The sequence below is a fragment of the Pteropus vampyrus genome, unplaced genomic scaffold (genome assembly GCF_000151845.1).
Source record: "Pteropus vampyrus isolate Shadow unplaced genomic scaffold, Pvam_2.0 Scaffold302, whole genome shotgun sequence".
Lineage (NCBI taxonomy): Eukaryota > Metazoa > Chordata > Mammalia > Chiroptera > Pteropodidae > Pteropus > Pteropus vampyrus.
In genome coordinates, this window is record NW_011889083.1 from 300790 (window position 1) to 444968 (window position 144179).

The 144179-nt window shown below is 36.6% G+C and overlaps 2 protein-coding genes across 2 annotated transcripts; one reads left to right on the forward strand and one right to left on the reverse strand.

The window, feature by feature from the left end:
• Positions 1-14673: 14673 nt before the first annotated feature.
• Positions 14674-23795, reverse strand: SFRP4 (secreted frizzled related protein 4). Its single transcript, XM_011376682.2, has 6 exons — positions 22976-23795; positions 21596-21676; positions 21437-21502; positions 19328-19526; positions 16902-16965; positions 14674-14920 (listed from the first exon to the last, which is right to left on the reverse strand). The coding sequence occupies exons 1-6, from the start codon at positions 23418-23420 to the stop codon at positions 14735-14737; spliced, it is 1041 nt and encodes a 346-aa protein (XP_011374984.1). The 5' UTR covers positions 23421-23795; the 3' UTR covers positions 14674-14734.
• Positions 23796-27817: 4022 nt separating this feature from the next.
• Positions 27818-61800, forward strand: EPDR1 (ependymin related 1). Its single transcript, XM_011376683.2, has 4 exons — positions 27818-28116; positions 59031-59239; positions 60407-60599; positions 61563-61800. The coding sequence occupies exons 1-4, from the start codon at positions 27818-27820 to the stop codon at positions 61576-61578; spliced, it is 717 nt and encodes a 238-aa protein (XP_011374985.2). The 3' UTR covers positions 61579-61800.
• Positions 61801-144179: the final 82379 nt, after the last annotated feature.

Here is a 144179-nt window from a genome sequence, read left to right on the forward strand (position 1 = left end):
ATTTGACAAGGGTGCTAAGATTGTTCAATGAGAATAGAATAGTCTCTTCAATAGTACTATAAAAACTTGTTATCCACATTTAAAATAGTGAAGTTAGACCATTACCTTACACTAAATTAAAAAAGTAATTAAAATGGATCAAAGACCTAAATTGAAGAGCCAAAACAATGAAACTCTTAGAAGATAACAGGGGAAAATCTACAGGACCTTGGATTAGGCAGTGATTTCTTAAACATGACACCAAAAGCATAGGCAACAAAAGAAAAATAAATTGGATTTAATCAAAATTAAAAAGTTGGTGCAGCAAAGGAAACTGTTAAGAGAATGAAAAGATAATGGAGAAATATTTTCAAATCACGTATCCAATAAGGATTTAATATCAGAAATAGGCAAGGACATGAATAGACTTATCTCCAAAGAGGACAAATGGCTAGCAAGCACAGAAAAAATCCTCAGTACAATTCGTCATTAGAAAAATGCAAATCAAAATCACGCCGAGAGGCCACTTCACACATAACAAGGATGGCTATAACAAAAAAAGGAATATAATAAATGTTGGTAAGAATGTGGAGAAATAGTACATTTGTATGCTGCTTGTGGGAATATAAAATGGGGCACCTGCTATGGAAAATAGTGTGGCAGTTTCTCAAAATTTTTAACATAGAATAATATTTAATCCAGCAATTTCACTCCTATGTAAGTACCCAAGATAATTGAAAACAAGTATGCAAACATATACTTATAGAGACACTCAAGTGACCATCAACAGAAGAATATGAACAAATATGGTATAAACATACAATGAAATATTATTTAACCATGAGAAAGAATGAAGTATTGATACATGCTGCAAAATGAACTTTGACGACATTATGTTAAATGAAATAAGTCAGATGAAAAAGAACAAAATATGGTTCCATTGATGAGAGGTACCTATAATAGGCAATTTCATAGTAATAGAAAGTTGTAGAGGTTAATAGGGTTGGGGGAGGGAGAAGTTGGGAGTTATTGCTTAATGGGTACAGAGTTTCTGTTTAGGGTGATGAAAAGTTATGGACATAGATTGTGTCGATGGTTGCAAACAATGTGAATGTAATTAATATCACTTATTTATACACTTAAAATGTTGAAAATTTTAACTTATATTTTTATATATTTTATTATATATTATTATTACCATTTATATTTTTTCCATAATAAACATAGTAAAAAAAAATCATATAAGGATAGACTTCGAGATAATCATGCTAAGCAAAATTAGCCAGACAGAAAAAGTTGAAAATCACATAATATCACTTATATGTGGGATATAAACCTAAAAGCAACGAATGAACAAGACAAACAAACAGAGACTCATAAACATGGTTGAGGATGTGGGGGAAGGTAGACGAGGTAAAAGAAGTCAAATAAAGGGAGATGGGGGAGGGTGAAGTGGGTAAAGGGGATCAAATATATGGTAGCTGAAGGAAACTGGACTTTCGGTGGTAAACACAATAGAATATACAGATGTCGAATTATAATGTACACCTGAAAATTATGTAATTATATTAACAAATGTTACCCCAATAAACTTAATTTAAAAAAAAATCATATAAGGAAGAAATTTTCTCAGGGAAGTACAAAAATCCGTCATAACAGAGTTCTCCAAAATTCCTCTTGAAATGATACAAAGTTAATCCTGTCTTAGAGACAATTAAAAGAAAATGTCATCCTGATATCAAAATCCTCAAAAGTAAGCCTTTAATAGCTTCTTGAACAAATAGCAAATAAAGGAATTTTTTTTTTCAAACAAAAATGTAACAACAAATTCCTTCATTGGACATCTCTGTCCTCAGAGTCCCCCTGGGCCCTGCAGCTGCTTCCCCACTCCATTCCCCTCTCCTACCTGCTTTAGCCTCTCCATCATTCAGCACATAGCTGTACAGTCAGTCTTGTTGTCTTTCTCAGCAACTTTCAGTTCTCTTTCTCACTTTTGGCTTACCCAGTAATTCTGAATCCTTGAAAGGATTAGATAGAAAACTGTGGTTACAAGTTAATATTTTTTAACCCTGTCAGAAGAGTTTGTTCATTAAATTATTGGGTTGTAAATCATTGTTGATTGCTTATTTGCTGAATTAGGCAATATTTAAATAAAGAAAAGAAACGATCTTCCAAGTTTTGTAGTTATACCATACACAAGGGATTTGTGTGCAAGATGGAAACTCATAACTGCTTTAAAGTTAGCATATAGCTTTGTTATGCATCTTAAGTGTATTCTTTCTTTTCCTAGAACTTTGATAACGTAATGCATATAAGTTCACATATAACCTCATGACACAGCTTCCTGGGAGAAATAATATGAAAGATATTCTTTGGAGGGAAACTCAATGTTACTTCAAGTCAAAAACTCACCTAAATTAAGAAAAAACAAACAAAAAACGTGGCTATGCATAATAACAATAAAAATAAAATCCTCAAATCTGAATTTTTATTTTTATCCTATGTTTCAAAGAGGATATAAGGTGGCTTATATAAATGCATACAAGATTCAACAAAATAATTGAAGAGGAACATGGAATACAAAGGATAAGAGTGTAGGATAGATCCAATGAAGGCAGGAGTGGAGCTATATATAAAAAGCATACTGCAAGGCCCTAATGTGTATTTAGAGCTTGGCCAAAAATTTGACTCTAAGCACTCCAGCAGAAAACTCTGAAAAGGTGACATATCAATTTACATAATTTGCAATCTAACTATGGGACAGTGCAAGCCATATGCCATGCAAATCTCTCTAGAAATGGTAATAAGTCAAAGTTTTTACTGCTTTTAGAGTTTCCCCCTTCTCAGAATGCAATTTAAATGATGTTTAATACAGTAATACACTCAAGATTTTAGCCAAGGTTATATGTGACTTCCAGCATATTGGCTGTGACATCCCTTCTTCTTGTTCCACTCAAGAGAACATATTGGAATGCAAATGAATGAGAGTGATGTGCTGGTATGATTAACTTAATTTCTAAACTCAAATGTTCATAAAGATATTCACAAACTTAGATCATTTAGTATATTTTTATTTTATTGTGTTAAGAACACTGACCATGAGATCCTCTTAAGTGTACAATACATTATTGTTGACTATAGGTACAATGTATAGCAGATCTCAAGGGCTTATTTATCTCATTTAACTGAAACTTTGTTTTTATGTGATTAATATTCCCCATTGACCCCTCTTTCTAACCCCTGGTAACCACCATTCCAGTCTTTGATTTTATGAATTTGACTATTTTTAAATACCTTATATAAGTGGAATCTTGCACTACTTGTTTTGTGTTGGGATTATTTCAATTAACATAGTATCATCAAGGTCCATCCATGTTGTCACATATTGCATAATTTCCTTCTTTTTAAGGATGGATGGTATTCTATTACATGTATATACTACATTTTCTTTATCCATTCATCTGTCAATAGACGTTTAAGTTGTTTCCACATTTTAGCTTTGTGATTAGTTTTGCAATGAACATAGGAATGTTAATATCTCTTCAAGATCCTGATTTTAATTCTTTTGGATATATGACCAGAGCGGGATACCTGAATAATATACATTATGTTCTATCCAATATTGAAAATAAAGTATTGTAATCTATTATTTTATTGTTATTTATTTCTCCTTTCGATTCTGTCAATGTATGCTTTATATTTTAGTGCTCTGATGTGGGCTTCATATATATTTATAATGGTTATATCTTCGTGGTGGATAAAAATATAGCCATTTCTGCCCTTTATTGGTTAACATTTGCATATCTTTTTTAAAATAATTTAAAAATTTTTTTCAAATACAGTTGACATACATACAATATATTAATTTCAAGTGTACAACATGGCAATTAGACATTAATAGAACTTAGGGATCACCCCAATAAGTCTAGTATCTATCTGACTCTATACATAATTATTACAATATTATTAACTATATTCCCTTTGCTGTACTTTACACTCCCATGACTGTTTTTGTAACTGGCAATTTACATACCTTAATCTATGCCCTTTTATATCCTTCTCCCAAATGCCCTCCCATCTAAAAGCCATCAAAATGTTCCCTGTATCTATAGTTTGTTTCTGTTTTGTTCCATTTATTTTGTTTTTTTAGACTCCACGTATAAGCAAAACCATATGGTATTTGTCTTTCTCTGTCTGACTTATTTCACTCAGCATAATACCCTCTGGGTCCACCTACATTGTTGCAAATGGTAAGATTTCATTCTTTCATCCTTTTTTATGGTTGAGTAATATTCCATTGTACATATGTACCACTTCTTCTGTGTCCATTCATTTATTGATGGACACTTAGGTTGCTTCCATATTATGGCTGTTGTAAACAGTATAGAATGAACAAAGGATATATATATGTCTTTTTGAATTCGTTTTTTGAGTTTCTTTCCAAAAATGTCCAGAAATGGAATTGCTGGGTCCTTCATTGTCTCTTGTTATAACCTTTGTTTTAAAGTTCATTTTGTCTGATATAAATATTGCTACCCCAGCTTTTTTGTTTGTTTGTTTCTATTTGCATGAAATATCTTTTTCTGTCCCTTTACTTTAGTCTGTCTTTCAATCTAAAGTGGGTCTCCTATAGGCAACATATGTATGAGTTTTGTTTTCATATCTATTCGACCACCCTATGTCTTTGATTGGAATATTTGAATACATTTAAAGTAAATTATTGATAGGTTTGCAGTTATTGCCATTTTATTATTTATATGTTTTATCTTATTTTTTTTTCTTCTTCTCCTTTAACATTTCTTATAATACTGGCTTGGTGTTGATAAACTCCTTTAGCTTTTTCTTGTCTGGGAAGCTTTTTATCTGTCCTTCAAGTCTAAATGATAGCATTGCTGGGTAAAGTAATCTTGGTTGTAGGGCTTTGTTTTTCATCACTTTGAATATTTCCTTCCAATCCTTTCTGGCCTGCAAAGTTTCTGTCGAGAAATCAGCTGATAGTCTTATGGGAGCTCCTTTGTGGGTAACTAACTTTTTTTCTCTTGCTGCTTTTAAAATTCTCTCTTTGTCTTTAACCTTTGTAACTTTAATTATGATGAGTCTTGGTATGGGCCTGTTTGCGTTCATCTTATTTGGGACTCCCTGCTCGCATGTCTTATTTCCTTCACCAGGTTAAGGAAATTTTCAGTCATTCTTTTTCAAATAGGTTTTCAATTTCTAGCTCTCTGTCTTCTCCTTCTGAAATCCCTATGATGTGAATATTGGTACACTTGATGTTGTCCTAGAGGTTCCTAAACTATGTTCATTTTGGGGGATTCTTTTTTTATTGTTGCTGTTGTGATTGGGTGTTTTCTGCTACCTAATTTTCCAAATCACTGATTCAGTCTTTTGCTTTATCTAATTAATTTTTATTCCATCTGTTGTATTTTTCATTTCAGTTATTGTATTCTTCATTTATGACTTGTTCTTTTTAATGTTAACTTATCTCTTTGTTGATATTCTCACTGAGATCATTGAGCATCCTTATTATAGTGTTTTGAACTCTGCATCTGGTAGATTGTTTGTCTCTATGTTGTTTAGTTCTTTTCTGGAGCTTTGCTCTGTTCTGTCATTTTGGACATGTTTCTTTGACTCTTCATTTTGGCTGTCTTTCTTTATTTGTTCTATGTATTATGTAGAGCCGATTTGTCTTAATAGAGTGACCTTATGTAGTAGGTGTCCTAGGGGCCCAGTGTCACAGTCTCCCTGGTCACCAGAGCCAGGTACTCCAGGTCTATCTTTTGTGTGGGTGGTGTGTGTCCTCCTGCTGGAGTTGAGCCTTGATTGCTGTTTGAACATTAGTGGGAGAGATTGATCTTCAGGCTGATTTGGTTGTGAGGACTGTGCGTGACTACAGTGAAGGAGCTGCTGTGCAGGGACTGTCCCTATGAAACAAGATTCACTTTAGCAGGGCTCTGGTGCCTGCCCATTCTATCTTTTGGCTGTGTCTTTTCTGGTGGTGGTTGAGTGGAGCTCTGATGTCTGAAGCTGACCACCAGGTGTGTTGGTTCTGGAGCCTTTAGATAGGGCTCTATTGCAGGCCAAGGTCAGCTGCTGCCTGTGCCCTGCCTGAAGCCACGTTGTATGAGCTACAAAGTGGTCTGTAGATGGTTGCCACTTGTGCTGGGCTTGGAGGTGCCTGGGAGAGGCTAAGCTGTGAACTGAAGCTGGCTGTCGCTAATGCCAGGCTTGGGGCTTCTTAGCAAGAGATACATGGCATGCTGAGGCCAGATGCTGTTTGTTTGGGTTTTGTGAAACTTTGAGAGATTTTAGGAAAGTCCACACCATGAATTATGGCAGGCCATTTGTATGGAAAAGCCACTGGAAGTGGCTTGGGTGGACCCGCAAGTTAGGTGGGACAGGGTCTCAGGAAACCACCAGGGCAGGGTGAATACTGTTAGATTGATGGAAAATCAGCCAGGGTCTGCACACTGGGTGAGGGGAAGGCTCGACAAAGGAATAATGGCTTCTGCCAGTACTTCTATCTGGGAGAGAGCTTGCCCTCTAGCCCTCACCTTGAAGTCAGACAATTCAGTTCCTCTCCTTATGTTCCTGGCACCTTTTAAGCTACAGCCCCAGCACTGGAGCTCAGAGCAAGTAAGTTCATCAGTGAGCAAGTTCGTGCATGGTCCCTTTAAGAAGAGTGCCTGGGTTTCCAGCTGCCCTCTATCTCACTCAACCACAATCTCTGATATCTTTCACAGCCCGCTGTCATGAGGACTTCTCTTCCCAGCACTGGAACCGGGGGCTGGGGAGCCTGGTATGGGACTGTGACCCCTCACTTCTCATAGTGAATTTCCGCAGCTGAAATACCCTTCTTAATTTTTAACAACGATACGAGGGTGTGGGACTAGCCCCTGTGTCTCTACCTCTCCTTCTAGTCTCAGTATGGTTTTTTCTGTATATCTTTAGTCTTATAACTTTAGGTGATTTTTCAGTGTTGGTTTTCTGTCATTCAATTGTAATTCTGATGTGGTAGTGAGAAGAGGCAAGCAAAGCTTTTTCCTACTCAGATATCTTGACTGGAAACCCCCGTTGTTTCTTCTAATTAGCTTTCTGGTACTCTCTCTCTCACTCTCCCTCTCTAGCTTTCTAACTCTCTCTTGCTCCCTCTCACTCTCATTCTTTCTTCTCTCCGGGACTCCTATAATGTTTTTTTTGGGGGGAGGGGGCAAGGAGAAGGGAGCGGAGAGTTTACTTGATGGTATCCCATAAGTCCCTCACTCTTCTTTTTTTTTTTCTTTTTGTTCCTCTGACTAATTTCCAAAGACCTGTTTTAAAGTTTGCTGATATGTTCTTCTGCTTGGAATAGCTGTTGTTGAACTCCTCTTGTGTATTGTATAGTTTAATTCCTGCATTATTCAGCTCCTTAATATCTGTTTGATATTTTTAAATATTTTCTATCTCTTGAAATTCTCACTTCATTCATGCATTGTTCTCTTGACCTCAGTGAGCATCTTTTTGACAGCTATTATGAATTCACAATAAGGTAAATCTTATAACTCCATTTAATTAGGATCAGTTTCTAGAAATTTCATCTTGTTTCTTTGTTTGGAACATCTTTATCTAATTCTTAATTTTCCTTGACTCCCTGTGTTATGTCTGTGCTTTAGATAAATCAGACACCTCTCCTGGTCTAAACAGACTGGCCTTATACAGGACATGACTGCCCACAAATCAGCTTTGCCACAGATTTAAGGACCTCTACCAACTTTTTACTTTCTCAGGGAGTAGTAGTCAGCTGTTTTGTTTTTGTTTTTGTTTTTTGTCAGTTTACTCTGTGGTGAGCCAGGAGGTGTAGCTACCATGAGTGCCAGCCCAATCTGCAGTCTCTATTCTTCCCCAGGCTGCTAGTATGTGGTAGACCCATCAAAGTTCCAAGATTTGCAAGACCAATATCAGTTATCTGTAGAGTCTTGTTGGAGAAGTTGGGGTGCTATACAAGCAGCTCTACTCTTTTCATTTCCAAGGGAAAGCTGAGACCTGGACTTTTTCTTTTAATATGGTCCTGCTGTCCATATGGGATGCAGACTCTCTCTTGTAATCAGGAGTCCCAAGTCTTTCATTTACAGACTCCCCAGTACAGCTGGACATGGCGTAGCTTCTGGGATTCCACAAGATCTGACTTCAAGGAAATAGGCTCCTTCATTTTGGAGTGCTCTGGATCCTGGTAAAGTGCTGTAGACCCCAGATACATGCACACACGACCCAGTCTCTGCCTATACAGCCCCAAAACAAGGATGGGAACATGGGCTCCCGAGATCCTGAGAGTTGCAGAATATGTGTATGTGCAGTTTGCAACCCTGTACTTAGTCTTAGGTACTCATGTCCCTCAGGCCAGTGTGGCCAGGGCCTATGCCTGCCCACCTGACCATTTGCCTAGAACAAGTGGGTCTCCACATTGTGTCCCTCATGCAGAGGCTAGATAGTTTTTTACAGCTAGACCCTATATGGCCCTGCTGCTGTATGGGATGTGGGACCTTTCTCAAAATCTCTGCTTTTTCACCTGTTTTCTCTTTACTGGGCAAACAGGGATGCTATGGTGTTTCCCAAGCTGCCATCTCTGTTCTCCTTCAGGCTGTTAAGCTGTGGTGGATCAATCCAACTCTAAGACTGACAAGACAGTGATTAGTCCTCTGAGATCTCTTGGAAAAGTTAGTCACTGGACCTGTGAACCAACCCCTTTACTCTCCTGGGAGGAGCCAAGAGTTAGGGAGTCTCTTTATGATTATACAGTGTTGCACTGGAAGCAGAGACTCTAGTCAGAGAGTGTTCCATATCTCCTTGACAGCTTCAGTGAGTCTGGTTTCACTCTGGTCACCTATAGTGTAGGAGCTCTTAGTTCCTGGATTTCTAATAAAGGGAACTTGCCCATGAATTTTTGTTGTGTTCATGAGTTTGTGGGAGAAAGATGGTCCAAAACTTTCTACTCTGCCATCTTGCTGATATCATCTCTTGACCATTTATTAGTAACACATAACTCAAATCTCTAGTATTCCAATGCTATGAGAAGCACACCTGTGGACCTTCATCTGTATCACAAAATATACAAAATATATACATGTGAATTATCTGTATGGATGTTTCTCAATTTTTCTTCAGAATGCATTTTTTTTAAAAAAAAGCTAGGGTAAATTAATTATTGGCTTTCTTTGGATTATACAGAGAAATAAGTATAATGAAATTTTCAACTTTTTCACTTTCTTCACATTCCCTACTCTTTCTTAAAAAAATACTCTTATCTGCTACTTTACATGCTTGATTGTATTTGGGTATCCATAATATAATTGTGTTAAATGGTGCACTGTTATTGAATGCTTTAAATCTTCAAGAGCATTAAAACAACATTCTCTAAAAATTAATAACATACATCACCAGAAGATGGCATGCTTCACTCATTTGTCTATGTGTGTACATATCTGTACAAAGATTTGATACTGAGAAAGGCTATTTCTTTCAGATTGTAGGGTTAGTCCTGAGGTAACTAGTCAGAAATATAATAATGTCCAAAGAGATACAGTCAATTAAACTTTAATTTATGTTGATGTTGGTCTTGAAGGGATTGAATTTAGTGGGTGAGACACCACAGCATGAGGCAGGCACATAAGAATTGGGGTTGGTAGTACCTGGGAGCATCTTCTTGCCCCTGGGAAGAAAGGTTAGAAAAGACTAGAAGTTGTCAGGGCTCCTGCTAAATGGGCCGATCTTGAATCTCAGCTGGACTTTAGGCAAAAAACACATGTTCTGGGCCATTATGGCTGAAGCAACTGAGGACTGCAGTATTGGTGGGAACACATTAGAGCTCTGGGCTGAGTTTTGTAAGCATGATGAGAATCACATGATGGTGAGGGGATGGGTCCAAATTCACGGACTTACTCAGAAGGTAGACAATGGTATGCCTGTGAAGGAAGCACCTCTATCTCAACAGCCAAACAGAGCTGGAGATGTGTGTTTATGAATTCCACATTGCAAAAGGGTTCCCATTCTTTAATACTGGCTCGGTCATGCACCTTGAACCTGAAGCTAGAGTTTCTTTGCCCTACTTAAATCCTCTAGCATTCTTCCAAGACAGGAGACCTGAAGCATTCTTGAGTAGAGAATTATTAGATGACTAAAGAGATTAATGAGTTTGAAAAATCCATCAATGTGATTCAACAACATTTTAGATATTTCTCAGTACCATCATGGAATGTTATTCATAATACCAGTTTTTGCTTTTTGTCAGTTCTTTACGCTTGTCATATTATTCACGTTGGTACACTCTTGTGAGATTTGGGTTCAGCCCTAATGAGTCTTCTTGGTTAGCTAAATTTAATTGTCAATAAAGTACACTCTTTTTTCCTCTCAAAGTACATGCTAATGTGATCCAAACTTGCCATTATAAAGTGGTTCTCACTGAGATACATATTTTAGGATTATTGAGTTATAAAACTGTTCTCATAAGAATATTGCAGCTAAATATATTAGACTTATGCTTATGCTGTTTAAACATGTAAAGGCAAAGTTACATATCATAGAATTTCTTATTGCCATTAAATACCTCAAAAAATGTTTCCTAACATTATAATATAAAGAGATGTCTCTTAGGTAGAAGAATAAATACATCAAATTTGCAGCTGCGATAAACACATTTTCTCTTCAATAAATTTTAAATAAAACATAAAAAACAAAAAGATTTAAAGAAAAGTTTTTGAGGTTTAGGGATTCAAATAGTATATTGATGACAATTACAGAAGTTAACAGAGACATTTTGTTGCTTGGCAGTACCACTTTATACAATATGCTGAAAATGTAGTGGAAACATCTCAATATTTTTACAGTTGTCATACTGTGATGGCCTTGAGAATGCGAGTCATAGACTCTAAATACAAGGACCATAATTAACCGGGTATCCAGACACTACAGTCTGAAATCAATTGCTATCTTTGCAGCAAGACCAGGCTGTCCACGGGCAGCTCCCAGTCAATAACTGAGTGCAGTGAAACACAAAGGCAGAGTTGTCCCTGGCAGATGAGGGACTTCTTGATGCTTGGCTCAAGGCTCCCCAGTAGCCTTGCCAAGCCTTCCTTAGACATTGAGGCAGTCTGAAATGCTTCCACCCAATCTTCCCTCTTCCCTATTTAGCTCCTTATTCTTTCTCACAGGTGTTTCCTCTAATAGAATCCTTTCATATTTAACCTAATTTCCTTTTGATGTCTGCTTCTCTGAGGACTAACAAACATAATCAATGAAATAGTTTTTATGTTTGGGTGTCTACATGGCTTAAATCCATTTCTCTCATTTTTATAGTATCTTCTAATTTTAAAGTAACATATGTTCATTAGAAGAAATAAAAATTATGTATGCCCCATTTTTTTCTGATTTTGAAAATTCAATAATAGTGGGAAAATATATGTGTCACACGTGAGATACCAGACAAGCTCTGACAGACTTTCTTCAGCAAGCTAGGTGATGACTTCTAAGGTCCCATTTAACTTTTTTATTCCATGCTTATAATCATTTTTTTGCTTTTTGAATTGGTGATAACAGCAGGTAGAGATTTGTGGTAAAATGTTCCCTTCTTTTTTATTCAGGGTCTGGTTTCACCAAGCAGAAGCACCCCTGAGCTAGCTGAAATAAAGGAGTTTTATTCTAAGTTTGCAGTGGGCAATCTTATGAGCATCCAAGGGCAGAAACCAAAAGTGTGGTCAGACTGCATTGGTTTAGAAATGGAAAGTAAGAAACTGAGGTTATTTATCTAAGTCTTTATGTCTCTTAAAAGAAGCCTGGAAAGAGAAAAACATCTATTGGCACTTCTGCTAAACTCTAATTCTTTGGTTTCTCTAGCTGATAAGGAATATTATTAACTTTGATTCATTAAAAAAAATTGAGAAGGTTGCATAGGTTTTCTCCACAAGTCAAGGAATCTATCATCGATCTATGTATCTACATAGCTACCCACCTACCTACCTTCCTACCTACCATGCCCAGCTCGAGATACTTAGTCATTCATTTCCCAGCTGCCTGGAGGTTGAAAGTGTTGAGAATGTTGTCAGCTGATGGCTCACAGAGGAAGAGGCACTTCGCCCAAGATGACATTCAATTCCCAGCTAAAATTTATAAAACTATGGGCAGGAGGAAACAAAGGGTTGGAAAGTCAGCACTTTTATACATCTGTAATCCAAGCATTTTAGAGGATAACTGACAATATGATCAAGAACTTTCCTTGCTTGGCATGCTCCACAGCCTAGCAATGCTACTTAAATGAAAATCCCAAAGAACTAATTAAGGATGTGCACAAACACTAGCCATCAAGATATTTATTCAGTTATTCAGTATGTTCAGTTAAGAAACAACCTAAATCCCTAATAACCTAAGAATTTGTTGAATAATGCATACCGTGGAGTACAACACAGCCGTTATAAATGAAGCAGCACTGGCTTTATCGACATGAGAACTAATCTCAGTAAAGGGCTGAGTGAAGAAAGCAGGTTATGAAACAGCATATATAATAGATTCCTAGTTTTATTTTTTTCAAATCATTATATAAATGCATAGGAAACAATTGGAAAATTATATACCAAAATACTAACAGTGATTACCTCTGCGTGGTGGCAAGTGTGATTAGGTAGGATTTTAATTCCATTATTTCATCTTTTCTATTTTATGCATTTATTAAATGCATTATAGAAAATACGTTTACCATATTATTAAAAGATCAAGAAAATTATTTAAAAATAAATGCCTCCAGTTGACCTCAGTCAGAAAATGTATTGATAAACATATTGCAAATTAAGGGGTTTTTTTGATTAAAGTAACTCAGCTCTCAAATAATTCCCATTTCAGAGACAGAAACTCAGCTTTCCTCTCCATGTATTTATGTTTACCTCCTCTCCCATGTATTTAGATGGAGAAATATTTAAGTGAGAAGAATAAATTTTTGGCTCTCACACAAGGGCCACTTCCATTTTGTTATATTATGTTCAGTGTGGGCTGATGTTCATTTTCAACTTTTTCACAATAAGTAATGAAATGGTGGCCTGGTTAATCTTTTACTGATTAATCAAACTGATAAATGTGCCTGATAAAGTTTTTGTGTCTATGATTTCAGTTAAGTCTTCAAAGAAAGCAGTGTTTAAATTTGTAAAGTCATCTCCGAATTCTTATTGTTTTGCACTTAAAAAATAGGTTTTACTAAGCATTTTTTCTCCTTTTCCATGGAGAGTTCCATTCCTAACTTCGCTCCTCCAAAGAATTCCTACTATGCTAAGGAGGTACACTAGGCTACCAGTGCCTTTTAATGGCCTTTCATAGGTTTCTTTAGTCTGGCTTCCTTAAGAATCAAAGAGGTTTGGCTTTTATACAGCAGAAACACACACTGAGGATTTTATTGACACCCATGTGTGGGTTGATCTAATGGATTCCTTTAACTGCTGCCCTGGGGTAGCAATGCAAGCAAAGTTACACTTTTAGGAGGAGATGGGTGCCTGTGTCAACAATCTCATTAGTCCTATTATTCTTCCACTCTCCCCACATCACTTCTGTGTCTCGTTGGCTATAGAGATGAAATTAAATTATTTGTTTATTTACCTTGTACGAATGCAACATGTATCTTACTCCCTCTCTGAGAAGCAGGAACAATGGTACGGCTAAAGGAGATTTAACTTTTAAGCTTTCAGATTGTTCCTCTGCATTCCTGAATAGTGGATGGACAAGTGACCATAGTTGCCTTTTTCAGGTGTAGAGTTGGTATATGGCAGCAGTGAAATAGCAGGCTGAGAAACAGGTGCTTTGGATCTTGACCCTCCTACCTCAGGCCCACAGCCCCCTTGTAAAGCATCAGCAACCAGCAGAGAGGTTTGGCCTCAGGATAACTAGGAAGTCCTGGAAAGAGAGACAAGCATCACAGCTACAGGTGTAAATACTTGGTGTTAATTAATTGGTACTTAAGTCATAACAAGAGAAAGAAACTCTGTTTCAGCTGCTACTTAAAGGGTACTGATGAGAAGCATTGTGAATGTAAAATCAGAGCATCTCCACCATGGCATGGTAGCCAGAAAACAAGGATCCAGACATTGTCTGCCTGCCTTTCCTTTTTATTTATTATTATTATTGTTTAATTTTTTAGAGTTTCTAGCTAAAAACAGAGCAGAAAGACTTCTTTTAAAAAACTTATTACAATTTTCTATAATCTACTTCGCTAGATTGTTCAAAAGTCTCCTTACACCACAAAAATTTTTATGCAAACAGTAAACACATCTTTTAAACATTCATTCTTTTGCTTTCCTCCTTAAAATCTTTATATTTTCAATAACATTTTAAAAATCTCAGATTCTAATAACGGAAGTCAAACAGAAATAAAACATACTGTAAAAAAATTAGGTGTTTTGTTTGTAATATGGCATTCCTATTACAATGTGCATATTAGATCAAATTGTAAGAACAAAAACATATTTCCCCACACAAAGCTCTCATAAAGTATGCGCACAGGCTACTCTGAACACGATAAACTTTTTAAACCGGTTTTCATATACCTTCTATACCAAAGGGCATACCTACCACGATGGCTTTTAGTGGCTTAGAAAGAAAAACATGAAGCATATCACTAAGAAAAATGCAAGATTTGTCTATGAAGAATACTGTCGTTCTTAAGACAAGTGGTGTGTGACCTCCCACAGGCTGTCTGGGCAATGCCCGGCCTCATCCTGAGAGGAAGTCTCCGTTTTGGAAAGCAGTTAGCTCACACTCTTTTCGGGTTTGTTTTCTTTTGGACACTCCTAGCTTTAATATTCTTCTTGGGGCTGGCTGGTTTGGGAGCAGGTGGCTTTCCCTTTGGTTTCAGAGGATTACTACGACTGGTGCGCCCAGCTGTTCGCTTCTTATCCTGGATTGTCCTCTGCTGTTCCTGTAGCCTCTCTTCCCACTGCTGGGAGGCAATTTGTAAACATGACTGTCAAGTACATCTCACTCCTTTATGCTATTAAACTAATAACAGAATTAATGAATTTTTTTCACTATAACATACAAATCATGACAATGATTATAATAACTAACCTGTGTTGAACACTTATCATGTACTCAACTTTGGAATTAGATACTTTGGAAAGTGCTGAATATATGATAAAGTCTTGACATGTACTCATTTCATTGAAACTCACAACAGCCCTTCTATGTGGACACCATAGTTATGACCATGAAACAAACACACTGAGGTTATTTGCAGAGTGTCACACAGCTGGTAAATGTCAGAGCTAGAATTCAAATCAACCAGTCTGACTCCAGAGCCCAAAGCCCTAACCCATGAATTTTTTTCCCATTGGCCCTGTAATGTAACATTCCTACATAGCAAAGCCTTCTAAAAAGGGTTGACATTGCTAAAAGTAGAAATTTATCCTGACTCACCAAAAATCAGAGGCCTCTTACTACATTTATAAATTCACTTAATTCTCTTACATCCAATGAAAACAGAAGCCTAGCCTGCATGAATCCACTCAAGTGTTAGCTACCCAGGACTGCTGGGAAATGCGTCATTCTGGACAGTTAAGTTTCCTTGATAGAAAAAGATCTACTATTTATAATATAAATAAATATTATTTATTTAAACAGTTGCATATAAGGAAAAAGTAAGTCCACTTGAATAGACATGCTTTTTATTATAACACACAAGTCGCTCCTTTGTTAGAGTATATTTCAATCAGCAAAGAGTTTGAGCATGACCATTGGCCAGGCATTGTTCTAGGTATGAGAAATACAATGAAATAAAATGAAATACAATGAAATAACTCCTAGGGTGTTCTAAAACAATAAACACATCACTATACGTTGCTATTATATAGTGATATTTTCAAATTCTTACTGAAGTATATTATAATATTTCCTGCAATACTGAATGGTCCAAACAGCTGTGATTCTTGAAAGCTTTCTTTCCCTTCAGGTCCTTATTGTAAACTTCTACATTAATGCTTCTAATCTACTGTAGTCTTGGAAACCTGGTAACTAATTCTGCCAGAATTTTTTGTCTAGTAAGACTAAGAGTGTTCCCGAGCAGCTTGTGAGTTTTTAGCTCAGATGTAACAGTAGTGTTTGGTTCCTTTATTCAGAAATGCACTGAGTAGAAGAGGCTGTGTTGAAACTACAATTTCCATAAGTCATTATTAATATATACTCTCCCCTAACCAAGAATTTTTATTTATACAAATGAAGAAATTATAGCAGTAGCAGTACCTTTGTGGAACTGAAAACATAGATTTTCTTGACTATATCTCAACATATTTTCAAGAGAGGGAATGCTTTAAAAATTTCAAGCCAACGACCATATTTCTTTAGTTCTGGTATGACTTCACATCTCTGGGCAAAAGATTATTCTAACACCTCTCATTGCATTACCAATATTCCTATGATGTTACCACTAAAATCATGGATAATACAAAATAATTACTTTTTTATATAATTTATTTTGACAAAACTCTTAAAATTATTTTAAATACAGGGAAAGACTCTGCTTTGTACAGTGATAGGATGAGGTTTAGAACGAGTTATACACACCCCTACATGTATATGTCTGTTTTAATCCCTCTGGGTGTTAATTCTGCTCCAGTACCTGACTGTTTACTAAAACAATTAAATGTAATACAATAAAGAAACCAAAAAACTAATTTAATCTGGAAATAATCAGTAGATCAGCATTGAATGCAATCAAATTGCCTTTAAAGTTGGAGAGGTTTACAATAAAAATTCCAAGTGAGAATAGCTATCTTTGTAACTACCTATTCAAAAGACAAATAGTGCAGCTATTGATGGCTCCCATGATAGCTTGGAGATGAAAGAATGGGAAAAATACCCAAATTCTACAGAATTTCTTTATGTGAACTTATATCCATATTCCTACTATTGCTAATTATACTTACTATAGATCTTTTACTAAGTTGATCTCTCCATTTTTCAACTAAACAATTTTCAAGAAGCATCATCCTGAAAAAAGTAATATACTTTAATAAACAACTTCTGATTATGAAAGTAAAAAGTTTAAAAATATAAAAAATTTTTAAAAATTCTTCAATAACCCTTAACCCCACAATCTACCATTTATTTTTTGTTGATATATCCTTTCATTCCTCTTTGCACTTATATATATTTTAGATCACACTGTATATTTAGATCGTATTGCACATTTTATTTTATTATTGTATTATATGTTTTTTTCTGATACAATTAGATTTAAAAACATAACTTTAATAACCAAATTCGATTACAACTATGGCTATCTATAATATATATTCATATTATAGATATCCATAATAACTACCCTTGAACCTCCTTCTTTTGCTTAGCTATCATTACCAGTGTTGCATTGAATAGTCCTTGTATATAGTGTGTACTGGCTTATTATTTCATTAGGATAGATTTCTGAAATAACTGGGTCAAAGAGAAATTTTTTAAAAGGTTTTCAATGCATAGTGCTAAATTGTTTTCAAAATGATTGAATTTGCATTCAATTCACTAAAATTAAGACTAAGTAAAAATTGAATCTTGTTTTTATTTGGATTGAGGAATTAAGGAGACAATTTTTTTAAATGTTTTACCTACTCATATTTCTTCTTTAGGATCTTGTCTGTATAGATTTATGTACACATATTTCTATGTTGCAGTCTTAATATTTTAAATATTAACTCTTCAGAGAGTAAGGTTACTGTTTCTTTGTCATACCTGTTATGAGTATTTTTCTCAACTTTTGAATTCTATTTTTATTTGTAATTTTTATGTACATGCTAGTATGTGGTCAAATATGTGTACTGATGTTTTCCTTTATAATTTCTTACATACTTTTATGTTTACAAAGTATTCTGCCATTCTGATATCACACATTTATTTACCTAATTTTATCCTCTTTCATTAAGTTTTTGAAATATTTATCTCTTACCCATTTGCAATTTATTTTGTAATACAGTATAAAATAAAAATATGTTCTATTTTTTCAAATAAAAATATTTGCAACTTTCATTAATTATTTTCATTTCCCATTGACTCAGCATATTTCTTACATAAGTTCTTTTATGCATTAGAATCTGTTTCAAGACTTGCACCACATGGTTTTAATAAGTGTAACATTATACCTATTTTGCGTGTCTCATAAGGCAGATTTCCTCTCATCCCTCTTACTTTCAAAATCTTCTTTACATACCCTTACTAGTTTATTCTTCCAAATGGATTTATGAAAACATAAATCCTGATCATCCATAAAATTTTTAATTCTGGGATTTTGATCGAATTACATAAAATTTACAAGCTAACTTGGGAAAGATGACATGAAAGCTATTGTTTAACTCATTTATAATCCATTCATCTGTCTAAATAGAATTTGTTGACTAGCAACCTGCTACATCCTCAGAACAGTACCTAGTACTGTAGCAGATACAAGCACCATGCAAAAGATGAGCCCAGAAATATTCGTTTAACATTCATTCATTCAGCTTCTTTAGAGAGACAAAATATAAATAGAACAGCTCTAAAACCAAGAACATAAGGTGGTATATGCGTATGAGGAGGATACTCAAGTACTGATAGAAAACAGAACAAGAAAGTTTTCAAGTGAGGTCAATTTCAATAGATTTTTTTTTGAGAAATAATTTTGAGCTGTATCTAGAAGAAACAAACAGATAAGTATTAATGGCAGAGAATCAAAGAGAAATGTTATGTAAGTAATTTTGCTGGAGAAGTGTATTGCAGCAAATTATGGGGCTCATCCTGGAACCTGTGCTGAAGTGTTTGATTTTTATATTATAAGGAAAGTACCAATATTTAAAAAAATGCTAAGGAAATAAATGTGGGGAGACACACACTCATAGCTAGAGATAGGCAATATATATGTGTGAGCATACATGCACATGTGTGTGTAATACTCTAACAAACAAATATATAAATTAAGTGCGTATAAGGAAAATATGTGGACCTGTAGTCTCAAATGGCCATCTTTACTTGATATGTAAGTTATTAAAGAGATAGCTTTAATAATTCAGTATTTGCCACACTAACATAGATTTGAATAATTTGGAAAGAACTGATTTTACTCAAGTAATTTATCTGCCTATAAGTTTTTGAAATTGCTTAATTCTGAAATTGATTTTTAAAGATTTTATTCAAATACTCATATTTCTGTTTTTCCTTAATTTTATGAAGAATTAATTGATATTTAGGATATATGATGTCCCAACAAAGGCATCCATTAAAACTACTTTTAAGAAAAGCTGGTGCCATTTTTTAAAAAATCATGACTGCTAAATGGAATTCATGTTTTTGAAACTGTGTGCAGTTTCTTCTGCCCCTCCATGCCTACCGTGAGCGCCACTCGTAACACATGATGAGAACGTCTTGATGGGGCAATATGTGAGGACACTGGCAGGAGGAATTCGTAATGAGTGGGACTTGAGTTCGAGGGATGGGTGATGAGGACTTGAAGATCTCTTTCACATCCACCACTGTCGTTACTTCATTACAACCACTCCTCTGCACAGCTTTTATTTTGGCATGAATGACTGCAATTTAAAAATTGATATAAGTGTTGTTGAAGCCTTTGGAGAAAAATAGGGATTGTGTATTCATGCCAATCCCTGAGTATCTCTCAAGGAATCACTCCTGTAATTATGGTCATGTCCAAGCTGTCCAAATGCAGGCAGAAAGCCCACACAATTGTATACTAAATGTAAGGCCGTCCATATTGTCAACATTGTCTTAAAAGTTCTGAATCACACTGCAAGAAGTAAAAGTACATTAACAAGCAGGCTTAGTCTGGGTTCTGCCTTTGGGTCAGTGACTGCTCCTCATTGGGCTATAGATAGAGTTAGAGAATTCCACAGATCTTTCTCAGCCCTAAAATTCTGTAATTCTAAAATTAGCTTTCCCCCTTCCCCCTCCAAAAAATATCAGGAAATTTAGTTACACAGAATGTCACTAAAAATTTCTTAGAAACAAATATTTGTTTATTCTCTGCCTTGTGATGATTTGAAGTGAGAATCATACATTCTCGATTCAGAAGCCACCTTAAAGTTCGTATGATTCAATCACCATGTGAGGCTTAAACTACCTCTGTTCTAGAGGAAGTTATGAAAGCAATAACATTTTAGATCGAAAGGAATCTCTGAAAATCACTATTCTCGATCTTCTAATTTCTCGAACTGTAAAAGTGTGGTCTAGAATGAGTAGAGGTAGAACTGTTATTACAGATGGCTGTTAATGTCACTGTATCTGATCATACCTTAAATTCTGGCCCTTTTGGTCTCTTGCTATTACTGCCTGCCATGGTGTTGTAATCAGCCTAGTATGGATCTCTCTTGGATTCTATCCTAGGAAGCTGGTTTATGAAGGAGCCAAAGGATTTAAATAGAAATGGTTTCATCATCAAAGTACTTATGAGGCCATGATACCCCAAAGAACAGCGTGAGCATAAAATTCAGATAAGTAACTAAGGCTTAATAGTGTCAGGTGATGGACTAAGCAGATTAGATTAAGACAATATATCTCCATAGAATGGTTTTAAACAACAAAAAACTACTAGAAAAGAAAGTGTATTTTTTTTTGGTTGAATTACCCACATTGGCTACGTATGATTCTCAAATCTAAAAAAAAAGGTTATTTTTTAGATTTTTATATTGCCATGATCTTCTTACTTTCATGTGTGTATATAATATAAAAGTTTTTATTATATAAAATTTCAATTTGAAATGTGGAAAACTAAGTTAGCAAACAAAATGAACATTTTCCCCAGTTTTTATTTCAGAAGAAATAATTTAAGAAATGCAAAGAAACATAAAATAGCCCAAATAGATATCTTAAAAGAACATTTAATTAAATTTACTTTCAAGTGATGGTAGCATAATTAAATTTACTTAAAACATTCAAAAATTTTTGTTTTTGAAGAAAGTTTGTTCTTTCCAAATAGGAGCAAAGAGGGCATTTAAGTTACATTAATACTTGTAGCCATAGAGTCTTGTGATTAACATATTCCCACAATTTCTTTAAGATGTTAAATATTCATAGCTATTGATGAGTAAAAAGATACATGGTCAGGTCTTAATTCCTGGACCTCTGGGCCTCAGATAATTAAATCCGTGGATCACTCACTCATCCTTTCCACAGCAATGAAATCTTAGTAAGAGAACAGGTGAGGTGTGCTGTCCTGGCTAAGCAGCACCTCTCATCAAGACAAGGAGGATCATGATATCAAACTTGCAATCTGAGCCACATCACAGTTCTCACATAGGTAATTTACTTTGTGTTTATTTGATATACCCAGAAAACCAAGAAGTTTTATATTTGTTATTGTGCCATCTGAAACCCACATAGTTAACTAGAAAGATCACCAACCCACTTGTTTACTTTATGACCCACAGCCTTGGCTTTGTGATGTGCCAAGTCTGAAAATGAATGGTCTCATCAGATGACTTACCATAACTGTAGTTTTTGCTCAGATACGTTGCCAGAGTTGGCTTCACCTTTTTGCACTTGCACCGGTCTAAAGAACATAAGAGAAAGACAGAAAGCTGGAAAAGGGTTCACAAATCACTCTGAGGAGAAGGAAACAGAGCCTTGAGGACAAGGAACTCACCGGGGCTTAGGCGTTTACAGTCAATGTCAAGAGGCCTTTCCTGTACCATCATGTCTGGCGTGATGTCTAACCACTTAGCATCTGAAACACATGCAGGGCCACAGAGGTATGGTCAATGATTTGGTTTGTTCACCTAGCTGGAATAAGGAACCATCTGGAGACTTAAACTAACACAGCATCACACAAAAATAATACTAAATAGTAAAAATGGCACATGATTTTTGACTTTCTTTCATATAGAAATCCTTAGGCTTAGGAAAGAAAGACTTTTAGGTAAGGATGCCTATCCAGCACAAATTGATGTTAACCCACCTGATACATACAGCCAACCTGGACAAATTATGTGATTCCTTCTCAAATCCATTGTAAAATGTTATTTTTCCAAGCTGACAGTTTACACTAATCAAAATAATCAGAATATTTTTAAATCTCCACCTCACACTTTGCAGTGCAAAACAGTCCACAGCCACATAATTCAAAGCAAGCATAACCCTATATCATTTATATAATTTAAGCAAGAAATAGGTTTTTCAAAAATTCTGAGTTAGGAGCTTCAATCTTTCTCTTCACTTTATTTCTCTTTCTTCGCGTTTTGGGCAATGCTCTGAGGTATAACTTAAGAAACTATACTAAAGCAATACCATTATCTTTTTAAATGTGCAGCAATATGGGTCAGGGATAAAAGAATGCAAAAATATTCTTAGGTTTCATTTCAACAAGTGGATTTAAACCCGTTCTTTCATCCTAGGAAAACAGCAAAATGACAAAAGAGAAAAGAAGAAAGTGGAAGAGGAGATCCAGTTAACTAAGATTCCACAGATGTTGGCCCCTGGTCAAAGACCAAGAACCACATCACAATTTTGCAGGGGGACTAAATTTTACAAGCTGCGCTCTTGGTAAGGAGTGACAACTGAAACTGCTTTTTACAGAAAGATTTTTCAAGAGCTAACACTAAATTAAGAATCTCGGTGCGATTGTTTTGAGTATTAAATGATATATGTAAAGTCTTTTACGCTGGCTCACACCCACTATAAGCCCTAAACACCTGTTTACTACTGCTGCGATTACTATTCTGTCATTGTAAATGTAAACGTCTCCAGTGGCTCCCTTTGTAAGAAATCCCCGCCCCCCGCCCCCGCCACCTTGGGACTTAGTGTTCTTCAATTCCTGAAATTCCTGTAGAGAAACCAGACTTTTCCAGAAGTCAAGTCACCAGCCCTTCCCAATTCCTCTAACACTCGCAATTGGGATTGGGGGGTGGGGGGTGGGGGAGGTGACTGATCACCCGCTGGCAGCTGTAGGTGTGGCTGCCGGGTTCTCACGTGGCAGAGACAGCGAAGGATGCCTCTTTAACCCTCTCAGTCCTTCCCCTGGCCTCACCCTCTGGGAGGTCAGTGACGATGGCCTCAGGAGAGATGCACACGCCGCGGTCATAGACAGGCAGGTCGTCGCAGGCCAGGCTCTCAGGCCAGCTGTGGTTGTACATCTTCATGAGGGGCTCGCAGTCGTCACGCGCGCGCTGGCATACGGACTTGCACGGCTTGATGGGGTCGTGCAGGAACTCCAAGGTGCAGATGGGCGCGTACATGGCACAGAGGAAGAAGCGCAGCACGGCGCTGCAGTTCACATCCACCAGCTCCTCGTACTGCTCTATTGCCAGGATGGCGTTCTCTTGTGTGCTGTGGTGCAGGTGGTTGGGCATCCGCGTGATGTTCCAGGGCATATGCTTGCACATGGGAATGCGCACCGCCTCACACGGCGCGCCGCGTACGCCCAGCGCCAGACGCAGCCACAGGCACAACGCGGCCAGGATGGAGAGTAGCATGGCGCTACCCTGCGCTGCGACCCCGACAAGCAAAAAGGGCCCTTCTCTATCCGCCCTCCTAGTCTTTCGCTCTCCCCTCTCCGAGGAGGAAGTCCTTTAAGGGACAGAGCTCCCCAAACTTTTGTCGGCAGCGATGCGGAGCCGCTGGGGCTGGCCGGGGATATCAGGAATCTGGCGCACAGAGCATGAGCTGCTCCAGCTCTCAGTCTCCGGGGCGCGAACCCGCCCTTACAGCTCCAGTCCCGGACCAGGCAGCTCCAAACGCAGCCAGCCACGGCCATTGCAGGAGCCTATTTATCCCGACACCTCCCCTGACGTGAGCTCGGAACGTTCCCTTGGCAGCTGCTGGCGCGGCGCGGGCTCCCCCTCGGCCGCTCCACCCCCAGCCTTCTCTTTGCTGAAGCGGTGACATCATCTCCTCCGGGCCGCAGCCCAGGGCTGGAACCCTGCATTCCCCTAAAGTCCCTCCTTTTTAGTCTGGCCAGTGCTTTCTCTTTGGACCAAGAAAAAGAGCCTCTGGCAGTCGTTTTGGACACCGGATCCAAGAGGGCGCAAGAGAGGATTTCAAGAGAGGAAAAGACACTCGAGTCAAAGCTGAACTTTGCGCCTTTTGCCTTACAGGTTTCGCAAGAATAGAGTTCGAGGGAAATCGGAATGTCTGCTGCCGTTAAGTCAGAAACATACTTGCTTTCTCCAGTAGGGGACATGAGAAGCGCTGAGCAGTGACATGTGGGACGGAGAGAGTGCAGTAGTCGTTGGAAGAGGATGGACACGTTATGTAAACAAACAACCCTCACACCTCCCCAACGTTGTATGAAATTTGTTTTTTGTTATCGTTGTGACTAGTAGACATTAGTTTGGGCTCAATTTTTTCCAGAATGGCATTTGGTCTGTACCTGCTCCAAAACAGAACTGCCTGAAGGTTCAGTAGCATATTCTAGTTTGAGAAATGTCCTCCATCTACCAAATCTCCCCTGTTCTTCTTCTGTCTCCCTATTCCTCTCTCTGACATGAATGAAACCCATAAGAAAACAAAGAAAACTTGGGACACACCAAAGTCTGAAAGACTTTTTCCCTCTCCATAACAAGTGATTTCCAACCCAGCAGCCTAAAATTTTGACTTTTGATGTGCTTGGAAACTGTTATTTCAATCGAGTAAGAAGCTGTGTGGCATGGAAAGCAAGTATGTATGTTTTCCTTTCTTTCTCTTATTTTTTATTAGGAAGAGGTAGTAAAAACAACTGCTGGCTCAGCGATCCACAGAAAAGGGCGGCTTTATTGTTGTAAGGGTACCTCAATCTTCAGGCAGTAAGACTGCTGGTGTATGATATTTTCTTAAGGCATTAGAACATGCAAACGTGCTCTCTGAATGTTAATCTTTAAAAACACAGTTTTAGTCTTTAAAAACTTAAGGAAGACAGGTTTTATTCTCTCTGTAAAGGTTAGATCCACCAAGTTAGTTTACTTTCGACCTTAGTTAGGACTGAGGATTAAAATAGCCCAAGGAACGAAAAACACGACTGACATTTATGGATCATTTACAATGGGCTAGACATGGTGCCAAGCACTTTAAATATATTTTATTATGTGGGGGGAGGCATGAATTAAGCATGGTAAATTAAAAGGATTAATGAGACAAATACTCGTCAGGATTTACCACAGGAGTCTGGTTCTATTTAGAGGAAGCCCAGGGTGCCCAGATACAGCCAGGCCAATTCAGAGAGGCATTCCGGCTTTCTGTAGGACAGATGTCAAATTTCAAAAGTGTCAAACCAGGCTAGCTAGATAACAAGCAAAGAGGATAGCCCAAAGAGATCTTAAGGCACTTCCAGCAGGAAAATCTTATGAGAGTAAACACTTGGCTTCATGAAAAAGATTTTCAGCCTGAGCTCCTACGAGGTAAGAAAATACAGTTTTGAGAAAGAGCTGAACTGCGTGCCCTTTTCTTGTGAATTGGTCGAGGAGAGAAAACTTGGAGAAAGCTCATGTGTCTGCAGCCAATTCGAACCTGCTGCATTTGTTTATGCAACTACCAAGTCATATTTCAGGTGCTTCCCTGATGTTCTCGATGGCATCTTTTAAGAAAGGGTGAAAAGAGCCTTTCTCTGTAAAGCTCTTTGCTTACCCCATTAGGTCCTTTGATAGTCTGTCCCTAATGTTTCCGGGACAGTGCAATAGCAAAGGATTCATCAGAATATTCTGTTAACCCACTTACCTCTATATGTTCTACTTTGGCACTCAATCCATTACCCCATACTTGACATTGACTTACCAAAAGCTCCTGTAACTGAGGAAGTTGCCCTGGTCAGTGGCTTCTCTCTGGTGATTTATTTTCAATCTCAAGTGCCTGCTTCTCTACCCATCCTTTAAATCAGAGGTCCCCAGCCTTTTTGGCACCAGGGACCCGGTGCTCCTAAGAGAATCTAATGCCTGATGATCTGAGGTGGAGCTGAGGCAGTGATGCTAACGCTGGGGAGTGGCTGCAAATATAGATGAAGCTTTGTTCACTGGCTTGCCGCTCACCTCCTGCTGTGCAGCCTGGTTCCTAACAGGCCACAGACCGGTACTAGTCCAAGACCTGGGGTTGGGGACTCCTGCTTTAAATATCTGGAGTTCTTTGGGGCTCCATCTTCAGCCCTCTTCTTGCTCTCTTCATTCCCTGCTACTTCAGGTTTTCCCAGCTTCAGCATTATTGACACTGAGGCTGGATAATTCTTGATTGGAAGGAAGAGGAGGCTGTCCTGTGCATTTTGGTAGTAGCACCCCTGGCCTCCTCCCACTAAATGCCACTGGCAGCTTACCTGCCACCCTGTTGTGATAATCAAAAATGTCTCCAGATATTGCCAGTTGTCCCCTGGGGTAGGGCAAAGTCATCCTGGGTGGAGAACCACAGTTTTACTATTTGGCTTCAATATCCACCTAGATGCCAAATGTCTCCCACATCCAGACCCTTAGCCTTGCTAGTCTCTGGAAGTACTTATCCAATTATCCCCAGAGTGTTTCCACCTGCGTATCGCACAGTCATCTCAAAGTCAACCAATCACAAACTGAATTTATCTTCTCTAGCTCAGGACTGAATCCCCAGAAACCTCCCTGAGTCTAAATCCTTTTTTTGTAGTTCCCAACTCTATTCCACCGTCTTCATTCCCACTATCACCGCCTTAGCTCCAGCAGTCTGTGTCACCTGTCTGGTTTATGACAGCATCTTCCTCCTTCTTCTCCCAGCTTTCTGCCTTGCCCGATCTATTCTCCACATTGATGCCTGAGTGAGCTCCTTAAGGTATTTACCTGGTGATGCCCCTCCCTAGCTTTGAATTTATCCATGGTTCCAACTACCCTTGGTATTAATACCAAATCCTTAAAATGGCTTTCAGGGCCTTGAGTGACAGAGTACCCTCTGTCTCACACTTGAACCCCAACATTACATTCATTTTCCATGTCTTTCATCCAGGAATGTTCTCTCCCTCTTTCACCTGGCTCATTCATCCTCATCCTTAAAATGCAGATCAAATAAAAAGAAACTATAAACTTGGAAAGCAAGGGTCTTTTTTTTAAGTTGCTTCTTTTTTTTTTTTTGATTCCATATCATAGATCCTAACATTACATAGACATAAATTGTACACCCAATTGATTTTGTCCTTGAAAATACTAAACTCCCAGACCCACAACATCTAGGCTTGTGGTATTGTCAGATGATGGGTGAGGGGAGCAGTCTCACTGCAAGTATGGCATGGAGAAAATGTCTCTGAATCCTCAGCGGAAGGTCAAGGGCTTATCCCTAGTCCCCTCGGCTCTAGACTGGGAAATGGCTATGATGAGTGATTGGTGTTATTTCTTCAGGAAGGGGCCCTTCTTTCCATTTTTAATTTGGAGGAAGAGGCGGCAGTTTTAGCGAAAGGGGCAAGTTATGTGGAACATAGCAAGTGCAACAGCACTGCTTTCCTAAGTTTGATTTTGTTCCCCAGTGTGTGGTTACCTGATGAACACTGAAGTTCGGGAAGAAACATATCCTTTTTCATCACCACCTCTTTCCCTTTTTAAAACGTGGATGCCCTTCAGGATGCTAATGGCACTACTGCCACTGCATTTCCTGTTGGCAGCAGAGAGCAAGTGAAAACAAGCTGCAGCGGGCACTGGCCAAGGCAGAAATAACTCCTGCGTGGCTCACCCAAGCTTTCCCAGGCCCCTGGTCTCAGCTCCCGGCCTGGCGCGTCCTGATCTCAACAGTTGTAAAGGCCGTGGTGGGGACAGGCAGCAACTTCGCCGAGACCACACTCAGGCACTGTGCAGGAGACCACGCGCCGCCGCCCGCGCCTCGGCCGCACTGCGCCCAGGCTGCTCAGCGCCCCCTTAGGCTCCGGCTGGCCCTCGGCGGGTAGCAGGAGCAACGGATGGTGATGCCAGGGCGCGCTCCTCTCCGGGGGGCCCTAAGGGCCCTATGCGCCTGGCTGCTGGGTGGCTTCTGGGTCTGGGCGCTGGGCGGCCTCTACGGCCCAGGGGCGGCGGCGCTGCGAGCCGGGGCTTGGGGCAATCCAGGGGCGCCGCGCCCCTGCCAGGCGCCGCAGCAGTGGGAGGGGCGCCAGGTACTATACCGGCAGAGCAGCGGGCGCAACAGCCGGGCGCTGCTCTCCTACGACGGGCTCAACCAGCGCGTCCGGGTGCTGGACGAGAGGAAGGCGCTCATTCCCTGTAAGAGGTACGTGGGGCGCCGGGTGGGCGGCCGAGGTGGCCGGGTGTGGGGAGGCCTCCGGGGCTGTGCCCAGGTGTTCGATTACCAGCTGGTCGCAGGGCCTCCATCCTTATCAAAGAGAAACTTTGCAAGGAGGATCTCTCGGGGGATATACAGCAAAGTCGGGCGTTTGCGGAGGGCTCGCCCACCAAGGGCAGCCTAATGGCGGGCACTCAGTGGGACCTAGCGGGGCGGTGGCTGATAAAGAAGGGATCCGTCATGGGCGGGATTGCACTGTCGGGCGCCCGCGTGCCCAGGCCCGAGGCTCTTGGAGCCCCCTTCTGCCTAAGGCGTGTCTTCTGCACTATCTCTTCTCTTCTGGGAGCCATCTGCGAGGGAGGTATATATTTAAAAACACATATTCTTTAAGAATTAGTCTTTACACTCTAACAGAATAAGACAACACCACAAAAGGCGTGGGGACTCGATCAAAGACAATATTGTCCACAAATTCATCACCCTGTTACAACTATTGAAATTTTGGTCCACTTCCTTAAATTTTTTTAAAGCGAATTTCACATAGTGTGATCAAAAAGCATATATTATCCATATCTTTTAATATAACATAATCTCTCTCTCTCTCTTTTTTTTTTTTTTTTTTGCCATTTTATTAATTGGCCCCTTACCTGTTTTTAATGGCTGCACAATATTTTATTGAAGGGCTACGCTATAATTTTTTAAAACCACTGGTCTGTTAATTCACTTTTCCATATCTGTTGTGAAAAAGGACATCCTCTGTTTGAGACCTCTTCTTGCCTTGACCCCTTTAAGACCTGATTTCTATTTTGAGATCACCACCTGTCAATTCCACAGCCTTCCTGTTTCTCTGGTGTGTTCCTCTCAGGGTTATGCTGCTTTTGCATCATTAAGAGATGCCATGTAACTGTCCATGGGTTAAGGCTCCAGGGGGGAGTAAGATCTACAGATACTTTCAAAGTAGTATATTCGAGAGTGCAAGATAATACATTATAAAACATAAAACATGAATGCTGAGGAGTCCAGGAGTGGCTGAGTCATCATGAGGTCTGGGAATATCTGTGAGGCCTTTCAAGAACATGAATACTTTCTGTTAGGTCTCCAGTGACATAGCAATAATAATAACAATCAACATTTAAGCACTTATATACCAGGAATGGTGCTGAGGACTTTCCACATGTTATATGATTTAGTTTAAGTCTCATAAGAACTTAACAGTATAGGATTTATGATCTCTGTTTTACAGAGAATCTGAGGTCTAGGGAGGTGAAACAACTTTCTCAAGATCACACAGCTGGGACTCAAGGAAGTGGGTGGATTCTGACACCTATGATATACCAGTTTCTCATTCGTTTGTTCATTCATTCATTCCACATGCACTTTTTCTGTGTGCATGTCAGGCACTGTGTATAAAGAGTGGATCCTGGGCTTCATGGAGGTCATAGTCTGGGGTTGGAGTCATATAAATAAAAAATTACCATACAGTGAGATGAGGGATGAGCTGGATGTGATAAGAGCACCTCAGATGGGCACCTAACTCAGGCTCCCTGGAGGAGGTGAAACATGAGAAAGTCCCAAAATTCCTATATGAGCTGACCAGAGGAGGTGTGGAGGGAAGAATGGTCCAGGGGGATGAGAGTGTATTCCCAGGCTTGGCTTGTGTGTCATCTTGGAGCAGACATGGCTGAGTATATTCCAATCACTATTAGGTCTGAGGCACAGAGTATGATGAGAGATTAGGTGTCCCCTGAAAGATTTTTAAACAGTGGAATGCTATGATTTAATAATGTAGAGATCACTAGCTGCATGGTTGAGAGTGAAGGAGAGCAAGAGTGGGAGCAAGAATATTGCCTGGTAGACTTTCATAGAGGTCCAGTTGAAAGACAGGTAGTGAGAATGGTGATAGTGAGAAGTGGATACATTAGGGAATTATTAAAGAGGTTTACTGAAGGATATGCAAATGATTAGAATGTGTGTGGCCAAAGTGGCGATGGAGAGGGAAGTGTCATTTTTGGCTTCTGAAGCTTACCATATGATTACATGGAATAGACAGTGACAGTGATGCTGTTCACTGAGATAGGGTTTGACTTTCTGCACTTCTGTTAAGAATTTATTGCTACTCTTTATGTGCACTGATATGAAGGTTGGTACAGTAGTGGTATATTGATGAATAGTCATGCTGAAGATGGACTGGATGGCCTAAAGCACACTATTGAAGCAGAAGATGGCCAGGAGAAGGATAGGGTTCATCCTCCAGAGATAGTATTTTCAGACTTTAAGAGATTAAGCTTTAGAGTCAAACAAATCTTGTTCTGAATCCAGATTCCTAGTGTGGGTCTTTGGGTAAGTTACTAAAGCTTTCTGAGCTTCAGGTTCCTCATTTACAAAATAGGAATACTAATAATGCCTACTTTACTGGATTATTGCAGAGATTAAAGGAATTCAAGTATATAAAGCATATAGTGCAGTGTCTGACACATAGAGGGCACTTAGCACATGGCCACAGTTATCCCTGTCACCACCGTTACCATCATACCTTGGTGAATTTACCATGGCCCAGAAGCTAGCTGCCAGCCCTTGTGGGCTCAGAAACTTGATCCCTCAGTGCACTCAGGGGCCCTTTTGGGAGCTGAGTCTGAGTAAGCAAGCTCAAATGTTGAACTGTATTTCAATGAGTGCTATAGCCAGCATGGGGGCCAGAATTCAAATCCACAAGAGTAGGTCATTCTCTCCCTAAAGGCAGAACTGTATGGAAGCCAAATTATAATCAGGAGATTGTGAGCGAAGACTTGGAGCAAATTCGTTGAATCTAATGATTTCCTGCTCTAGGCCAGGCCATATGCTCAATATTGAGCTTTCCATCATGAATAACATAGGCCAGCCCAGGGTAATCAGGCTAAGATAAAGTGATAAATTCATTTTCACCATAGAGATGCCTTGTCACTGATTCACTGCTGGCCCAGATTTTCTCCACACTGCACAGAGCCTTGGTGGGGACTACTCAGGTCTGCTTTAGCAACCCTTCTTCTTCTATGACTTCACGATTGATAAATATAGTCTTTAGATATGTGTACTGTATCTGTAGTGGGGTCACAGCCAAATCTTGCTGGCCTAGATTTCTCATTTCTCTGCCCCAATCCATCAAGTGTTGATTTCAGTTTAACTTTTAGAAGACAATTTTATTCCCTTTCTTTCCAATTTCTTGGGAAGATTCTGTCTCACAGTCCCATCTCTAGCCCTAAGTCACATGTAAAAAAGAATGTTTAATGCATAAATGCATTTTACAGCTCTTTGAGTATAGTTTTGTTGAAACAAACTCAACAACTTTTTCAGGTATTAGCAGTCTGGCCAAGAAATCAGATATTATTTGAAGAAAATGTGGATGAGTTTTCTCTCTATTTATTAGTAAGTTGAGAAGTAAATTTTAGAATTGGATCAACTTTTTAAGATTTTTATTTTGCATCCAGATAGTTATGGAAAATCCCACTGATAGTTATTGTAGAAAGACTAGGATTTTCCAGGCTCTCTTTACTCTGAGATTATGGAAAAGATGAAACAACTGTACAAACTTCAAATAAGACAAACCTTAAGAGAGAATGGGAAATGTTAGTAATTGATACTGTTTTGTTTTCTGCTTCCAACTGTCTTTCCTGATTCCTTGATTAAGCTCACAGGTATTACATGAGGAAGAGCAAGATTATTTTCATAGTCAACTTGTTGAACTTTAGAGAATGTAGATACTCAAGGAATTTTATTAAGCCACCAGTAACTCACTGCTTCCACTTATAAAATGGTGGCTTGGGTGTTGCAATTAATGAAGCTATTCATGTAGAATGAGCAGAGAGGCATTAAGAGAATGTGCATAGGTACGTCAGCAATAATATCTTAAAAGACTATTCAACAACCAAACCTAAACTGAGCAGAGGACCTGAATAGATGTCTCTGCAAAGAAGACATACAGATGGCCAATAGAAAAGATGCTTAGTGTCACTAATCATCAGGGAAATGCAAATTAAGACCACAATGATATATCACCTCACACCTGTCAGAATAGCCATCATTAATAGATCAAAAAATAACAAGTGCTGGGAAGGATATGGAGAGAAAGGAGCCCTTGTGCATTGTTGATGAGATTGCAAATTGGTACAGCCACTATGGAAAATAATTTGGAGGTTCCTGAAAAAATTTTAAATAGAACTATCATATGATCCACTTTGGGGTATTTATCTGAAGAAATCCAAAACACTAATTCAAAAAGAGATATGCATCTCTATGTTCATTGCAATATTATTTACAGTAGCCAAAATATGGAAGCAATCTAAGTGTCCATCAATAGATGATTGGATAAAGAGGATGTAGTACGTATATACAATGGAATATAAAAAGAGCAAAAATAATTAAATCTTACGATTTGCAACAAAATGGATGAAACTAGAGGCTACTATGCTAAGTGAAAAAGTCAGTTTTTTAGATTCCACACTTGTATGTGGAATCTAAAAAAACAAAATAAATGAACAAACAAAATAGCAACAAACTCATAAATACAGAGAACAAACTGATGGTCACCAGATGGGAGAGGAGTTGGGGGGAGGGGATGGGTGAAAAATTAAGAAGCACAAATTGGTAGTTACAAAATAGTCACAGGGATGTGAAGAATAACACAGGGAATATAACCAATAATATTGTAGTATCTATGTATAGTGTCAGGTGGGTACCAGGCTTATTGGGGGGATCACTTCATAAATTACATGCATGTCTAACCACTATGCTGTGTACCTGAAACTAATATAATATTGAATGTCAACTATAATTGAAAATTTAAAAAAAAAAATGGAAACAACAACCAATGCTACCTGTTTGGGGATTTTTTTTTTTTTTTTTTTGTAAAAGATTAAAAGAAAAGTATGCCTTAAATGGTTTGGCAAGTGGATTTTTATTCAAATTCTAACCAGTCTATGTCTACCTCAGTTTTCTCAGAGCATTTTATTTCTTGGAGAACAGAATATCATTTCTCTTCTCTATTTTTTTAGAAAACCACCTAGTGTCATGGAGATAGCATGGGCATCCATTTAGACAGTTATGGGATGCCAAACATGGATTTTAATTCTGGCTTCACGAAAACAAGGTCCTTAACTTCTCAGAACATCAGTGGTTTTCAACTTTTAATTTATTTTGATGATATCTTCAATGATGATACTAAATAATACTTAGACTTTATTTCTTAAATTATGTACAGAGAGATTAAACGATACCATAAAGTCACTAATTGTACTTATATTATATCAGGCTGATTCCTGTTTCTACCGTGATCCAATGAACTTGACATCGATTCTAAAATTTTTTCTTGGCTTGTCCCTTTGTGTAACTAAATTCAAAGTTATTTTTCTCTCTTCTCCTTTTCACCAAAGTTTGTATTCATGGGCAAAGAAAAGAAGAAGCTACCCTTAAATGCTTTGGACTCTAACTTAGAAGGCTTTCCTGTCTGTGGAGTCTTCCTGTATATAAGGGAGTCTCCCAGTCTCCCATCAGAGACTGATGGGACTGCTCACAGAAGTGTTCCTCCACATATCTGCTGGGGAAGATGAATTCCAAGGAATATTATCACATTAAGTAACTTCAGTGACCATATGTGCTTGAGAATCAGGATGAGTCTTTTTTTTCTCCAAATATATAATTTTATTCTATTTTGAAACTATCTCACACAGAAAAGTTGCAATATAGTCCACAGCCACCATTTTTCCACCTGAACTATTTGAGAGTGAGTTGCCAACTTGATATCCCTACAACTCCCAAATACCTACAACTCCCAAATATAACCCCAGTGTGTATTTGCTGCCAACAACGACACTCTCCTGCATAACTACAACACAACCATTAAAATCAGAAAATTTACATGGATTCATTTTGCCATTTGAAATTCAGATCTCATTTGAGTTTTGCCAGCTGTCCTTTTTATGTTCTTTATAGTAAATGGGCCCAGTTTATATTCAAGTGTTGCATTTAGGTGTTGTGTCTTTTTGGCCTCTTTGTGTCTGGAACAGTTCCTTGGTCTTTTTGCACTTTGATACTTTTGAAGATTACAGGCCAGTTTTTTGGTAGGATGTTTCTCGATTTGGGTTTGCCTGATTTTTCTTCATAATTAGATTCAAGTTATTCACTTATAGTAGGAGTATTACAGAGGCAATACTCTATTCTTTTTGCATCCCGATGTTTACTTTGATCACTTGATTAACTGATGTCTGCAAGATTTCGTCAGTGGGAAGTGATATTTTTTTACTTTGTGAGTAGTAACTATTTTGTAGGGAGATATTTTAAAACCATGTACATACCCCATTTATTTATATTAGCATGGACTCAGGGATTCTCATTGTGTTTCATTTACTCTCATTGTTTATTTCCATGTTCAAATTGCCTCAGATTTGGCCAGTAGGACCTTCTTCGAATTGGCTTCTATGTTCTTTTGACATGTCTCTCTTATTCTTTGAGCATTTCCTTGCCTTCTGGCACTACCACGTATTCCAAGATCATCTGTAGTTTCCCTGCCAGAATCTTGGAATAATCCATTTCTAGAATCTCTAGTTACTTTTACTAGAGAATAATATTTGGAAGCCAAGATCCCTGCTCTAGTTGTGCTTATGGCTGTGGGGCGGGGTTGCTCCTAAGCCTTCTCAGAAGACAAAACAAGGGGATATAGGTTTGAATACACACACACGCACACACACACACACACACATACGCACAATTGCTTACACATATATACACACATTTACACCTACATTTATTTCTAAGCTTTCAATTCTAATTCATAGAGGTATTTATACCAATACCACCAATTCTAATCTACCACCATGTGATTCATTCTAGTTTCCTCTTATTCATTTTTGTAATTCCCTGCTTAGAGAAAACTAGCTTCCATAATTCAGTTGCAGTTGGTAACCAATCGTGCATGGGGGTCCTCCTCACCCTGCTTGGGCTCTGCACCCCAGGCCAGGTCATGCAGATGCCTACCTTGTTGGCCCTATCTAATGGCTCTACACTAAATTGTTCAATGAGAGTGAGGGGAGAGCATGTATGTTTTTTTGTAAGTTTGTTTCCTTTTGGATCTGTCAGGGTAACATCATTATAACTTCTCAGAATGTGTCTGTGGCTAAGGAAGGTAAATTAGTACTAAGTGTTCAACAAATTTATTTGATCACAAACCTTGTTTTTCATGGATTGGGCTTTCATTTTATGAAATCATGATTTTCAGAATTTCAGGGATATAATTCTTCTTGACTTTATTCCTTCCTCTTGATCTCTGATGGCTGGAACCAGCAGTTTCTTTTATTAGCTCAGAAGTATGACTGCTTACAGCCTTTTGATCCTTGAAAAATAAACCATGCTGATTTGCAATACTGCATTTTTCTTCAAGAAAAAAGATTTTCTTGGAAGCATATGAAGTTTAAGAGTCTTAATTCGATGGGTCTATTGACTCTGGATTTCAGAGGATTGATGCTGGGATGTGAAGAGAGAAGCAGACAGTGAGGAACAAGGAGTTCCAAGGAAGATAAGCACAGGAAAGTAAAAGGAATGGTAGGGTATAAGACTAACTTATAAATAGAAGTTGGAGGTGGTCGCCATACTACTCTGAAAACATCTTTACTTCTCTCCATTAACCTTGAGCTTTTGAGCTCTTTCTTCCTGATTCTGACCTCAAAGATGATGGTCAGGGGCAAAGTGCCCAAAGATCTGAAAATACTTCACCAATTAGTGGTTTGTTTTTCCTGGAATAAATGTTATAGTCTTATATTTCTCCAATTCCAGTAAATCTTCTATTTCCCCCCCATTATAATTTCTTTTAGTTTACCCATCTTTAAAGAAAAAAATTCTCCTCTCGATTCTACTAGCCAAAACCCCATTTAAAGCAAATCTCATGCTGACCCCAATTTCTTTCTTCCCATGCTCTCTTGAACCCGCTTCAAGAAACTTTCACCATTACAGCTGTACTGAAACTGCTCTGGTCAAGAGCAATGCACTCCACATTACTCCACAAGTGATCTTTTATCAGTTCTCATTTTACTGTTGGTCATTTCTTCCATCTTGACATACTTTCTTCAAGTGGCTTTCAGAGTACTACACTCTTCTGGTTTCCTCTTCCACTTATTTCCGCTTCTTCTCAGTCTCCTCCTCTTCTCTCAGATCATTAATAGTAGAATGTCCCAGGGCAGAGGCTTTACGGCCGTTTACTTTTCTGTCATTTAGGTCATAGTTTTAAATGCCATGGGAGACTCTAATGTATATCTTGTATATCACATGTCTATCACATGTATATCTTCAGCCTATAGCTCTCTCCTTAACTCTACACTCATATACCCAAATATGTTATTGAATTCCTCATTTGAATCTTTAATGGTCATTTCAAACTCATGCCTTCCCTACAAACAAATAAACAAAAGTTCTTCCTCTTGAAGTTTTATCTCAGCCAATAGCAACTGCTCAGGATCAATCCTTAGAGTCATCACTGATTTCTTTTTCTCCCCTTGCTTCAAGTAATCCCTAAGCAAATCCCTTTGACTCTAATTTTGATATAGACCCAGAATTTGAACACAGTTTCACTCTCATCTTGGTCTAAATCTTCATTATTCTTGCTTAGATTTTTTGCAATAGCCTCTTAGTGAGTTCCCTTACTTTTGCCCCTGCCTTCATTGGCCTGTTCTCAACACAGGAGCCCAGATGATTCTGCTAAAAATGTAACATGTTACTCATCTGTTCAAAACCCTCCAATGCCTTACTGTCTTTCAGCATAAGTGTCCTTACAAGGACCTGACCACTCTATGGGATCTGCTCCCCTACCCCTCCACTTCTTGTCTCTGATATTGTCAGTCCATCATCCATCCATTATTACATTATCACCTCACTCACTACAGCCCATGGCCTTAGCATGCTTACCCCTTTGGCACTTGTGTTGTTGTTCCTTCTGCCTAAAAAGCCTTTTCCCTAAAAAGCTGCATGATCCACTCCCAAATTAGACTGTCTCTCCTCTCCATATTCTTATATACCACACCTCACTGCCTTATATATTCAAGATACTTACCACTATCTAACATACTTATTAATTTTTTTTAAGTCTGTCCCCCTCATCACCCCTGCCTATCCTGTCCCAAAGGAAAGCTTCATAAGTCATGGATTTTTGTTTGGTTGCTGTTTTATCTCCAGCACCATAGAATGGGGTCTGACTTAAATTTTAAAATTATTTAGGGGATGAGTAATAATGATAACATATTCATTGTAGAAGGATGTCTGAAATACAGATATGCAAAGAGAAAAAGTAAAAATGATTAATGGTCCATAACTGCCCAACTAGTATGACTACTGTTAATACCTTCTGAATATCCTAGGGAATTTTTAGATGCACAGTATACATATTGTAACACGTACTGGTTCATAATGGCCTTTTTGCCACTTAACAAAACATTCTGCAAGCTCATCCATACAAACTATTTCTATCATCTTTGAACTCCTGGCTTCCCATCATTCAAATCTTAGCTCATCATCTCCTCAGAGGGACTTTTCTGTGACCATTCAAGAAACTCCTTCTCACAAGCTGCTCTCCATCACATCTCATTCTGTTTCCTTCAGGGCACTATCACTGTGTAACATTGTCTTGTCAGTTCAGTAGTCTGGTGTTTATTGTCTGTCTCTCTTCCCTAGAGTGAGAGAATATTATAAATATGGTTTATCAGCATATAGAGGTGCTTAGCATATAGAAAGTCTCAATTAATGTATGTTGAGTGAATAAATTCCATTTTTTTCTTTTTAAAATTTATTTTTATTTTTCAATTAGTTGACACTCAATGTTGTATTAGGTTCAGGTGTACAGCATAGTGGTCAAACATTTATATAACTTACAAAGTGATTCCCCTCAATAGTCTTGTAAACTACCTGATACCACGTCAAGTTATAACAGCATTATTGACTATATTCTCTAAACTGTACTGTATATCCTGTGACTGTTTTGTAACTGCCAATTTCTATGTAATCCCTTCAGATTCTTCACCTAGCCCCTCAACCTGGCAATCATCAGTTTTTTCTCTGCATCTATGAGTCTGCTTCTGTCTTACTTGTTGGTTTACTTTGCTTTTTAGATTTCACATATAAGTGAAATCACATGGTATTTGTCTTTATCTGTCCAACCTATCTCACTTAGCACAATATCCTCTAGGTCCAACCATGTTGTCAGAAATGGCAAGACTATTCATTTCTATGGATGAATAATATTTATTGTATGTATGTACCACTTCTTTATCCATTTGTCTTTTGGATTGGAACATTTGTCTTTTGGATTGGAACATTTAATCCATTTACATTTAAAGTAATTATTAATAAAGGTGTAGTTATTGCCATTAATTGTTTTTTTATTGTTTTTGTAGTTCTTTGTTCCTTTCTTATTCTCTTGCTTTCTTCTTTTGTATGTTGATGACTTTCTATAGTGTTATGTTTGCATTCTTTTCTCTTTATTTCTTGTATATGTCTTAAGAATTTTTGGTTGTGGTTATCATGTGCTTAATATATATCAAGCTATATTTATAGCAGTCTGTGGTCACTTAATTTCAAACATTCTATAATCACCACCATTTTTACTCATCCTCTCTTTATGTTTTTGTCATTTTGTTTTACTTTGTGTGTGGGTGCATGTGTGTGTATCCCTTAATTTACCTTTGTAATTACACATGATCATCCTACTTTTGGCTTTTCTTTTTTGTACTAACTTTAGTGTTGGTAGATCCACTGCTTTTATTATGTGTTTGGCAGTGAGCATTTTTTTCCTTGTGATATTTTCTTATTGAAATTTTTTAATTTTTTTCTTTTCTTTAATATATGTTGGCATACTGGTTTGGTGGTGGTGAACTCCTTTAGCTTTTTCTTGTCCAGGAAGCTCTTTTTTCTTTCTTCGATTCTTAGTGATAGCTTTGCTGGGTAGAGTAATTTTGGTTGTAGGTCCTTACTTTTCATCACTTTGAATAGCTTGTGCCAATGCTTTCCAGCCTGAAAATTTTCTGTTGAGAAATCAACTGACAGTCTCATGGGAGCTCTCTTGTAGGTAACTAATTGCTTTTCTCTTATTACTTTAAAAATCTTCGTTTCTAACCTTTGGCATTTTGATTATGATGTGTCTTGGTGTGGGTCTCTTTGTGTTCATCTTGTTTGGGAATCTTAGAGCTTCCTGGACTTGTATATCTGTTTCTTTCAACAGGTTAGGGAAGTTTTCAGTCATTCTTTCTTCAAAAAGAAAGAAATTTTTTTAAATTAAATTTATTGGGTTGACATTGGTTAATTAAATTATGTAGATTTCATGTGTATAATTCAATTCACCACCCAAAATAAAATCTCCTTCTGTTGCCATATATTTGACCACCTTTACTCTTTTCTTCCTCCTTCCCTCTCCTTCCCCTCTGGTAACCACTAAACTGTTGTTTGTGTCCATGAGCTTTTGTTCATTTGTTTGTTTGTCATCTTCATTTGTTGCTTTCAGGTTTATATCCCACATATGAGTGAAATTATGTGATTCTCAACTTTTTCTGTCTGACTTATTTCACTGAGCTTGATAATCTCAAGATCCAACATATTGTCGCATACAGAATTATTTCATCTTTTCTTACATCTGAGCAATATTCCGTTACGTGTATGTACCACATCTTCTTTATCCAAGCAGCCATTGAAGGATGCGTTAGTTGTTTCCATGTCTTGGCTACTATGAATAATGCTACGAGGAACATAGGTTTACATATATTTTTATAGGTAAATGTTTTCAAATGTTTTGGTTACATACCCAGAAGAGCATTGCTGGTATGATAGTTCTATTCTTCTCTTTTGAAGAACCTTCATACAGTTGCCACCGTGGTTATCCAGTGAACTCACAGCATAAATAGGGATGATTTGTGACAACAAAAACATAAAAGGCTAGAGGGTAAAGGTCTGAATTTGCAAAGGGGAATGGAGATAAGATGCATGCAGAAGAAAAAGGACTATTATGTATATGAAGCTTTCTTTTACATAAACTTCATGGTAACCACACACAAAAAAATCCAAAACTAAGACACATAACATAAACAGAGAGGAAACAGAGGGGGAAATCATAGACTACCATCAAACTAAAGTAACAGACAGAAACACTAGGGCAAAGAAACAGGGCAGACACAGAGCTACCAGAAAACAAGTAGATTTTCAATCCCTTGATCTCTCTCTTCTCCTTCGAGGACACCTACAATGTGAATGTTGTTATGCTTGATGTTTTCCCAGAGGTCTCTTAAGACTATCTTCTTTTTTAAATTCTTTTTTTCTTTTTGCTGTTCTGATTGGGAGTTTTCTGCTGTCTTGTCTCCAAATCATTGATTCGATCCTTGGCTTCTTCTAATCTGCTGTTGATTCCATCTACTGTATTCTTCCTTTCAGTTATTATATTCTTCATTTCTGTCTAAATCTATTTTTTATGTATTCTGTCTCTCTTTTTAAAAAATATTTCCTATCTATTTGTTGAAGTTCTCACTGAGATAATCTATTCTCTCCCTAAGTTCATTGAGCATCCTTATAACCAGGGTTTTGAATTCTGCATCTTGCCTCCATTTTGTTGAGTTCTTTCTCTGGAGTTTTCTCTTGTTTTTTTTGTTGTTGTTGTTGTTTTTTTTCATTTATTACATTTTCTTTGTTTCCTCATTTTGTTTGCCTCCCTGTGTTTTTTTTTTTTTTTCTTCTATGTATTAGGAAGAGCTACTGCATCTTGGCAGAGTGGCCTTAGATGTAATTGTTCTGTGGGGCCCAGTGGCAGTCTCCCTGCTCACCTGAGTCAGGTGTTCCAGGGTTGTCCCTTGTGTGGGTTTTGTGTCCTCTCCTGCTGTAGTTGAACCTTGATTGCTATTACTACGTCAGTGGGTGGGATTGATCCTCAGGCTGATTGGCTGTGAGGACCAGCCATAACTTCTGCAGACAGTCTATTATATAGGACTGACTCCACGGAGTGAGATTTGCTTTAGTGGGGCTTAGGTGCTTGTCAAGTCCACCCTTTGAGTGTGTCCTGTGTGGTGCTTATTGGGTGATGCTCTGGTGTGATCTGAAGCTGGCCACCTTGTGTGTTGGTTCTGCAGCCTCTTGGGAGTGGCTCTAGTGGAGGCCAAAATCAGCAGCTGCTTGTGTCTGGCTTAAGGTCACATGGTAGGAGCTATGAAATGATCTTTGATTGGTAACTGCCTATGCTGGGCTTGGATGCACCTGGGAGTGGTTATGCTGTGAACCAAGGCTGTCTTCCACTAGTGCCAGTAGTGTCAGTACTTCTTATCAAGAAGTAAAGAGCACATTGAGGCCAGCCACTGCTTGTTTGGGGCTTGTGGACTTTTGAGAGATTTCAGAAAATTCTGCAGCATGAGACAAGACAGGCTATTTATATTGAAAAACTATTGGAAGCAGTTTGGGTGGGCCTTCAAGTTCTGTGAGACAGGTTTTGGAATCACTAGGGTAGGGGGAATGGTGTTAGCCAGGTTGATGGAAACTCGGATATTGTGTCCACCTGTGTGGAGACTATGTTGGGGTAGGGCTCAACAGAAGAACAGTGGTGTCCACCAGCACTGGAAAGAGCTGCCCCTCCAACTCTTTCCCTGACACCAGACAATTCAGCTCTTCTTCGTATGTCCCTGGCACGTTTCAAGCAGCTGTTCCTTTTTTGGAACTTTGGGCAAGTATTTGTGAGTGAGTGAGTCTGTGCTTGGGCCCTTTAAAAGGATGCCTTGGACTTTGGCAGCCTTCTCTCTCACCTGGAGGGAATCCCCACTGGGTTTTGCAGCCAAAAGTTGTGGGGACTTTTCTTTCTAGCACTGGTGCTCTTGGCTGGGGAGCCCTCTATGGGGCTGGGGACTTCGCCCTTCAGTGGGGACTTCTGCAAATGAGATATCTCTTCCAATTCTTAACTGTCACATGTGAGTGTACGACCAGCCCATTTTGGTGTCTCTGCCCCTCTTATTAGTCTTGATGTGGCTTCTTTATATCCTTATTACGAAGTTCTATTTGTCTAGTCTTCAGATGGTTCTCAAGTGTGGTTCTATAATTTAGTGGCAATTTTGATGTAGTCTGGGAAGAGGTGAGAACAACATTTACCTACTCAGCCATTTTGACCAGAAGTTGAATAAATTTCACTTTTATGGCTTTTGAGTTACTAGCATTATACATGTTCATGGTGGAAAATTTAGATAACACAGAAAGGCAAAATAAAGAGAGTAATCCATTTAGGATTAACAATCCTAGTAAATATGCTTCTGAATTTTTTCCCTTAACCTGTATATACAACTTAAAAATTCAAATGGAAACATGCTATGAAGTTTTTTTATTTAACAAAATATTGTGCATGTTTCTCATGCCACTAAGTAATTCTTAACTAAATCATTTTTAGTGACCATAATATTCTAGCTTATGGACACATATTGTTTCTTTAAGCAGTACCTTATTATGGGACAACTATTTTTCTTTACCCTCAGTTTTTACTAGTATTAATAACTACATGTATAACCTTGTATTTGTGTGCAATTATATGTGTACCACTTTTAAATATATTTTCGATAAATTCCTAGGTAAGAAAATGATAGAAAAGGGATTTGCGCATTTTAAAGTTTTTGACAGCTTTACCCTTCAGGAAACTTGTTTCAACTGATATTTCTACTGGCAGAATATGAGTATTCGTGTTTCCCACACTCACACCTATAAAATAAGACTAATTATTTTTGGTGATTTCTAATATGATAAAAATGAAAAGAGAAGGGCAAAATTACATACCTGTAGTGATGTCATATCCCCTTGTCTTCATTCTTACTCTAGTGCGAATGCCTCTAATTTCACTGTTAAGTCTCCTACAGGCTACTGGTATAACGAAGATACTCTATCATGTTCAATAAATATATTTCTGACTATTTTATAAAGAATTTATTCTAACCAGCATGGATATGAAACTTCAGCAGCCTACTGATTTGTACTAATAGATTACCTAACATGAAACAATCTTTGCATTCCCAAAATAAATTCTAATTTATCATTATGTATATTTTTGTAGCAGGCTGCTTGATTTGATGTGCTATTATTTTACTTAAGATTTGTTTTTAACCTATAGCTAAAATTTGATCTGTAGTTTTTATTTTTATGCTTTATATATTTTAGTGTCATAGTTTTCATAGTTTTGTAAAAGAATTGGCAAGCTTTCTATATTTCTCTATGCTCTAAAGCCTTGAAATTGGAAAAGACTAATTCATGAAATGATTTGGACCCAATGGTTTTGAAGAAGTAAGATCTCATTAGGCTGTTGTAAGGGTTTTTCCTCTGGTTATTAATCCACTTAACTTTCTGCTTTATTCCGACTCATTTTTTGTTATTTACATTTTCCTAGGAAATCTTCCATTTCATCAAAATTCTACTGATATGTTTGTACATGATATTTTATTAACTTTTAAACAACTCTACCTTATCTATTGATACCTTTTGTTCTTCCTAATATTCTATATTTGTATTTTCTTTTTTCTCATAATTACATTTTTAATACACTCATGGATTTGTGAAATGGTTTTATAGCATTATCCATTTATATTTTACATCATATATTCCCTTTGTTAAGAATAATTTTTGACATCAAATTACACTTCCTATCCATATTTTGAAAAGTTTTTAAGCAGTGTTGTAGTGGAGCCCTCTCGCCCTCTCTCCCACCCAGAGGGCGTATATAAGCCCTCTACCTCTCCCCTTTGTCACACACTCTGTATTTTGGACAGTGATTCTTCTGGCCCTGCTCCAGGTGTTGTCTGGCTTACCCTTGGGACCACAGAAGAGCCACCCTCATGAGATACCAGTGCTCCTTAAGGAGTTAGAGAATGAAGCTTGGGAATCCACTTTTCTGACACCAGGACACAAGTTGGGTTTTTTTGTTGTTGTTTTTTGGTTTTTTGTTTGTTTGTTTTTTTGTTTGTTTGTTTTTGTGAAAAAAAAAGTATTTATTTAGGTCTTACTCAGTGTGTTGAAGAGAATTTAAAGTACTTGGATTTTTAAACCTTTCTTTCATCATGCTGAGTCAAACCTCTAAAAAGTCAACTTCTTCACTTGTTAAAATGCAGATCAATTTTTATAGTTGTGTGTTTGTACAAACTTCTAAGAAGCTTTGCCACACAGTATATTAAAAAAGGAAACATTATTTTACGCATATTATTATCCACTGCAATTTCTTTTACTCTCATATTCTTATGTATCTGAATCCTTTATTTTGATTCATGTTTCAGTTAGCTAGAGAACTATTCAATTTGTTTTCTTGAAGATATTGCTGCGGTGGTATACTTTCAGAGACTTTGAATATCTGAGAACATCTACTTATTGCTGTCCTACATAACGATAATTTTGGGGGTATCCAATTCATTGGGTAATAATATTTTTGCTTAAAATTTTTTATGGCACTTAGAGCTCTAGGTGAGAAGTCTAATACCAAAGTAATTTTGATTTAGTTTCGATAATTTTTTTTTCAGCCCAAGCGTTTGTAGGTTGTTTCTATTACCCTTGAACTTTATTAATTAATGTCTCCAGGTTATGCCTAGCTCTAGGGAGATTTTATTGCCAGAGATTTGATACTCTGTTTTCTCTCTTTGCTTCTTGTAGAATATCTGTCTACTTACATGTATTGGTTCTCTTACATCTGTCCCCAAAATTTACCTTTTTTTAGCCTTTTCTTCACTTTACATACTTTTTTTTCTGAGTTCTTTAATAATACCTTTCAATTTACTGTTTCTGTTTTTTTTTGTTTTTTTTTTTTATAGCCAGTGTGCTTTACACTACCTCCACTGCATTTTCTATTTTAATAATCATGTTTTTCACTAGAAAGCTATCCTTGTGGTCACACATTATTGCTTTTTTTCTTAAATGCAGTATCACCCCAAATTTCAGTGAATGCAAAAAATAAGAATTATATTTTAGTTTCATTAACTATTAGCTGGAAGGATATGTGTATTTATATTCCAATGTGAAGGGGACTGATACATTTCTACTGAAAAGCATAGTGCTGACTGTATGAGCATGACTATTCTTGTACCCTCCCAACCTCTTCTATACCTCCAATATGTAGTTCTAGAAATCACTGTGTACCATGGCAACATGGATATTTCAGTACTAATGAATCCGGGTATTTTTAGTGGTGGTAAAAAAAAAAAAGTCTTCTTGAATTATTGTCTTATGAACAGTTTTTTTAAAAATTATTGTCCATCAGATGAAAGAATATATGCCTACACATTGCCAATATTCATCCAGATACATTTTTTGAAAAAAAAGTCTCTTCAATTTCTTAAGCACTGTTTTCCTCTTTTGTACTGGAATCCAATTAGTGGAGGTCCATCACCTTACAGTTTCTTAAATTGAACACATAATAGTTCTTTGATTTCACTTTTCCTAAGGCTGTATTCTCAAGTAATTTATCTTCCCTTTTGTTATATGTGGTTGGTATCAGCCTGCACAATGAGTTTGGGTCTAACACAGCAATTTCAAAATGATATTTTTCTTTTATGTCTCATAATTACTGTAGGGTGTAACTCAGTCTTAGTATACCCCAGAATGGCAAGAGGCCTCAGCTTAATTGTTCCTGCTAAGAGTCAGAGAGCTGGCATGCATTACTAATCTATTATATTGCATGTCAAACAAATCCAAAGTTTGTCCAGTTTCTTACATAAAAGCCAAAGGTCTTTTGTAATCACAATATAATATCTGTCTACTCCCTTTGCTGTAATTTAATATATCTTGGATGGCCAACTAGTTCTTTGTGAATGGGAAGAATCAGTCTTTCCCCTGTAGAAGGAGGGAAGTAGCCTGGTATCAGCGAATTAGAATGAGTCTGATTGGAGATCAGACCTGGAGTCGAATTCTGGCACCATTATTTACTATTAAGTTATGTTCTGACCCTCATATTTTCTTATCTGTTAAAAAAGAAAAAGAAAAAAGCTAATTCAGTCAGCTGAATTTTCCAATCCTTATATTGTTTTATTTTATTTATTATTTGTTTGTTTTTTCTCTTGACTACCCTAATTCAGGACAGAAAAATGATTGCCTCTCGGCTATAAAACAGTAGCTGTTCAGGGTCATCTATGCCCAGGCCAGGCTCTGGTATTTTGGGTTTTAGGATTAGCCAAATTCTTGGGCTCTGCTTATTCTGGAAGAGAAGGCCCTCATAGACTTGTTATAAGGAATTCAATAGGTAATGCCTTGTAAAACAGTGGTTTTTGCTTATTTCATTTAAAGTGCTTTCAGCCTCAGCAAGTCTGACTGGCAGAGGCTTAAACTACAAATATGTTTCTTTTTTACCTCAGAATTCTGGCGATACATGTTTCGGATTTGACTTAACAGTTTCATCAAGGCCTCAGGTTCTTTTCCAACCATCTACTCTGCCATTCTTATGTGGGCTTAGTTGCAAGATGGCATGCTATCTCCACTGCAAGCATTATATCCTTACACACGTATGTTCAAAGACAGGAAATGAAAGAAGAGGAATAGAACAGAGATTCTCTTCTCTTTTTTTAACATTGAATGTTTTAAATTAAATGCATTGGGGTAACATTGGTTAATACTATTATATAAATTTCAGATGTACAACTTTAGAATACAACATCTGTACACCCCGTTGTGTGCTCACCACCCAAGTCTAGTTTCCTTTCATCAGGATATATTCGACCTTCTTTATACTCTTTGTCCTCCACCCTCTCCATTCCCTTCTGGTAACCACCATTCTGTTGTCTGTATCTATGAGTTTGTTTTGTTTGTTTAATTTGTTGCTTTTTGTTTTATATCCCACATGTAGGTGAAATCGTATGGTTCTTGTCCTTTTCTGTCTGACTTATTTCACTTGGCGTGATAAACTCAAGATCCATCCTTGTTACAAATGGCAATATTTTATCATTGTTATGGCTTAATAGTATCCCATTTTATATATATATATATACCATATCTCCTTTATTCTCCTTTTCTCTTTTGAGAGAAATTTCCAGGGAATTCTTTCTCCTTACAGACTTCCTTTTAGTTGTCCAATGCCAGAACCAATTATACCCGTAGCTACAAAGGAGACTAAGAAAATGAGTATATGAGTATAATTTCTCAGCCTCTGTATTGAGAGGCAGACAAGGGAGAAAGAGTGGGAATACCTTCTGGGTATTCTATAAAAAGATCCACTATAGCACTTAGGAATGTTTTCTCTCTTTATCTTGCCATCTGACCTGAATGAATTAACCCTTCTTGTTACATAGTAGATCAAGTGTTATACAAGTTAAATGAGTAGTTTCCTTGTTAAAAATGAACTAATTATAGTAAACACAACTATAATCAGACTTTCTTACAAAGCTATAAATCCTTACATTTATATAATAATTTTGTACATGCTTAGGCAGTACATATATTAAAATATATAACAATTTCATATCCATTATCGAAAATCATCATCATAATAGTGCTTTCAGCTTTAAAATTTTAGTCTCTTTTTACATATGAGAAATAAGGAGATTAAAATTATGATCATACAGCTCACCAGTGGTAGACTGGGAACCTTGATTCCTTGCCCTAAGCTTCTTTACAGTGCTTTTGGTGTTGTCTATAAACCTTATCCTGAAGTAGAAAAACTACACAGAAAGGTTTTCTCCTGCCTTATAGTAAGGTAAACTTTTAGTATCTAGTAGAAAGAAATTGATGTAATTGACCTACCATTTGATCCAGCAATACCTCTACTGGCTCTTTACCCCAAAGACTCAAAAACTCACATTCAAAAAGATATTTACACACCGATGTTCATAGCAGCATTATTCACAGTGGCCAGGACATGGAAGCAACTGAAGTGTCCTGTGATAGATGAAGCTAAAGAAGCTGTATGCAATGGAATATTACTCAACCATAAGAAGAGATGAAATACTGCCACTTGGAACAACATGGATGGACCTTGAAAAAATCATATTAAGTGAAATAAGCCAGACAGAAGAGGTTGAAAAATCACATGTTATCACATATGTGGGATATAAATGTAAAAGCAACAAATGAACAGGCAAACAAACAGAGACTCATGGACATGGACAATGGACTAGTGGTTACCAGAAGGGAGCAGGGAGGGGGAAAATGAAAAAATAAATAAATAAATATACTGTCATTTAAAAAAAGAAAAAAGAAAAAAGAAAATTTGATGAAGCTTTATATCCGGTTAAAATTCCAGTGTTCCTTTTTGGGAGATAGTAGTATCTCATAAAATATAAAATAGGAATTTCCTTTGCTCCAACGAGGACAGTCTATAAATTTTCCATTTGATTGTAAACACAGGAAGGAAAAAGGGTTTATCTCCAATTTTTATTTAGTATCATTAATATTAACAAATTAGAAATGGTCTAAGTGGTCATGAGTAGGGATTATGGAAACAAAATATGGTACATATATATGAGAATATGCATCTAATAAAATTATTGTAAAGCATTCTCATTTATGAAAATAGAAACAATAATTGATTAAAAATTCCAAAGAGCAAATTAACAGCACATAAAAAAAAGAATACATTATGATCAAGTGAGGCTTTTTCTAGAAATGCAAGGATAATTCAGTTTTAGGGAATCCATAAGCACCTATGAAAATAAACATGTGATCATCTTTTCAGTTTCCAGAAATCCTTTTGATAAAATTCAATAAGCATTTCTGATACAAAGCATTAACTAAGAACTAATTGATACTTTCTTAATATAATAAACTCTGTATAGTTTTTAATTTACTTAGTATTGAAATTATAGCCTCTTTTCCTACTAAACCCAGGAAGGAGGCAAAGATGTCCATTATCTTTATTTTATTTGATATTGTGTTGGATTTATTGGCCAACATAATCAGAGAGGTAAAATAATTAGATGTACAAGAATTAGAAGAGATAAAATCCATCTCTGCCAATGATATGGATTCAGTATACTTGGAAAACACAAAAGATCTAAAAAAGAAAACTAATGCAAACAAGATAATTTAGTAAGGTAGCTGTATATAAAATTAGCATGAAAAGTCTGCTAGAAAATACAATGGAAGAGAAGATTTTGTTTAAAACAACAACAGCGACAACAAAAGATAAACTACTTAGGAATAAATTTAAAGGAAATGTTCAAAATCTGTATAGGAAAAAATTCAAACACTCCTGAAATATACAAAAAGACACAAAATAAGATTTGAAAAAATGGAAAGAGATTTTTTTATGGTAATAGGATGACTCAAAAGTATAAAGATATCCATTCTTTCTACATTAATATATAAATTTAACTCAATCCTTCCCCCAGATGCAAAGTGTTTGGGGGTTTTTAGGAGCTAAATAACTTGGTTCTAAATTTTATATGGAAAAATGAAAAAAAACTAAATATTTAGGAAAACCTTGGAAAAGAAGGAAACAGTGGAAGGACTAGTACATTCTACCAGATTATGAAACACGCTATTAAGTCTCTGTAATTAAAGCAGTGAGACAGGTGCATGGATATATAGACAATGCAATAGAATAAAGCAGTCCTGAAATAAACCCACATGCAACTGGAATTGGTATAGGATAAGGCGACATCTTAAATCACTTGAAAAAAGATCAACTTTTTAATCAATGGTCTTATAATAATTGGGAAAAGATAAAACTGCATTCTGATATCACACCATACACAAGAATAAACTCCAAATAGATTGAAGATCTAAATTTTAACAAAATGAAACTATACAGAGATAATAGTGAATTATTTTATAACCTGGAAATAGGGAAAGTTTTTCTAAATATCAGAAAATCCAAAAGTAATAAAGGGAATTTGACAAAAAAAAATGCAAAATCTTTTGCTTTGTAGAAAAAATTTAAAGTCAACAAACAAATGGCAGAGAAAAATATCTGCAACTTAGACACAAAAGGTTAATTAATGAGCTATAGAAAATTGAGGGAAAAAACATCAGGTGCAGAGAAATGAGGAGTCATTTCACAGAAAAAAAGTCAAGTGGCCCTTAAATATATGAAAAGATGCTCAATGGACTGTATTGGGTGAAGGCGAATTTGAACCACACTACTGCAAAAGACTTCTGGGATGCCTTCCAGTTCATTTTGTAAAATTGCTCAAGCTCTACACTGTAGATATATGCAGTCTATTGTATATATGTTATACTTACCTCAAAAAAAAGTTCTTAAGAAAACACCTGACAGATAACATTTCTTACTTATCAAATTGGCATAAATTCAAGCCTGACAACATGTTCTGTTGGCAAGACTACAAAGAAGACAGGCACTCTCATACAATGCTGAGAGGAGTGCAAAATGTGCAACCCTATAGAATGAAATCTGATAACATTTAACAAAATACCTTTTGACCTAATAATATCACATCTAGTAGTTTACCCTAAATATACACCTACAAAATAGCGGAAGATTATTCATTGTGGCTTTTGGGGCAATCTCATAGGAAGGGAAACAACTCAGTATTCATCAATAGGAGACTGACTAAACAATGGTACTTATACACAATAAATTTTTATACTGCCATAAAGAAGAGTAAACAACAACCTCTAATGAGAAAAAAAACAAGGTGCAGAAAAGTGTATATAGTGTGCTACATTTTTCTGTAAAGAAGAGAGGGAAATGAGAATGCACACATGCATTTCTTTATTTTTTTGTCAAAAGACAAGAAGGAAAATAACATGGAAGCCAGTGAACAGTGTTTTCCACAGAGAGGATTAAGGATTGGGGGGAGGGGATTGAAATAGGAGTGAGATTTCCCTTTATATATCGTTCTGAATTTTGAAACATGAAAATTTTTACATATTTAAATAATATAATAAATCAAAGAGGAAAAGTGTAAAGTCCCTGAATTGAGAACAAACTGAAATAATTGAACCTAACGATATATCAATCTGGAAACATGACCACACAGAGAATAGATTATCCCAAGTGCATTTTTAACGTAGTACTGGCTCTAAATCCTAGTGACTTATATTCTGAGGACAAAAAGTGCTGCAATGAAATCTTAAATTTCACTCAGAAGTTCTGATATTGTTTTGAAATTATTATTTTGTAACTATTATAGCATAAAGCAATAAATTTGCTAATGATTTTAGGAAGCATGATTTTTATTTTAAGAGAAAAGATATGAATATAAAAACAACAGGGAACAACCTATAATGTTAAATTTAAATTGGAAATATCAATATGAATTCATTCTTTTTTTTTTAATGTAGAAAACTCTGACCACTACAAGGTCCTCAAAGCAATGACATCCCAGTGACAACGAGTACATCTACCGCCCCCGATATCAGTTTATAAGTTGTTTCCAACTAAGTTCCAGGGTTCTTTAGATAAATGACTGATATCTGATTTGGCACCAGGGAAGTCCAAGGTAAGCCAGGGACACCTTGTGTCATAGAAAGCCAGGAAGCACTCAAAGACTAATGGGATTATGCCAAAAGCCACAAATACCAGTTGGAAGGAGCTCCCATTGACCGAACTAAGGACAATTCAAGCATCGCAAGGAATAATTATTTTGTCTTATGTTGAATAAATAAAAACCCAAGAGGCAGAGTGGTACTTAGATAGATAGATGATAGATAGATAGATAGATAGATAGATAGATAGATAGATAGATAGATAGATGATAGATAGATAGATAAATAGATGTCATTTGCTATGCCATTATTCAGAAAATACTTTTACCTAAAACCACTAATTGACAGTTATAAGGTAACAGAATATCCCCAGCATCATGAAGTATCACTCACAAATTGGTAATTGCAAAAGGTATCACTTTTATGACAGACACATCTGGACTAACCACATAACTTGGTCATTAAAGTTAGTAGCATCAATAGTAGGATGGGACATCACGTGTCTTCTTATGTGATGCAACATGAAGTACACAGCCTTACCAACAACACGCTCTTTCCAAAATTTCCTTAACACATGTCTAATCAAAAGAGGAACAAGTTAAATGACATCATGAGGAAACTATCAAAGAAATCTAGAATGTAGAATACCTGCAAACATAGAATCTTCAAAAAGTCAATGCCATGTTAAAAATATAGTAGTAGTGTTCCAGATTTTTAAAAGAGAAGAGACATAACAACCAAATATAATGCTTGAATGTCGACTGGATTTTTATTTAAGAAATTAGCTTTAAAATATATTTCAGTTACGATTTAACATAAACCAGATATTAGCTGATATTAGAGAATGAATTTATTTCTTAAGTGTGATAATGGTATTGTGGACATGAGGCAGGAAGTCCTTGTTTCTAAGAAATAATTATAAAATAGACATAACAAATACAACAAAATGTAACCATGTGTGAATCTAAGTGATAGATATAAAGGTAATCATTGTACTGATCTTTCAACTCTTGCATATTTAAAATATTTTATAATAAATTAGGAAAAAAATGATTTCATTGAGCTGTATTTGACTAGGAAAGATAACAAGAAGAAAATTTTAAATTAAAAAATGCAGGTTAGGGAGGAAAAAAATGGCATAGTTGATAGAGGCTCTGTTCATCCTTCTGGCGATCAAATCAAAGTTGTGACAGAAACAAGGAGCAAACAAGGAGAAAATCACCTGGGATCTAGATGAACAAGCCATACAACTAAGGAGAAATCCAAGAAATTACCCTGCAATGGCAGAATGTAGGATGAGGTAGGACACAAGCTGTCCGGTCTGGAGTGGCTGAGTGGGACAGAGGTTGCGGCAGTGGCAGCGGCGGCAGCAGACTCCTCTTATAGGGGCCGTGTTTTTCACAGTGATGGACCTGCTCACTCTGAGCACCAGTGCCAATTCAGCTATGCTAAAGGGGCACCAGGGACTTAAAAAGAGACATTGTTGGAGCACCGAAGCAAGACTCGCTGTACAGAAGTGCCAGCGGTATCCATTGTTCCCTGTTGAGCCCTCCCCACTACCTGTGCACAGACACAGTGCCTCCATAGCAGAGATGTCATCAAACTGGATAACAAAGGTCTCTTTGCCCAGAGGATTCCCTGAAACTCCATCTCCCCCAACTTGCGGCCCGACCCAAGCCACATCCAGGTATATCCTCAGTGAATCAGGTGCTCCTTGCTGAACCTAGATTCACAGTGGAGGCAGCTGGCCTTGGTTTCTGGTGTGGCCTTTTGAGGTAGCTATAAGCACAGCATCTTTGGATTGCTTGCTGAATCTCAACAGGTAGTCCCGGAGGGGTAGGGGCTTGGGCTAAATTTGGTCTACGGCTGAATCCCTCTCAGGACTGTGCCACTGGACACCTACTTCACAAATCTACACTAATAAGACCGGAAGACTTAGGAGCTTTGCTTAGTACACAGAAACATACACGGAAAGGCAGCCAAATGGGAAGACAAAGAAGCAGAAACCATGTGATAGAACAGAACAGAGATCCAGATATAATGGAGTCAAGTAATCTAACAGATGTAGAGTTCAAAAAACTGGTTATAAAGATGCTTAATGAACTTTTGGGGAGTGTAGATAAATTCAGTGAGAATTTCAACAAATAGATCAAAAACATAAAAAATAGAAATGGAAATTACAAAAGGGAACCAGTCTGAAATGAAGAACACATTATCTGAAATGAGAAGTATATTAAATGGAATAAACAAAGTGAATAAAGAAGAGGATCAAATGACGTATCTAGAAAATGGGAAAGCCAAGGATAGTCAATCGGAATGGCAAGAAAAAAGATGCCAAAACTATAAAAATAATCTAAGGAGAATATGGGAAACTATTAAAGGTCAAAATATCTATCTGATTGGCATACCTGAAGGTAAACAAGATGTTGAACATCTATTTGAAGAAATAATGATGGAAAACTTCCCTAACCTGGTGAAGGAAATAGACATACAACCCCAGGAAGCTCAGAGAACCCCAAAAACCAGGGATCCAAAGAGGCCCACACCAAGACACATCGTAATTAAAATGCCAAAGTTTAAATATAAAGAAAAAAAAATCTTAAAAGCAGCATGAGAAAAGCAGATAATTACCTACAAGAGAACACCCATAAGACTGGCAGCTGATTTCTCAAAAAAACTATGCAGGAGAGAAGGGCTTGGCAAAAAATATTCAACAGGATGAAGAACCAGGATCTACAACTAAGAATATTTTATCCAGTAAAGCTATCATTTAGTTGAATCACAGGTAAAGAGCTTCTCGGTCAAAAATAGGCTAAAGGAATTTATCACCACCAAGCCAGTATTACAGGAAACGTTGGAGGGACTTCTTTAAGAAGAAAAAGCATGTATCAAAAACAGGAATAAAGAATGGTAACAATAACATTCCTATCAATAAGTAACTCAAATGGAAAAGAATTAAGTGCTCCAACTAAAAGATAGAGTGGATGAATGGATAAGAAAATAAGACCCCTACATGCTGCCTACAAGAGATTCACTTCAGATTAAAAGACACACACAGACTAAAAGGAAAGAGATGGAAAAAGATATTGCTTTGATGGACCTAGAAGGAAAGTCAGAGAAAGATAAACACTATGCGATTTCACTTATATGTGGAATCTAAGGAATAAAAAGAACAAACTAATCAAAAACAGACTCACAAATATAGTGGACAATTTGGTGATAGACAGAGAGGAGGGGAGTTGGGGAGTTGGGAGAATGGGGAGGAGGGTTAAAGAAGTACAAATTAGTAGCTGATGGATGGTCATGGGGAAGGGGAGCATGGCATAGAGAATGCAGTTAGCATTAATACGTTGGCTAGGTGGAGGGTCAGGGGAGGGAGGAAGCAACTGGAGAGATCATTTTATGAGCTATATAGATGTCTAACCAATGTACCGTATACTCAAAACTAAATAAATTTTTAAAATGCAGGTTTGAAAAGAAATAATGTTCAATTTCATAAAATGTGTATAATACACAGATTGATAAATCAATATGATATTTGCACACCCATATTCATAGAAGCATTATTCATAATAGCCAAAAGTTAGAACTAACCCAGTGTCAATCCGTGGATGAATGGATAAACAAAATGTGATATATGCATAAAAAGGAAAATTCCTAACCTTTAAAAAGGAAGGAAAATTCTGATGTGCTACAACATGGATGAACCTTGAGGATATCATGCTAAGTGCAATATGCCAATCACAAAAGGACAACTACTGTATGATTCTACTTATATGAGATATTTAGGGTGATCAAATACATAGAGATAGAAAGTAGAATGGTAGTTGCCCAGAGCTGGGGGATGGGGGAATGGGGAGTTGTTTAATGGATATAGAATTTCAATTTTGCAAAATAAAGAGTTCTGGAGATTGGTCAGTCTCACAACAATGTGAATGTACTTAGCACTACTGAACTGTACACTTAAAAATGGTTAAGATGGTCAATTTTGTGCTATATGTGTTTTACCACAATTAAAACTAAAAATTTAAATTAAAAAATCAACATACCTTTAGACACACATGCACAGTTATTTCTATCAGTTAAGAATTTCTGAATAATTTTTATTCCTTTTTTCCATTTCTGTATTGTATGAATTTTCTATATCAGACATGAATCAGTTTTACAAAAACCAGAAACCTACTTTCAAAATAAATAGAACTTCCACAGGTTTTCATTGTTTTGGAAAACATGGAAATGGTAGAGCCTAACTTTTAAGAAAATAGATTTTTAGGAAATAATAGAAATTGTCAACGCAGCCTGAGAATTTTGTCAAAAGCAATAAAAATTCATTGTCCCAGAGGTGAGAGGAAAAGTAGAGCTCTGGGCACCTTCTGTGCACTGAGGTTGCCACGGATCCTTGGCCAGACCTGGAGAGCCTGACCTTACTCACAGCTGAGGCCTGGTGTGAGATCTCCCCTGGAATGTGCTTTGCTTGGTGTCTGGTCAGCAAGGAATTTGCACTCTGTCATTGACCCAGGGCTGGCCTGCCTGACTTGTCCTAGACATTTATTCTAGCACCTTATCTTGCTTGACCGCATCCCACGGGCACAGTTTGTGACAACTTCCTTCACTTCAATGCCAGGCTTTGATCTCACCTCCCAGGATCCAGTTTCTGTTGAATTTGGTCAGTCCTTTGGGTCTACAGTTATTACCCACACAGCATCTCAAGCCAATGACTCATTTGAACCCTGGCTGCCCTCTGAGTTTTAACCTTCTGGCTCTGTCGGGCTCCATGCCCTATATCCTATTTTCAATAAAGAACCTTACATCTTAACTATGCATATGTTCATGTAAACATACAAGCTGCTAGAGCATCATGAAAATCTTTTCCAAAAGTTCAAACAAAGCAGTATTTACATTTCATCCACATGGTATTTTGAAAAATGAATTATTACAGTTCTATTTTGTTTTTCATTAAATTAATATTTTCTGTTTTGCTTAAAGCGTTGTCAGCATAGTGCAATATCAGACTATGCCCTCAATTAAAAATATATTTTGAAACAGAAAAGAACAGAAAACACCAGAACAAACACATGTGTTCAGACCACCCAGAATGAACAAATGTTAACATTTTTTAATGATTGTTGCAAGCCTGGAATTCTCATTTTAAAATTAAATTGTACTTAGTCGTATAGGCAGAGCTAGCCTCAGGAAAACAATGAAATTGGCAGAGTTCTTCTCCTGCTGTCCCTGCCCATCCCTGGCAGGCGACTGACCAAGTGTTGTTGGCACTTGGTTCTGAAGTAGGCTATGCTGTGCCTCTCCCAGAACAGCTGTGCTGGCAGCTATTACCTAGCTCTAGATGGAACAGTGGGGTCTTCAACTATATTAGAAACAAGCCCTGGTTATGAGTCACGCAAAAAGTTCTAAGCAGAAAAAGGGAAGTTTATTAGAACAAAGGAAACTTAACAACTTTGCAGGGGGATCTTCAGGCACTGGGCCTCAGAAAAGAAATGTATCCAGGAACTGAACAGCTGTTTGAATCCCAGGCTGCTCCTGCTTCTCTCTGCTATATTCTTTGCTCTTACTCAATTCACATGTTGGAAACTAGCCTCCCACAGCTTCTGTGTTTATTTATGACATATCCAGAAACACAAAGAGATTGACTGGCAGAACTTTTTTCACAATTCCACATATCTCAGGGAAAGAAGCTATTTGTCCTGCCCTGTGTCAGGCATCCATCTCTGGCCTGGCCAACTCTGCTGAGTATGACCAAGCCATGTGTGCACATGTGGCTGCCAAGACCTCACTTCTGTCCTCTTGTGGATTCAGGGGCTGAGGGCTGTTCTCAAGAAGGAACATGCCTGCATATCTTCCAGAAGACAATCATGGCAATTTGGGAAGCACACAACTGGAGTTTCAGCAAAAACTAGGAATGACCCGCTAGGCTAAACACCTTAAACTTGGGAAAGTGGAAGAGGATGATGCTGATGGTGAGGAGAATACTGACCACCCTCGCAGGCAAACAGTACAAGTGTTTTGAGGGAGGTGGGTGGGTCTGTGGGACTGGATTTGTGTACGCACAAAAATTCCCATATTTATGAATGGACTACGCTCTGAAACTGCTGCTGCTTTTATATTCCTTCCATGAATGTTTAGACTCTGATGTGCCAGGGACTTGATGAGAAAACAGTGACAATCTGACCCTAAATTCCTCCAAAGGGTTTGATGTGAATCTTACATGTATATTTAAGAGGCTGGCTCCATTTTTGAGCAATATGAAATAAAAGGAACACTTACATTTCTGTCTACATACATTCTTACTTCTAAATGTCTGTGTTTTGGTTTAGCCTTATAAGCCATTTCATATATTTTCTGGAATATCAGGCTAGATATATCTAAATGTATAAAATGTGGCCATGTATATACTTTTGTACCAGCTCATAGAAAATGGAAGCATAATGCCAACAGTAATACTGTTTTGACTATATAGACAGTGATCATTTATGATACTTTTTCCCAAAGGATGTAATTTCTAAGCTCAGACTTGGGATGGACAACAGGCATCCCTCATGGGTGCTGTGGAGTAGAGATTTATATACCACCGATAGTTTGCGTTGGCTATCTTTAGTTGCTCATTAAAAGCCACTTCTCTAAGCTCTTCCACCCTTAGGTGTTGCATATTTCACTTTTTGAGATCAAGGCTGCAACCTTACTTTGCTCAACCGGCAGCATGGCCTAAGTTTTGGGTGAACAACCAAACACATAGAAATTCAGTGTCTTCACTCAACACCAAAATTTCTTAGCTTCAAGAATGACAGAGGACTATTGACAACACAGTATGCAAGGTGATCATGGAGAGGTCTGCTGACTCTCAGCACAGCCTAGGAATAGGGTGTGCACAAGGGCACAAGAAATGAGGCAGAGAGCATGTAGACAAACTGCGTGGGAAGCCAGTCACTCTGGGATCCCTTCAACTTTTGCCCTGGCTTGTCTTAGCCTCCTTCCAGTACGTGAGGGGTTCCCATTCTCAGCACAGCTGTACCTCCTCATCAAAGCCCTCATGATTGAAAGTTAAGACAATGAGGCACAGGTGCCTGATCCATCCTCAATGAGTTCTTGTCCTACATTCAGTATACACATCCCTGTAATTCCTTGACTTAGTGCAGCAAAGAGAACTCATCCAAGCCAAGAGTCAAATCCTCCTGCGTCCCTCTATCTAAAAGATAGATTACAAGCCACCTGTTAACCCAGGACCAGGTCTTTCTCATGTTTGTATCCTAAGGACAGAGTCTGGCATATGGTACTAGATAAGTAATTGTCCAGTGAATATTCAGTTTTGAGCTCTGAGCTTTGATTAGTTCTTATTTGGGTTGTTTGTATATCTAGTGTTTATAAATAAGTAAATAAAGAAAAGATTGCCTACAAGCAAAACTATTTGTTTTGTATTTTTAAGAGTAATTTATATCAAAGGCTTTTGGCTTTTGTACTGGTAAAGCCATGATAATAGTAACTTAAAGTCCTGAACTATTCTCTTTTAATCTGTCTTTCAGATTGTTTGAATATATTTTGCTCTATAAAGATGGAGTGATGTTTCAGATTGAACAAGCCACCAAACAGTGCTCCAAGATCATCCTGACGGACCCCTGGGACCCTCTTGACATTCCCCAGAACTCTACCTTTGAGGACCAGTACTCCATAGGCGGGCCGCAGGAGCAGATTACTGTCCAGGAGTGGTCTGACAGAAAGTCAGCAAGATCATGTAAGGGTTCAAAAAAGTATGGGAGGGCTGCATCTCAGGAAGCATGATGGGAAAAAATATTTAAGTCCATTAAGGAAAATAGCTGTTAGGGAAATTTATAAGCTTAATTGAATTGTTTAAAGCCCCACCCCCTGCCCTGCTGACATCCCCATGTGTACTCAGCTAGTTGTGTAGCACTAGGATCTAAGCATCATATTTGATACACCTCAGCCTTCTAGAACTACTGGTACCTTTCTGCCACATTAGCTCTTATAAACCTAGCCTTGATTCTGTCACTTAATGATCTCTCATCCCCCTCAGAGACCAGTGACAGGGAAGGTATTCATCTAAGGCACACATTAGAATTGGGGGCTTCCTTTTCCTTCCCCCACATTACTTTCTAAAGTTTCAGTCACCAGATTTACTTCCATTATTTTGAGTGTTTGCTTTTATACATAGATGTGAGGCTCTTCTCTGCTCTACTGCCAACACACCTACCCCAAGACTGTCAAAAACAGGTTTATATACTGTAGGAAACAGTATGGCAGCTCACCCGAAAAAAATTAAGTATGGAATTACCATATGACTCAGCAATTGCACTTCTCGGTATATACCTAAAAGAATTGAAAGCAAGGGATCAGAGAGTTGAACATCCATGTTTATAGCAGAATTATTCAAAATCATCAGAAGGTAGAAACAACCCAAGTGCCCATCAGCAGATGAATGGATAAACAAAATGTGGTATATTCATACAGTGGAATATTATTTAGCCTTATAAAGGAAGGAAATTCTGACACATACTACAGCATGGATGAACTTTGAGGACATTATGCTGAGTGAAATAAACCAGTCACTAAAGGACAAATACTGTTTAATTCTACTGATATGAGGTACCTAGAGTAATCAAGTTCATAGAGACAGAAAGTAAGGTGGTGGTTGCCAGGGACTGGGGGAGGGGAATGAGGAGTTAGTGTTTAATGGGCATAGAGTTTCAATTGGGGAATATGAACAAGTTCTGGAGAGGGTGGTAGTGATGGTTGCACAACAATGATGTCAATGTACTTAATGCCACTGAACTGTACTTAAAAATAGTTAAAATGGTAAACTATGTATATTTTACCACAATAAAAAAAAAAGGCATTTTGCCTTTTTTCTATATTAAAAAGTCAACTTCCTTTACTCTTATAGATGAAACCTGGATTGGCATTTATACAATCAAAGATTGCTATCCTGTCCAGGAAACCTTCACCAAAAATTATAGTGTGTTATTGTCCACACGGTTTTTCGACATACAACTGGGCATTAAAGACCCCTCGGTGTTTATTCCCCCAAGCACGTGCCAGACAGCCCAGTTGGAGAGGATGAGCAAGGACTGTGCCTGGTAAGCCTGTGAATGCAGAAGTGACAGCATAGAACATCAGATGCCGGGGGCCTTCACTCAAAAAGGATTTGAGATTTGAGAGATAAGAATCTTCTTTGGAGATATATCATAATTTTAGGAAGATAAACATTGATGGGGGTTTTTCATACACATGATCTTTACTCCTCAAGCTATGTGGTAATATGAACTGAAGAGATGAACATGGGGACTTCGTGTAGCCTATATGGGTGCTGTGCTTCCTGCATGTGCCGGTATATACGAAGTGCAGTGGTTTACTTACTGAGGGTCAGTGGGAGCAATTTGCCTTGGCAGAGAGGAATGTTTTATTACTGATATTACTGAAAACTGTCAGATTGCATATAGTAACAGTGAAAAGTAGAACAATTTTGGTCAGTTTAACTATTAATTTTTAAGTTCTCTACAGATAATGATCCTTTGATTGCCTACACCGGGGTGGTGACACTGCTCCCTCTGCACCATGCCCTCATGCTTCCTTCATTACTGACTGACAAAGTGATCCCTTGAAATTCCTTCCAGACTTAAGAGCTTTATAGCATGAACCTATTGATGTAAACATTTTTGGAGGAAATGAAAGGCTATAATACAAAGTAATTATTCCGCTAAAGAGACATTTTAAACAAGAGAGTTTGAAAGTTTTCATTTTCTCTGGGTAAGCAAGCATGTGCCATTATATGTGTGCTTCCTTTTTTCTATGTAAGAGTATTGATATTTGTGCTGAATCATCACATACTTGTTAGGAGACCTACAGAGACAAGTAGTGTTCTAAAAATAGCACTGAACTAGGAATCAGAAGACTATTGTCTCCAAAATCCAGAACTAGAATTCCCTTGTATTCAAACTCCTTTAATTAACTACATGCACTATGCTTTTCCTCACCTTGGTCTTCCTGGGGCACTATTTTACAACCACTATGTTTATTTGACTTCTGCTCATTCTTCCCAGGTCAGCTCACATATGACCTTTGGAATGCTGCTCTCAAGCTTGAATCGGGTGCACCTTGCAGCTTCAGCATGCTGTTCTCAAAATACTTCTTTCGGCTATGTGTAATTTCCTGCTTACTGGACACTATCACACACTAGCTGGGCTATGAGCTCCTTGCATATGGGTACTGTGTTCTGTTTACTTTATATGTCCAGCACCGAGTAAGAGCCTGGCACATGGTCAGTGCCCTAAAGATTTGTAGAGTGGAGAATACCAGCCTCTCTGATTCTTAGTTTCCTCATCTATTAATGGGGTTGGGTTTGCTAATCTAGGAAGACTCCCAGTAATAAAATTTATTACTCTACATTATTCTAATATTGTGTTTCTTCTGTCTATCAAGTATCTCTCTCTCTTATCTATCTATCTATCATCTATCTATCCATCTATCATCTATCTATCTATCTAGCAATTATCTATCATCTATCATCTATTAATCATTCTCTCTCTCTCTCTCTCTCTCTCTCTCTCGTCTATTGCCAGAAAAAACTTGCAACACCTACAGAAAACAATCTGTATTATGCACAGTTTACATTATTTCAAAAAACAAATTTAATTGCATTTCTAAGTGTTCTTTGATACATTTACTTTTATAATAAATATGAATTTTATTGATTATAGGGGTATAAAACTTCTCTAACTCTTCATGTGATCTAAACCAAATTCATTATTCTTTCTCAAAATCATGCTCTTCTACTTAAAGTCCAATTGCCTGGATCAGAAGTCTTAGAGTCATTCTTGACCCATTTTTATCCTTCAGTCCTCACAAGCAATCAGTGTCCCTTTAAGAACTATCAGAATAATTCTTAAAGCTGCTGCCCTTTGTCCACTCCCCCAGCCACCATCCAGGTCCAGGATCTGAACATCACTGGCTTTTGCAAGATATTTATACCCTCTATCCCTGCCGTGGTATTATCTTTTAGAAACCAGTCTCAGCTCATTCAGACAATTCAGTCATAAGCCAATGCTGAACCCCTGTTATCTCCAGTGCTTATGCCAGTTTTAGAGTCACAGAGCTAAGTGAAGCCCAGCCAAGGAATGCATAGACAAGTGACCTTCAAGGTGGGCCAGCCAGATAACGTCTTTGTGACAGTGTTTGCCCTACTTCCTATCTCTCTGCCCACAGGATGACCCACAGGAGACCCATAGGAGGTCCACAAGATAGCCCACAGGAGGCCCACAGGAGGCCCACAGGATGGCCCTGCTGCTCTCCTGACTGCATGCCTCCCCTGGCTGTGGATCTTTGTGCCCATCCCCATCCATCCCCTCACTCAAAGGAGAAAGGAACGAAACTCTTTTTATTTTATTCAGGGACATACAAAGTGGGTACCTTTTCATTTTTCCAGTTGGCTTGTTTTAGTAGTTAAGCCATTGCACAGAAATGAATAAAAAATCCCCCTTGCAGTAGGATTCTATATCTGGTGGGACTTCAATACACACCTGATGCTGCCCTGCTTCTGCAGTTCTTAGCATGGTGCCCAAGGCCCTTTCAATCAAGCCCCTGACTCCTTTCCTAGCCTTGGCACTCAGCACTGCTCTCTCTTTTTCAACTGCTGCAGAGCCTGGGTCACCTCTGCAGGGCAAGAGGGTTTCCTTAGTCACCAATCTTACATAAAACTCTCTAGTGGCCATCAGAGAAAAAAAAGAAGAGGGCTCCTAAAAAGCCCAGGACTTGCCCCTGTTGATGAAGAGGAGCATCCAGCATCACTTACCTGCAGCCATGGCATTCTTGACAACGGTCCTAAATTGGGTTTGGGTGCCGCTTTGTGAATACCCTGCTTCATGTGTCTCTGAGCCTTTATGCTACATCAGAACAACTTACTCTCTCCTAAGGCAAATTGACAAAATCCATGCAAGCGCTGGGGATTTTCTACCCTCTGCCTTCAACTCTGAAGACCCAGCCCTGGAACAGAGCCGTCGTTCCTTCTCTCCCACTGACCCATGTAGAGTCAAAGGGGCCTGGCCTTTCTGTCTCCAGTTGCTTTACAATCAGGTTGACTTTCTTACAAGAAGCTATGCTGCATTTCCTAAAATTGGAACACATTTTAAAATTATTTAAATATCTTAAAAAGGCAAAAAAGTTTAGGCATCTGAGGAAACACCCCATGAAGTACACTTAATTTCCTACCAAGCTAAAGTCTACGCCATTTGAAAACAACATTTACATCTTGTTGGATTTTCTTTACAAATTCCCCCTTTTCAATGTTCCCTCTTATTTTAGGATACTTTGCCTGTGTATTCACATATACTACAGGAGGGCGTTTTTCAATTTTTCCAGGTATGTAGATCTTGTCTTCTTCCATCTATAGAAAGCACCTTAAATACGGGAATGGTGTCCTTGCCATTCTTGTTGAGTGATAACAACTTTAGTTGAAGGAGAAGATGAACCTCCTCAGCCAAAGTCTTGTGAATAATTTATGAGATTTAAAGTCCTTGTAGATAAACACCTCTTTAACAGACAAACTTAACTTTACATATCAATATTCTAGCATCAATAATATTTTCTTTTAAGAACTATGCTAGGATAACAATAAATATATTTTTATTTGTATGTATGTTTCTATATATGTATGTGTGTTTGCATGTGTGTGTGTGTGTGTGTGTGTGTATGTATGTATGTATGTACGTACGTACTTTATTATGGTGACATAGGTTAATGAAATCCAGTAAGTTTCAAGTGTACAATTCAACAGTAAGGCATAATCTATATATATATGTACGTGTGTGTGTGTGTATGTATGTATGTATGTACGTACGTACTTTATTATGGTGACATAGGTTAATGAAATCCAGTAAGTTTCAAGTGTACAATTCAACAGTAAGGGTTCACCTCCCATAGTTAGATTTCTTTCTGTCACCACATATTTGACTCCTTTTACCCCATCTACCTCCCCTCTTCCCCCTCCCCCACCCTCTGGTAACCACTAGACTAGTTTTAATTTGTTTTAAAGCAGAATCATTAGCTCAGCTTCATGTGTAGAAAAAATATTTGGCCTATAATTTGTTCCATATTTTTATTCAGGGAGAGTGATGCTTACTTTTATATCCCAATTTAAAAATTCATATTGTTTTCATTAGAGCAAAAGTTAGCACATATTTACAATATTTTTTCCACATGTAAAGGTAGAAAATATAGCCTCAATAATCAAGGACTGGACTATCATTATCATGTAATTTAGGAATAACTTGTAATAAATACAATATGCATATTATTTAGGTTATTTGAGTATATGTGCATGTTATAACTACAGTTGCAGCTATATCACTCCCAATGGTATACTGTATAATTATTTTAACATACATTTGTTCAAATCCCATAGCTAAGTGTTTTTTCCTTCATCAGGATTATTTTTGATGGGAACATTTCCACACTTACTAAAACATAACTGCTATCATTGTAATTTTCAGTTGAGCTCTACAGTTTTAATAAAGAAAAGTAACAAAAAGCACAATAAATAAAAGAGTTATCTTATGAAATGGTTTTTCAAACCTAAAGTACGTTATTTAGTAACCTCTCAGCCTTGCTGATTAGTTTTCTGAGCCTGGAAAAAGGTTGGGAAAACACTAGTCTTAATTTCCCAAACGGATGGCACCGACCTAAAGTATTAGAAAGTTCCCGGTTAAGTAAATACACAAAAACATTTGATTAACAATATAGGTTTGAGCTAGACATGTGAGTGTGAGTGTGTGTGTGTGTGTGTGTGTGTGTGTATGTGTGTGTGTGTGTGTGTAAATTTAGGGTCTCTTGGTTTTGTTTCTCTTTTAGTGGCAGAAATGGTACCTTTGCTGTGGCATATTGGTAGATCTGTCTTATCTTATAGAATGAGTACATCTTAGCCAAACTAAGTTTCCCATTAAATTCCATTATAAAATATGGGATTCTCTTCTAGGAATAATAAAGCTGTGAAAAAAACTAAATTTAAAACTTTGGGTGAGAAAAGGACTGAGATAAAAGTTATTTCTGACACATAGTGTAATCACATAGTTGATGGGCATGTATAATTAGCAGTTGCAATTTAGTCTCATTTCAGCAGAACCCTTTGCTGTTGCAGAACTTTTTGATTCTAAAGTGTTAAGTGACCTTTCCATGGTAGCTCTGGCCTCTCTAAGGTCTCAGCTATAATAAAGTGAATATATAGGTTGCTATCTCTTGCAAGATCTTAGGAAATTATAATGATCTATGGTGCCCATTAGCATAATGAGAGTAAGTAAAGTGATGTCTCAAGCCCGACAAAAGTGTGTTTTTGTGAAGTTTTTTGATTAAACCTACATTTTTCCCCCAAATCAGTAACTACACACATGTTCTTATTGTATAACTCACACTACTGAAAATGCAAACAATAGCACTGAAAAGATTTTAAATGGATCCCAATACTCCTGATAGCTTGGCATTAAGGACTTTGCTTTGATCCTTATGTGTCCTACCTAATATCAACAAGAATCATGATTATAGCAATCCTATAAATTCTAGCTCATACTCTCTATGATCCAAACTTGTTGATCCAATATCAACAAGTATCATGATTATAGCAATCTTATAAATTCTAGCTCATACTCTCTATGATCCAAACAGCAAAATGAACTGAAAAATAAGAATAAGACTATTAATAAGAATAAGAGGAGGAGATGGAAGGGGAAAGGAAGGAGATCGAAAGGAGAAGAAAGGAGATGCTATTAGATTTATCATCATAAATTCTCAATTGAAAGTTATTGATGTGTATTGATGATCCGACACGAGAACAGTTCATTCCAAACTGTAGTAGCATGTTAGAGATTTTCAGTTCAGATATTTCCACTTTGTTACACTAATATAGAACATTTCCAAACTGAATGTTCTTCCCTAAACTATGAACCATTGGCTCCTTCCACCAGAAATTCAAAATTATTCCCATGCCTGTGGATCCATGCACCTCATAGTAGATGTTGCCATTTAATGAGAATGGAAAATAGCCTGAATGAAAAAGCCTACTGGTTTGGAGAAAACTGTCCCTGCTTTTTCAGTTTAATAAGTTTGAAACAAGTTTAATTTTGTCTACTCAATAACTAAAATTCACTATTCAGATATGTTTAAATGTGTAGAAATCGAACTTTGGAGGACCTTTTTCAGTTTAACTTTGTATGGAAATTATACATTATGTGTGTAGTCTTTAGTTAATAATGGGTTACCACGTGATTTTGAAAAAAATTGCTAGTTTATCTTATTCTTCCTAAACCTCTTACTTTTCCAGTTCAGTCATAAGAACTTTGTATTTCCTGGGTAAAGGTTTAGGAAAAAGGGAAAACATTTTTTTTTTGAGATAATTCAGGTAAAAATAATACAAGCATGATAGAGTTTATTATGGTGTTTGCAGTGGATGCTCCTGTAATGGAGATAAATTTTTCCTCAGATTCTTGTCATATATAATTATTCAATACAACCTGTCTATTTGAAAATAAATTTCTTAATAAATTTTCCATTTAAATGAATCCATGTATCTCTAGGAGGGTGTTAGTAACAAATTTACTTAATGTAGTCAGACATAAATGGCCTAAACTTAGTTGCCCTCAAACTTGGAAATAAGATTTAGCTCTGTAATTGAAAGAATAAGACCAATATATAAGTAGATAAATGAGCTATTTAGATATTTAAGCCATGGAAAAGTTTACATGTTCAGGGCTGAAAAAAAAAATGGTGAAATCATGAAGACCTAGTAAATCAAGATTGTCATTGGAATGCCATCTTATCAACATGCTGTCAGAATGGAGTTGATATGAAAGAACACTAGACTATTATAATTTTGTCTTAAGAAAAAAGTGTTTTAGCAAAAAAAGGTTGGTTTCCATGGAATTTAGACAGGGAATCTATGACTGAAGATTTGGCAATGTTTATTTAACCATGTTCAGGTGAGATGATTATGGAATCTGGCAGATAGAGAATATGGGGGACAATATTAAAATTAATCTCATGTGTTGTTACTTTGTCCAAGACCCAGGAATACCCAGATTTTACTTCCCTCTCTCTGTCAAGCATCCATAAAGAAGCAAGCTCAGAAAAGAGCCAAGCAAACCATCACAATTATTTAACAGGTGCTTTGCTCCCAGGTATTTTTGTAGAACTCTAGTGAACTAGGCTGGACCAAGTGCAGGAAGTAGAGGCTAAAGTAGCCACAGGTCAAAACAGGCTAAATTAGTAGATCTGTCTATTCTACTATAAATCCAGAAGTAGTTCTTATCACTTCTAGTTCAGCAGAAGGGCCCACAAAGCAGACCCATTGGTGCCAGAAGAAAGGAGAAAGGCCATGGGAAGAAAGTATTTGCTTCAATGCCTAATTCTTCCTTCCCTAGACCGTGGTTGTTCAGAGCAATAGTAGCCAGCCTGCATGAAGAAGAATACCTAAAACCAAGAGAAAGATTTGGCTAGGCCTAGGGGGCAAGGAGAACTCAATAAACCCTGTGGCCAGGAAGAGTTACTCCTCCAGACTAGGTGGATTCCCTTCTGATTAGGAATTTTGTTTCGCAAGTAATCTATCACAGGTGAATGTCATAAATAGCAGATTTAAGTATTCCACTCACTGGAAAGGTTAAAGACACCATTGTAAAACAATGTATTGTCTTTTTGGTTTATATACCAGTCTCTTATCAAAGTTAATTTGCTTAGTATATGTCAGTTTCAGAGAGAGGCTATGTGGTGTAATAGAAAGGATGAGAGTTTGAAATTATACAAACCTGAGTTCAGAAGCTGATCAGGTCACTTATCACTTGGACAAATTATTAGGACTCTCTATAAGCCTAAATTTTCTCCACTTTCTATTTTAAAAGGTTTTGATAGGTTTAAATGAATTAGCATTTATAAAGTATGTAGCAGGTGGCTTTGCAAATAATAGGCACTCAAAATGTTAGATACTTCCTACCTTTGCTGTCTTTCCTCCGAGTTTGTCAATCCACCATGGACCAACAAAATCAAACTTTTATGACTAGAAATCTGTCAAGGATTAGTTATGGTGGCAGTGTCCTTGAAGATAGTGTCTTCTATGGGCTCCCCCTGGCCCATTAACTGGCTTGCCCACTGAGATACCTCTGTCTGTTCTTCATTGTTTCATACCCAAGGCAGAAATGTGTGCCTAGCCCTAGCTACACTGAGGTACTCTCAGGGCTAATATAAGCTTAATTTTTAAAATAACAACAACTTTTTCTTAATAAATATGGCTCTTATGGTTCTTTCCATTTGCACAAAACACCCTAAGGTTAGAGAAAATAAAAATAGTATTAACCTCAATCTTAGAGAACATCAACCAGTGCTTACTTTGTTTCAGAGTCTTATTCAGAGTTTTATGCTGATTTATCATTTAATCCACACAACAACCTTTGAGCTAGATACTATTATTATTATTTCCATATCATAAATGAGAAGACTAAAATTCAGATCAAATACTTGTGACTTGAGAGAATAATTGGTAAATTTTCGAACTATTATTTGTTGAGTCTTCCCTTCATCCAGCATGCAGACACAGGCAGGTGCTGTATCTGAATCTCCATAACTTATTTAACACTGTTAGCCCCATCCTGGTGATTCCCTGAGGCCTTCCCCCACCCAACATGTGGGTTCATCCAAGCCACTTCCAGTGGCTTCTCAATACAAACAGCCTGTCTTGGCTCTGCCATGGACTTTCCTAAAATCTCTCAAAGGTTCACAAAACCCATTATAGCAGCAACTGGCCTTGGCAAGCCCTGTACCTCTTGCTAAGCAGCCACAAGCCCAACACTAATGGCAACTGACCTTGGTTCACAACTAAGCCTCTCCCAGGCATCCACAAGCCCAGCACAAGTGGCAACCATCTGAAGGTCATTTTGTAGCTCACATCAAGTGGCTCCAAGCAGGATATAGGCAGCGGCTGACCTTGGCCCGCAACAGAGCACTGCCCAAGAGGCCCCAGAACCAACACACCTGGTGGCCAGCTTTAGACCACACTAGAGCACCAAACAACAACCTCCACAAATGACACACTCCAAAGGCAGACTGTGCAGGCACCAGAGCCTCGCTAAAGTGAGTCCTTCCCTGTAGAGTCAGCCCCAGCAGAATAGTTCCTCCACTGTAGTCATGCCAGTCCTCACCACTAATCAGCCTGAGGGGAAATCTCTCCTACTGACCTGCTAACAGCAATCAAGGGTCAACTACTACAACAGGATGGCACACACAACCCACAAAGGAACACCCAGCTCAGGTGACCAGAGAGATTCCGCCACTAGGCCCCACAAAACACCTACTACATAAGGTCACTCCACTAAGACCAGGAGATATAGCAGCTCTGTCTAATACATAGCAAATATAAGAAGGCAGCCAAAATGAGGAGACAAAGAAACATCCCAAATGAAAGAACAAAACAAAGCTTCAGAAAAAGAACTAAACAATATGAAGACAAGCAGTTTACCAAATTCAGAGCTCATGATCTCATTTATGATTGCATCAAAAACAATAAAATACCTGGGAATCAAGTTAACCAAGGAAGTAAAAGACCTGTTCTCAGAAAATTATAAACCATTGAAAAAGAAATTGAAGAAGATACAAATAAATGGAAGTATATACTGTGCTCATGGGTAGGCAGAATCAACATCATTAAAATGGCCATACTACCCAAAGCAATCTATAGATTCAATGTAATCCCTATCAAAATATCAATGACATTTTTCAGAGAGCTAGAACAAATAATCCTAAAATTTATATAGAACTATAATAGACCCCAAATAGCCAATCTTGAGAAAGAACGAAGTTGGAGGTATCACATTACTTGTTATCAAACTATACTACAGGGCTACAGTAATCAAAACAGCATGGTATTGGTATAAAAACAGACACATAGATCAATGGAACAAAATAGAGAGCCTACAAGTAAATCCATACCTATATGCTCACTTAATATATGACAAAAGAAGTATGAATATACAAGGGAGTAAAGACAGTCTCTTCAATAAATGGGGCTGGGAAAATTAGACAGATACATGCAAAAAAAAGAAAAAGAAACTGGATCACTTTCTTGCACCTTATACAAGATAGATTCGAAACGGATTAAAGATTTAAATGTAAGACCCCAAACCATAACACTTCTAAAAGAAAACGTAGGCAGTAAACTCTCTGATATTGCTAACAGCAATTTCTTTTTGGATATATCTCCCCAGGCAAGGGAAACAAAAGAAAAAATAAACAAAGGGAACTACATCAAACTAAAAAGTTTTGTACAGCAAAAGAAACCATCAACAAAACAAAAAGACAACCAACTGATTGGGAGAAGATATTCACTAATGATATATCTGATAAGAGGTTAATATCCAAAATATATAAAGAACTTATACAACTCAACACCTAAAAAACAAATGATCCAATTTAAAAAATGGTCAGAAGACCTGAACAGATATTTCTCCAAAGAGGAAATACAAACGGCCAATAGATAGATATATGAAAAGATGCTCAGCATCACTAATCATCAAATAAATGCAAATTAAAACCACAATGAGCTATTACCCGATGCCTGTCAGAATGGCTATCATCAATAAATCAAAGAACAACAAGTGTTGGCAAGTATGCAGAAAAAAGAGAACCCTCATACATTGTTGGTGGGATTGCAAATTGGAATAGCCACTATGGAAAACAGTCTGGAGTTTTCTCAAAAAATTAAAAATGAATATATCTTTTGACCCAGCAATTGTACTTCTGGGTATTTATCCCCCCCCCAAAAAAAAACACCAAAACAATAAAGATCTATGCACCCCAGTATTCATGGCAGCACAATTTACAATAGCCAAAATATGGAAACAACCAAAATGCCCATCAACAGATGATTAGATAAAGAAGTTATGGTTCATATATGCAATGGAATATTATTCAGCCATTAAAATGAAATCTTACCATTTGCAATGACATGGATTGACCTAGAGGTTATTATGCTGAGTGAAATAAGTCAGACAGAGAAAGATAAATACCATATGATTTCACTTACATGTGGAATCAAAGGAACAAAAAAGAAACTAATCAAAAACAGACTCACAAATATAAAGGATAATCTGGTGACAGACAGAGAGCAGGGATGTTTGGGGGGTGCTGGAAGAATGGGGAGAATGGTTAAAGAAGTACAAATTAGTACTTGATAGGTGGTCGTGGCAATGGAAAGCACTGCATCAGGAATGCAGTTAGTATTAATATATTGGCTAGGTGGAAAACCAGAGGAGAGGAGCAATTAGGAGGATTGTTTTATAAACTTTATAAATGTCTAACCAATGTACTGTATATTCAAAACTAATAATAAAAAAAAGAAACATAGAAAATAAAAACATAGATTTTAAGTGTGCTCAACGATCTCAGTGATAACTTCAATAAAGAGGTAGAAAACATAAAAAAGAATCAGTCAGAAATGAAGAATACAATAACTTTTGAAAAGAAGAATACATTAGAGGGAATCAATAGTAGATTAGATGAAGCAGAGGGCTGAATCAGTAATTTGGAAGACAAGGTAGCAGAAAACACCCAATTAGAAGAGCAAAAAAAAAAAAAAGAATTCAAAATAATGGGGATAGCTTAAGGGGCCTCTGGAACAACATCAAGCATACCAACATTCTCATCATAGGCGTACCATAAGAAGAGAGAGAGCAAGGAATTGAAAACCTATTTGAAGAAAGAATGACAGAAATTTTCCTTAACCTGGTAAAGGAAATAAACATATAAGCCCAGGAAGTGCAGAGAGTCCCAAACAAGATGAACTCAAACAGTCCCACACCAAGACACATCATAATTAAAATGCCAAAGGTTAAAGACAAAGAGAGAATCTTAAAATCAGCAAGAGAACAATATTTGGTTTATTACAAGGAGCTCCCATAAGACCATCAGCTGATTTCTCAACAGAAACTTTGCAGGCCAGAAGGGATTGACATGAAATATTCAAAGTGACGAAAAGCAAGGCCCTACAATCAAGATTACTCTACCTGGAAAAGATATCATTTAGAATCAAAGGACAGAGCTTTCCAGACAAAGAAAAGCTAAAAGTTTATCACCACTAAACCAGTATTACAAGAAATGTTAAATGAATTTCTATAAAAATAAAAATCAAAAATATGAAAAATAAAAAGGCAATAACTACATATCTATCAACAATTACTTTAAATATAAATGGATTAAATGCTCCAATCAAAAGACATAGGATGAATGGATGAGAAAACAAAATTCTTACATATGCTGCCTAGAAAAGGCTCACTTCAGATCAAAAGATACATATAGACTGAAAGTAAAGGGATAAAAAAGATATTTCATAAAATTGGAAATGAAAAAAACAGTTGGGATAGCAATACTTATACCAGACAAAATCGACTTTAAAACACAGACTATAGCAAGAGACAAAGAAGGACCCAGTAGTCTTACCTCTAGGTATTTATCTGAAGTAATTCAAAACACTGCTTTGAAGGGACATGTGCATCCATATGACCATTGCAGCATTTTTGACAATATCTAAGATATGGAAGCAAATTGGGTGTCCATCAATGAATGAATAGATAAAGAAGAGATAGTACATATATACATTAGAATCTTGTCCAAAAGTTTTCCATCTGCAATAGCATGGATGAACCATGGAGGGCTTTACTGAATGAAGTAAATCAGACAGAGAAAGACAAATACCATATGGTTTCACTTATATGTGGAATGTAAAGAACAAAATAAGTGAACAAACAAAACAAAAACAAACTGATAGATTAAAGAACATTTTGATGGTTGCTAGATGGGAAGGAGTCTTGAGGGAATTTGTGAGAAAGGGGAAGGGATTAAGAAGTGCAACTTGGTGTTTGCAAAGTGGTCGTGGGGATGTAGAGTGCAGCATGGGGAATATAGTCAATAATATTGTAATGACTATGTATGGTGCCAAATGGATACTAGATTTATCAGGGTAATCATTTTATAGGTTATATAAGTAACCAGAAACTAATACAATATTGTATGTCAACTCTAACTGAAAATTTTTTTTAAATTAAAATACATTAAAACACAATTCTCTACAGCCAATTTTGAATATGGGCTGAATATAAAACTATGTCAAAGTCACCTTTCTGACAGTGGTGCCTGTGGACTCCTGGGTTGTGGTGGAACTTTCTAATCTTTTCTCAAACTTCATGGTCAAATGTCCATTTAAGAAAACAAGAAACCAAAAAGATATGAAGTCACAACAGTGCTGGAAATAAAAAGTACCCATCACAGTTCACCAACATATACAATAGCTATCACTAACTACCATCAGAGGAGTTAGCTGAGCAGGGGCCATGACCATTCCACTGATAAGCTTTGAAAAGCACCATGGCAAACAACAGTAAGTTAAAAAAAAAAAGTTCCCACCCACTTCTGCTAAAGATCTGGCCTGATCAGTCAGAAAACCAATGTGTATCTTCCCTACCGGAGAGAGAATTTCTGAGACAGCTGAAGTCATCCCTTCATCCTCTGTTTTCACCCTACTTCTCAATAGTGTCACTTTCCTGAATCAATTCCAGGTAGTAGTATTTCTAGTATCAGCTAAGGGTAAAATAGAACCCTTGGTAGGTAGTTGGCCATTGTTCACAGTATACAAAGTTCCCCACAGAAAGAAAAAGATCCTGAGAATAGTAGTTTTCAGGTGAAGAAGAAATATCACCTACCCATATGATCTGGAACTCATTCATTCATTAAGTTTTTCTGAGACCCTCCAGTGCATAAGACTCTCTTCTAAGCACAGAATATGGTGAAGGACAAGACAGGCAAGGTCCTGCCCTCAGGAAGCATCCATTCTCATGGTGGTGTTTGGGCGTGGGGGGTGCGGTCAGGCAAAGACAGACCATTTAAAAAAAAGAGAGAGTGACAATAACTAAATAAAAAAATGAAAAGAGGTTGATGGAGTAGAGTGAATAAACAGCTACTTTAGATGGGGATGGTCAGGGAAGACCTCTCTGAGGAGATGTCCTTTCACTAGAGATCTCAACACCAAGAACCAGTTAGCCTTAAAAATAAATAGCAACAGTATGCAATGAGTTCATCTTGTCTGAAGAAATGAACAGGCCTAAGTGAAAGGAGCTTTGTGGTCAAGACCTTCAAAAAGAGTGAGTCCAGATGAAGGTAAAGTGACGAACAAAGGCTAGATCCTGGATGATGTGGGACCAAAGCAAGGAGTTTGGACTTCATTCTAAGGACAATGGGAGCTGATGGAAAGTTTTCAGCAGAAGAATTACAAAATACAACATATTTTGAAAGGATCATTCTGTCTGTTCTGTGGAAATGGATGGTAGCAGAGTGAGAGGGAAAGCAAGAACAGTGGAGGCTATTGCCGTTGCTCAGAAGAAAGATGATAGCAGCTCATTTGAGGGATGGAGCAGTAGGCTGGGAAGAAGGGGACAGGGTCAGGATATGTTTGGAAGTAGAGTTAGTGGAATAAGTTGATGGATTAGCTGTGAAAAGCAAGGAAGAAGGAGTCATCAAGGAAATCCCAGTCACATGTAAGTATGAGTAAATCTACCTCAGATTCAGAGAACGACATAATGGAAGCAGGAGAAAATCTTTTCTCAGTGTAGTATCTAGTAGAATTGTGTGTGTGTGTGTGTGTGTGTGTGTGTGTGTGTACGTGTGTGTGTGTGTACTATTAGAACTATTTTATTATTTATGAATAGGTGTATATTTGCATATGATGTCTGTGATGTTATATAATAGGATTTCAATTACAATTTTTCCTATTTCCATGAAATTATGCTAATGATAAAAGCTGAGGATGAATTTTAAAGAGCCACCAGCAGTTGAAGCTAGCCACCTCCTTCTTTTACTAATGAAGAATTGGCCTGCTAAGGTCAAATGTTTGTTTCTCCCCTCCCAAATTTATATATTGAACTCCTAACCCACAGGCGATGGTATTAGGAAGTGGGGGCCTTTGGGAGGTAATTAGGTCATTAGAGAGTTGAGCCTTCATGAATGGTATTAGTGCCCTGATAAAAGTGGCTGGAGAAAGCTCCCTTGCCCCTTTAGCCATGTGAGGTTACAGTGAGAAGACAGCTGTCCATGGACCAGGAAGCAGGTTCTCACCAGACACTGAATCTACCATTGCCTTGATGTTGGACTACCCATCCTCCAGAATATGAGTAATAAATTTTTCTTTATAAGCCACCCAGTCTGTGTTATTTGGTTATAGCAGCTCAAAGGGACTAAGACACTTATCATTAACTTGTCATGTAAGATGAGGACTGTGAAGAGACAGCGTTGTAGGGAGTGGCAGGCCTTCTCCTGACCACACCATATGTAAACATGAACATATCTGCCTGTTGGGGAGACAGGCCTCTTGTTACTCAGTTGAACATCTGTTTAGAAAGAAGAAATTCTAAATAAAATGAAAACAAAAACTATATTCACACCTGCATCAGTAAAACAGACACAAGAAATTTGTGGAATTTATATTCTAAAAAAAAAGCAAATAAGCATAAATTTAATTAATGTACATCTGTATATAATGATTTTTTTAAGTCAACTTCTGAATTTACCTACTAAATAGCCTATAGAGGTAATTTTTTCCAACTAACATAAGGGTTAAAAATATCTAATTCCAATCTCAAAATGTTCCTTACAATTTGACCACATAATTTAAAAGTTTATCTGAAAAAAATAAACACCTAGGACTGGAGAAGGAAAGAAAGCACAGTTGTGGACTCTCCCAGAGATGTTAGTTGTAAAATGAACCGTTAAATAAAAAGTTGGACACAATCTAGAGCTCACAGATAATTCATTAGGTACATAGTCTTGAAACAGACACACAAATTTGACATTGCATAATAAACCCACACGAGGGATGAGTTTTCTTATCAAAAAATTTGGGGAAAATTATTCATTTCTTTCAGAAACAAAAATCTAGTTGTAGTTTTACCCATACCATGCACTGAAAAATTGTTCTGCATTAAAAAGACAGATGTGAAAACAGTGTGAAACTACTACTAGATTTTTTTTAAAGGCTACTAAAATAAAATACAGGAAAACACATCCTGATCTTGGATTGAAAAAAATTTAGCAAAAAAAAGCATTGAAAGAAACCACACAGGAGAACCAGAATTGATTATATAAAGTTGTCTATACAAAGAAATATATAAAATATATATAATGTCATATATATGATACATTAGAATCTTGTCAAATAGATATATAATATCACATTATATAATATCACACTATCATATATATAAAGAAGATTAAAAGAAAATAGACAAATGCAAGAACACAGTTTACAATGCATTCCTACATAATGACATTTTATGAATCAATATTTATAGTTTATTATAAAATATGCAAAGGCCAGAAATAAACAGTTCACAGAGGAAGAAAGACAAATGGTTAATAAATATTTTTAATGTCCAACTTCAGTTGTAATCAAATATATGAAAGTTAAACAACAATATAATGCCATTTTCACCTTTGACTTGTAATATTAAAAAGTTTATAACCCCCAGTGATGGTAAAGGATTGATGATGAAATAGGTACAAAGCTGCTGACCTGTACTTTGGAGCATTTCTGGAAAGCATTTCAGTGATATGAAATTGAGAGTCTTATAAAATTTTGTATGCTGCCAACCACCATTCACATCCCCAGATACTGAGTTGAACATTTAGTATCACCAACTTTAAACATATTTCCAGCTAAGTCCTTGCAGTCTGAGTATGTGCTATAGAACTCTCAAGTTTTAATGAATTATTTGACCATTCCTTGGTGTAGGCTTCACATTTTTTTAAAGAAAGCATTGGCATTCCCTCAACTCATCTGAGATTTAGGGCAAGCTTCTATCCATCAGTTTTCTATTTTTTTTTTATCAAAGAGTTTTAAATCAACCTGGTGTCCTATTAAAATCTTGGAGTCTTCCATTTATTGGTCATGAAATCTTTGGATCTTCTATTCTCCAAAACACACATATTCAGGCAAAAATACCTGTGTCCTCCACAAAGCTTTAATCCAATTTGGAGTGGAGAATTAGAGTAAAATTCCTCAAGTAGTGGTTCTCAAATGGTAGTATAAATTGGAATCACTGGAAAGAGTTGATAAAACAAATTGCTGGTCCCCACCCACAGAGTTTCATATCTGGTAGATCTGGGACTGGGCTTGGAAATGTGCATTTCTAACATGTTTCCAGATGATGCTCATGCTGTTGGAGATCCACTGGCCTGGAAGAAATTATTCCTAAGGTGAGCAGGACAACTAACCATCAGTTGTTTTAGGGGAAGAATGGGGGGGTTAGGCAAAAGAGGGAGTTGAAAAAAGGAAATTATGAAGGAATGGTTTAAATCATGCTTCAGCCAATGAATGAGAGACATTTTGGTATCATCCTAATATCCCAGCCAGACTCCAAGGGTCATTACTATTTTTAATGTGAGATCAGTTCATGGTTTTCCAGATAGATTTTTATCTTCCTCAAGAGCAAGACTTCATCTTCAACTTTTCTTGAATTCCCCATAGTTATTTGCACAATGTCAATATGGATTTGCTAATTGAACTGAATTCATAAACCATCAAACTCTAAGAAAGAGCCTATAGAAAGTTCTGGGCCTATAATCATAACTACAATTTAGGATTCATGCTTAGGCCCATTAAGGAATGTCATTAAATCCCTATCTTTCCATTATCCCACTTGTAGCTGAGGAAAAGTTGAATAAACTTTGAGGTTGAAGATTTTAATGATGGTAAACTCCTCTAAAATTCTCTGGATAGGTTCTACTCGTGGATGCCAGTAATAATGGTAGATAATCATGGGACAAAGATAGTATTATTCAGTTCATCCGGATCTTTAATGAAGTTGTGGGGAAACTGGAGGGAGTATGAGAGACATAAGTAAAGGAATTAGCTCTTACTGGAAAATAATTTTTAAAAACCAACTTTTCTCATGTATCTGCTCTGGAAGTTTCTTTTTTTTTTTAGGAAAGATTTATTGGAATGAATTGTTGAGGTTGGGTATTGAATGTTCTTTGTCTTGTTCTTTTTTAATATATTTATTCGGTTATAGATGTATTTATTTTTTATCCCAGAAACCTTGGGCAATATTCTATTTTTCTCTAATGAAGCTGGGCTTTGTTTTCTTTCCAATTATAATAATAGTAATGGATAACTTGTTTGTAACATCAGGCACTGTTCTAAGTATTTCACAAGTACTAATTCATCTAATTTATAACAATTCTATTAGATGAGTATTTTCATTACCCATTTTACAGTTAAAAAGTCATAATCACATCAAGATTAAGTAACTTGTCCAAGGTCACAGAACAGGTAATGATCCATCTGGGATTTATATAGGTCAGGCTATAACTGCAATGGGATACAGGGAATCCTTCAGCTTTTGAATCAAATTACCTATGTGGCATTCTGGTCTGATCTATAGACTTCCCTCGGTCGTATTCATACCTGTAAAAATAAGAATCCTAATAATTACTTCACAGGTTTAATACAGTAAAACATAGTGTTTGAACAACTACAATAATTCCCTGAGCATGGTGGGTACTCGGCATATAGGAGATTCTATCTTTAATGAGAAGAAATCCTTAGAACAAAGAGAGCCTGATTTCTCTGGTACCCATCTGAGTCTTGTCCTCTTCTTCAGAGGCCCAGTGGCCGATGATAACAGTGTGAAATGACCTTAACACTATGTCTCACGGAACTGCATGTTTAGAAGAGCTGTCACTCACACCACATATTTTGACTGAATCTCTAAAATTGCACATGAATGCGACAAGAGGGAAACCATCGACTGAATTGAATTTTCTGGAATTTTTCTGTGGTGGTAGGCAGAATGATATTTTTAAGTATTACCTTCCCCAGGCCTCACTAAAGCAAAACAAAAAACATTTAAGTTTTTTAAAAGCTGAAAAACAAAGAAGAATATGGCATAATGATTCGAATGCATGATTCCAGTCTCCACCATCCCACAGCAACCCCAAATGAGATAAGTCTTGGTGAGCTCCAACATGAGACAGTGTGGGCCTCTCAGGGCCATTGGTCAGCCATGGACCATTGAATGCCTCATGCCCTGGACAATATTTGCTGCCCTTCCCACATGCAGTGCCTGTGGACAACCTGCCTTTGACAAACACGGACACTTGCAGACCTTGTCTAAGGATGGTAAAAGGAAAAACTTCACCTTCTGACCAAGGTGGAAGAGGACAAACCTATTGGAAACTTGTGTACGATTCAGGGAGGCTGTGGGTAAAGTGTTACTGCTGCACTTGCCACTGAAGAGCTGTTATAAGGAGACAAGTAGAATAAAAGGCATAGTGTTTAGAATACTGCACCTGATGGTAACACGGGCCTCTGCCAGGTCTTGCCATGTTACAGCTATAATTGTTGATGCTGCTCAGAGCACTATTCTAAGAGTATTTCATGAAATGATTCATTTAGTCTACACAATATCTTTTATTATCTCTTACTATGAGGCAACTAAGACTCAGAGAGATTAATTCTCTTGCTTGATTTCCACAGACAGTACTCCTCTTTCCTGCACTCCCTCCTCTGTTGCCAATCTTTAAGTTTTCCCACTGCTATCCAGAGGAAACTGTCTCCATCATACAGCTACTGACAAGGTTCTTCACGTGTGGCATCTCCACATCTCTCCAATGTCATTACTTTTTTATCCCCTTCCCTTCCACATTCAGGTTGTGACGAATTGCATTCAGGTCTTCAAATGTATTATATTCTCTGTTGCCTCAGGACCTTTGCATATGTTTCCTCTGCCTGGAACAACCCCTCTAACTTCCCTGTGCCAGAATAATCACTATTCAGACTTAAGTAAACTTAGACCCAGTTTTCCCTCCAACTAGAAATAGGTAGTTACTCCCACTTTTTGCTATATAGTGTACTCTTTTTTGCTTATCATACATTTTACTTCATTGTATTGACTGATGTAAATGTTGATTTCCTTCTCTAAACTAAAGGCTCTATGCGGCCAGACTTTATCTACAGAACATGAAGCCTACCATGAAGTGGGTGATCAATAAATATTTTTTGATAAATAAGAGATTGACTTTGTTGTGTTAGCTCATCCATTCTACTCTCCCATCCCTAAAACTTCTGAAATCCTATCAACAATTATCATCAATGTAGTCTAATGAACCCTTTGTTGTCTCTATCCTTGCTTAACAAGAGCAAAAATCCTTTTATAGCAAAATACTTGTTCAGAAGAAATTGTAATGCCAAACAATGAAAGGAAAGTAGTCAAAATAAATGGCTTTTCTTTAACTGCTTTTAACTTTCAAAAAAAAAAATAGCTATTCTCCTGTTTCCCTCGAAGCCACTGACACATGCATAACCCTGGTCTCTCTATAACCTCATAGCCCCGGAAACCACACATCATGTGCTTTGCATCTTACATATCACTCATGCACAGAAGCAGGATAAGAATGGAAAAAGCACTGGTTTCAGGGTAAAATAAACAGGCCATATTCCCAGCACAACCGCTCTATAGATATGAATTTGTACACTATATTAAATCTATCAAGATTTTGATTTCCTATTCTCTGGAATGGGTATGCTAACATGTATTTCATGGAGTGTTTATGAGGATTCAAAGAAACAACAAATATCAAGTGTCTAGCCAAGGGCCAGACATGTAGCAAACAGTTGCTGATACCATTTTCTTCTCTCTCTTCTTACTTTGCCTTATCCCATAGGATTTTAGTCCAGGAATTTTATAATGTCTGTACAGGAGTTATTAACCTGGGCTTCAGTAGAACTGTGAATGCCCTGAATTACATACAGAGTTGTATATATTCATAAAGACTTTTATTGCTAGAGAGAGTATCTTGTATTAGTTTCTTGGGGCTGCCTTAACAAGGTACCACAACTTAGTAGCTTAAACTATAGAACTTTATTGCCTCACCGACCTAGATGTTAGAGATCCAGAATCAAAGTTTTGACAGGATTGATTCCTTCTGTGGCCTATGAGGGAGAATCTGTTCCAAGCCTTTCTCCTAGTTTCTGGTAGCCTCAGACAATCCTTGGCTTATAGATGGCATTTTCTCTGTGTTTTCATATTGTCTCCCTCTGTACATGTCTGTCTCTGTGTCCAGATTTCCCCTTTATATAATGACATTAGTTACATTAGATTAGGGTCCACCCTAATGACCTCTTCTTAAATTTGATCTGTAAAGACATGTTTCCAAATAAGATCACATTCACAGGTACTTGGAGTCAGGATTCCAATATATCTTTTTGAGGGGACACAACTCAACCCATAACAATATCCATAGTTTTCATTGAACTTTCAAAGATTAAGAACTAGTGGCTAGAAAACCTGCTTTATGGCTTGTCTTATATCATCCTTACCAGCCAGTTTGTAGGCTTGAGATGTGCGAGGGTATGTCTTAAGTAGCAAATCATGGAGAAACACTAAGGTGATTTGGATGGATTGTTTAGACATGCACTAATGGGTAGAGAGTACAGAAAGTCTCTTTTCACATGAGACTTGATTCTGGTTGACAACCATTGCTATTTGGTTAAAATCCTAATGGCTATGTTAAGAATTTCTTCAGTTCCACTCTTAAAGTTTACAATCCAGTGGGTGAAGCATTTTTATAAAATAACACACATGAATATATAATTACAAATTGAGATTAGTGCAGGATAGAAAAAAACATATTTCTATAGAGGCATAAAATTAAGAAATTTGGCCTGAATCACTGAGGAAATGATCCTTTATATGAGATATGAAATACAAATTTAAGTGCACTTAAGGGAAAGAATAATTCAGGCAGAAGAACAACATATACAAATGCCTTGTAGTAGGAGGAAACATGGTACATTAGGGGAAATTTTAAAAAGCCAGTGAGGGTAGAGCAGAGATTTAGAAGTGGGAGAATGAGAGAAAGGTATAAGATGAGGCTGAGGAACATGGGGACATTATGAAGAATTTGGGATCTTATTCTGGGCTAAATGGTAAACCATTAGAAAGGCTTCGCCATCTTACTCAACCTGTATGTCAACCTATACCCTTAGCCCCATCCATCTTAACATCTTGAAATTCTTAGCCTTGATTCTTTAGCAATACTACCTTATACTGGTGCACTTTTATTGCTATGGCTATGTCTTTTCAATGTCATTTTTATCTATCTGCTCATTAAATGTTGCTTTCCACTCTCTCCCTGAGTGATCTCATTCTGTTGCATGGTTTCAGCTACCACCCTTCTGTAAATGCCTCCAAAACTTTTCTCTGGGCTGCAGTTGGCTTTTTCCATCTCCTTACAAAATAAATACTGCACAGTTTTTGTCACATGAATATCAATATGGTCTGCTTGAACTCTGTTTTGTAACTCTATGGGTAACTTCTTTTTAGAAGATGTTACAAAATCTATATCATTTATACTATTAACATGGGTTTGCCACAGGGCAAAGGAAAAGGAATGCTTGAACACTGAATGCTGGGTTGCTCTCAGCAAGCCCCCTCCACCCCCACCCCCATCCCCACCCCCGCCAGTCAGCAATGGAAACAATTGACAGATAGTTTGCCCTTGTGCTCTCTCTTGATACATAAAACACATGCTTTGAGTTTGCTGAGGTTTATGCTCATCTTCCCTGAGGCACCCTGACTCAGGGTTACAATCACTCTCTGCTTACGTCCATGTGGGCATAGAGCATCACCCTAGCTGAGATGGTGTGGGAGGAAGCCAGCAGATTAATGCATTTGAAGGTCACTGTGGCAAGGTCTATGTGAGTACTGAAAAACAGACTTAATTGGAAGTGTTGATGGGTCTGACGGTCAGGGAGTAATGCTTCTAAGATACCTGCTGTGGAAGATAAATAAGAGAAATAAAGGAAGAAAGGGGGAAAGAGGGAAGAAAGGAGGGAGGGAGAAAAAGTTTCAAACTAGTATTTGCTGAACACTGCACAATTTACTTTCACAGATATATTTTATTTGATCCTCATAAACAGCTTGGCAAGGTGGGTATTTTGGGCTCAGAATCAATCATTTTTCTTATTTAGTTAATGTTCTTTCAACTATACCACAAAGCCTTGGTCATGGTTATGGTGAATTAACCAGAACTTTTGAGTCATATGGGTTTCTACCACTCCCATGAAGACTCAGCTACCATTGAGTTCTCTGAGCTCTTTCCTGGAGACACCTTGTCCTGAACTTATACATTTAAATTGGATCAACTCAGCTGGAACCTAAACTACATGGCTGACAGCAAGTACTAGCAAGCCAGGTCCCAGCAATTCCACCAGATAATTATCTTTGTTCTATGCCTTACATCTCTCTCATTTTATGGCAGTTCTTCATGATTTTTTTTATTTATGATCTATTTTTCCCCTCTTTAATCCACCCCGCCCAACACCCACTTCCACCCCTGACCTATGGATGTTGCTATCTCTCCTTAAGAACTGGATCTCTGAAGGCCGAGCATCTCATCCCATGCACTCGTGGCACGTACCCGGGGCCTGGCGGACCTGGGGTATGGTCCGTGGCTCCACCTGGGGCGTGAACCCAGGACCTTCTGCATATAAAGCAGACATGCTAACCATTACACTGTGGAGCCACCCCTATTCATGATTTTTAATCTAGGTTTTTCCTCCTTGTTTGGCTCACTGCATATTCTTTGACACTTGATCTTGTTTTTTACTGGCTGTAACTCAGTACTAATTGAGGATTTGCTTCCTGGGCCAATTGTTGGTCATACTGGACTTATTTTAGGTCTTTAAATGCTTCATGACTAACTGAAAGCAACATTCTTATACTTGTCTACCTGGATGATACTCCACATGTTCCAGTGATGGACCCGTCTAGGACAGGAGGAAGCTCAGAGAAGGCTATGTAGGGAAGAATCTGACTATAAAAAGGGCATTTGGGCACTTCCAACAACAGCCTCCTTAAATAGGTTGTACTCACTCATGGTAAAAATATTATGTTATAGAATTAGAAGGGAAGTTTGTCTAGCGAGAGCTTTCTTCTCTGGTCATCATTAATGGAGTATATTTGGCAAGTGATCATTCAACAAATCCCCGATACATTAGCCAAATTCCTTTCTGTTCAATTCAATTAGTTGTTCTATCTTTGGGGACTCACTCCAAAAGGTTCTGTACAAACCTCCATTAGCATATAGAGTATTCACTTCACAATAGTGAATTCCTGTGTTGGGTAATCCACTATACGTGTATCTACTTCTGGATTCTTTTCCCCTCAATGCCCAATGCACTGTGAATTATTCTTGGAGGGTTTTATATTCTCATAGTCACCTACAGCCATGATTTCCAGATATCACTAAATCATTCCCCACACTTGCTGTTATTCCTTTTTAGCCACATTTTGGCATTGATGGAGACAGGGATCCAACTCTTCCATTATATTCACAAACAAACAAACCTACGTTTTTACTGAAGTTTTAGGCATATTAAAGGAGTTTACAGACAGCAGAGAGTGCACCTACGACTGAACAAATCTTCTTGGTCTTTTGGAAATTGCCCCAAGTGGCTTTGCCATCTCTTTCAACAAGTGTCTGTCTTTTTTTTTCTTTTCTTCCTGGTTCCCATTCCCCTGTCTTTTTCCAATTAAGAGCAGTTGAGCTCTTTCTTTGACTTCCTTTCCTTCCCTAACCAGTGCTATCAGTGACTCAGGTATCCCAAATGGTTTGTCCAGGTATTTTGCTAAATTAAGGCAGTTGTTTTCATAAGAGCCAACAACTAAGATGATAATTCTTTGTAACAGAACATAAATACAGAACATTTCTTGTTCCTAGAGGAATCATACACCCCCATGGATGCAAACATAAACCTACTGATTGGCAGCTCTCTTTAATCCAACTACCCAACTCTGCAGGTATTTTTGCCTTTTCTTAAACAAGAGATATGCTCCAGTCCGTGCTTTCACAGTCTCCTCAGCATAAAGATAATTGAGTCATTCATATCTCCCTCTAGGCATCAGGAGAAGGAACAGAATGGGGCAAATGAGCAACCCCGGGACTTGCTCTGATGCAGAGCCTGGGCTTTAGTAATGAATTGGAAAATGCTCCAGTTGTCAAAATTTCATTGTCATCCTCGACTCTAAATATTGGGAAGAGATGTATATAAATCCCTTTCCCTGACAAGCAAAACTAAGTCAACCAGTTATTAAGACACTCTGCCTTGGGGAAACTCAGAACTTAGTCAAAGGTAGTTATGGACTTGGAGATTGTAAGTTGGAAAAACAGTGGACAATTTATTTTGGTCGCTATAAGTAATAAAAATATGCAAGTGTTAATAAATTTACATTTTACTTTAGACACCCATCTGACTTACCCCTTTAAGTGTTTAAATTTTTCAACTTAAAATTTACCTCCCTTGAGTGTTTTGAAAAATTTGACCTTTGTGATGAATGAGGGGCTGCTGTATTTTCTGAATTATAATTATTTCCAAGTATACCTTACTCCTTGCTCTCACATCCTTTGAACTGATAATAAATGTAGAATGAATGAATGATGGAATAAACAAATGTGAGAAAGAGAGAAGAAAAAAGGGGAGAAAAAAAGACATAGAGAAGGAAATAGGGATAAAGCAGAAAAGAGAGAAAGAAAAAGAGCTGATCTGAGTAATTCTTTTATTTAAAACATCATTATCTAGAATAATGAGTATTGCCCAATAAAAAAGTGGTATTTAAGGGGGAATACTCAACTTGTCAGTAATAAAAAACAGTTATTATGTTCAGGATGATACACCATAACATAAAGTAGCTCAATATATTTTATTAAGATCATTTGATAACTACTAGAAGCAGCTTTTCTGGGTAAATCCCAGAAAAAGGTTGAGGAAACTCTACAAATATCAATATTTACTGTCCATTCAATACCTGTGTCCATATGTTTTACTTTGTAGGGAAAAAGAAAGATGATTCTGGATCATTTCCCACTTCCTACTTCTTCAAAGATCTCACAACATAGTAATATTGTTTTAAACACTAATTGATCAAATACTGTTTTATCTAAACTAAACCAAAAAATATTTAAGAAGAAAAAAGTCAACAAGTGATTTATCCTCATCATTTTTTCCCCTTCTTTCCCCCTATTTCTTCAAAACTACCAATCAGCGTAAGTACAAAAGAACCACTACCTAACCACAGGCTTTAATTCAAGGAAGACAGAAATTTTAGCTCATAAACCCCAAAATGATGAAGCCAATGATTCAATAAAGGAAAAGAAAATAACATACTTATAGAGAAGTTACCTTTTTATGCAGAATCACAGTTTTCAATTTACGTTGCTCCAAAGCCTTGATCTTGGCCAAGAGGACTGTTTTAGGCACATTTTAGGACAGATAAGAAGTATTTAGAGTGTTAGAAGACAACTAAGGGATACAGATTGTCAAATCTCATAGAGGCACATTACTAAACTTTTATTTCTAAACATTGGTGATAACAACAATTTCAGCAGCAAGTACCAGTTTGAAGCTACTGCTTGGACTCAGATATTTTGCCAAGTGTCTTACATGCATCATTATATTCAATGTACCTAAGACAGAGCCAGAGAGAAAGTCTTGTGTGTGACAATCAGCTACTGATGTGACTTGAGCCATGTCTCTCAGTTTGCATCTCAGCTCAAATAACCAGCCAGTTGCAAAGACCTCACTTTGGTTGTGACTACATCAGATACAGCTTCAGAGCAGGGAGAATGAGAAAGTGCCCAGCAACTGCTCTTCTGGAAGCTACCTGGGAAATCAGTCTTCTTGGCCCATTGTTTTTTGAGTGGTGCTCTGGCCCTCAGACTCTGAATCCAAGTTGTAGCTTCTCTCTATCCTTTGCTACAACCACCCTACACTGTTCATATTCCCAGAATGTACTCATGCCTTTGTTTAAATTGCAACAAATGTCCTTCTTATCCTTTTCCAGCAGCCAAAGTCCTGCTCAAGTCACCTTCGCTAGGTAACTGGGAAACAGCAGGAAGTTGAAGTATGGTTGTTGAATTGCATTGTGTTTCAGTGAAATTGATACTAGTTTGAGTGAAGTTGTACTGGTTTAAGGAGTCCTAGCATTTGCCAAGTGAAGGTAGAAAATTCTAATTTTCTATATCTACTGTGATTCTCCAAGAACAAAAGAGGATTTCTTCCTAGGACAGAGAGAGGCAGGGTTACAAAAGCTGTAGTGGTGCAATTCCTTTTTATTCAAGAGAAAATTAAACCACAAGCGAGGCTGACATTTTCTTACATGTATGTGGGAAAAGTAGTATGAGCATCAGATCTTTGATCCCTCATGAAATTGTTTATACTCTGTTCTTTGTTTGTAGTTTAGGTTTATTAGAATTATCTCACTGATGGTATATCAGGTTTCTATGCCTTTTGCAAAGAAAAGTAATAAGCATATATACGCATTTGATTTTTACTTGTTGTCATATTAGGCATCTCCTGTGCAGTAAAAAACAATCCGTCAAATCCCAGTTACTTAAAACACATGTACTGGTCACTCGCATTTATACATTAGCAGCTGCTCATCATTTAGGTAGTTCTGCTCCATCAGTCTCCTCAGACTTGTCATTAAGCTAAAAAGCAGCCCTTCCATTCTCATAGCAGAGAGGAAAGAGCAAGAGGGTGGTGAAAGCAATAAATGGTTCCTGAAACTTCTGCCACAAACACTCACCTACTACTGACAAAATGAAGTCACATCTCTGAGCTCCATGGCAGTGTAGCATGAATGTTTATCCCTCTCACTAGAGGCACTTCCAGTCAAATTGCAGAAAGTGAGAAAATAGAATCTCCTTAAAAAAGCAAGTAAGTTGTTGTTAATGATTATATAGTCTGTCAAAGCAACTTAGACATGACTTATAACATGTGTGATGTCTATTGCTAATTGTTATAGACTGAATTATATCCTTTCAAAATTCATATTTAGAAGTGCTAACCTCTAGTACCTACAAATGTGACTGTATTTTGAGATAATGTCTTAAAAAGGTAATTAAGATTAAATGAGTTGATTGGGGTAGACCCTAATCTAATATGACTGGTATCCTTATAAGAGGAGATTAGGACACAGAGACACACAGAAGGAAGACCCTGTGAAGACAGAGAAGATAGTCAGATATCTACAAGTGAACAAGAGAGGCCTTAGAATAAAACCAATCTTTCCAACACCCTAATCTTGGATATCTAGCCTCCATAATTGTGAGAAAATAAACTTCTGCTGTTTAAGCCACCCATACTACAGTACTTTGTTATAGCAGCCCTAGCAGATGAATACACTCATTGTTGTAGCCACCAGCCCCCAATAGATACACAGACCACCAGAAACCAGTGAGTTATAGGAAACACACTTTTTATTCAGCCAGCTGGGTCTCCCAGGGGTACACAGACCCCAAATTAAGCAGCCCTGAAATGTAGAGGTATGGGATTTTTAAGCCCTAAACCCCATTCTTCATCCTGTTTGAACACACAAGTCTATTTTTCTTCTTTTTACTAATTGTCAACCCACAGGTCGGTTGTGCAAGCAGGCAGTACAGAAGCAGAAAGCTTATCGTTATAATGTTATGTTCCCATGGGTGATAGCCTATGTTCTCATGGGCGATAGCCTATGTTCCCATGGGCGATAGCCAAGCAGTAATTTTCCAGCCAGCACATTTCCCACTGGCCTTAGCAGAAAATCAAATCTTTGATTCTTCATGTGGAATTTGTTTATAGCCCCTATTTTGTAATACTAAAAGTTTAATAGAATTAATTCTCTTCCTTATATATGCAAACAAGAAATTGAAGAAATGTGGGCCAAAAGTTAACAAGAGGAGGAGGAGGATTAAAGGTCTAGCTACAGCATATAGAAGGGTTGTTAGCTATGGTGACCAATTGAACATCCTATGAAACCAGTTATCTGATTCTAGTCTTTGTTTTTCCCTGGCATCTAAATTTCTCTATACTAAATTTCTCTTTACTCTAATTATTTCAGAGTTATTGGCATAGAAGCAACAGATTTCACCTAGAGCCATCCATAATCTGTCTTGTTCTAAGAATAATAAATCTAAACTTCTTCTATTTTGGAGGATTACTTCTGCTAGTGAATTGACTTGACGTTCTAGCCTGCTGAGGTCGGTTAAGTTTAGGGGAGTTCCTAGCCCGACATAGTAAGGGGGGTTTAGGTTTAGGCATAACCAGCAATCTTGTCCTATGTCTAGGGTGGTCTTATTTAAAACCTTTGTTAGCAAAGTTATTAATGTTCCTTCTGGTTTTGGTTGTGGCTGGTCGAATGCCTGGGCTAAAGAGGAAAAAAGGAAGAAACAAAGGGTTAGACTTATGTATGCTTGAGTCTTAGTCTTAAGGGCCCGTCTTCCTGAGCTGTCCACTCTCGTGCTGCCTTCACATGGGAGTGATGAATCCATGATGGGATGCCATCTACTTTAACTGCAGTAGGTGTCCTCAGGTAGACAGTGAAGAGTCCTTTCCATTTGGGCTCTAGTCCCTTGGAAGTGAACTTCCGCATCCACACAGAGTCCCCAGGCTGAAACTGATGGGGAAGTCTGTCCCCCGTGGCTGAGTGGGCAGCACGAATTCGGGACTAAATCTCCTTCTGTACACTTTGAAGGGCCTGTAAAAACTTAAGACAAGGTTACGTAGTTCTGCCTTTTTCTCATCTTCTATTCTAGGTATTAAAGGTGGGGGTTTTCCAAAGAAAAATTCAAATGGGGTGAATCCTCTAATATATGGAGTACCCCTGGTTTGGAGAAGAGCAAAGGGGAAAAGTTCTACCTAGGTCTCACCAGTTTCTAATCCTAACTTGACTAATGTCTCTTTTAGGGTCCAATTCATTCGCTCTACTTAGCCTGAACTTTTGGGGCCGGTAGGCGCAGTGGAGTTTCTATTGCAAATTTAGGTAGTTAGCCAATTGCTGTGACACCTTTGCTACGAAGGCTGGCCTGTCATCTGACCCTAAAGTTCCAGGGAAACCAAATCGAGGGAGAATTTCTTGTAGTAGTTTCTTAGTAACTACTAAGGCAGTCTCTTTCCTGGTAGGGAAGGCCTCTACCCATCCTGAAAAGGTGTCTATAAAAACAAGTAAATAGTTGTAGCCCCCGACAGTCGCGGTTACCTCAGTGAAATCTACTTCCCAGTGGTCCCCTGAATAAGTTTCTCTTTCCCTATGCCTAGATTCTTCTATCTTCCCCTTCTTTGGATTAACTTGGGCACAAGCCAGGCATCGTGAGGTGATCTCCTCTGCAGTTCTTCTCCTTCTAACAAGTGAAAGTAGGGGTCTAAAGCTTGGAGGATCTTAGTTTGCCCTCGGTGTGTGGTCTGGTGTAGTTGGTGAAGGAGAGTCCTTCCAAGGGCCGTGAGAGCCTGGTTTTTCCATCTGGGGTCGTCCACTACTCCTGTTGGTTCCTAGTGGCTCCCTTATCTTGAAAATATATGTTCTCTTCTGCCGTATAGGTCAGAGACGGAGGCAGTTCTGGGTAAGGGACAACAGTCAGTAGATGTGGTGGGGGCCCCACTGGCCTTGTGGCTGCTGTTCTTGCCTCTGAGTTTCCCTCAGCCTCGGGACTATTTCCTTTCCAATGCCCTTTACAAAGAACAATAGCAAGAGCCGTAGGCATTTATATGGCTTTAAGTAAGGCTAAGATATCCCCCTTGTTCTTGATGTCCTTCCCAGCTGAAGTCAGAAGCCCTCTTTCCTTGTAGATGGCTCTGTGTACATGTGCAGTGGCAAAAGCATATCGGCTGTCAGTGTATATTGTGACTGCCTCATCTTTTCCTTATCTTAGTGCCTCAGTGAGGGCGATGAGTTCTGCCTTTTGAGCAGAAGTCCTATGGGGAAGAGCTTGTGACAAGATGGTGCCAGTTAGAGCTACAACCACTGCCCCAGCAAGCCTCCTTTCCTGCATAAAGCTGCTCCCGTCCATGAACAGAACTTCATTGGCCTCAGGCAGAGGGGAGTCTTTGAGGTCTGGCTGCGAGGAACACACAGCATCAGTGAAATCTATGCAATCATGAACAGAGGTCTCAGGGTCTGGGTCTGGGTCTGGCAACAAATTGGCTGGATTGATGACAGTAGCTTTGGATTTTAGCCATACGTTTAGGGTCATCTGGTGCCTCCCTGTTGTTGAACACCTTCTGGGCTATCTCAACAAGTTGGGACAGGTTCATCCCTGCAAAACCTAATTTTTGCAATTTATGCCAGATATCAGGGGCTGCCTGAGTAGCAAAGGCTACATTAATTGCCTGCTTGTTCTCAGGGGCCTCAGGATCAACGGGGGTGTATACCTGGTACACCTCATTCAAGAAATGCTCCAGGTGATTCCTGAGGTCCCTGTATAACTTCAGTTACCTTAGAAAGGTTAGTTGGCTGACGAGCAGCCATCCTAATTCCCCCAATTAGAATCTGGTGGTACCTATCTAATGCCGTTCTCCCTGCCTGAGAATTGTGTCCCCAGTCTGGGCAGGTGGAGGGAAATTTCTCCTCAGTCTGTTCCCGTGCTTCCTCAACTCTCCTCCCTCCTGCAGCTATCTTTTGTGTTTCAGTCCAAATGTGTCTGCATTCTTTCTCGGTGAAGGGAGTAATTAAAAGCTGTTGGCAATCGTCCCAGATGAGGCAGTGAATCTGAAAGACACTTTCTAAGAGTCCCATTAATGCCTGGGGTTTCTCAGAGAAAGGCGGATTCTGTGCCTTCCAGTTGTACAGGTCCCTACTCGAGAAAGGCACATAAACCATAAAGAGCCTGTCTGTGTGATGTCTCTGGGGTGGTGCTTCTCTCAAGGGGAGGATGGCCGGGGTGGTGGTATCGGCTGGCGCCTTGCCCGGAGCTGGAGCAGGAGGCCCATAGGGGTTACCTGCCCGTGTCCAAGGAGGTGAGGCAGTGCTATTTGGCCTCTGTTGTCCTGGATTAAAGGGTGGGGGAAGGTTACTATTCTCCGGTGGAGATTGGAGGACTGAGGGACTGGGCTGTCTAGGAGATTGAGTTGCTGTATGTTTCAGGGTGACTACAACTAAGATTCATGCCCATAGAGAGGGCACACTGGCGGAGCCGAGGAGGGGGTTCTGGACAAGGTTTAACCATTGATCAATGTAGGAAAACTGATCAGGATGTCCCGGGCCTCCCGTGACAATTTTCCAAAAATTCTTCACTAAACCCCTGTCAAAAGAACCCTCGGAGGCCAGTTTACATCAAAAGACAGCCACTCAACTTCACACAATGTTCTTAGTCTGCCTGGAGAAAACTTTATGTCATAGTCAACTCCCTCTACAAACCCTTTTTTGAAATGCTGCAGGAGACACCCTAAGGGTGAACTTAGGGCCTCCCGCCATCGCTTGCAGAGAAAACACAAGACAGACACTCAGACAAGAACAATCACTGGGGTGTAGGTGGATCCGGAGAGGTCCACCACCTACAACCTAGACAAGACCAAAGACAATAGACTGAACCTGATAACAGGGCACAGGAGGTGGCGTCCCACAGCCTGGCCATGGTCCGGGAGATATGACTGCGTCCAGTCTCTCCATGGACCCCCAATGACCGGTCAACAGAAACAGAAAGGTACCTTTTATCCAGATGTCAAGGCCTCAGAAATTCCTGTCGGGACCAGGAACAAAGAGTGTGTCCTAAAGGTTGCATCCTTGATGATTGCATTGACACGGTCATGGCATTCAAGGGCCCTGGAACGTCTCACGTTGGCCACCCCTTTGAGTCCATAACAGGGACAACAACCGCTTCGGAGGCCGGTCTGGTCTTAGATCTCAGGGCCACTCCCTGAGATCTCACTGGGGCCTCCAAATGTTGTAGCCACCAGCCCCCGATAGATACAAGGACCACCAGAAACCAGTGAGTCATAGGAAACACACTCTTTATTCAGCCAGCTGGGTCTGCCAAGGGTATGCAGACCCCAAATTAAGCAGCCCCAAAATGTAGAGGTACCGGGCTTTTAAGCCCTAAACCCCATTCTTCATCCTGTTTGAACACACAAGTCTATTTTTCTTCTTTTTACTAATTGTCAACCCACAGATCAGTTGTGAAAGCAGGGGGTACGGAAGCAGAAAGCTTATTGTTATAATGTTATGTTCCCATGGGTGATAGCCTATGTTCCTATGGGCTATAGCCAAGCAGTAATTTTCCAGCCAGCACATCATGAATACACACAAATTAGCAGATTTTATGACACTGAAATTTCCACTCCTTATTTTATGCAATTAATACCTCTAATAATAATAATCCCTAACAAATATTAAGCATATACTATGTGTTAAGTACATCAGTAAGCATTCTACATACTTTATTTTATTCTTTCAAGATAATTCTATAATATAGGTACTAATATTATCTACATTTTACATATGAGAAAAATTATATACATATGTATATGGCTTGGAGGATTTCTAAAACATGCACAAGTTTATGCCCAAGTGGAGAGCTGCGGTCTGATCCTAGGTCATCTGATTATAGAACTAGCTTTCTGTTACGACAAACAAGGAATGTTAGGACATTTTGTAGTATTTATTAATCTCAAGAAAGTTAAGGTAATATAAAAATGAGTGTGCCATGATGCCTTTCTTGAGTTCACAATTCACTTGACAAAACAAGAGAAGAAATAACTATAGTCCTAAGAAGGATAAAATAATGTCATATAAAAGCCTGTGTTCAGAATTGTTATTTATAACTTGGATAAAAAAAATTTTGACATAATAATAAATGCTGCTGCTGCTGAAACTGGAAGGGGCAGCACATGCCTTAGGTAATAGACACAAAAATTTAAAAGGAAGATAAAAGAAAACCATCTTGTCAGAGTGGAATGATTGACCAAATCTAAAGAAATGATGTACAATGAATAAATAATGGAACTCAGTCCAAAAACTAGCTGGATCAGAAAAACGAAAGATGAATGTAGACTGTTATGTGAACAAAGGGCATTTTAGTTTTATTAGCCATGTCACACATTATGAGTAAGTCATTCAACAAACATTTATGGAGTGCCTCCTTTGCTTTAGGCTCTGTGCTTATAGCCAGAGACAGATGAGCAAGTGGAAGTCGATTCTCTTAGGAGTTCTCAGTCAGTAGAGAGATAAAGATATACATATATAATTATAAAATAATCTTATAGATGCTTTTAAATGAATCTGAATGAAGCACTTTGGGGTAGTAAATAACTTTTTATAGGGTCAGGGGAGAAAGTTTGGGAAGACATTTGAAATTGAGATGGGAAGAAGGTGCTTACAGAAAAGGGAGTTCTTTATATGTAATAACAGGATGATGAAAATTTCTAGAGTAGCAACCTGACATTTAAATTTGGGGGACATAATTGTAGAACTGTAGAAAAAAAAAAAGACTGGAGGGTGGAGAGAATAATCCAGAGAGATCAGTTGAGTCGTGGTTGTAATTCTCCAAGTAGGAAAAGTTGAAGCCTGACCTAAGTATGTTCTACTAATATTCATACTAATGTAATAGGAGTGGGTCTCTCCACTGTTCTGGCTCAAAGTAAAGTTTTGAGCTGTTTCTTTTTTTTCCCAATACCACCCAAGTTCAGATACTAATTCCTTGTACATCGCCACAGTCCCTTCAGGTGTCCAGGGCTCCACCCTTTTTTAAGGAGGTTTAAATATTTTAGGTTATTAAAGATATATAATAGAGATTAAATGGGCTGAATAAAATCTCAGCACATACTTGGGTGACACTTCTACTGAGGTATACCTGGGTTGGAGGTGAGATACAAGCAGCTCTCAGTAGAAAACCTTCATGGTAGCAATGTTCCTAGGTAGGATGACATTCAGTGCTCTGTTGAATGGTGATGGGCAGCTTTCAGCATTGGCTTGGTTCCATCACCTGTCCTTGAATTGGCCACAGTTATATTCTTTTGGGCAGAGACTGGCTTATTTCTAAATATGATCTCTGCTTTTCTGCATGTGATCCTTCCAGGTCATCCAGAAGGTCACCCTGACCTCTATGATCATTCTCTATCTTCCTATAGACTCCCTGGAAAACTGAAGTTTAAATTTATTATTTACAGGCTAATTTTGTAACTTGATCTGTCAAATATTTTCCTTTTAGTTTTCAAAAATTATTCTCTCAAAAAGCTTGGTTCTTCTAAATTAAGAGCTTTCAAAACTATCATCTTTCATACTGACTTCAAAAAAATTGACTGTTTTTTTAGTGTTTGAGCTACTTTAAACTTTAACTTCCTTTAAACTATAAGATATCTCTAACAGTCTGTATCCCTGTGTAGAGACATATACAATCAGGAAAATATGGAAAAGAAAAGCATATTAATTATTTTTCTCAAAATATAATTTTATTAAAATAATCATTTTTAAAATCTAGCTAAAATGTATGATATCCTAGGAAAATAAAAATTCTTAGAATTGATACAAGATAAAACAGAAAATAGAATAGGCTAATAATTATAGGGAAAAAAATCAAAAAGGATGTCAAAGTACCAAACTATCTCACAATAAAGATGCCTAGTTTTACATGTAATACCTTCAAGTATCATATATAATTCCTATAATTAAAAAAAAATTGCTCAAAAGCATGATTTCCAAAATATCTAAGCACGAGAATTACTCAAAGAACTTAGTAAACATATAGAATCCTGTCTCCGTACCCTTGTTTTCTCTTTGAGAATTTGATGCAGCGCTTATAGGATGGGATCCAGGAATCTGAATTTTAAACAAACAAGTACTTGGAGAACCATGCTATTCTTTGAGAAAACTGTTTAAAGCTATGGTCTTTAGTATGAAGTTCTCACGAAAGATCCAATAGATGGAGGGGGAAAAAATAGAACTTTTTTTCTTTATTAGGGAAGAAATTTCACTTTAATAGTATTTGTTTTACTGATTGACCAAGTCCACTCTGAGTCCAAATGTCAGGTAGCCCAGCCATATACAGGGCCTAGAAAAGAAAAGTCTTTGGAGAAATGTATGGATGCTAATGGTCCCCTCGCAGTCATGTTTGCCCTTACACACTGCACTGCAATTTTCCTGAATTACATCATATAGTTTTCACTAAAGAATCTCCATAAAATGGACAAGTGGCATGATTATATTCCTGAATAGAAGCCACAGATTGAAGAGAGCACTAGTAAGACAATACTTTTCCTACTCATAGTTCAAAGAAAAGACTTCATCAATCATATTATGAGGCAAAATCATAGATGATCTAATCAGATATAAAAACCAGTCCAAATAACATTAAGTAATCTAAAATGTTTCTGGAAACTAGAGATCTACATACAGTATTAGCAACAACAAACCCTATTCTAAGTGTACATTTTGCCTGTGTATTAACTAATAAATAGATGAGATTATTGAAATATATGGTATTTAAAATATAAATATCCAGAATATTATTAATAATTTTATTTATAGATGTAATTTATAAATAAGTGAAATACATATATTATGGTTATATTTAAACATCATTTTTGTTGATAGGCCTGCACCTTAAAAAAAATTAGACCTCTTCTTCAAGTAGTCCTTTTCAAAGGATGGTCCATGGTTCAGCAGGTCCACAATAAATACAGCAATTGAAAGGCAATGTTTAGAAACTTTTATAGAATAGAGAAATTTTATGTCTGTTAAAACTAATAATGAAGAAATTTAACTTGTATTTTAGTTATTTTTGTTTTTTTATTTCTTTTTTCTAGTAATTTTTTTTTAACAAATATAGCAGGGTGTGATGGATTGGAAATGAAGAAAAAGAGGTCTTTAACCACAGATCATTTGAAAAACACTGTTCTAGAACATAAAAGAACATGTAAACTATCCTAATTTATTTTATAAAGCTAGCATAGTCCTGATACAAAAATTTGACAAATATTTTACAAAAAGAAATCTACAAATTAATCCCGATTATGTTGTAAGTAAAATATTATCAAATCAATCCAGCCTTAAATTAAAATACTAATATGCCAAGACTAAGTAGAATTTTGTTTTTTCTTTATCTTTTGAACTGTATAGTTCAATATTAGAAAATCCATTATTATGTTATTATGATAATAGTTTAAATAGAAAATCATAATTATCCTAATACTCAAAAATTATTTCATCATCAACAAAGCAGGTTAGTAAATAGTAATGAGTACAATTTTTCATAATTATATATTTAAACATATTTATTTTAATGAATAAGTAGAAAATATCTGGAACATTATAAACCAAAATGTTTACAGTGATTGTTTTGGTTTTTATTCACATTTTCTTCTTTTCCCTCCAGCTTTATTGAGATTTAATTGACATATAATATTGTGTAAATTTAAGGTGAACAGCATGATTTGATATCTGTATGTATTGTGAAGTGATTACCACAAAAAGGTTAGCTAACACATACATTACCTGACACAGTAACTTTATTATATGCATGGTGAAACATTTAAGATCTACTCTTAACAACATTCAAGTATACAATACTGAATGGTTAACTATACTCACCCTGCTGTGCATTAATTAGATCAATTCTCTGAGATTAAGCAGTAGCTGTCCGCTGACTTATTTCACTTAGCATAATAGTAAGTTGTTCAAGTTGTCACAATTGGTAGGATTTCTTTCATTTTTATAGTTGAATGATATTCCATTGTATCCATAGTCTTTATCCATTTATCAGTTGACATACATTTATGTTGTTTCCATGCTTTGTCTATTATGAATAATGCTTCAATGAACATTGTGAAGCAACTATCTCTTCAGGATACTGATTTCATTTCTTTCAGTGGGATTGCTGGATCAAACAGTAGTTCTATATTTAATGTATTGGGAAATCTCCATACTGTTTTTCAAAATGGCCGTAGAAATTTAAATTCCCACCAACAGTGCAAAGCATTCCTATTTCTTCATATCTTCACCAGCATTTGCTATTTCTTGTCTTTTTAATAATAGCTATTCTAAAGGTAAGAGATGATATATCATTATAGTTTGGATCTGCATTTTTCTTGTGATATTGAGCACCTTTTAATGTACTCATTAACCATTTGTATGTCTTCTTTGTAAAACTGTTCAGGTCCTTTGCCCATTTTTAATTGGATTATCATTATTACTAATTATTATTATTAATATTTACTATTGAATTATATGAGTTCCTGATATACTTTGGATATTCACCTGATACTTAGTTTGAAAATAATTTCTCCCATTCTGTAAGTTGCCTTTTCATTTTGTTGATGGTTTCTTTTGCTGTGCAGAAACTTTTTAGTTTGTTACAGTTCCACTTACTTATTTTGCTTTTGTTCTTGTGTTCCATTGTTAAATCAAAAAAATCAATGTCAAGACCAATGTCCCTATATTTTCTTCTAGGAGTTTTACAGTTTCAGGTTTTATGTTTAAGTCTTTAAGTCATTTCAAGTTAATTTTTGTGAGTAGTGGTATAAGATGGGGTCTAGTTTCATTCTTTTGCATATGAATATAATTTTCCCAATACTATTTATTGAAGAGACTATCCTTTTCCTATTGAATATTCTTGGCTCACTCATTAAATATTAATTGACTATATATGCTTGGGTTTATTTCTGAGCTATCTGTTCTGTTCCATTGGTCTATGTATCTGTTTTAGTCAGTACCGTACTATTTCGATTACTATGGTTTTATAATATAGTTAGAAATCAGAAAGCATAATGCCTCCAGCTTTGTTTTTTCTCAAGATTGCTTTGGCTATTCAAGATTGTTTGTGGTCCATACAAATTTTAGGATTTTTTTTCTATTTCTTTGAAAAATCCATTAGAACTTTGGTACAGATTACACTGAATCTACAGATGGCTTCAGGTATTATGGACATATTAACAATATTAATTCTTCTGTTTCATGAACATGGTATATCTTTTTATTTGTTTGTGTCTTTTTCAATTTCTTTCATCTAAGTCTCATAGTTTTCAGTGTATAGATCTTTCACCTCCTTAGTTAGATTTATTCTGAAGTATTTTATTGTTTTTAATGCTATTGTGAATGGGATTTTTTTAGATAGTTCATTGTTGATGTATAGAAATGGAATTGATTTTTGTATGCTGATTTTGTATTCCACAACTTATTGAATTTGTTTATTAATTGTAACAGATTTTTTTGTTAAATATTTTAGGATTTTTTCTATGTATAAGATCATGTCATCTGAAATCAGAGACAATTTTACTTCTTCCTTTCTGAATTGGATGTCTTCTATTTCTTTTTCTTATCTACTTGCTCTGGCTAGAACTTTCAGGAATATTGTGTATGAAAATGTTTACAGTGCTTGTTTTTGTCTTGATTCTCATTTTTTTCTTTTTTATAGCTATTTCCTAAACTTTCTAGAATAAGTTTAATTTTACATAATAAGTAAAACAGTTATTATAAACATATAGCTTTGCATATGTATGGAGTTTACATTCATATAAAGCCTGTAAAGAATAATATTTCTTACCTAGAGGCTTATCCATTTCCACCAGTTCGTTTCAGAAATAATTTGCTCAATGGTTCATTTGAGTTTTATTTTCAGGAATGAACAATTTGTAACTGACAAAGAAAAGTAACAAGAAAACCCATAGTGTCCCTCAAACAACTATGTTTTAAACATATTCACGTAAGAAGGACTGACATTTTGTTCTCCGAAAAGTATCAAATCTCTTACCACCCTCTCCCCTGTAGCCATACTTATTCCCAAGAAAAGGAGTCCAGCAGATTTAGTCTTCTAAATCTGAAATTTCCTTCCCTTGACCACTTCTCCTACCAGCTCATTTCTGCCTTGTATCTTTGCTTATGAGATTGCTGTAAATTTCCTGATGCTTCTTTACCACCTACCTAATAAATACTTTTTCTATTAGCTCTACTCATCGCTAAAAACTTATATCTTTTTTGGACCAATTTAACCAAATAATAGTATTATTTATTATAAAATCACTAATACTCACTACCTATCTTGCTTAAACAACTTACTTTAGTAGTACCTTTGCTTTCATGTATATTTATATTAGATTCCCCCTCTTTAGAAAAATACTACAGCCACAAACACTTGAAAGCTATTGCGTTGTTTGAAAAGAACAAGATGAGAAATTGTATTGAATCTTCATTTATTCTTTTACAAAAATATTTGTTGAGTGCCTACTATGTGCCAGTCACTGGTCTAAGAGCTGGTGATATTACGATAAACATAAAAAATGGAATCTTTGCTATCAATGGTCATATATGCATGCATATGTACATATATGCAATAAAACATCAGTCTGCAATAAAAAGAAAAAATAGGGTAAGAGGATAGAGGATGTCTTGATTATTCTTCATGTATCTTTCTAGATTTATTCTCTATCCTTCTCTGTTTGACTCTTTCAGTCTCCTGTTTTCCACTGGTCATGAGGATGGGTGGATAGATAGACAGGAAGACATATCCCATGCCCTGTAGCACAGCATTTCATCTGAATCCAGAAGTGAGCAGAGATGTGAAACTGATAGCACTTTTACATATTCCTGTGAGCTCGGAGGCTTAACGCAGATAGTGGCTGTATGGCACAGTCCAGCAGATGAGTGGCATTTTCAGAACAAAGGAAATCTAGTTGAACTGGGTTGTAGAGAGAAGAAGAGAAGAGGATAAAAAAAAAAAAACTTTGAGCATGGATAACTTTTGCAATCACTTTTCCTGTGAATGAGAAAGCTTAAAACTGGGCAGGAGCCGAGAGAGATTTAGGGTCAAGACAAGGCTTTTCTAAAATGAAAATATTATTGTATATTTTTCCTTGGTAATGATCCATTAAAGAAGGGGAGCAGAACGGTGAGGCAGGGGTGCAAATAATTACAGAAGCAAAGTTCAGAGGAAGAGACAGAAATGGGATCCAGTGCAAAGTGAAAGGTTTGTCTTATGAGCAGATGGAAGGCAAAGTGCATGGGACAATGCCTATGTCCAGTACTTTTTGTAGAAAGATCTGTTCTGATTACTTCTGTGTGAGTCAAAGTCTTCAGCTGAGAGTAAGAAGCAGAGAAAGGATGTTCAGGTTTGAGGAAAGAGAAGGGAGTGTGAAATCATCTTCTAGGTCAAGTGAAGGGGCTAGAACTGGCAACACTGAGGACCACTTAGCTCTGTGAAAATACACGCAGACAGTAAAGACAGTAAAATCTAAAATATTGACATTGGGCATCTCTGGTAATTATTTCTTTTTTGCAGTTTTCTAATTTTTCCCTAAATTTTCCCTAATAGGCATACATTATTTCCATAATTAGCTTTTTTAAAGGGGTGAAAAGAAAGACATAAAGTGCATGAGACACATGCTTATGATTTATGGTAGGCAAGTGGAAAATCAAAAAGACAACAGAGATATCATTCTGGATACCTCTGAAAGCAATGCCCACACAATAGATGAAGAGCAGTTCAATTTTCTGCAGAAATGCAGGAACAAGATGAAATATCTTTGACCCTTTTTCAGGCCATCACATTTACTCCTTTTGTAGGCCTGAGCTAACAATTGTGTTTCTCAGCTGAGTTTGATTGGCCTAAAGGTGGAAACTTTCCCAGGAGTTCTGGCACTAGGTTGGCTAGCGCTCTTGATTTTCAGTGGTAAGGTGTGCTCTCATCCTTGCCTGTGTCTTCAAAGGTGTTTTAGTGGGAAGCTGGGTAAGGCTCTGTCAAGGACTAGCCAGACATCTCTTATACCAGAAAACTTATTAATATTTTTAGAGTTTGCTTGTTTGTTAAAATAGTTCAAAGTAAATGGCTCTCCTCAGAGTGTCCTTCGTCACTCATTAGTCATGTCTTATTAAGAATTTTGTCTGCTATTTGTAAATGTTTCATATCAAGATTATTATTCCAAAAAGGAATTTCAGAGATAATAATGCATTGTTAGGAAGGGATTGCTCTTAATTTCAAAACATTTTCACCCAGTGAGACTCTGTAATATTAGCTCATATGTGTTTTTATTTGGACTCATGATAAATAGGGTGGTGAGTGGGGAATTTCAGGGCAATATTGTAAAACAAATTCGGCTGAGCAATTTACTCTCATCTTTCTGTTGAAATCTTTATTGGGGTCATAAATCTCAGCTCTCAGAACAATATGTGGAAATTAGATCCTATGATTGCTAAAACACCCCACAGAGCTCAGCTCTGTGGGTTCAGAGACGGTAACTCTTCGTGGGGTGAGAGATAGGGTGTGTGTTTGGAACCCTGCAAGTGATGAGTTGAAGATTTCAGAGCCAAAGATAGCTGTGGAAGCCAAGTCCAGATTTTACATTAGGAGGAGGAGGGTGGCATTTCTCTTGTGGTGGAACTAATATTTAACTTAACGATACATTTTTGGAATATGCCTTTCTTCTTTCATGAAATGTACACTCATTGATGAATGTTTTTTATCATTAAACTGTTTCATAATGAATCTCTTATGTAATAAATCTCTTTGATAATGATCCTTATTTATAGTCATACACAAAGGTAAATTCTTAAAAGAATGGCACAGTTATTTTAACATTAGTTTATATATATATTGCTATTGAAAACAAAGACAAATAGATGAAGATTACTGTCTGAGCACTGAGTCTAACTTGAAAAACAAAAGAAATTCTGCCAATGTTAATGGAACTATCTACAAATCAATTGAAGGGAATTGTTTACAGCTAGACATTTCTTTTCTTGAAGAAATATCTGTGACGTCTTACATTAGATGGGCTGAAGTGACAAGGAAAGAGCTGTAGTTATTGTGGGTGGCAAGTTCAGAATATGCTTAGAAGCAAATTTTTAGGATCTCATGAGGAAGGGCTCAAAGAACAGCAAGATCAGTAACTGTCTAGACAACGATTAAAGTTGCTTTGGAAGATGAACAAAAGATAGGGAGTTTTCCTTAAGGAAACCAAATCATCATTACCTGGAACTCTTGGTAGTCAGGCAAGGTTAAATCAGTATCTTTGAGAAAGTCATTAAGTTTCATTTATTGTATTCGTGCAACAAAATAATAACTACATTATAGGTGGTAGTATTTAAATAAGAAAATATTACACACACATATCCTGGATATAGTACAAGTTTAAAACATTATAGTATATTATCAGGATCCTGAGAGATGACATCTATGGCAAAATTATCACCAAAGCTAGCCCTTTAGAATTAGAGGACAAGCCCAGCTTTGGAGACAACATGAGAGTCCAAACACCTGTAGCATCTGTAGGACTGTCCTCCTCCTTTTCTCATGGAGCAAAACTGGAATTCTGTTGTGATTGAAAGATCTTTATATGTACAATCCTTTATATGTCTTTATATGTACAATCTTTATATGTCTTTATATGTACAATCCTTGATGCTTCAAGACACCAGCATATTTTTTTCCATCCTGAAGGACTATTGTTATCTCTCCTCTTTCACAGCTAGTAGAGAGGGCTGACTTCAAGCTTTTCGGGGGATGGTGGGGGATGGTGACCCTCATCTGAAGATGAGTATACATAAGTCATAAAAGACCTTGCCAGTTTGGGTGGATGACTGCAGGCCCTGCATAGCTGGTCAGGGTGTTAGTTGCTGGCTCTACTTCAGCCATCCATGGGTCTGGCAGTTGAGGAGGCTTGCAGAATGATCTTATAGAGAATCAAGTCAATCTTTTCCAGACTCATTACAGTCCCCTAAAGCATTAATGACCTTTTTGCTTAATACTGATACAGGGAAAATTTTAGTTCATTTACATTACAAATAATTACAGCTCTTTGGAAAGCTTTTGTTCATGGAAACTGACAGCACTTCCAAACACTTTAATAATGTTTATTATTCTAATAGCACCTGTTCTTTACCCTGTCTGCATACTCCAAAAAAGTTAACTAAAAGAGAGGATGATTTGTTTTATATCCCAATGTTTTCTTATGACCACAGCTGTAGCCACTTCAGTGTCCAGCAAAGTATTTCTTTGGCAAGTGATTTAGGGAGTGGTAGAAAGTGGAGTGGAAGAGATTTCTGGAAAGTATTTAACACTGGGGCGTATTCTCTCCCAATTTGACTCCAAAGAATTCCCACTCATGGAATCTGGCCTATCGTAAAGAACTTTTCTGTACGTGATTCAAGTTAATAAATCATGTCAACCAACTATGGTGAATGAGTATTGTTCTTCACACTACAGAAAAAAAGCCTTCCTAGTTGAAGCTCTGGAACAGCAGGGATTTCAGTTACAATTCCCTCCTGCTGGGCATAGTCTTCTATCTCAGCTGGCTGAATCCTCTTATTCACAATTCCTCCCCCAGAAGTTCTTTTTTTCTTTCTCTTAGGACACTGACATATATTCCTCTTCCAAGTGCCTTTGTTGATCTTAATTCTGAAATAACATCTCTTTAAGATGTGGAAAGGAGACATTTGTCATCAAAGAGGCAAATTCTCGATTAGGACAATTTGTCTTTTTTAAAATATCATGCTGAAACCAGCTAGATTTAGAAAATGCAGAAGCTCTTCTACCTGTTTTAAAGGTAGACTTTAAAAAATAAGTTTGTCCCACTCAACAAACAATAACTAGTATATGAAATGGTATGAGAATGAGAAGCATTCTTTTTACTTGTATCAACAATAGTTGTGTGCCTGTCCCCCAATCATATTATAAATTGTCAAATTTTGGTGTACTGTCGCATCTGATATATCTCACATATCTGAATCTTTCCTAAATGACCATACTGTTTCTGAAGGTCACGACTCTCTTTATCTAAACCAAACCTCTCCTGGAGTCTGTCTCCACTAAAAAGTCCTCTTTCCAATTTTTTTCTAATAACTTTGTGCTTATTTTTGCTCCCTGCTAAGCACACCCACTATAATCTCCAACCTTGTTCTTCACAACCACTCAATCATGGTCCTTGCAGTTTTGCTTTATTTTATATCTACAATTTTGTTTACCTTCCCACTGTGACCACCCCAGCTCAGATATACATGCAGTCTTTACTTTGCATGGTAGTGAGTGACCATAAAAATGACTGTGGAAGCAAAAACTATGCAAAGCAATCTTATCAAAGGGAGGAAATTACAATTGTTCTGGGACCTTTACACATTTTTTGTCAACACATTAAAAACTTTTACTGTAGGTTAAAAACATATAGGAGAATTTAAAAAGTAAAACTAATATTAATTTAGTACACTGAAATTTAAAACATTAGAAATGCTGAACAGTAAGGTGTTTTTTCTTCGTAGGAATCTTATTGAGCACAGTTTGAGCAGCACTCTCTTTTTCTCATTGTATTAGTTACATCATGGAGTGAGCATCTTTATTATGCCTTCAACTGTTATATTCCTTTCTAAATTTGGATCAGCTTTTGACTATTTATCCATTATGCTTTCAATGTCATGAATACCTCTGGAAGTTTCTTTAATGTGGGGATTTTTGCCAGTGTGATTTCTTCTAGGACATCTTCATCCTTTCATCACAACCATTTTCTTCATTTGTGTTACTAAATTTGCCTTCACTGAGTTCCTCTGGCTGCACTCCTAGAGTCTCTCAAACAATGACAGTGTCAGCATTCTGTTGTCTTCACAGACAGCTGTTTCTTCTATAACATGTTCAATCTGAATTTCACTTTCAGCCTTATCAATTTTTGTTTCTTTGTTGCACTTTCATCTTTGTTGCACTTGATCTCTAAGCCATTTTCCTTCTTTGAATATCTATTTTTCAAATGTAATGTAAGATTATAACTGGAGGACAAAGAGGCAACACAACTACATGTCTTTGTATGAACTGAATAATAGATGTGTGGTGGCCAATCACTGATAGACTTTGAAAGAAGTAATATGATTGGTCATTGATCATGATGTGTATTGGTTATTTATGTAGAGATTTGTGTATTGAAGGTGTAACAGTGACATTTCTACTTTATGTGATTGTTCACAACTAATATTTTGTGGTAACTGAAATCCAAACTGTTGTTGGAGGGCTAGTGTCATTTAACTAAAGTGTGGTAACTGCAATCTATGTATGGTTGGATCTGTGCAAAGCAAGGATGACATGATTATTTCTAGGACAATTTTCTGGCTTCTCTTATCTCCTTTAGTGTTTCTAATCCATCTGACATTCACTGGTTCACATTTTCCTCTAAGATGACTATTGCCTTATTCATAATTTAACCACTCGAGGAACTCACAGAAACTTACATGTTGTTTTCACCAAAACCTAGGTGTAACATGGCTATAACTATCTTCTTGGTTGGCCTAAGCACCTGTACTTACATTTTGAGATTTCATATTTATTAAGCCCTGGGGATAACAGGTGTTCTTGAACCCCGGTGCACAATTAGAAAATTGAAGCTGCCTTGTTGCTGTTGTTGTCACTACTGTTGTTATGCTAACTTCTGTAGGAAGTGAGTTAGAAGGCTCTGGGTCTTTGTTAAACCTGGACTTTCCAGTTGTCATATGAGTGATATCCCCAATAGGAAGGATCTTGAAGAGCTGTAGCTTTTATTTTCTTGGCCTTCTCCACCAGACTTGATCTCCAAATACCCCAAGACTGTGAGAGTAAATGCTATAATCCCAAGTGGGAAATGCATGGTTATACTTCTTAAATGTGCTGTAGTGTTATGCCAATGCTTCCTTCACAGTCTCTCTTTTGGTTCCTAGGAAATTGGACAGTATCCCTAAAGTTTTCTTTGTCTATACAATAAAACACCCTCTAAAGAATAAGAGATTAACAGGAATAGGCTTTGTCTGTCTTTTTATTCTGAGCCCCCCAAAGAAAAACCTATAGAGTCAAGTTGAGCAAAACTATGTGACTATCTTGGCCAATAGAGTATAATAGAAATGATGCCACATGACTTCTGAGGCTTGTCTTTTCAAAACACTTATTCTTAAAACCTATATATTCTGTGAGGAAGCCCATATTAGCCTACATGCAGAGGCCATGCCTACATAATTTAGCCAGTAGCGCAGCTGAGGTCCCAGCCAACAATCAGCATCAACTGTCAGACACGTGAGATAAGACACATCCAGATAATTCCTGTCCTCATCTGTTGTCACCCTAGTCTTTGAGTCTTCACAGCTAATGCCCCAACCATGGTGTAGCAACCATAAGCAGTTCACCCCATGTCCAAACTAAATTCCTGATCCCCCTAATCTGTGAATAAAATTGTTTTTATTTCAATACAATTGTATGCCACTGAGTCTGGGCTGGTTTGTTATATAGCAATAGTAACCAGAACAGAAATGCTTGGCTCTGTAAAGCATTTAAAATTGTCTGAGTGGTGAGATAAGTGAATTTATCTTTTATTATGTATACTTTCTAACATTTCCACAATGCACATGGGTAACTTGTGCAGACAATAAGGACATAAAGAAGTGACTGATTAGATGTGGGTGGAGGAAAGAAGGGTCTGAATATCGCCCAGATTTCATGTCCTTGGATGCTAGTGAGAACAGGCTGTTCTGCATTAATTGTTCCCCTTATCTCATCCACATAAAAGACACTGGTAGCACATTACTTCTTGTTAAAGTGTTGCATTAAGTAACTTTTTAGAAGTAGGCTCAAAACTATAATAAAATGTGATGTGATCATCTCTAACCCTCACCAAATACTGCCAAAATGTAAAAATCTCCCTTTCCCTTGTAGCAAGATGGTTACCCTGGGTAAGCCCATTTGAATTCCATATATCCCACTCTGCAGTCCAGCTATGGACTACCTTTCATTTTTTTTCTATTTTATCTCTTGATTTTGTGTTTGAACTGATACACTTCCAGTTTTAGCTTTTTTTTTTTTTTTTTGACAAAAATCAAAGCTAAATGGTTGTGGCCCTCAGTAGAATAACAGGCAGTCTGAATAATAAGGATCAGTCTGACCACAAGTTCACTAAACAAAGCCAAAACATTAGCATCAATTGGTGGTGTAAATGTCTGTGCCAGAAATTTCTTCCTTCAAATAACTGAATTCAATACATCATTGCAGCTAGGCAATCCTAGGTTCTTCATTTGTCTTTAGCAAATGAGTATAATTTACTCTCCCACCTTCTGGTGTAGAGGGGTAGGTTTACTATTTGTGGAATTAATTGATCTGGGTTGGAAGGGGGCCCTCACAACATCAGCAAAAAGTAAATTCTGTAGGCAAGTCTCTCAGTTACTAGAACTTCAAGATTGTATTCTGGTGATGCTTCCTAGAAAAGAGAAAGAAGTAAAATTTCACCTGTAGAATAAATTAGAAGCCAAGTGGTTTCTTCCCATCATCTTATAAGCTTAAAGGAGATAGTCTCTGTAAATTAAAAAAAAAATTCTATCTTGACCCATTCGGAATAGAATAGTCGGAGATGGAAGTGAGGAATGACCACAAGGCCCTTGGAGGGATAAAAAATGAAAATAACCAAAATTACATCTTTGTTACATGAGTGGCCAAAATCAGAAAGCTTTGTATAAGGATGTCTTGGCAGCAAGTATTTTCCTTACACTATCAAATGCCATTGCAATCATATGGTATCAATAACAAATGAATTATGGCAGGAATGTCTACGGTCTGTTCTTGCAGACTTTAGATCTGAAGTTTGATTTTCACAAATCTCAAAAGCATGTTAATTCTGAACTCTGGCCAGTTTTTTTGTCTTTCTGCTGACCTGAAGGGGTTATGTAGCTGAAGTAAGACTCAATTAATGCCTGGAACATCCTTCAGAGATGCCAAAATATTTTCTTTATGACTGTGAAGAAATTTCCAAATCACATTGCTTTCTGTTGCAGAATTTTCTAGACTATTGAGTTGTAAAGTATATCTCAATATAATCATTTCCAAATTCTATCTCAAGATTTGGGTTAGGATTTTTAAAGAGATTTTTATACTCTACCAATTGATAGCATTATGCTAGACCCACTGAATAAGATTTCAGCCTCAGGGGCCAAACATGGGAGCCCGTGTCTATTTTCTACAACGTTTTAATTGGTCTTTCTAGTCAGCATGGTCAATATGTAAAAGCTTTAACTAAGGTGATAGGAGTGGAGAAAATAAAATAATGAAAGAACTTGATGGCATTCTGAATGGATGTTATAGGGGGGGAAAGTTGAATAAGTCTTCTGTGTAACTGGGTTAAAATAAGATACCTGATGTATAACATGGATAATTTAATTTTGGGTGGTATCATATTAAACTAAAATATAATGTATTGTTAACATACTTCAGACAGGTCTTAGATTTATTTTAAAAGAAACATCTTTTATATAGTAAAAACTGATGTCAAACAATGTTGTAATTTAAACACCTCTTCCCCAAACAGAGACATTAAATTGTGTAAGAGGTATACATTCCAGAATCATTTCCTGTTGGATCTTAAAACTAAAGAATCTCCAAAGTAGGTCGCTCGCCAAGCATTCTAAAACTCAGAGCCAGTGAAAGTGTCTTCACTTTCTGGTTTTGTAAAGGTCTTTTCTCTTACTTAATAACTTCATGTGTAAGAAATTCTTTTACAATTAAAGACAGACCACTTTTTATTTACATGAAAAATATAATGTAGTAAAGTGAGACTAAATATTTTAAACTTTATCTTAATTTTATTTAAAAATGATTAAAAGCCACTTTAAAATGCATACTTAATGGTAAATTACTAAAGGAATTCCCACTGGTAAAAGAAAAAGTATGACTACTTTCATTGATATTATTCAATATTGTTCTGGTTGTATTTTCAATGTAATACAACAAGAAAAATGAAGTATATATTAGAATTGAACATAAATTATTTGCTACTGATATGGTTTTTAGAAAATGAAAAAAACAATGAGTTCAGGGACAGAAAAAAGATAATACAAAACTTAATCTTACAACAAGGAAACAAAAAAAAAATTTACTAAGTGTGGTGATTAATGTTAGCTAATTTATAAAATTATGTATTGTGATGATAATTTCACTATATACATAAAATTGCTAAGTTGTACACCTAAAACTAATACAGTTATGTCAATTATATGTAAATTTTAAAAAATATTTTAAAATAATACAAAATTCAATAGCATTATCATGAGCCAGACTTAATCAAATTAAAATTGTAAAAGTAAAAAGTTCCAATTCATATTGGTAACTCTAAAATATCTTGGCATACACTTAGAAAAAAATGGGTATAAAACTCATATGGTTACTTAGCCTACAAGACTTAACTAAGTGGAAAGAAATCACCTGACCGAAAGAAAATATTCGATATTATTATATGTTGATTATCCTAGCCTCCTTCAACTTAAATATGTTTAATAAAATTTTAATCAAATTGTCAACTTTATATTTTTAGAATTTGAGTATGTTAATCTAAATTTCTTCTGGAAGAGAAATATGTAGGAATATCTTAAATTTTGTATGAACGGTGAAAGCTTTACCTTAGAACATACCAAAAAAAAAAAAAAAACTAACCCAAATAAAATTAAAAGACAAACTATATGTAAATATTGGTGAAAATAATTATTAAGGTCTTCTAAAATGGAAAAGTGGGCAAAGCATTTGAATTGATAAGTCACAAAATAAGAAAAAAATAGACTTTTCAAATGAATGCTCAATTTCCTCAACAAAGACATGAAAAATAAAATTAAAGTTTAGTCATTGGTTCTGTTTTTTCCTGTTTCTTTTTTAACATAAGAGCAAATTGACATCTGATGTTCTTAGTAAGGAAATGTCACCCATAATGTAAGTGGTAATGTTATTGGTACAACATTTTGGAAGAACACACAGTAGGATCTCCATTTTAAAATATTTTTAATTTTGACCTAACAATTTTACCTATAGCAATTTTGTCTACAAAATAGACATATAAAAATATGAAGATATGTAGAAAGTCGTTCACTTCCATGTGGTATATAAAACAAAAATTGGAAACAAACTTGTGTAAGTTGTAATTCATTTTATAAGTGTCAGGAAAACAGTTGTAGCTCAAATAAGATGAATATTCATTTTTCTCTCATGTAAAAAACCAAGTAGGTCCAACATAGGTGTAAGACTAGACCATATCAAGGCCCAGGCTTCCTATGTCTGTGGCTCTACCATGTAGCCCTCAACCTCATGATACAAGATGGCAGCATGGGTTTATAGTCAGCAGGATAGAGGAATGAAGGTAGAAAGGTAGAGAGGTAGGCATCCTATCTTTTTAGAAAGTATCCCTGGATCTTCTATGTGATGATTCCACCTATATTCTGTTGTCCAGAACTTCATCACATGGCTACACCTAGCTGCAAGGGAAATTGGAAAATATAGTCTCAATTCTGGGCAGCCATGTACTTAGCTAAAAATGTGGAAGGACGATTACCATAGATGAAAGAGAGAATGGATTTCGGGGAATAACTAGCAGTCTCTGCCACATGACTGAATGACCAAAAGCAGGGAAAAAATGTCTAAAATATCACACAGTTGAATATTATGCAGCTGTAAAAGAAATAAGACAGCTCTACATAGATTGACATGAGAAGTTATTTCAGAACAGGATGTTTATTCAACAGTTTCAGAAAAGCATGTTTGAGAAATGTCTGTATACGTTCACCAAAAGACATGTTAAAATGTTTATTTCTGCATTATTTAAAAATAGCTCCAAATTGAAAATGCCACAAATGTCCATTGACCGTAGAATGAATTAGTAGTGTGGTATGTTTATCTAGTGAAATGCTATAGGTAGTGGTATAGGTATAAACAAAGTGTTGTCATATGCAATAACATGGGTGAGTCTTAAAACATAATATTGAACAAAAGAAGCCAGGCACAGAACACATAGTATGCATCCACTTTTTTAAAGTTCAAAAACAGAGAGAAATAGCCTATAGAAACCAGGATAAAGTTATCTTTAAGGGATGGTAGTGACAGGAAAAGAGCATGGGGGGAGACTTCTAAGGTGCTAGTAAAAAAACACTTCTGTTGCTTGAACTGGCTGCTGGTCATCGGGGATATTCACCTATGGAAATTCATCAAGCTGTACAATTATATTTGTACAATTTTTAGCATGCATGTTACATTTCAGTAAGATTTTTTTAAAGCATATGTATTTGTACATATGTGGAAAATCTGGAAGTGAATTGCCTTATTAAATTAGGAGTCAGCAAACTTTTTCTATAAAGGGCCAGATGGTAAAAATTTTAGGCTTTATGGCCATACATTCTCTACCACAACTACTCAGCTTCACTGTTGTAGTCAAAAGCAGCCCTCCACAATACAGAAATGAATGGGTTTGGCTGTGTTCCAATAAAATTTATTTACAAAAACAGGTGACAGGCTGTAATTTGCTAGCTCCTGTGCCAAATTCTTCATAGTGGTTACCTCTAGGATTGAGGCTTCTTTTTTACTTTTTACATGTTTCTGTAATGTCTAATATTTTACAGTAAGCATTTTATTTAAAGCGCCTACATTTATTAAAAGCTCATTATTACAAATGTTTCCTTGAAATAATAATAATAAAAAAACTGAATCTCACTGCAATCAGGGGACACCTCAAGATAACAATACAAATCTGATACAAATCAAGTAGCAAAGTATTCAGCTTGTTATCTTTCATCTAAAATGTCTAAAGAACACAGCAGATTTTATTGCCAATTACTAACAGAGGATTAACATCTATTAATAATAAAAATCTATTAACCAAAATTCTATATCTATTCTTGTAATTTTCCATTTAAACAAATATTAATCATGACACCCAAAGTATCAACCTCCCATGTTATAACAAGAAAATTATTGCTTTTTTTTATGTTGAACAGAAGTCAATTTATTAATTGAATATATCTGTCAAAGTATCATCACAAGATTTTTAGTGAGGGGGCACCAAAAGCTTTCAATCCTATATACTTTTATGTATGCATGCATATATTAATTATATTAAAAAATATCAGTCTCAAGCTATATGGTGAGTTTGAACATTCTCCCCCCACCGCAAAAAAAAAATTGCTCTTCTTGTGTTTTTAGCACTTAATCAAAATTTTCAGTTATCTCATTTATTTATTTATTTATTTAAGTTTATTCAGGTAACATTGGTTAATACAATTATATAATTTTCAGGTGTACATTATCATTTGACATCTGTGTTGTGTCCAGAATAACCAGACCCAACTTGAGTGCTCTTAACCAGGAGACAGTTTATTAGCCGGCGGCTGTCCTTGCAAAGGAGCAGCCCCGAATTGCCAAGATACAAAGTTTTTAAGCCCCAAATCCCATTCCTCATTCTGTCTTAAACACAAAGGTCCATCTTTCTCCTATTCACTACCTGTCAACCCACTGGTCAGGTGTGCAAGCGGGAAGTACAGAAGCAGAAAGCTTGTTGTTAGAATGTTATGTTCCTATGGGTGATTGCTTATGTTCCCGTGGGCAATAGCCAGTGTTCCCATGGGCGATGGCCAAACAGTAATTTTCAGCTTATATACAATTGATTATTTTTCATGCCACGCAAGCAAGCAGGGTTACACAGGCTAAAATTGGCAGTTAGCATATGAGCTCATTGTTACAAGTTTCATGATTAACAGAATGTGGTTAGGGGTTCCAGAAACTAGGCCTAAGTTATAGACTTCCTTTGTCCAGTTTCAGGTTTTAATTATTCTTTAACCCTTTCACATTTCAGCGGGCTATTACAATCTGTATATTCTATTGTGTGTTTACCACCCAAAGTCCAGTTTCCTTCAGCTACCATATATTTGATCCCCTTTACCCACTTCACTCTCTCCCTAAACCCTATATTTGACCCCCTTTACACCGTCTACCTTCCCCCACCTCCCCGACCCCACTAGTAACCATTAGTCTATAGTCCTCTGGTAACCACTAACCTATAGTCCATGTCTATGGGTCTCTGTTTCTTTGTCCTGTTCATTTGTTGCTTTTAGGTTTATATCCCGCATATAACTGATATCATGTGATTTTCAACTCTTTCTGTCTGGCTTATTTCGCTTGGCACGATTATCTTGAGATCCATTCATGTTGTAGCAAATGGCAGTATTTCATCTCTTCTTATGGCTGAGTAATATTCTATTGTGTATATGTACCAAAGCTTCTTTGGCCAATCATCTACTGTAGGACACTTCGGTTGCTTCAGTGTCCTGGCCACTGTGAATAATGCTGCTATGAACATCAGTGTGCAAATATCTTTTTGGATATAGGTTTTCAAGTCTTTGGGGTAAATACCCAGTAGAGGGATTGCTGGATCATACGGTAGATCGATTCTTAGTTTTTTGAGGAAACTCCATACTGTTTTCCATAGTGGCTGTACCACTTTGCAGTCCCACCAGCAGTGTATGAGGGTTCCTTTTTCTCCACTTCCTCTCCAACATTTGTTATTGATTGTCCTGTTGATTACAGCTATTCTAATAGGTGTGAGATGGTATCTCATTGTGGTTTTGATTTGCAATTCCCTAATGGCTAGCGATGTTGACCATCTTTTCACATGTTTGTTGGCCATTTGTATGTCTTCTAAGGAGAAGTGTCTGTTCAGGTCCTCTGTCTATTTTTTGATTGGATCATTTGTTTTTTGTTATTTATTGAGTCATATGAGATTTTTGTATATTTTGGATATTAAGCCCTTATCGGAGGTGTTGCTTGCAAATATATTTTCCCATTCAGATGGTTGTCTCTTTACCTTGTTGACGATTTCTTTTGCTGAGCAGAAGCTTTTTAGTTTGATATAGTCCCATTCATTTATTTTAGCTTTTACTTCCTTTGCTTTTGAGGTCAGATTCATAAAATCCTCCTCAAGTCCAAGGTCCTTCAGTTTAGCTCCTATGTTTTCTTCTATGCACTTTATTGTTTCAGGTCTTACATTCAGATCTTTAATCCATTTTTAATTAACTTTGGTATATGATGATAGACAACAGTCTAGTTTCATTCTTTTGCAGGTGGCTTTCCAGTTTTCCTAGCACCATTTATTGAAGAGGATTTCCTTTCTCCACTGTGTTTTTGGCTTCTTTGTCGAAAATTATTTGCTCATATAAATATGGGTTTACTTCTGGACTCCAGATTCTGTTCCACTGGTACGTGTGTCTGTTTTGCTGCCAATACCGTGCTGTTTTGCTGCCAATACCATGCCGTTTTGATTACTGTCACTGTGTAGTATAATTTGAATTTGGGCAGAGTAATGCCTCCAGCCTCATTCTTTTTTCTCAGTATGGCTTTGGCAATTTGGAGTCTTTTGTGCTATAATACAAATCTGATAATTTGGGGTTCTATTTCTTTAAAAAATGCCAATGAGATTTTGATGGGGATTGCATTAAATCTGTATAGTGCTTTAGGTAATATGGTCATTTTAACTATGTTGACTCTTCCAATCCAAGAACATGGAATATCTTTCCATTTCTTTGTATCTTCTTCAATTTCTTTTAATAGAGTCTTATAATTTTCATTATATAGGTCCTTCACTTGTTTTGTTAAATTTATTCCCACGTATTTTATTCTTTTTGTTGCAATTGCAAAAGGAATTATTTTTTTCCACTTCTTTTTCTGACATTTCATTATTAGTGTATAGGAACGCTATGGATTTTGAACGTTGATTTCATATCCAGAGACTTTCCTGTATTTGCTTATTGTTTCTAGTAGTGTTTTTGTGGAGTCTTTAGGGTTTTCTATATAGAGAATCATGTCATCAGCAAATAGTGACAGTTTGACTTTGTTTCCTATTTAGATTCCTTTTATATCTTTCTCTTGTCTGGTTGCACTCGCTAGGACTTCCAATGTTATATTGAATAACAGTGGCGATAGTGGACAGTCTTGCCTTGTTCTGGATCTTAGAGGGAAAGTTTTCAGTTTTTCACCATTGAGTGTGATGTTGGCTGAGGGTTTGTCATATATGACCTTATTATGTTAAGGTACTTTCCTTCTATACTGATTTTGTTAAGTGTTTTGATCATAAATGGATGATGTATCTTGTCGAAGGCTTTTTCTGCATCTATTGATAAGATTATATGATTCTTATTTTTTAATTTGTTTATGTGGTGTATCACATTAATTGATTTGCGTATGTTGAACCATCCCTGTGCCTCTGGGTTAAGCCCACTTGATCGTGGGTTATAATCTTTTTAATATGTTGCTGTATTAGGTTCGCTAGTATCTTATTTAGGATTTTTGCATCTGTGTTCATAAGAAATATTGGTTGATAGTTTTCTTTTTTTGTGTTATCTTTACCAGGTTTTGGTATCAGAGTGATACTGGCTTCATAAAATGAGTTGGGAAGTATTGTTTCCTCTTCAATTTTTTGGAAGAGTTTGAGGAGAATAGATATTAAATCTTCTTTGAATGTTTAGTAGAATTCCCTGATGAAGCCATCTGGTCCTGGACTTTTACTTTTTGGTAGGTTTTTGATGATTGTTTCAATTTTCATACTGCTGTCGGTCTATTTAGATTTTCCAGTTCTTCCTGATTCAGTCTAAGAAGTTTGTATTTTCTAAGTACTAGTCCATTTCTTTTAGGTTATTAAATTTGGTGTTATATACTTTTTTCATAGTATTCTTGTATGATCCTTTGTATTTCTGCAGTGTCTGTCATAATTTCCCCTCTTTTATCCCAGATTTTGTTAATTTGTGTCCTTTTTCTTTTTTCATTAGTGAGTCTAGCCAAGGGTTTGTCAATTTTATTAACCTTCTCAGAGAACCAGCTCTTTGTTGCATTTATTTTTTCTATTGTTTTGTTGTTGTTGTTGTTGTTTTCAATTTCATTTATATCTGCTCTAATATTGATTATTTCTTTCCTTCTGCTGACTTCAGGCTTCATTTGTTTTTCCTTTTCTAGTTTTTTTAAGATGAAGCGTTAGGTTGTTTATTTGGGCTCATTCTTGTTTTTGGAGGTAAGCCTGTAATGATATCAACTGTCCTCTTATGATCACTTTTGCCATGTCCCAAAAGTTTTGATATTTTGTATTATCATTATCATTCATTTCTATGTGTCTCTTGATCTCTCTTTTTATTTCTTTTCTGACCCAGATTTTCTTCAGTATTATGTTGTTCAATCTCCATGTATTTGTGTTTCTTCCTGATTTCTTTCTGCAGTTAATCTCTAGTCTCAAAGCATTATGATTAGAAAATATGGCTGGTATGATTTCAATCCTCTTATATTTGTTGAGGCTATCTCTGTGTCCTAGTATGTGGTCAATTCTTGAGAATGTTCCATGTGCACTAGAGAAGAATAAGCATCTGTTTTGGGATGGAAGGCTCTGTAAAAGTCAATTATGTCCCGTTGGTCTAATGTTATTTAACATCATAATGTTATTTCCTTACTGATTTTCTGTTTGGAAGATGTGTCCATATATGTCAGAGGGTTATTTAGGTCCCCTACTATGATAATGTAATTGTCTGTTTCTTCCTTTAGTTCTGTTAGAAATTGCTTTACATAGTCGGGGCTCCCTGATTGAGAGCATAGATATTAATAAGTGTTATGTCCTCTTGGTTCATGATTCCCTTTATCATTAGGAAGTGTCCCTCAGCATCTTTCTTTACCTTTTTTATTTTGAAGTCTATTTTGTCTGATATTAGTACCGCTACTTCCACTTTTCTCTGAATGCCATTTGCTTGAAATATCATTTTCCACCTTCTAACTCTGAGTCTATATTTGTCTTTGGAACTGAGATGTATCTCCTGGAGGCAGCATATGGTTGGGTTTTATTTTTTGATCCATTCTACAACTCTGTGCCTTTTTATTGGTGAGTTCAATCCATTTACATTTAGAGTGATTATTGAAATATGAGGTCTTCTTATAGCCATTTTATCTTTTGCTTTCTGGTAGCTCGGTGTTTCCATTGATTCCTTGTCCTTGTGCTTCTGTTTTCTTTATTTTGGTTGGCTTTTGTGGGTTTTCCCTCTGGTCCTTCTTGTTTTATGTTACATAAAATGGTTCTGAATATTTGGCATGTGGTTACCATTATGAATATGTAAAGGATAGTTATATATATACAGTCGCCCATTTTCTACGCGTGCCTTATCTCCATTCCCCTTTGCGAAGTTGGATCATTGAATCCCCTCTCCACCCTTTTCAGTCATTGTTATCTCAATTTGTTCCTATGTATGCTGAATGTTCATTACTATCTTGTTATAACAATTCTCTTATTATTATTTAAGCTTATAATGCCCTGTTCTTAGTAAAGATTACACTCCTCTGCTTTTATTTGCCTGATAGTCACTTTACTCCTAATTAGGTTTTTTGGTGTGTGCGTGCGTGTGTGTGTGTGTGTGTGTGTGTGTGTGTGTGTGTGTGTGTGTTTTGTCATTTGTTTTAGGTGAACTGACCTCTTTCAGTATTTCCTATAGTTAGGCCTCATAGTGGAGAATTCCTTCAATTTTTGTATGTCTGGAATTCTCTTTCATATCTAAAGGAGAGCTTAGCTGGATACATTATTCTAGTCTGGTAGTTCCTTTCACTTAATAGTTTAAATATTCAATTCCATTCCTTTCTGGCTTGTAAGGTTTGCGCTGAGAAGTCCAAGGATAATCTAATGGGTTTACCTTTATAAGTTATCGTTTTTTATCTCCCTTGCTGCCTTGAGAATTCTGTCTTTGTCCTTTGTTAATTTTAATACAATGTGTCTTGGTGAAGGCCTTTTTGAGTTGAGATAATTGGGTATTCTGTTGACTTCTTGAATTCCAAGCTCCAGCTCATTCCTTAGATTTGGGAAATTCTTGTCAACTATTTGAAAATGCTTTCTAATCCCTGTTCCTTTTCCTTGGTTTCGATAATGCCCATTATTCTTATGTTTCCTCTCCTGATGGTATCAATTAGTTCTTGTATTTCTCTTTCATTATTCTTCATTCTTCAGTTTTTCTCTTCTTCCTTCTAATTTATTTCTAGATTTCTGTCTTCAATATCACTGATCCGTTCCTCCATTTGGTCAACTCTATTTCCTAAGCTTGCTATTTTATTTTTTAACTCTTGCAGTGTATTCTTCATCTCCAGAAGTTGTATTTGGTTCTTTTTGAGGCTTTCAATCTCCTTGCTCTGCTCATCCAGTTGTTTTTTCAATTTTTGAAATTGTTGATTTGAATTGTTTTGGATCTAATGAGATGGTTCTTTCAGAAGTACCATCCTGAATTCTCTGTCATTTAAGTCGCATATTTGTATGTCTGTAAGCTTATTTTCTGGAGATTTTTCTCTTTCTTTCCGAGATGCCTTGTCACCTTGGTTGTTCATGGTGTTTAATGGACTATTGCTCCACCTGGGCATTAATGGAAGTGTATTCTGCTGTTTTTCTAGAAAGAAGATTTATTATATAAAGATCTCTCTTTAGCCTGTTACAAAGAAGGCATTTCTTTTTTGCTTTCCAGTAGGTGGCCTCTATGCCTCTTGAATCCCTGCTTTATATAAAGTCTTAATAATGCTTTTAAATTTTTCTTGTAGATATTTAATCACGCTTGCTACTCTCAGTTTCAGTCCCTGTCAGTGTCAGCAACAGTCTCTGCAGCATTTGCTCAGATTCTCCTGGGGCCCTGCGGTGATCAGTCTCGGAGGATATGCGGGGAGGGGCCCTCTGGGTTGGGGGTTGAGGCTGCGACTCAGCCTTGGTTTTGCAACTGCAGCTGGCAAAAATCAGCTGTTGTTCTTCTGCAGTCTCATCCTGCTTCTCTGCTTTCTGCCCTGATGACTGGGCCCTGCAGCCAGCCAGCCATGGGGAATTCACAGCTTTCCCAGGCAGGGCTGTTGGGGGAACTCTCCACAGGAACTCACCGCTTCTTCTCCCCTCCTGCTCCTTCTGCAGGGAGCTCCGGTGGCTGTGAGAGGCAGCTTCTTTATTTCTCCTGGGCCACCGCCCAATGTCTGGGGTTCTGATGTGTGGTAGCTCTTATGCGCAGATCCCATGCTCAGACGTGCTGGTGTACAGTTTGGGTGGGTTTTGTTAAGTTTTAGATGTTCAGCTTATTGTTATTTCAAGGGGAGAGATCTGGGGATATCTCTCACTCTGCATGTTTCCAAAGATCCTCTTGCTTTTTCTTTGCATGTGGAACATTTGTTTTGATCAATGTATAAGCATGCCACAGCATAAAGATGAATATGCAAAGGGAAATTATGATTCATGGGCTAGAAAAGTATCCACGAAAAAAAAAGCTGATAATTGCTTTTGAATCTTGTTAAGATAAATTTCAACTGTTTTGCCTTATTAGTAGGAAAATAAATGTAAGCTAATGTCTATGGTTTCTAAGGAATTGATACCCACTTTTAGACCCAAGATCTACACAGACAATAGGTAATTAACCTTAGACATTCTTGTCTCTTATTTTGGCAGGTATATGAAAGCTATTAAAAACAAGAAGAAAAATATTGTGACCCAATGTAGAGGAAACCTTTTCAAAGAAGCAGAATGGGTAAGATTTGGAGAAGGGCAGAGGAAAACCAGACTCTCTGGGTAGGGGAACAGCAGAAGAAACAGAGAGTAAAGTTCCAAATGAACATGACCTGCTCAAAGAACAGTAAAACTAGTTTGCTTGGGTGGAAAGCCAGTTTAAAGACCATAGGCTTTCCCGAGTTCAATGGGAGATTGAGCAAGAAATTGATAAGTTCTTAAGAAGACAAATTTTGAGACTATATGTATAACTCATCACCTTCTTCATCACTTCCTTCCAAATATCCAACCTTCCAACTGTAAAAATTCAGGCCAGCATCTTAAGGCTGAACCAGGATATTAGAGACTACGATCAGGGTAATGATGGCACAAATAGCTAGATAGGACAGGTAGTTTACTTTCCACATCTGAATGTCTACTGCTGTTAGCAAATTGGTTCTTGAAAAAGGCAATAGTACATGCTAATGCTGTTTGTTTGTTTGCTTTGATGTTAGTCTTTTGTCTTCATGATTCTACCAACATATGACAAAATTTTATTGGAGCTCAAATCTTCAGAACTTGTAATAGAAGGCCAGATCTCTAGCAAAATCATTTCTTAATTAACAGAGCTTCTTGGTAGTGGCCATTCTTTTATCCCCAGTAAACTTAGACTCTCTGTCTCCAGGCTTCTGCACCTTGTGACTAGTGTCAGAGCTAGACATAACCTTGCTGAGGCTTCTCCCCTCCTCCCAGGAGACTGATTTTGTATTTTGTTCCTAATGCCTTCAGGGATAATTTCCCAGTCAGAGTAGGAGAAGGTACAGAGTAGTAAAAGTGGGTTACAGTTGCTATCTACAGTTTTTCTACCTTGGACTATTTAAAATGCCTATCATTCTTAACATCTGGAATCAGGCAAGACCCAGGTCAAGGTATTTTGGGGAGAAAGTGGAGAAGGATCTAAGAGGATCCTGTCCTCTCTCAATAATATAATAATATCCTTTGCTTTGGAAGGTAGAGGTATATATAAGAGGGTGAAAACTAGGGCTCTGAATCTATACTGAGTGGAATAGAGTCAAAGCATGGCAACAACTAACTTCAGAAAGGAGGCAGCCTCTGCAAAAGCAATTATATTAAAATAAAGTGCCTTTGGCAAACAGACAAGATAAGCTTCAGGGTGGCTGGAATGAAAGAGGCTGGTTGCAGTAGCATTTTTTTCTCCATAGATATACCAGTTTTTCAAATACTGAGAAAAAGTGATCTTTAAGGAGGAGGTCTTTTGGAAAGATGAGATGGAAATAAAGTTTAAATTGGTTTACTTTTGGCGGGGAGACCATGGCTAAACCATCTGTCTCAGCCAGGTTCCAGCTTCATATGACCATGTGCTGGGCATATAAGGGGATGGTTCATAATTTAATGGGAATCCAGCTTTCATCATGGCTTTCACTAACCACTTAACCTCTGGAGTTCCTGTTTTCTCTACCTCCTGATCTGCAGCCTCTTTGAGGGCTATTGTTCACTAGATACATCTGTCTATTAAAGTTAAGATTGTTTATATGACATGTATATTTTCCACATATTTACTTTTAACTTATCTATGTAATAATATTTAAAGTGAGTTCTTGTAGATAGCATGTTGGGTCATATATATGTTTTTAACCACTTTGATAATCTCTTTTAATTAGTGTGTTTAGACTATTTACATTTAATATAATGTTGATATTTTTAGATTTAGGATTGCCATTTTATTATTTCTTTCCTATTTGTTACTTCATTTTAAAATTATTGTTTCCTTTTTCTATATTCTTTGGGATTGTATGATTTATTTTTTTTTTTTTAGTATTCAGTTTCATCTATTATGCATTCTACTGTATCTCTTCGTATAGACTTTTTATTGGCTAATCTAGGGATTATGCTGTACATAATTTTTCACAGTCTACTTAAAAGCATTTTATCACATCAAGTGATAGAAACAATACTATAACATAGGTTTTATCCTCTTTCCTTTATATTGTAGTTGTCTTATATATTACATCTATAAATATTGAAAGCACCAAACAATATTATAATTTTTGCTTTCAACCATCAAACATATTTTTTAAAACTTAAGAGTATAGAAATAGTCTATTAGAATTACCCAGATATTTATAATTCCTTGTTTTTCCTTGTTTCCCAAAATTCCAAGTTTCCTTCTGGTATCATTTTCTTTCTGTCCAAAGAACTTTATAATTCTTTTAGTGCGGGTTTGCCAGAAAGGAACTCTTTTAGTTTTCTTTCAGCAGAGGATTTCTTATTTCATCTCCATTTCTGAAAGATATTTTTGCTGCCTATAGAATTCTGGATTGACAGTTCTTTTCTTTTAGCATTTGAAAATTGTTGTGCCACGTTTTTTTGCAGTTTCCCCATGGTTTCTAATAAGAAACCCAGTTATTCAAATTGTTGTTTTCCTGGGTGTGATACACTGTTTGTCTCTGGTTACTTTCAAGGTATTTTCTTTGCCTTTAGTTTATGAAAGCTTGATTATGTTGTGCCTGAGTGTGGATTTAGGGGGTTATCCTGTTTATATTTTGCTTAACTTCCTGAATCTTTAGATTTATGCTTTTCACCAAATATGAAAAAGTTTTTTTCAGACACATTTTCTTCAGATATCTTTTGTCCTGCATATTTATCCTTTCTTTCTGATTCTCTAGTGACACAAATATTAGAACTTTCGGTATTGCCACTTAGGTCCCTGAAGCTCTGCTAATTTTTTCTTTCCAATACATTTTTCTCTTTATTTTTCAATCTGGATAACTCCATTGCTCTATCTTCAAGTTCACTGACCCTTTCCTCTGTCATCTCCATTTCACTACCATGTTTATCCGGTGAGATTTTTAAAAATGTTATTGTATTTTTAGTTCTATTGTATTTTTGGTTTTCCTTTATATCTTCTATTTTCTGAGATTTCTTATCTCTCCATTCATTTCAGAGATTTGCTCTTACTTTCTGGTGCATTTTTTAATATTTGAATTTAAGTCTTTGTCAGATAGTTCCAACATTTGTGTCATCTCAGCACTGGCATCTAGTGATTGTCTTTTCCCACATGACCTAATATTTTCTCATTTCTTCACATGCTGGATACTTTTGGATTGTATCCTGAACATTTTGAAAATTACATTATAAAACTCTAGGTCTTATTTAAATCCTATAGAGAATGTTGATATTTTGTTTTATTAGCAATCAATCTAATTGAATTCACATTGCAAGGTTCAATTAGTCTTCAATTTATAAAGACTTTGCAAAGCTCTTTGGATTTGTATTGAAAGTGTGCCACCCAACAGCCAGTCTGGGACATGGGCAGTGGTCTACCTCTTCATTCAGTTCTTAATTGAACAACCTTTGGTGTGTACTTTAGAATCAGATCCATGTGTGTGCAGCTTGGAAGTGAGCCCAGGAGTTCATAAACAAATTTATGGAGGTCACTTACCCAAGCTCTTCCCTCACCATGATCTACTTGTTACATTTTGGTTCCATGTGTTTCCCCTTTCAGTCTGTAAGACAGAAATCCAGGGTTTTATCCACCCTGCTCAGCTGCATACTTTCTATATTTCAGCTAAGAGGTGGAAAGACAGAGAATAAAAAAGCAATGAAAGTTCACCCCACTTTCTTGAAACCACAGGTTCTCTGAGTGGAGAGAAACATTTCCTTCCCTCAGAATTTAAGGCACCTGCAAGTCTCTGCTGTTGCTGCTGGCCCTACTGCTATGGAGCTGGGATGAAAGAGAACAAACACAACAAAAAGTAAGGGACTTTTTCCACTCTTCCTAAGTACTTTGTTATCCCCTTCTTGCATCTTGAGCTAAAACTCAAAGATTTCTCCTCTAGCTCTTTCTGTGTCAATATCTACCTCTGGATTATAGGCTGTCTCAAGTCCAGGCTGGGGGATACTGGAAAACAAAAAAAAAATGTTGAATTCATTACTGGTTCTGTAGTATTTCAAATTCTGGTCTTCTCCAAATTGCCTTCTATTTTTTACTTTCAGAATCTTCAGATAGCTGCTCTAGGAATGCTGTACAGTTTTCATGGGTGCATTCAGTAGGATAGAATGGAATGTACTTACTTTGTCTTAGTCCAATATTTTTTTAATAACTAACATGACGGCATAAAAATAAGAATGAAGTGAGCAAGCAAGGTTGCATGTCAGATTTAATTGCAAGTAAAAAAATGATATTTTATTTCTAGGTGCTAATACTATTCCAGTGTCTTACTTCCTGCATGGCAAAGTGGTGACAAAAGCCAAATCTGGACTTCCTAGTTCCCAGAGCATTAGAATTCCCAATAAAAGCCAGCATTAATTACTCAGGCTAACTTATGTAGCTTACTTGCTTAGGTTTCCTGAGCGGTTTAGTCTTGCTTTGGATCTGCTCTCTCCTGGGCATTTTCACATACCAGAAATCATTTAATAATGATAACTCTCTGATTAGGTGGTGGAAATTATCTCCAGATTAAGTGACTTATTAGGCAACAAATGCTGCCAGATGAGTAGGGAGTAGGTGGGATGTGACTGGCCTACTGAGTGGAAAACTGATGGGAACTAATGGAAGTAGGAGTACAACAATGCATTTTTCTCACTTTGTGAAGTGGGATTTACTTATTGGCATTGCTTTTTATAGACATGGGCCTAAGCAGTATAAATGGATAGGGACCTCACTACCTCTAATTATAGCAGAATTCACTGACTTTCCTCAGCATCTCAACCTTTCCTGAGGCTTCTAAACTCTAAACTTTCCCTTTCTGCTAGCTTCCCTCTGCTTTAGCATAATCTGGCTTTTTAGATGGTTTATTTCTTTGGCACTTAATGTTACTCAATATTTAGTATTTTGCCATGGTTATTTGTGTTTATGGTTTAATAAGAAAAAAACTACTATAAGTTAGAATTAGGTGTTTAGAAAATATATTTAAAGCCTAAAGTAGTAAAAGTCATTGGTTTTAGGGTTAGTGCTATAGTGATACAGAGTTGCTGCCACCCAGAGTCAGTAAACAGCTGCAGAACTCCATCATAGTATCCAGGAAGGTGAATGGCACTAGAATGTAGAAATTGCTACAAAAACTCACACCTGAATAACACACACCTCCTCTCACTGTCACAGGAAAAAAAAAGATGGCTTCTGTTTCTTCGGCTTTTCAAATATTATAAGAATGTATTTCATTGGTAAAACCTTGAACATTTCGAAATCCTGTAGGCAAGGGAGCCTAGGAAATAGCTCCCAGGCTTCTGGCCCTGGCAATATGAAAAAAGACCTGAAGAGACCTGAATGGAGTATGAAGAATATTGAGTGCCAGGAGTTAGTATTTAGTGAACTAACAATATTTAATTTCAATTGAAAAAAATGTCTTTCACCTGGCAAGTCAGGCCTTGGTGTTCATCCTCGTGAAACTTCATCAGTCATAACACATTTAGTAATCATATGAAGTGAAGCTTTGCACACATGGTCTGAAGCTAGTGGAAACAATAATGAACTGACTCAATCAAAAATTATGTTCAGTGTAAAAAAATTAATGACCCTCAATGCTAAGATTCTTTTATTATCCAGAGGGGATGCAGCATTCTGTTAATGGTGTTGAATGATCTGTTTGCTACAAAGTGTGGTGTAGAAAACCCCTAAGACACAAGGAATCCAAACTTAGAATAAAGTTTCTGGAAAACATTGGGAAATATCTGAACCCTCTATAAGTTGAGTTAATGTTGTTATTATTACTAGTATTCTTATTTTAAATTGGTTAAAGAAGAGAATGTAGCCAAAATTGTTTTAAAATACTAATTGTAGAAATACCATGAAGATGTCATAAAGCATGTGTGTGTTTTTCCTGAAAATAAAGGTAGCATTTTTTGAATTTTAAAAACTGGGCAAAAATAAAGGAAAAATATTTTAACTTTTGAGTGTTTTATTTTTACAGATGTAGACAAACTTTAATGGCTTTATTTTTAGTAACACTGATTGCACACTTGAATTTAACCACTTAAAAAATCTATCATTAAATTAAAAATAATTTTACTGGCCTCAAAATGAATATTTAGATAACTCCTCAGTCTTTCAAAGTAGGATGTTACCTCATTTGCTAGCATATGAAAAAAATTACTGAAATATTTAGTCATTATTATTCCTCTAAGGATTGTTGAACTTTATCGAAAAAATCTAGCATGGGCCCAACCTATGGGTTTGGCTCTCTTTGAAACTACCTATACAAAATCATTATACATTGTTGAATCCAAAAATCTTCCTCCTTAGTTTGTAGATCTCTGTCCACCCAGGTAGGCAGAGTCCTTGTGTCCTTAAACTATAAACTTTTTCAGCCTCAGTAGTCTCAGCTCTGACACAGGCCTGTCAGATGATTGAAAACTCTGTTAAAATTGTTGTGACAAAGGACAAAAAATTTCTGATAAAAAGTGTCCTGGTTTTTCAGAAATGTTAGCATATAATGTTTCTGTTCTGTTTTATCTTCCTGTTTAGTACTAGAAATTCTTTGAGGCAGAGGTTAGCCTGTCTGATAACTTATCCTAGAAAAGGGTGTAATTCACTTATCCAACATTAGACATCAAATAATGGATGGTCTTGAACTCAGAGCTCCTAACTGAAGGATCCCAAGATATGTCCACTATGGATACTAGTTCTCAAATCTTTTTCCATTTGGCTAACATTTCATATTTAAATCCATTGAAAAAGGCATCAGGATTTCCCTACTCTACTTTCAAAAATTCTCCTAAGATTTTCTTTGAAGCATCCATGAAAACTATCCACGATTCTAATGAATAATGCTTTTCTATCACATAGGGATGCTTATAGTCATGTTCCCAGTAGGTCTTAGGGAGTGTCTGGAATGTGTATGTAAAGCCAACAATCATGGAATTATTGCGGCTAGCCTTTCATTCTTGACACATGAAGACCTCCCACTCTACTCTGTAAACAGCACTTTGCTAAATTCCTGAGTGTTCTGAGAATTTTATCACCCTTTTCCTCTGTACTTTTAGAAAGCTCTGGAAAGGTCACAGAATTTTATTCAATGAAAATAGAACTCCTCAGTAACAACATAATTACATAATTAGAAGGAGTCAGTATTTGTAGGAGGTTACGTTCTAATACCACCTTCACAGTGATTAAGAATCCATGAGCTCTTCTGAATTTCCAGACCAAAATTAAACTGTGGTCATAGCCTGCATTCATATCTTTTTCCCACCTTTAATGGGAATGCATCCAATGTTTTACTGTTAAGAGTGGTATTAAATGTTGGCTTAAGAATGGTTCTTTATCATGTTAAGGAAAGAGCTCTTTATTCTTAGTTTATGAAGTTTATTTTTTTTAAAAAAATGAATGTTTTATCAAAAGCCTTTTTAGGCTCTTGATTGACTAACACAGTCTGCTGATTTCCTAATTTTCAATCATCCTTGCATTCTAATTATAAATTCTTACATGACCACAGTTTCATTCTTCTAATATCCTTTCTGTCATTTGTGATACATTAATGAAATAAGTAGAAACTTTCATACTTTTATATTCTGAAACATTTTAAACTATGGAATTATTATACAAACATAAAGAATTCAGAACTAAGTCTAACTTTGGTATATTGAGCACATTTTTTTGCTGTTAATTGTCCAATTTATATTTTTCATTTTTGTTTATTGTTCTCTTATCTTCTCTGCCTGATTCCCCCTAACACTTTTGTTTTCTGAACGTTGTATTTTATGTCTTAGTCTCAAGTTTTCCTTTTGGGGGAACCCAGGCTAAACAGTATCTTTCAACCTAGCAGAAGACTAAATATTTATTCTTAGGAAAGAATGGACCAGATAGGTTTCAGATCTGTGGATCCTAGCCACAGTGGAGAGAAAATTAGTTGCTTTTTTATTTCTTTTTCTTTTTTCAATTACCATTGACATGAAAGGGAGTTTCTATACAGAAAAAAGGAGCTTTAAATGAAAGTCAATATGATAAATGATGAAACCCACAGGTCTTCTTGACTAAGTGCTAGAATTTATTATCTAGGCTTATACACAGTACACAGAAGAGTGAAAATTTTATTTGCATGGAGGATTACTTTTGGGCTAAATAAATGAAAAATGCCTATAGATACTGACATTGTGGATTCTCCAAAACATTGATAAAATTCTGCTCAGTAACTCTACAGTGAAGTCTACCAGTTAACAAGTCTTACCCTTTCACACATAGCTTTCAATCGGCTTATAAGTGAACTTATTAAATAGAGGTGGATCTATATAGACCATTAAGTAGAATCAGAAGGCATCTAATGTAAAAAACAAACATTCAAAACAACAAGGAAATGGGAATCATGAACATGGGATGGCATAGGCAAAATAGAGTGCCCATGCGGGGGGGGGGGGGAAGCTTCAAATAAAATTATAATATCCACAAAGATAAGAATATACTACAGCTATATGTATTTTTAGAGAATATCAGAAACAACTAAGATATTTTGAAAATAAAAACATAATACAGAGAAAGAGCAATATAAAAAGTGTTAACAGGAGTGGGATGGAAATAGAGATGAGCAGAGAGAGAGAATAGGAAAAGAGAGTCAGATGTTGTGAAACATAGAAGAGAAGAAAGAGAGAGAGTACAGAGGGGATGAGAAAGAGAGGGGGGAGAGGAAGAAGGAGAGGGAGAGAGAGAGAATTAATGAAGATGTAAATCTATGGCAAAGAGAGGAGAGAAATCAGATGAAGTAGAGAAATGGAAAGAAGAGACAGAGTGAGATCAAATTATCAAAGAAATAATACAAAATATTTTGCCATGAGGAGTTCTTGTCAAGATGGCAGAGTAGGTAAATACTGTACTCGCCATATTTCAATTACATGACCACATTACAATTACAATTAACCTACAATACAGAACAACCATCAGTGAGAATTGCCTAAAGTCTAGATGAACTGAAGTCCTATAACTAAGGATATATAGAAGAAGCCACACTGAGACTGATAAGAGGGGCAAAGATGCAAAATGGGCTGGCCTCAAATTCATGACTGGCCATTAAGAATTGGGAGGAATATCTTGGCTGTGGATGTACCACCTGAAGAGTGAAGTGTCCCAGCCCCACACCAGTTTTGACAGCCCAGAGCACCAGTTCTGGGAAGAGAAATCCCCACAATTTCTGACTGTGAAAACCAGTGGAGACTGTGGCTCAGTGAGACAGATTGCAGCTAGAATTGCAGACATTCCTATTAAGCAGACTTCACATGGACTTACTTATGGCGGACTCATTAGCTCTGAGCTGCAGAGCTGGGGCAGTAGCACAAAAGGCTCAAGGAATTATCAGAAAGAACTGAGTTGTCTGGCTTCAGGGTGAGGGCTGGAGGAGCAGGTTTCTCCCAGATAAAAGTGCTGGTAGAAGCCATTGTTGTTTTGCTAAGCCTTCTCCAAACCCAGCTTGCAGTGGCAGGCAAGCACCATATCTGAGTCTTCATCAACAAGGCTAACAGTGTTCACCCTGCTCTGGTGATTCCCTGAGATCCTGCCCCACCCAACTTGCAGGCCCACTCAAGTCACTTCCAGTGGTATATCCATAAAACAGCTTGTCTTGGCTCATGCTGAGGACTTTCCTAAAATCTCTCAAAGTTTCACAAAACTCAAACAAGCAGCATCTGGCCTCGGTATGCCACATACCTCTTGCTAAGCAGTTCCAAACCCAGCACTAGCAGTAGTCAGCCTTAGCCTCTCTCAGGCACCTCCAAGCCATGCACAAGGGTCAATCATCTCCAGATCACTTTGTAGCTCATATTAAGTGGGACCTGGCAAAGCATAGGCAGCAGCTAAACTTGACCTGCAACAGAGCCCCACCCAAGAGGCCCCAGAATCAATACATCCAGTGACCAGCTTTAGACCACATCAGAGAACCACCTCCACAAAAGACACACCCAAAAGGTAGTCAGGACAAGCACCAGAGCCCAGCTAGAGCGAATCCTGCTTCATAGGATCAGCTCCTTCACAACAGTTCCTCCACTGTAGTCATAGCTAGTCCTCACAACTAATCAGCCGGAGGGTCAATCCCTCCCCACCAATGTGCCACCAACAATTAAGGCTCAACTACAACAGGAGAGCACACAACCCGCACAAGTGACATACCTGGTGACCAGGGAGACTATGCCACTGGGTCCTGAAGAACACCTACTACATAAGGCCATTCTACTAAGACATAGCAGCTCTACCTAATACCCAGAAACAAATGCAGGGAGACAGCCAAATGAGGAGACAAAAGAAGATGTCTCAAATGAAAGAATATAACAAAACTACAGAAAGAGAAATAAACAAAATGGAGATAAGCAATTTACCAGATGCAGAGTTTAAAACACTGTCTATGAGAATGCTCAGTGATCTCAGTAAGAACTTTAACAAAGGGATAGGAAACATAAAAATGGAGATAGAAAATGCAAAAAAGAAACAGTCAGAAATGAAGAATACAATAACTGAAATGAAGAACATATTAGAGGTAATCAACAGTAGATTAGATGAAATAGAGCATCAAATCAGCAATTTGGAAGATAAGGTACCAGAAAACACCCAATAAAACAGCAAAAAAAAAAAAAAAGAATTTTAAAAAATGAGGATAGTTTAAGAGGACTCTGGGACAACATCAAGCATACTAACATTCACATCATAGGAGTACCAGAAAGAGAAGAAAGAGCAAGGGGTCAAGAACCTATTTGAAGAAATAATGACTGACAACTTTCCTAACCTGGTGAAGGAAATAGACATACAAGCCCAGGAAGCTCAGAGAATCCCAAACAAGATGAACTCAAAGATGCCCACGCCAAGACAGATCAAACTTAAAATGCCAAAAGTTAAAAACAAAGAAATCCTCTTTAAAGAAAAAGCAATTAGTTACCTATAAGGGAGCACTCATAAGACTGTCAACTGATTTCTCAACAGAAACTTTGCAGGCCAGAAGGGATTGGCATGAAATATTGGCCCTACAACCAAGATTACTCTACCCAGCAAAGTTATCATTTAGAATCAAAGGACAGAAAAAGAGTATTCCAGACAAGAAAAAGCTAAAGGAGTTCATCACCATTAAGTCAGTATTACTAGAAATGTTAGAGAGAGATGGAGGAGGATGAGGAGGAGGAGGAGGAGGAGGAGGAGGAGGAAGAGGAGGAGGAGGAAGAGAAGAAATATTTGAATGATAAAATGGCAATAACTACATATCTATCAACTATTTCTTTAAAATGATTAAATGTATTAAATGCTCTAATCAAAATACATAAGGTGGCTAAATGAATAAGAAAACAAGACCTTTACATATGCTGCCTACAACAGACCCACTTCACATCCAAAGACACACACACAGACTGAAAGTAAAGGGATGAAAAAGATATTTCATTCAAATGGAAATGAAAAAGCATGCTGGGAAGCAATACATATACCAGTCTAAATAGACTTTAAAACAAAGCCTATAACAAGAAACAGAAAAAGACCCAGTAATCCCACTTCTGGGTATTTAGCTGAAGAAACTCAAAACACTACTTTGAAAGGACATATTCATCCATATGTTCATTGCAGCATTATTTACAATAGCCAAGATATGGAGGCAACCTGGGTTCCATCAATGGATGAATGGATAAAGAAGTGGTAGCACATATATATGATTGAATATTACTCAGCCATAAAAAAAGAATGAAATCTTACCATCTGTCACAACATTCAAGGTATTGTGTTGAGTGGAGTAAGTCAGATGGAGAAATACAAATGTCACATGCTTTCATTTATATGTGGAATCTATAGAACAGGATAAACAAACAAACAAAACAGAAGCAAACTCATAGATACAGAGAGCATTTTGATAGTTGCTAGATTGAGGGGTTGTGGATAAGTGAAGGAGAAGGGATTAAATGGTACAAATTGGTAATTATGAAATAGTCATGGGGATGTATAGTATAGTATGAGGAATACAGCCAATAGTATTTTAATAACTATCTATGGTGTCAAATAGGTACTGGATTTATCGGAGTAATTATTTTGTAAGTTATGTAATTATCTAACCACTTTGTTATACACCTGAAACTAATATGATATTATACATCAACTACAATTGAAAAAAATAATAAAAATACTATGGTAAAAAGAGAGATATTTTCCCATAATTGAATGACATGACTTCCCAGATTGAAAAGGTCCATCAAATCCCTGCAATTTCATTACAATAAATGAAAAATGACTCACAACCAGGAATGGATGAAATAGATCTCCTATCTTCTAGTAAAATAAAAGAGGTAAAATTCAAAGATCTAGATTTAGGATGATTTGAACTTCTTAATGTCAACCTTGGAAGTAAGAACAGATGGGACAAATGCTGGCAAAACTGTAACAACAAATGATCTCCAACCTAGAATTCTATACACATCCACATGTCCAATCAAGGATAAGTATAGAATAATGATTTTTTGTAACATGCACATTTTGAAACATTTATCTTCCATTCACTTTTTATCAGAGCTGGTGTACAATAAATCCAACAAGATAAGAGAATAAGCTAAGAGAGAGGAAGGCACAGGATCTAGGGAATCCAACAAGGCAGTAGGAATAGGGACTTTCTAGGATATGAACAAAGGGAAACTCCAGGAGAATAGCCATATACTTGAGCTCTGGTTTTTAAACAGACTTTATTTTTTAGAAAAGTTTTAGACTTACAGAAAAATCGAGAACAGAATACAGAGTGTTTCCATATACCCTCCAACCAGTTTTCCCTATTATTAACATGTTTGCATTAAGATGGTATATTTATTACAATTAACAAACCAATATTGGTATCCATAGTTTATTTAGATTTCCTTAGTTTATACCTATGTCCTTTTTCTCTTCCAGAATCCCATCTAGGATAGCACATTAGATTTACTGGTCACGTCTCCTTAGACATTTTTTGGCTGTGGCAGTTTCTTAGATTTTTCTGTTTTTGTTAATTTGGACAGTTTTGAGGCATACTGTTCAGGTATTTTGTAGTATATCCATTATTTGAATTTCTCTGATTTTTTATCATGATAAGACTGAGGTAATGGGTTTTTTGGAGAAAGACATCAGAGATAAAGTGGTATTTTCAACACATCATATGGAGGGTACTTATTATCAATATGATTTATGGCTATTGATGTTTAAGTAGTGTATTTCAGTTTTCTTCACCATAAAGTTACTCCCTTTCCCTCCTTTTCATATTGTCCTATTTAAAAGGAAGTTATTATGCACAGCCCAGACCTAAGGAGTGGAAAGATATACTCTCCCTACTTGAAGGTAGAGTGCCTTTGTATATTATTTGGATTTTTTTTTTTTTTGCATGAGAGATTTGTCTCTTCTCCCCCAATTATTAATTCATTCGATCATGTATTTGTATCAGTTTGGATTCATGGATTTTTGTTTATACTTTGAGTTAATAATACAATACTACATAATTAACTTTTTTATTCAAATTATTCCAGTTTTGGCTATTGAGAACTCTTTAAGTTGGCTCCTGTACATCTCTGACTTATCCCCATTAATTTGTGTCAATTTTTTTTAGCATTTATTTACTTTCTGCCTCTACGAAATGCTTCAATCGCATCTTGTGTATTTCCTTTCCCAGTTCAAGATTCAGTCATTTTTCTAAGGAGTCCTGGCTCCTTTCACTGGAGAATGATATTAGAAAACATAATCTGCTTGGCTTTACCATTTCTTTTGGAGCTTCTCAGCTGAAAGAACACAGAAATATATGTATGTATATTAACCTGTGTATATATACGTATCTGTAAATGTCTTTATATGTAACTATCTGTATTTATACTAAGTTGGACATGAGTTCATTTTGACCTATTTACTCTAATCCATTACCACAAAGGATCATTGGATCTTTCAGTTGCTTAGCTATAAATTGTCATTCCAACTGAAAAATCTGGCTCCTACAATCTGCCATCCATTCAGTCAATTTTTCAATTCCAGTATACATGGGTACCAATATCAGAATTGTTAATTCATAGCCCACTGGGACAGAAATTTATCAGCTAAAATACAGTTCTTTTGTATGGTTCCTTTTGCCTTTAGTCTTACAGACCTCACTTAGTATTAAATTTATTTACATCAGCACCTTTCCCCTCCACCCACGCAATAAGGTTTTTTGTTTTTGTTTTTGTTTTTCATACTTTAATATAGTCAGATGATCTTGTCACAGTCTGAATTTCTTTCTGGCATCCCTAGAACTTTTAAATAATTTTTTAAAATATTACATATGTTAATGTAGACTCTTTGTGCTATAAAATTCCATGGATTTTGACAAATGTGTAGTAATGCATACACTATCATAGTATCATACAGAACATTTTTGTATGTTTTTTATATGTTTTATTGTCCTAAAAAATCCCTGTGCCTCACTCTGTCTTAGAATCCTTGGCCACGGCTGGTTATGCCACAGCCTCTACAGTTTTGCCTTTTCCAGAATGTCATATAATTGGATCATACACTCTCCCTGTCTTTTTGTGGCTTCATAGCTCACTTCTTTTTATTGCTTAATAATATTCCATTGTACAGATGTGCCACAGTTTATTTATCCATTCACCTATTGTAGAATATCTTCCAGCTTTTGGTAATTACGAAAAGGGTGCTCTAAACACAAGAATGAAGGTTTTGTGTGGATATAAGTTTTCAACTAAACTGGATATGACCTAGGTAAACACCTAGGAGTGTGATTGCTGGACTGAATTGTAAGACCATATTTAGCATTATATAAAACTGTCAAACTGTCTTCCAAAGTATCTGTACCATTTTCCATTCTCAAATGAAAGGAATGAGAATTCCTTTTGCACTTCATTCTCATCAATATTTTCAGTATTTGCGATTGTTAATTTATTTAAATTTTAGCTTCTAATAGTTGTGTAGTGGTATTTCATTGTTGTTTTAATTTGCAATTTCCTAACCACATATGATGTTGAAAATATTTTCCTATATTTATTTGTCATCTGTATGTCTTCTTTGATGAGGTGTTTGTTCAGATCCTTTGCCCATTTCTTAATTATTTTTCTGTTTTCTTATTGTTGAGTTTTAAGAGTTCTTTGTATATTTTGGAAACAAGTCCATCAGATATATGTTTTGAAATACTTTCTCCCAGTCTGTGACTTTTCCTTTGATTATCTTAAACTTCTTTCACAGAACAGAAGTTTTAAATTTTAATAAAGACAATATTTTCTTTCATGTAATGTGGGCTTTGTATTATATCTAAAAACTCATAACTAAATCTAAGGTCTCTGAAATTTTTCCTATGCTTTCTTCTAGAAGTTTTATAGTATTATAATTTGTATTTACATCTACATTAAAATTTTAGTTAATTTTCTGTGAAAGATGTAAGGTCTGTGTCTATAAATATTTATTTTTGAATGTAAATGTTCAATTGTCTTAGCACATTTTGTTGAAAAGACTATTATTTCTTCATTCAATTGCCTTTGCTCTTTTGTCGAAGATCAGTTGACTATTTCTCTGTGGATTTACTTCTAGTCTCTTTATACTGTACCACTGTTTTATGTGTCTATTCTTTCATTAGTATAATGCAGACTTAATGACTTTAACTTTGTAATAAGTCTTGAAGTTGGGTAGTGTCGGTCCTCTGATTTCATTCTTCTCTAGTATTGTGCTGGCTATTCTGGGTCTTTTGCTTTGCCACATGAAATTTAGAATTAATTTGTCTATGTCCACAAAATAGCCTGATGTGATTTTGATTATAATTACGATGAATATATAGGCTGAGTTGGGAAGCACTAACATCTTAACAGTGTTGAGTCTTCCTATCCACAATAATTATTTTTTCATTTGTTTAAATCATCTTTAATTTTTTTCATTAGAGTTTTATAAATTTTTGTTTAGAGGTTCTGTACATATTTTCTTAGTTTTACATATAAGTGTTTTAATGGGGGATACTATTGTAAATGGTATTTGCTAATACATAAAAAAAAATTTCAATTTTCCTTTGCTGATACATAAGAAAACAATTGACTTTTGTATGTTAACTTGAACTTGTCCTTCAAACTTGCTATGTTATTACTTCTAAGACTTTTAAACATTTTTCTACAAAGACAATCATGTCATCTGTGAATAAAAACATTTTTATTTCTTTCTTCTCAGTGTATATACATTTACTTCTTTCTTTGTCTTATCACATTGCTTAGGACTTCCCGTACTATATTGATTAGGCATGGTGAGGGAGGACATTTTTACCTTGCATTTGATTAGGAGAAAGTGTCTATTTTTTCACCATTAAGTATAACCTTAGCTGTAGGGTGTTTTAGGTTTTTTTATAGACACTGTTTATCAAGTTAAGAAAATTCCTGTCTAGTCTTAGTTTGAAGAGGATTTATCTTTTTAAAAAATGAATGAATGGATGCTAGAGTTTGTCAAATGTTTTTTCTTCATTACTCTTCATGTCCAAACTTCATCATGAGAATTTTGGGAGCTCCAAAAGTTGAAACTTAGGAAAGTGTGGGGGCAAGGACTCCCAGGAATTTTTAACTCTTAAGCTAGTTCACAGCAATGCCTTAAAATAACATTTGGTCTTCCTACTGATATACAGCTTCAGCAGCTTCTGTTCCTAGTAAGTTGGTCTCAGATATAATTATTTGTATTCACCTGTCTCTCCAGGTTTCAGAATGGCAGTTTGCTCTGTGACCTTAGTTCTTCAATGATTCTAAAGTCATTGACTTTTAGGTGTTTGGATTTCTTTTCTTGATTTGAAGATAAGAATGATGACTTTCATGCTCTTTACATATCAGAGCTGGAATGAGAAACTGACCTGAATTTCTTCTTCATGTCTATAGCTGGGCAAGAAGATTTTTTAAAACTTCTAGCCCAGTCCCTACTATATAGTATATTTCAGATAGAGACAAGTTTTTGAATGTCTTCCTATTACCATTTCCTTGCTCTAAAACTCTCTAGTTTTGTTGCTCTTGATGTTGTTCCATCTTTGAGGGTATTTAGAATAATTACTACATTATAGACTTAGGAGGACTCTCCAGAAGTTTGAGTCTAAAAAACTTATGTTCTCTGTTTCTTTAGTGTTTTCCTGACTGCTAATTAACAACAGTGTAATGTTCACTGCTCTACAGACCAAGAAAAATCACAATAACATTCTCAGATCGTGATGATAAGCTGTGGTGACTGAGATGAGTAAAGCTGTGTTTTCTCTTTTAATGCTTCTGTTATTCAAGCTCTTTCTGTCTCTATCTACCCCACTTAAAACAAGACTTGTATGATTTTATTTCTCAGATCAATGAAATACTACTAGTCACACCAAATTACCATTAATATTGTTACTTTGTGAGAGATAGATTCTAGCTAAATAGGTTCTGACTTGACTAGGATTGGAGAGAGTGGTAAAACTGTTTTAGTGAGGCAAGTGCTTGTATCTAAGTCAGTGAGCAACTTGGGAGCTCCCTAACTACTTCCTAGAAATTGTACTCTTTCTCTCTTAAATAATATATTGGTAGAATAAATTATTGTATCTTTATTATCTTTTCTTTCCAATAATCTCATTCTATAAGGCTTGAAATTAATGAAAACATTTCTCATGCTTGACGAAAGGCCAAGATGGACACAGAGAGTCAAGGAAAATGAAAAAAAACAAAAAATATGTCTTGAACAAAAGAAAAAGATAAAATTCTAGAAACAGGTCTAAACAAAATGGAGATATATAATTTACCTGAAAAAAAAGTTCAAAATAATGGTCATAAAGTTGCTCATTGAAATCAGGAGAACAATGCATGAACAAAGTGTAATTTCAATGAAAAGGCAGAAAGTCTAAGAAAGTATCAAATGATAATTACAAAGCTGAAGATAACACTAACTCACTGAAAAATTCACTAGAAGGGTCAATAGCAAACTAAATTAAGGGGAAGAAAGGATCAGCAAACTTAAATAAAGGGCAGTGGAATTCACTCAATTAGAGGAGAAAGAGAGAAAAAGAAGAAAAAGAGTGAAGATAGCTTAAGAGATAATGAAAGAGTATCAAGAAGGCCAATACATATATTACAGAAGTCTCTAAAGGAGTCGCAGAAAGTTTATTCAAGAAATAATGGCTGAAAACTTTCTTAACCTGGGAAAAGAAACAGACATCCAGATCCAGGAAGTCAGAAGGTTCTAAAGAAGATGAATACAAAGAAACCTACACGGAGAAACATTATAATAAAACTGTCAAAAGGAAAAGAAAAGGAAGATAATCTTAAAAACAGCAAGGAAAAAACGTTATGTCCATGAGAACCTCCATAGAACTATCAACATATTTTTCAGCAGAAACTTTGTAGGTCTGAAGAAGAAGGCATACTACATTTAAAATGCTAGAAAAAAAATTAAATTATATAACCAAGAATATTTAACCTGGCAAAGCTGTTCCTCAGAACTGAAGGAGAGATAAAGACTTTTTCAAACAAGCAAAAGCTAAAGGAGTTCACCACTAGCTCTTATAAGAAATGTTGAAGGAAGTTCTTCTGACTGAAATGAAAGGATACTAATTAATAATAGGAAAACATATGAAAGTATAAATCTTACTGGTAAAAGTAAATATATAATTAAATTCAGAACACTCTAATGTAATGATGAGTAAATTGTGTAAATCTAGTATAAAGGTTAAAAGACAAAAGTATTTAAACTAACTATAACTACGATAATTTGTTAACTGATTCACAAGGTAAAAAGATATAAATTGTGACATCAAACATACAAAACGGGGGGAGGGAGAGTAAAAATGTAGCACTTTAGTATGCATTTGAAGTTAAATTGTCATCAGCTTAAAAGACTATTACACATATAAGATGTTTTATGTAAACTTCATGATAACTACAAAGCACAAACATATAATAGTAACATAAAAGATTAAAAAAAAAGAAATCCAAGCATATGACTACAGAAAATAATCAAATCACAAAGGAAGAGAGCAAGGGAAGAAGAAAGGAATAAAAGAACTACAAAACAATTAACAAAATGTCATTAATAAGTCTATACCTATCAATAATATCTTTAAATATAAATGGACCGAATTCTCCAACCAAAAGAAATAGAGCTGCTCAATGGAGTTAAAAAAGCAAGACCCAGCCGTATGCTGCTTTCAAGAGATTTGCTTCAGCTTCAAGGACATACATAGACTAAAAGTGAAAGGATGGAAAAAGATATCCCATGTGAATAAGAACCAAAAGAAAGCAGGGGTAACTATACTTATATCAGACAAATTAAATTTTAGGCCAAAAACTGTACTAAGAAAAAAAAAAGGTCATTATATAATGATAAATTGGTCAATCCAACAAGAGGATATACATTTGTAAATATTTATGCCTCCAACATAGGAGCATCTAAATATATAACACAAATATTAACTGACCTGAAGAGAGAAACAGACAGCAATACAATTATAGTAGGGGACTTTAATACTCACTTTCAACAATGAATAGATTGTCTAGGTAAAAAATCCAGAAGAAAACATTGGACTTAAACTACACATTAGACTAGGTAGACTTAACAGATACTTACAAAGCATTCCATTCAACAGCACCAGAATACGCATTCTTTTCAAGTACACATGGAATATTCTCAATATGATCTATAGATCATATGTTAGGCCACAAATTAAATATCAATGAATTTAAGTATTCTGAAATCACATCAAGCATCTTTTCCAACCACAACAGTATGGAACTGGAAATCAATTACAAGAAGACTGGAAAATTCACAAATATGTGAAGATTATACAACCAATAGGCCAAAGAAGAAATCAACAGAGAAATTTTTGAAAATTTAGAAATAAATGAAAATAGAGATAAAACATACCAAAACTTATGGGATGCAGCTAATGTTGTTCTAAAAAGAAAAAGTTCATAGTGATAAGTGCCTACATTAAGAAAAAAGAAAGAGCTAAATACACATCCTAACTTTACACCTCAGGAACTAGAAAAGGAACAAATTAATCCCAAACTCAGTAGAAGGAAGGAAATAGCAAAGATCAGAACAAAAACAAATGAGATAAGGGCTAAAAAAAGAGAGAGAGAGAAAAGATCAGTGAAACTAAGAGACGGCTTTTTTAAAAAAAAAAAAGATAAGCAAAATAAACAAACTTTTGCTAGGCTCTGAAGAAAACTGAGAGGGGGGACTCAAATAAAATAAGGACCAAAAGAGGAGGCATTACAACTGATACCACAGAAATATAAAGAATCTTACGAGACTACTTAGACTAATTATATGCCAACAAATTGGACAACCTAGAAGAAATGGATGAATTTCTAGAAACATACTATCTATCAAGATTATATCTGAGAGATTCTCTATTTAAGAAAGTAGAAAATCTGAACAGACCAGTTACTACTGAGATTGACTCAGTAACGAAAAACCACCCGGCCAACAAAAATTCACAACCAAATGACTTTGCTTGTGAATTCTACCAAACATTTGAAGGATTAATGTTAATCCTTCTCAAACTCCTCCAAATAATATAAGAGGAGGAGGTACTTCTAAATTCATTTTTTTTGAGGCCAAAATTACTCTGATACCAAAACCAGGCAAGGACACTACAGGAAAATAAAAATTACAGACCAGTATTCTGAGAAACATAGATGCAAAAATCCTCAATAAAATATTAGCAAACCAAACCCAGCAATACACTATAAAGATCATACACCATGATCAAGTGCAATTTATTCCCTGGATTCAATGATGGTTTAATGTACATGACTCAATCAATGTGATACACCACATTAAGAAAATGAAGGCTAAAAATCATATGATCATCTCACTAGATGCATAAAAAGCATTTGACAAATTTAACATCCATTTATTATTTAAAAAAATCTTAAACTTACTGCAGAGAGACATACCTGCAATATAATAAAGGCCATATGTGACAATCTCACAGCTAACAGCATACTCAACAGGGAAAACCTGAATCTTTTAAGTCAGGAACAACACAAGGATGCTCACTCTCATTACTTTTATTCATCATAGCACTGGACATCCTAGCCAGAGCAATTAGGCAAGAAAAGAAATAAAAGGCATCCAAATCAGAAAGGAAAAAGTAACATTGTTTACAGATAACATAATCTTATATATAGAAAACCCTACAGACTCCATCAAAAAAACTGTTAAGCTAATCAATGATTAAGTATAGTTACAGGATACAAAATTAGTATACAAAAATCTGCTGCATATCTATACATCAATAATAAACTATCAGAAAGAGAAATTAAGAAAACAATCCCATTTACAATTGCATCAAAAAGAACAAAATACCTAGGAATAACCAAAAAGATGAAAAATCTGTACACTGAAGACTATAAGAGTTTGATGACAACACAAGTAAATGGAAGGAAATTCTGTGCTCATAGATCAGAAGAATTAATATTGTTAAATGTCCATGCTACTCAAAGCAATTAAGACTCACTGAAATCCCTATCAAAATTCCAATGGCATTTTTCAAAGAAGAAACAACAATCCTAAAATTTGTATGGAACCATAAAGGACTCTGAATAGCCAAAACAAACTTGAGAAAGAAGAACAAAAAATGAGACATCACATTTCCTCTTTTCAAATGACATTATAAAGCTGTAGTAATCAAAAGAGTATAGTATTGGCATAAAACCATACAAATAGATCTATGGAACAGAATACAGAGCCCAGAAAAAAAAAACATGAATATATGGTCAATTAATTTATGATGAACCCAAAATACGCAATGGGGAAAGGATAATCTCTTCAACAAATGGCATTGGGTAAATGAACAGCCACTTGCAGAAGAATGAAATTGGACCAAAATCAACTCAAAATGGATTAAAGACTTGAACGTAAGACCTATAAGCATAAAACTTCTAGGAGGAAACATAGGGGATAAACTCCTTGGCATCAATCTAGGCAATGATTTTTGTGTGTGTGTGATTTGATAACAATAGCAAAGGCAACAAAAGCAAAAATAAACAATTAGAACTACATCAAACTAAAAAGCTTCTGCACAGCAAAGGAAATTATCAATGAAATAAAAACACATCCTACCAAATGAGAGAAAATATTTGCAAAAAAACATATCTGATAAGGGATAACAGCCATAATATATAAGAACACAATAGCAAAAATAAAAACAATCCCCCAAGCAATCGACTTAAAAAATGGACAAAAGAAATGAATACACGTTTTTCCAAAGAAGACATATAGAGAAGAGATACATGAAAAGGGGATCAACATTACTAATCATCAGGGAAATGCAAAGCAAAACCACAATGATATATCATGTCATGCCTGTTAGAATGGTTATCATCAAAAAGACAAGAGATAACGAGTATTAGCGAGGATGTAGAAGAAAGGGAACCCTTGTGCATGTTGGGAATATAAATACAGCTACTATAGAAAGCAGTATGGAGGTTCCTCAAAACATTAAAAATAGAACTGCCATATGGTCTAGAAATCCCAATTCTGAGTATATATCCAAGGAAGTAAAAACAAGATATTGAAGAGATATCTGCACTCTCATGTTTATTTCAGCATTATTTACAATAGCCAAGGTATGGAAATTTACTAAGTTTCCATCAACATATGAATGGGTAAAGAAGATGTGACATATATACAATGGAATATCATTTAGCCATTAGAAAGATGGAAATCTTGTCATTTGAGACAACATGAATGAAACTCAAGGACATCATGCCAAGTGAAATAAGTCAGACACAGAGAGACCAATACTGCCTGATATGTGGAATCTTTAAAAAAATTTCAGTTATAGAAACAGAATAGAAAAATGGTTACCAGGGACTGGAAAGTGAGAGGAGGTTGGTAAAAGGGTACAAAATTACAGTTATCAAATGAATAAAGTCTCAGGATCTAATGTAAACCATGATGATTATAATTGATAACACTTTGTTGTATAATTGAAATTTGCTAAGAGAATAGAATTTAAATGTTTTCACTTCCCCCCCCAAAAAGATAAATATATGAAGTGATGGATGTGTTAGTTAACTAGATGGAGGGAATCTTTTCACGATGTATAGTAATAAGATCATCACAATGTACCCTTTAAATATTTCATAATTTTATATATCAATATACCTTAATAAAACTAAAATAAGAGAAAGAAAGAAGAAAGAAAGAAAGAAAGAAGAAAGAAAGAAAGAAAGAAAGAAAGAAAGAAAGAAAGAAAGAAAGAAAGAAAGAAAGAAAGAAAGAAAGAAAGAAAGAAAGAAAGGAGAAAGAAAGAAAGAAAGAAAGAAAGAAAGAAAGAAAGAAAGAAAGAAAGAAAGGAAGGAAGGAAGGAAGGAAGGAAGGAAGGAAGGAAGGAAGGAAGGAAGGAAGAAAAGAAAAGAGAATCTGCAGTTAATGCTTTTTGGAAATATTAAGGAAGGGGTCCAAAACCTAGTGTAAAGGATTCATAGATATTCACAGTTGCAAAAGAATTCTATCAGTAGAATTTTGTCAGTTTATAGCCAACTATAAGCAAAGGGAGCCTTCACAATCTCCCATGGGTGGACATGACTTTCTCTTCTAGAGCTGACCAGAGCTTATCATGATCTGGGGATATAATTGTGATGTTTCTTGGACTATAGAGCAGTGAAAATTATATTGTTGCTAATGAGCAGTGAGGAAACACCAGAG

Bases quoted from the DNA above. Each gene is read 5' to 3' on its own strand.
- SFRP4 (XM_011376682.2), bottom strand. From the start codon at position 23,420: ATGCTACTCTCCATCCTGGCCGCGTTGTGCCTGTGGCTGCGTCTGGCG. The intron at 21,677-22,975 runs GTGAGGCCAGGG...CATGTGTTTCAG, and splicing joins CGTCACTGACCTCCCAGAGG to ATGCTAAGTGGTTAGACATC. The intron at 14,921-16,901 runs GTAAGTATAATT...ATTGCCTCCCAG, and splicing joins AACTTAGTAAAAGATCTATA to CAGTGGGAAGAGAGGCTACA.
- EPDR1 (XM_011376683.2), top strand. From the start codon at position 27,818: ATGCCAGGGCGCGCTCCTCTCCGGGGGGCCCTAAGGGCCCTATGCGCC. The intron at 28,117-59,030 runs GTACGTGGGGCG...TCTGTCTTTCAG, and splicing joins GCGCTCATTCCCTGTAAGAG to ATTGTTTGAATATATTTTGC. The intron at 59,240-60,406 runs GTAAGGGTTCAA...TTACTCTTATAG, and splicing joins CAGAAAGTCAGCAAGATCAT to ATGAAACCTGGATTGGCATT.